Source organism: Dasypus novemcinctus, chromosome 18 (genome assembly GCF_030445035.2).
Source record: "Dasypus novemcinctus isolate mDasNov1 chromosome 18, mDasNov1.1.hap2, whole genome shotgun sequence".
NCBI classification, from domain to species: Eukaryota; Metazoa; Chordata; class Mammalia; order Cingulata; family Dasypodidae; genus Dasypus; species Dasypus novemcinctus.
Genome location: NC_080690.1, coordinates 8067479 through 8211657, shown reverse-complemented (window position 1 = coordinate 8211657; position 144179 = coordinate 8067479). Strand labels below are relative to the sequence as shown.

At 39.3% G+C, this 144179-nt stretch overlaps 3 protein-coding genes across 5 annotated transcripts in view; 2 read left to right on the top strand and 1 right to left on the bottom strand.

The window, feature by feature from the left end:
* Window positions 1-38690: 38690 nt before the first annotated feature.
* Window positions 38691-85447, bottom strand: CMC2 (C-X9-C motif containing 2). Of its 3 annotated transcripts, XM_071209049.1 has the most exons (5): window positions 85084-85201; window positions 84518-84671; window positions 75946-76057; window positions 43038-43109; window positions 38691-39047 (listed from the first exon to the last, which is right to left on the bottom strand). In XM_071209049.1, exons 3-5 carry the CDS (start codon window positions 76024-76026, stop codon window positions 38964-38966), a joined length of 237 nt encoding a protein of 78 aa, XP_071065150.1. In that variant the 5' UTR covers window positions 76027-76057; window positions 84518-84671; window positions 85084-85201; the 3' UTR covers window positions 38691-38963. The 3 variants fall into 3 exon arrangements, with proteins under 3 accessions (XP_071065150.1, XP_004449556.1, XP_004449554.1); XM_004449499.5 differs by lacking the exons at window positions 84518-84671; window positions 85084-85201 and adding an exon at window positions 85358-85447; XM_004449497.3 differs by lacking the exon at window positions 84518-84671.
* Window positions 85448-85465: 18 nt separating this feature from the next.
* On the top strand, window positions 85466-125714 carry CENPN (centromere protein N). Its single transcript, XM_004449494.4, has 11 exons — window positions 85466-85566; window positions 89696-89876; window positions 108943-108988; window positions 114060-114119; window positions 114272-114348; window positions 118717-118893; window positions 120471-120572; window positions 122257-122320; window positions 123166-123278; window positions 124587-124713; window positions 124967-125714. The coding sequence occupies exons 2-11, from the start codon at window positions 89706-89708 to the stop codon at window positions 125047-125049; spliced, it is 1020 nt and encodes a 339-aa protein (XP_004449551.1). The 5' UTR covers window positions 85466-85566; window positions 89696-89705; the 3' UTR covers window positions 125050-125714.
* Window positions 125715-138569: 12855 nt separating this feature from the next.
* ATMIN (ATM interactor) overlaps window positions 138570-144179 on the top strand; it is a 29028-nt gene continuing 23418 nt past the window's right edge. The window contains exon 1 of the mRNA XM_071209524.1: window positions 138570-138896. Coding sequence (XP_071065625.1) covers window positions 138570-138896 — 327 coding nt within the window. The remainder of the gene's footprint in view (window positions 138897-144179) is intronic.

The window sequence follows — 144179 nt, the reverse complement described above, 5'->3', positions numbered from 1 at the left end:
ACGTACCACCTGTTTGCTGGGAAAGTCTTGCTCTTAGCTGCATCAACACATACACAGAATCTCTAGGACCCAGCAAAGGATGTCTTTACTCTTGCCCTTCGGTTGCTTATCTGTTTTATCAATGAGCCCTTCCTCTTCTTTTCTTCCCCCATGGTACTTTGGGTCAGTCAACCCCCGCCCCCCCCCCCCAAAGGGTATTCCTCAAGCTCTGAGTCAAGTTAAGCTGTCAATCACTCGGGTCCATCTGGTTTACCTTTGGATGGAGCTGAGAGGAAGAGAAGGGGTGGGTGAGCAGAGCGGAGGGAGATATTTTAGGTTCAACACATGAAAGGAGAGATGTAGGAAAACAGCCTTCCTGGTCCAGCCTTGAGCTGGGGGCAGGGAGGGGTGGGCTCTAAAAACCCCTACTTTCTTCTGCTAAGATTGAGGATTGCTGGGGACTCCATTTGAATTTATTTGCGTTTGTTCAGTCTTACCTGCAGTGATTCTCAACCAGGGGCAATAGCGACCCCTGGAGGCATAAGGAAATGCTAGTGACATTTTTGGTCACTGTCTGGGAATTTGGTCTAAGGGCCAGGGATGCTAAAGAGCTTGCAGAGAGCAGGACAGGCCCACACAAGGAGGAACTGCCTGTAGTGCCCTCAGTGAAAGTGGGCTCCGTCATGGTCACCAGTGTTTCTCTCGGCCAGCCCCAGGGTCAGGCATCGGGGAAACACTCACTTGTGTGAATGAGTACGTGAGTGAACATGGGACTCTATGGCACCAGCTCACAGAATTCAAAGTACAGCTACAAGCACACGGAAAGCCAGGGTGTTTACTCATCAGTCAAAAATGGAGTAGGAATCTGAAGGAAAAAAATACCCTTCCTGTCAGGAAGTAAGAAAACATTCTTTCAATGTAGGAAAAGATTTTGTCCTCCATCCCTGGGAAGTATTAAATCCTGTTTCCTCTTCCATTTAGAAAAATGAGGGGTGTTAAAGATATACCATTAGTAAAAAATGTCTAAGTGCTCAGAGGCTGCACAGCTGCCCAAACTGTGCACATCATCACCATTCCCTAACAACACCTACCACGGCTGAGTACCGAAGGGCAAAATTTGCCAGAGTAGTCTTGTGGGCTTTTGAAAGTGAAGGGAATTCCTGAATCCATCTTATTCAGAGAGGAAAGGGCAAGGGCTTAAGAGCTGAGCTCTTGATCAAATGACAGTGAGTTCAAGTCTCACTTCTGACGTCTGGCAGCAGTAAGACAGAGTGAGTTGCTAAACGTCTTCAAGCCCCAGTTTCCTCCTCCTGTAAAATGGGAATAGTGATACCCTATAGAGCAGGTATTCTTAACCAGATTTCGGGGGGTCTGTAAGCTTGAATTGAAAAAAATCAACTTATTATCTTTATGTTCTCTGACCTCCGATGTTGAGTGTCATAAAACTGTCTGCCACTACATTCTGAGGAGTCCGTGGTTTTCACCTAACTGGCAAAGGGGTCCGTAGAACAAAAAAAGGTTAAGAGCCCCTGCTGTAGACTAACATGAGGACTAAATGAGAGAATGCAAGTACAGCACAAAGCACAGTGCCTGGCACTTAGTAAATACATTATTATTATTAATTCGTTGACAAGAAACCCAGACAAATGGCTCATAATAAAGCCACTGACTGCACAAGGGAACACACTAAACACTCTGCCATTTAACCTAAGGACGTGAGCAGATCTAAAGAACATCATGTTCTTAAGAGACACAAATGGAGTAATTGCATCCTGCCTCTAAGTCATTTTGTTCCCTGGTTGAACAAGACAATGTTGTGACTCACGCTTTAAATTATAATTGTGTTTCTATATCCCCCTGGTGATAAATATTTCATGTTTCTGCCTATATTGAAAAAAAAATGAAAGTCTTCCAACCAACTTATTCCTCATTCAAATTTTACAAAAACAGTTTTCTCTCCCCACCTGTTCTCCCTGCCCCCCCCACCCCACCCCAGGCCATTGCTGGCATTTTGCTTTCAAGGAGTAGATTTGTGTTTCAGTCCAATAACTTTGAACAGTGATGATAATGAAAACACTTGGCATCTGTTTTCTGTTGAAATTTGAAAGCTTCAGAGAAATATTTACAAAACCTACTTCCCAACCATTGCTCTCAGATTCGATTAAGTAACAGCAAAACATGACGTTCCAAATTAGAGTTACAAGCTGTTCTTGGGCTGTGTCAGGGCCAATCCTTTATATTTTCAAATTTATGAATATGCTACTAGAGCAACACCGCTTACCCAGCTCATCAGACAAACACTTTCTCCTCTCACTCGGATGTAACCCAGTTTGGGTTTACCTAACTAAAACCCAGTCACAGTCCTCTTCCACGTGTTTTTGAAACCAGGGGCGATGTGAGGAATATTTCAAATATTAGAAGATGTGAGCCGGGAGCTCATTCATGAGTTAGGAGAGCTTTAAGTAAAGATGGTCTGACCCAAAGCACTCGAGGTAATTCACGGTAGGGGCAGGGAAGGGGAATATTTACTCTTAAACTTGATATCCTATAACAAATACTATGACATAAAGTTAATACAGCTTAGGTTATATGATACGGAGATAAACTGGGGAAGAAAACGAAGAGATTTGCTTTATGCATATACACAAACATATTCATAAAAAAACAAGGAAGAAATATTCAGAACCATTACAGTCCTCATTTTTGTAACTGGTCATATGGTCATAGCTTCCATTACCCATTCCATATTCTCTCTTTTTTTTTTATTTCTCTCCCCTTCCCCCCCCAGTTGTCTGCTCTCTGTGTCCATTCACTGTGTGTTCTTCTGTGACTGCCTCTATCCTTATCAGCAGCACCAGGAATCTGTGTTTCTTTTTGTTGCATCATCTAGCTGCGTCAGCTCTCCGTGTGTGCGGCGCCATTCTTGGGCAGGCTGTACTTTCTTTTGCACTGGGCAGCTCTCCTTACGGGTGTACTCCTTGTGCGTGGGGCTCCCCTACACTGGGGACACCCCTGTGTGGCAGGGCACTCCTTGCACGCATCAATACTGTGCATGGGCCAGTTCCACACGGGTCAAGGAGGCCCGGGGTTTGAACTACGGACCTCCCATGTGGTAGGCGGACACTCTATCCATTGAACCAAATTCGTTTCCCTCCATATTCTATTTACCCCCAGCAAGCACCTCAGCTGGCCATGGTTCTTTGCCTGGTGGGGTGACCTGAACATTCATTTCTGAAGTTTCTTGGCCATAGTAGTCCTACCTGGATTGAGTTGTTGCAATTTTACGTTGACTTTAATCACAGGGCATGGTGGTACTAAGACATGCCCTAAAGAATCCTGTATTCCAGGCAAACTCTTTGTTACTTCCTTGTGTACTATTGTGTAGCAGCAGTCCTATTTCCCTTTGATAATCAGGATCAATCACCCCAGTCAGTACAGTAATTCCCTTCTTTGTCTGTTGATTCTGAGGCATGAGGAGTCCAAAGTATATTGTCTTGTGGAAGAGAGAGATGAACAAGGTCTCTGTGGACTAAATGATAACATAGGGCTGGAGAGTTGAAATACCCAGAGGTAGGGCAGTGAAGGGGTATTGCTGCCTTGCCAGCTGAAAGTAAGTTGTTTCTGGTGTCTTTACTAACAGGAATTGAAAAAAAGCATTTGCCTGATCAATAACTGCATACCAGGTACCAGGGGATGCACTGGTTTGCTCAAGCAATGATAACACATCTGGAACAGCAGATGCAATTGGAGTCACCACCTAGTTAAGTTTACGGTAATCCACTGTCATTCTACAAGATCCATCTGTTTACTGCACAAGTCAAATAAGAGAAATGAATGGAAATGTGGTGGGAATCACCACCCCTGCAAATTTTAAGTCCTTGATGGTGGCACTAATCTCTGCAATCCCTCCAGGAATGTGGTATTGCTTTTAATTGACTATTTTACTAGGTAGAAGCCATTCTAGTGGCTTCTACTTGGACTTTCTTACCAAGGTAGCCGTCACTCCACAAGTCGGGAACCAATGTGAGGATTCTGCCAGTTGCTGAGTATGTTTATTTTAATTATATATTCTAGAACTGGGAAAATAGCCACAGAATGGTTCAGGGACCCACTGGTCCCACTGTGAGATGACCTAAGCTTAAACTTCATTGATCACCTGACCTCCATAAGCCCCTACTCTGACTGGTGGACTACAGTGACATTTTTAAAGTAGTTTTATTGAGATATATTACATACCATGTAATCTATCCAAGGTTTATGATCAATGGCTTTTAGTATAACCACAGAGTTGTGCATTCATCACAGTGACATTCTGGGTCTCCTGAATTAATGTCATTTCTGAGCTGGTGTCCAACAATCCCCCAAATGTCTCATCTATTCCTTTTCCCCAGGGCACAGTTACCCTGGTAAAATAAAAGGGCGTAGGTCCTGTTGGGGAAGGCTGGAAAGATTAACAGTATACATTTTTGGCAGGGTAACATTCAAGGGGCCTTCCCTTCATTTCAGGGGTTCTGGGTCTGTAAACTGTCTCCAGTCTGGGAATTCATTGAGGGGCATGACTCTCTGTTTTTGTGATTCAAGTTAGACTTTTGTTCACTTGTCCTAGAACTCTTCTGCTGTTATAGATCAAGTAAGAATTTGGTAGACAGCCCCACCTATTTTACTTCTAGGTAACCCATGATCTACTAGCCAACACCACAGGGCTCTGCAAGTCAGACTATTTTGATTGCTGCTTTTAGACTGCTGTCCATTATGGTCGCCACACTTACCTTGTCTTTGGCATTTTAGTGTTGTCACTTGGCTTCTGCCAAACTGAGATCTGATCATCCCCATTGTGTTTAAGGATCCAAAATCAGTTGCCCTAGCCACATTTCAAGAGCAGTACTCACGTATGGCTAGTGGCTACTGTTCTGCAAAGAGCAGATTTGTAAATGCCTCCATCACTGTAGAAAATTCTACTGGACAGTCCTGCACCAGGCACCAAACTTCCACATCTGTTGTTGTGTTTTTTTTTTTTTCATGCTATATTGCTAACACTGAGTGCACTAACCAGCACACTTTGGGTTTATCTACTAAGGACTTGCTGTGTGAAGGTACAGTGACACCAGGGACCGTGGTCAGTCCTTCACAGCTTCTCTTTGCTGAGTAAGACTTTCTTGCTCTGAGGGGGGCTGCAATATGGACTAAGGACCACAGCCTGGGAAGCTTCCTTTTTTGGGACCACAAGCAGCACAAAGAGGCAGAGACAAAGGGGTCAGTACCCTTCTTTTGACCCTCTAGACTCAGCTCATGCCCCAGAAGAATCTACAGAGCTCCCAGAGCTACCCAGGAGTCAGGGTACCCTTCAGAGGCTGCTCCTCACTTATTCTAAAGCATCAGGGGTGCCAAGAGAAGTCTTACATCCTCTGTCCAGAAAATAGTGATTAATATTTCTATAAACAAAAAGCAATGACATAAGCTCATTTGATCCATACAACGGGGAAGCAGGTATCCCCATTTTATAGCTGAGAAAACCAAGGTTTAAAAAAGTGAAGGGAGGAAGATGTGGCTCAATCAGTTGGGTACCCGCCTACCAAATGGGAGATCTGGGTTTCGGGTCCCAGTGTCTCCTAAAGACAAGCAGATGCCGCACCTGTCTCAATGAGCTAGATGCTGCACTGCCCCGTCAAGCAGATGCCTAAACGAGCAGATGGCACAAGCCAGCAGACACCATAGCCTTCAGGGAGCGGATGTGGCTCAGGCTCTTGGGCATCACCTCCCATGTGGGAGGTCCTGGGTTCAGTTGCCGGGAGCCTCCTGGAGAAGGCAAGCAAACAATGAGCAGCCAGACAAGAGAACCATCGGGGCGGGGCAGGGGGGGATAAATTTTTTAAAAATAAAGTAAGATAAATCTTACCAAAAAATGTATATATGTATTTGTCTGATTCCAAACTAACCATGGCAGAATACTGCCTCTCAATAAGGTCTGAAATAGATATATAGACATTTTGGATTTATAGGAATTTGTCAGTGAAAATAAGACTGTGGGGAAGAAAAGAAACAAAAAAACCTTCAAAATAATTATGAGGCTTCTATGTGGCCATATATATTTCATATCCCTATTCTACTCCTAGCATTTCCATTGGCAACATTTGTCTTTATTTGGAAGGGTCCTTTTCCTTTAGCAGCAAAACCCAGAAGCCCTCCGAGTAAAAAGGACAAAAATAAATCATGCATTTAAGAAAAAGAAGAACCAGCAAATTCTGAGTCCTTTGCTCAGAAAAGTACATATTTCTGACAAATTATATATTTCTAAATAAAACTGCTTCTTAACTTTAAGAGTCTAGGATTTTTATTTTATTTTATTAAAGAAATTTTCAAGCATTCATTAAAGAACAAAGTCTAGGAAACGCTCATGAATCTATCCCTCAGTCTGAACAGTTACCAACTCCTGACCAATCTTGGTTCATCTAATCCCTCTTACACCCACTTTGCTGGCATTTTTAAGCAAATGCCACACATCTATCATTTCCCTTGTAAATACTTCAATAATGCACCTTTAATATCTTTAAACATCACTGACTCACTTTTACATCAGGGGTTGCAAAATAGTGATTTTCGAATTCTATCATTCTTTCTGTGTTTATCAGCTGAAATTCTTCAATAAATAACTTTCTCTATTATTCAGCAATAAAGAATGAAGTACTGATACATGCTGTAACATGGATGAACCTTGAAAATATTATACTAAGTGAAAGAATGGTCACGAAAGACCAACTATTATGATTCCACATATATTCTGCCTATCCAGAATAGGCGCTTCTATAGAGATGGATCATGGATTAGTGGTTAGCTAGGCCTGGGGAGGTGGAGGGGAACGGGGAATGACTGCTAAAACAGGATTTTTTTGGGGGAGGGAGGGAGTGATGAAAATATTCTAAATTCAGGTTGTGGTGGTGGTTGCATAACGATGTGAATAAGCTAAAAACCACTGAATTGAACTAAGTGGGTGAATCTTATAGTATGTGAATTTTACCTCAATAAAGATGTAAAAAAGAACTTTATTTCATCAACCATTTGGTTATTTAGAATGCAGTTTATACAAGAAAGTCAGGAGAAATATTTGATTCTTCCCTTTTTTATCAGTTTTCAGAGTTATGGACTGATGCTCTAGCAACCTTCAGTGATGACAATGAGACCTGCTTTTAAAATTTTTTATGAATTCAGAGATATTTATATATTTTATATGTTTAAATCTATGGAATTCATTATTGTTTTTGACGCTTTCTTGTCCCATCTTTGGAAGTGGGCATCCCTTCAAGTTGACCTACCGGCATGACCCTGGCCATCTTTGATGCCTTCCCTACTTTCTGGCATAAAATAGCCCTGACTCAACATGACATTTCCTACCCAAGACCTGGAAAAGAGTTCTGGTTTCTTTAAGTGGGAAAGGATATTTAGAAAGTATAAATTAAGAGCTACAGATGCTCACTGCTACTGGATTGTCATTGCTTCAAAAACTTTTCAGAGGACAGAACCAGGAAATACCCATTTTTTAGAAGGAGGAAAATAAACTGTGAATTCAAACTAATATTTCAAATTGAAATTTAAGATTATGTGGTTTTACTTCTATTTTATTCATGTATTTTGTTTTGCTCTTATGTTAAAATCTTAATTTCTACTGATAGTAATAACAATTATTTTATAGTGCATATATATATATAGCAACTTCAATAACAATATTGTTTGTATTCATAAGAGTCATATTTCTTTGCAATTATTTTTGTCCTCATGATATATCCTTCTAGGGATGTAGAGTCAAAATACTGTGTTTGAACAACACTTGAAATTATAATCCTTTTCTCTCATGGTTATACAACTAACTTGATCTACAGTTACAGTTATTTGTTGTTTTAGTTTGCTTTCAATTTTTAGGAATTTCTCTTTTTTTCTTTCTGTTTTAATTTTTAAACTGTAAAATATTGACATGATCCCAAAATCAAAACTATAAAATCAGGAATATTCAATAATTTCCACTTTTCTCTCTCTCCTCCTTAATCTGTTCTCTCCACAGAGAGCATTTTTATCACTTTATTTTTCCATTGCTCCTTTACTGAAAACATTTAAGAGAGAAACATTTTTATATCTTCTCATCTAAATTGTATAAACAATAGCATACTATAAACAGTATTGCTATAGCTATAACTATAATTATATATGTATATCTCTATATAATTTTCCTCACTCATTTTTACAGCTACATGGTATCCCTTTGTGTAAATTTGCTGTTGTTTACCAAACTAGTTCCTCATTGTTAGTACATGGAGCCTTTTTATTTAAACTGCAAATAACCAACAATTTACCTCCAAGCAGTCAACAGAAAAAGAAGAAAAAGCGCATTCAGGCCAACGACTAATTAAACATAATTTATTAATTCAGGCACTGTTGTAAGAGCTCCAGATATAGCAATGAACAAGAAAGGTAAGATCCTGCCCATAGTGAGCCTTCAGTCTAGCAATAATCTCAATTCCATGACTCATGGGACATTGTGTTAAATCACCTACTGTCTGAACTAAACTATAATTCTGGCAGGTACATACTTGTATTTTTTATCATAAGTTTTCTCCTTTATTATAAATTTGTTTTCTTTGCCTTGAAAACATACACATTAGAGATCAACAATCAAGGGATATTTAGAAATGTGGATGCTCCATACGCAGAGCAAACAATCCAGTGAAAACCAGCCAGGTCTAAAACTCTGTATATGGAATTATAGAATGCTTTGTTTTCTCTGTCCTCTTCTCTCCAGGTCTGAGTAGAAAGCAAATACCCTGATAATTTTATAATGGCTTTGCTCTAAAGTTAGGTAAGAATTTGCTGGCATATTTAATACGACACTGTCATATTAACACTTCCTCAATATAATACATCACCAATAAGGACTGTTCTCAAAAACTTCAGTACAAAAGCCTTTTCAGGGCAGTGCTCAAAATTTAACCAGAGAAAAAGGGCTAAGATAGAAATTGTTGACAAGAGTGGAGGTAGGTCTTTAACTTCAAAGAGGTAGTCATTGTATGGAAGCCAGCTACATCAGAAATAGTAGTCTGCGTGTTTCTCAAATTTTTATGTGCACAAAAATCACTTGGGCATTTTGTTAAAATGCAGATCTCAGTCAGTAGGTCTTGGTGGAGCCTGAGACACTGGACTGCATTTCTAACAAGATTCCAGGGGGTGCTGAAGCTACTGGTCCATGGACCACAGTTTATGTAGCAAGGGTCCAAACACAGCTAAAGGTATCTGAGAAGAGGATGCTCTCTTACAACTCTTTTTCATAAATTCCCTATCTCCCTACAGTTTCCCGTGCCTCTCAGCCTTCCCGCCCCCTCCAGGAGTGAGGAGTGAATTCTCTAATTGTTTAAAATAAAATCGTAACTAGTGGACAGATTCTCTCCAGGTTAAAATTTTATGCATGAGACATCTGGTTTTGGTAATATGGCTAATTAAATCATCTGAAAAGCCTCCTACTACAAAGCTACCTAAAACTTTGACATAACATATATCAAATACATGTTTTAAAAAGTAGAGTTGAGCTTACGAGAAAGTAAAGAAAATCCCTGGGGGTTGAAAAATAAAGAGAATGTAAACCAGGGAGGTAAGCGCATCAGCAGATGCTACGCAGTGAGGCTCAGTGCCAGTAACCTAGGAAGCTGAGGTCTTCATTCACACATTGGTAAAAAAGGGAAGACTTTGAGTCTGTCTGAGAGTTGTATAGTAAATAAGAATACCACACGAAACTAGGACCACCAGTGGGTATCCCCTTATAGCAGGCTGAAGAGTGGGCCAAAAAAGATAGGTCCAAGCCCTAAGCCCCGGAACCCGTAAATGTGACCTTAGTAGAAAAGGGTCTTTCCGATTGTAATGAAGGATTTCAAAATGAGATCACACTAGATTTAGGGTGGGTTTTAAATCCAATAACAGACTTCCAGGAAGATGGCGGACTAGAAAGACACAGGACTGTCTTCTCTGGAAAAATAGCTAAAGGACAGGCTAAAAAGCCTAGAAACAGATCTTCTAGGGTTTAGGACACCGCCTGGACACCACCCAGAGGAGAGAGGGGCAAAGGAAGGAAACTGCGACTACAGAACTGTGATTTTAAACAAGCCACTGCTGCTGCTGACACTCTCCCCCACACTAAAGACACTTGAGCATTCTCAGGCCTCTGCAACTACGGCTACAGACAAAGGCAGTTCCAGGGGCTGCCACCCCAGGAAAGAGGACAGAGAGGGACACAGCCTAAGGCTGATTCAGCTTCTGACTCACAAATTTGGTCTATGGAGTTCCACCAGCCCTTCCAGGCCAGGTGGACCACACTGTGGTTTGCCCTGGGAGCTGGCACAAGACTGGAGAAATCCAATCTTTGCTATATCCCTCTCTTCAAGCTGGAACTGACTGTTGAGGACACACCTCCCCAGGAAAGGGGATGAGATATATCACCCTCCCAATCTCCTTCTCTGCTAACCAGGACTGATTGTTGAGGACTCAGAGAGGAGTGGAAATATTTCCTACCCAGGAAAAGGGAGGGGGCTGCCAGTAAAGGCTGGAGAACTGTCTCAGAGAAAGTTTGAATTCCAAGGCTCTTAGCCTTCAGGCAGGAAGGTCTAGCACACTGATCCTGTCTGTGGTACAACAAACACACTCTGACCAGGCCTTGAACTGAGTGTTGCCAAAGAGCACCATCTGCCGGCAGACTAAGAAAGTGCATGTGAGAAAATTAAAAATAAGTAGGAGAGGCTTTTTCCAGCCTCTATAGACTCCCTCCCCAAGGCACTAGGAAGTGAGTCTACAACCAATTACTGGGCCTAGTGCCCAGTTTTTAGCAACTAGCAAGGACAATCCTAACAATCCAGGTTGAGCCAAGAATCAAAGGGAAATGGTAACATACAGCCTCCTGCCACTAAAGCCCTACAAAAGAGAAAGAAATTGAATATCTGAGTAAACTACATCCTAATCAGATGTGTAAACATCAGCAAAAACTTATGAGCCATACTAAGAAAATAGAAGACATGGCCCAAGAAAAGGAATATATCAAGGCCCCAGAAGAGATGCAGGATTTGAAAGAACTAATCAAGCATGATACACACAAATTTCCAAAATCAAATTAATGGATGAAAGATAATATGGTCAAAGAGATAAATAACATCAAGAAGACATTGATGGGAGTGGATGTGGCTCAGTAGTTCGAGTGCCTGCTTCCCATGTACGAGGTCCCAGGTTTAATCCCTGGTACAACCTAAAAAAGTAAAAAATAAAATAAAATTTCTTAAAAAAAAAAAAAAGAAGACATTGAGCAAGTGCAAAGAAGAATCTGAAGTCCTGAACAGAAAAGTAACAGAGCTCATGGGAATAAAAGACACAGTAGGTGAGATCAAAAGACATTAGAGGCATACAACAGCAGACTTGAAATGATAGAAGAAATAATAATTGATACCAAAGACAGAATAATTGAAATTGAAGGAGGAAGAAAAGAATGGAAAAAATTGAGCAGGGGCTCAGAGAGTTGAATGACAACATGAAACACAACAAAATAGGTGTCATGGGAGTTCCAGAATGAGAAGAGAAGGGAAAAGGGGCAGAAAGAGTACTTGAGGAAATAATAGCAAAAAATTTCCTAACTCTCATGAAAGAAATGAATGTACATAATTAAGAAGCTAACCATACCCCAATCAGAGTAAATCCAAATAGACTTACCAAGACATAAACTACTCAGAATGTCAAATGTCAAAGATAAAGAGAAAATCCTTACAGCAGCAAGGGAGAAACAAACCATCACATACAAGGGATGCCCACTAAGCCTTAGTGCAGATTTCTCTTCAGAAACCATGGAGGCAAGAAGACAATGGCATGATACAATTAGGATATTGAAAGAGAAAAACTGCTAACCAAGAATTCTTTTTTTGTTCTTTCTTTTTTCTTTTGGAGAATTCTTTATCCAGCAAAATTGTCCTTCATATATGAAGGGGAGTATAAAAGGTTCACAAACAGATACTAAGAGTGTTTGCAAAAAGAATCCACCTTTTCAAGAAACATATTAAAGGAAGACTTTAAACCTGAAATAAAAGGATAGGCTACAGAGGCTTGGAGGAGAGAATAGAAGAAAGAACAACAGAAAGGATAACCAAAAATGTAAAAGAGACAGACAAAAATGCGACATGACATATGAAAACCAAAGAATAAAATGTAAATAGTGCATTTACAGTAATGTCAGTGAATGTGAATGGATTAAACTCCCCAATCAAAAGATACAGGTTGACAAAATGGATAAAAAAAACATAAGCCATTCGTATACTGCTTACAAGAAACTTACCTTAGACCCAGGGAAAGAAACTGGCTGAAAGTAAAAGGTTGGAAAAAGATAGTCCACACAATTAGGAAAAAAAAAAAAAAAAAAAGAACAGGAGTAGCTATACTTATATCAAACAAAACAGATCTTAAATGCAAAAAAAGTTATAAGGGATACAGAAGGCCATTATATATTAATAAAAGAGACATTCCACCAGGAATATATAACAGTCATAAATAACTATGCACCTAACTAGGGTGCTCCAAAATACATGAGACAAACTCTGGCTAAATTGAAGGGAGAAATAGACATCTCTACAATAATTGCAGGAGACTTCAACACCCCACTCACATCATTAGAAAGAACAACTAGACAGAAGATCAACAAGGAAACAGAGAACTTGAACAATATGATAAATGAGTTAGACTTAACAGGCATATACAGAACACTGGATCTAAATTAAGCGGGTTATACATTCTTCTCAAGTGCCCATGGATCTTTCTCCAGGATAGACCACATGTTAGGGCACAATGCAGCTCTAATGAATATAAAAAGATTAAAATTATACAAAGCACATTCTCAGATCATAATGGAATGAAATTGGAAAATAAACAGGAAAACAGTAAATTTGCAAATGTATGCAGGCTGAACAAGAAATTCCTAAATAATCACTGGGTCTAAGAGGAAACTGCAAGCAAAATCAGTAAATATATTGAGGAAAATGAAAATGAGAACACAACTTAGCAAAAGTTATGGGATACAGCAAAGGCAGTCTTGAGAGGGAAATTTATAGCCGTAAATGCCTATATTAACAAAAAGAGCTAAACTCAAAGATTTAAATGAACAACCAGAGAAACTACAAAAAGAACAGCAGAATAATCCCAAAGCAAGCAGGAGGAAAGAAATAATAAAGATTAGAGCAGAAATAAATGAAATGGAGAACAAAAAAATATATAGAAAATCAACAAACCAAAAGATGGTTCTTTGAGAAGATCAATAAAATTGACAAATCCCTAGCTGGACTAACAAAAAAAGAGAGAAATGAAACAGGGGAAGTTACAACTAACCACACAGAAATATAAAGAATCATAAGAGGCTATTATAGAAACTGTATGCTAACAAACTAGACAACCTAGATGAAATGGATAAATTCCTAGAAATGTACAAACAACCTACACTGACACTAAAAGAAATACAAGAACTTTACAAATCAATCATATTTAAAGATATTTAATTCATCACCTAAAATCTCCTAACAAAGATAAGTCCAGGACAAGATGGCTTCACAGGTGAATTCTACCAAGCATTTTGCAAAGAATTAACACCAATCCTGTTCAAACTTTTCGAAAAAATTGAAGAGGAGGGAAAATTATCCAACACATTTTATGAAGCCAACATCAACCTCATAGCAAAGCCAGGTAAAGATATTATAAGAAAAAAAATTACAGACCAACCTCTCTAATGAACATAGATGCAAAAATTCTAAAAATACTTGCAAATTGAATCCAACAGCATATCAGAAGACTTATACATCATGACCAAGTGGGATTTATTCCTGGTATGCAAGCCTGGTTCAACATAAGAAAATCAACCAATGTAATATACCACATTAACAAACTGAAGGGAAAAAAACAACACATGATCATCTCAATCAATGCAGAAAAGGCATTCGACAAAATCTAGCATTCTTTTTTATAAAAACACTTTGAAAGATAGGAATAGAAAGAATTACTCAATCTAATAAAAGCTATATATGAAAAACTCACAGCCAACATTGTAATCAGTGGGGAAAGGTTGATAACTTTCCCTCTAAGATCAGGAACAAGACAAGGATGCCCACTGTCATCATGAAATATATGGAATATATTGTACGAGAAGTTCTAGCAAGGGCAATTAGACAAGAAAAAGATTAAAGGCATCCAAATAAGAAAAGAGGAAGTAAAACTCTCACTGTTTGCAGTTGGCATGATCCTGTACTTAGAAAACTCTGAAATATCCACAACAAGTCTACTTGAGCTAATAAATGAGTTCAGCAAAGCAGCAGGATATAAGATCAAAATACAAAAATCAGTAATGTTTTTGTACACTAGTACTGAACAATCCGAGGAGGAAATTAGGAGGAAAATTCAATTTACAATAGCAACAAAAATACTCAAATACCTAGGAATTAATTTAACCAAAAGAGTACAGGACCTATAAGCAGAAAACTACAAAAGAATGCTAAAAGACATTTAAAAAGACCTAAACAAATGAAAAGACATTCTGTGTTCCTGGATTGGAAGAAAAAATGTCATGAAGATGTCACTTGCTCAAACTGATATGTAGATTCAATGCAATACCAATCAAAATCCCAACAGCTTGCTTTACAGAATTAGAAAAGGCAATTACCAAATTCATTTGGAAGGGAAAGTGCACCTGAAAAGCCAAAAGCTTTCTAAAAAAGGAGAGCGACATGGGAGGACTTTCATTGCCTGACCTTGAAATATATTACAAAGCAACAGTGGTCAAAACAGCATGGTACTGGCATAAAGACAGACACATCAATCAATGGAATAGAATTGAGAATCCAGAAATAAACATTCACCTATACAGTCAACTGAGTTTTGACAAACCCACCAAGTTAACATTAATGGGACAAAACAGTCTCTTCTACAATGGTGCTGGGAGAACTGGGTATCTATAACCAAAATAATGAAAGAGGACCCCTATCTCACTCTCTATAAAATAATCAACTTAAAATGGATCAAAAACCAGGACCATATAAACTACTAGAAGAAAATGTAAGGAAACATCTTCAAGAGCCTATAGTAAATGGTGGTTTCTTGGACCTTACACCCAAAGCAAGTGCAACAAAAGAAAAAATAGATAAATGGGACCTCCTCAAAATTAAACACTTTTGCACCTCACAGGACTTTGTAGAAATGGTGAAAAGGAAACCAACTCGAGAAAAAAATTTTGGAAATCACATAGCCAATAAGCGTTTAATATCCAGGATATATAAAGAGATGGTACAACTCAAAAATAAAAAGATAAATGAACCAATTAAAAAGTGGGACAAATGGACATTTGTCAAAAAAAGAAATACAAATGGCCAAAAAACACATGAAAAAATGCTCAATATCACTAAATGATTAGGGACATGCAAATCAAAACCACAATGAGATATCATTTCACACCTATCAGAATGGCCACTATTAAAAAGACAGAGAACTGCAAGTGTTAGAGAGAATGTGGAGAGATAGGAACACTTAATCACTCACTGTTGGTGGGAATGCAAAATGGTACAGTCACTGTGGAGGACTGTTTAGAGTTCCTAAAGAAGTTGAATATAGACTTGCCCCGTGACCCTGCAATACCACTACTGAGTATATTCCCAGAAGAACTGAAAGAAGTGACATGAACAGACATTTGCACACCAATGTTCATAGTGGCATTATTCACGATTGCCAAAAGTTGGAAACAACCCAGGTGTCCATCAATCGATGGATAAACAAACTGTGGCATATTCACACAATGGAATATTATGCAGCTGTAAGAAGAAAAATGAAGTTGTAAAGCATATGACAGCATGGATGAACCTGGAGGACATAATGTTGAATGAAGCAAGCCAGACACAAAAGGACAAATACTGCATTACTATGAACCAAATATATTGTGTATCATATTGTATGATTCAAAAAATTAAAAAATGTATATGTATCCAGTACACATAATTGAGGAATGGATGTTTTTATTCAACTGTGTTTTTCCTTTTTTTGATTGTTTCTATTTTCAGTTATTAAATGTACACAATAAAGGTAAATATATATATATATATAAAAATTTGTTAAATCCAATGACAAATGTCCTTATAAAAGAAAGGCAGAGAAAGATTTGATGCACAGAGACACAGGGAAGATGGTCACACGAAGATGGAGGTAGAGCTATGGTGCCACAAGCCAAGGAACACCTGGGGCCACCAAAAACTGCAAGAGGCAAGGAAGGATTCTCCCTGAGGGCCCTTAGAGGGTGTGACCCTGCCAATACCTGGATTTCAGACTTCTGGCTTCCAGAAGTGTGAGAGAATAAATTTCTGTTCTTTTAAGTCACTAACTTTGTAGTGCTTTGTTATGGCAGCCCTACAAAACTATTACACCCCTCTAAGAAAAGTAACTAGAAAACATCCAATCAGCAGCACATAGAGACAATAGTAAAGTCTGTCTGACTCCTCTTAGGCTCTGGGCAGAAAGTTTCCCCTGCAATTCTTAACCGTGAGCCTTCCTTCACCTAAACTTGGGTAATTTTCATTACTCAAGTGGTCCAGGAACCCCATAACTTAAAAGTTGGCTCTGAATTTTTAACATCTCTGGGATGCCTAGCAGGAGCCAAACACAAGACCTCTCAGGAGAACTATACTTTCAATATAGACTGCACAAAATCCAATCAAATAAGAAAGTGGGAGCCACTGAGTATACACTTTGGATAGAATGTACAAGGAATGGGATTGTATAACACAGTGAACCATGTGGTGGAAAAATAAAATGTGCAAGGCATGGGACTGTGTAATACAGTGAACCATGTGTTGGAAGATAGATTGTGGTTAACAGTACAAATATGAAAGTGTTCTCTGATGAACTGTAACAAATGTACAATACTAATACATAATGTTAATAATATGGAGTGTATGGAAAAAATATACCAAGTGTATACTATGGACTACAGGTAGTAGTATTAGCCTGATCATGTTCTTTTATAATCTGTAACAAATATTCCACAACAATGAAAGGTATTGGTAGAAGGATGATGTAAGGGAATTCTGTATATTATGTATGATTGTTTTGCAAGCTCACAATTTCTCTAATAAAAAAATAAAAATTTTTTAAAAATCCAATCAAATGAACCCTGCTAAAAATATGCTCACAATAAAGAAATTAAAAACACATAAGGAGGGAAGTGGATTTGGCTCAACTGATAGAGCATCCGCCTACCTCCTGGGAGTTCCAGGGTTCAAACCTAAGGCCTCCTGACCCGTGTGGTGAGCTGACCCATGCACAGTGCTAATGCACACAAGGAGTATTGTGCCATGCAGGGGTGTCCTCCATGTAAGGGGTGCCCCATGTACAAGGAGTGCACCCCATAAGGAGAGCCACCCCACGTGAAAAAAGTGCAGCCTGCCCAGGAGTGGCACTGCACACATGGAGAGCTGATGCAGCAACAAAAAGAGACACAGATTCCCAGAGCGGCAGACAAGAATACAAGTGGACACAGAAGAACACACAATGAATGGACACAGAGAGCAGACAAATGGGGGGAGGGGGGTAGGAAGGGGAGAGAAATAAATAAAAAATAAATCTTTAAAAACCAAAAAAAAAAAAACATAAGGAAATAATCTATAAACAGACAAATGGAAGCATTAGGTATCTCATGGAAGCCTTAGGTAAGAACCTTAAATAATAGGATTATTAGATAAAAAGTATTTTTAAAACTATGTTTAAAAATAAGACCTAAAAGATAGAATTGAAGATATAAAAAATGTCTTTATGAAAACAAGGTAGACATATATGGTAGTTTGGAACTTTATATATACCAGAAAGTCATGTTCTTAAAGCTAATCCATTCTGGATAGAAGCTGTTTTAAGTAGGTTTTCATGAGGTTCCTTCAGTTAAGGCATGGCCCAGTGTAAGTCTTAATCTTCTTACTGGAGTCCTAGAGAGAAAGCCACAGAAGCAAGAAGCTGAAAGCAAGGAAACCCAGAAGAGAAGGGAGAGACCAGCAGATGCCACCAGTGCCTTGCCATGTGACAAAGGAGTCCAGGATCACCAGCAACCAGTCTTTGGGAAGAAGGCATCACCTGATAATGCCTAGATTTCGACATTTTCTCAGTCTAAAAACTGTATACTTGCTAAGTGTATAGTTTCAAAAGTTTTTAAAGCCAATACATTTTATGTTATCTGCTTTGAGCAGTTTAGCAAACTAAAACAGCATATTTGAAAATAAACCAAATAAAGCTTTTAGAAAGGAAAAATAGTCAATGTAGGAATTGGAAAAATTCAATGGTTATTGAAATTAAAATTTTGATAGGGTGATTAAATAGAGAAGACATAGCAGAAGAGATAATGAATTCAAAGAAAGATTTGAGAAAATCACCAAGAATACAGAACAGAGAGGTAAAGTGTGAGATCATTTGAAAAAGTTGGGAAGCGGACATGGCTCAACTGATAGAGCATCCAACTACCAAATGGAGGGTCCAGGGTTCGATACCCAGGACCTCCTGACCCGTGTGATAAGCTGGTCCATGCTCAGTGCTGCTGTGTACAAGGAGTGCCATACCACGCAGGGGTGTGTCCTGCAAGGAGAGCCACCCTTTGTGAAAAAAGTGCAGCCCACCCAGGAGTGGCACTGCACACACAGAGAGCTGATGCAGCAAGATGACATAACAAAAAAGAGATGCAGTTTCCCGGTGCCGCCTGACAATAAAAGCAGACACAGAAGAACACACAGCAAATGGAGACAGAGAGCAGACAACAGAGGGGAAAGAGAGAAATAAATAAAAATAAATCTTAATGAAAAAGAAAAAGAAAGAAAAAGTTTAAGAAAGATTTGAGAAAAACACCAAGAATATAGAACAGAAAAGTAAAGTGTGAGATAATTTGAAAAAGTCTAAGAGATACAGAAAAGAGAATAAGGCCAAATATATGTCTAAGCAGGGTTATAAAAGTAGGGAATAAAGAAAATGGAGGAAGGGAAACAATTGAGTAGATGATGGCAAAGAATATTTCAAAATTTCAGAAAGGCATAATCCATAGGTTCAGGGAGCAGAAGAAATCTCAAGCAAGACTTTTAAAACCCTCATTAAGACATATCTTAAAGAAACTACAGAGCACTAAAGACAGATCTTAAAAGTAACCAGAAAAAAGATAGATTATTTTCAAAGGAAAAATTAGACTGACCACAGAATTCTCAATAATAAGCCAGAAAACAAAAGGGAATCTTCTTTAAAGTGATGAAAGAAAATGATAATTAACCTAGAACTCTATAGCCAGCTTAAATAGCACAAAAGGACAAGAATAAAAATAAAACATTTTCAGAGAAACCATGAAAAATTTACAACTAATACAGCTTGACTAAAAAGACTTGTAAAGGTTTGTTTTTCCGAAACAAAGTAATTAGAATGAGAGGGATATAAAATGGAATACTGAGCAACCAATGACTAACCTAAACAAGTATTGAATAGGCAAAACAAATAATCCCTAATTTGAGAGATTTTAAAAAATGGAGAGAGCTCTCTAAAACAGAGAATAACAACAAGTTGTAAGAAGAGAAAAAAAGCTCATTCTATTCCAAAGGAGATTAGAGATGCTGATTTACTCCAGCCTTTGTTAAGTCAATTGTGCATATCAAAAGGATAATGGTGGGGAAGTAGTCAATATAGGAATTGGAAAAATTCAATGGTTATTGAAATTAGAATTTTGATAGGGTGATTAAACAGAGAAGACATAGCAGAAGAGATAATGCATTTGAAGAAAGGTTTGAGAAAACCACCAAAAACATAGAACAGAGATATTAGCCTAAGACCAGCAGTGAGCATGAAATACATACTCATAGTTTATATAATGAAGGTTAAAAGGGGTAGTGTAGTATGTAATGGCAGAAAGGTATTTATTTCAGGGTATTAAATAACTTACACATAACTTTCAGAAGGGTTGAAGAAACTTCAAAAACAATTCCCAAAGTCATACTGTAGAACAGGCTATCTGTTCCTGACACATTGAGGAAGCTATTTGGAAGAAAGAAAAGGAAAACCACAACCACTGCTATAGTTTCTGGCTTTCTAACTCCACCATCTCTGCTATGAGCTAAACCACCAAATGGATGCTTCCTATCCTGCTTCTCCCCTGCTCAAGTCAATTCCAAATTTAAATCTCACTGATTAATGTATCCTGAAACATATCTAGAAGCCTAGTTGTAAGGGAATCTGTGAAAAAAACTTTTTTTTATTTTCGAGCTTCAGCAGGTCAGGGAGGCATACTGGAAGGAAGTAGAATTGATGTTGAGCAACTCTGTCTGCAGTATCTGTCACAAAAAGGAACTTCCTTAATGAGATACAAAGTATCCTCCAAAAACCTACTACAAACATGTTACTTAATAGAAATGTTAGAAGGATTCTTACAGTCTTCTCAGTAACAAGAGGAATCTGATGCTTCTCTGAAACATTAGTGGGTGCTCTAACAAAGTATAATTTAAAAAAAAGGGGGGGGGGAGTATAAGCATTGAAGCATTGAAAAGGAAGAAGCAATATTTTTAATATTCACAGATGGCATAATTGCCTACATAGAAGAATCTAAGAGACTCTATAGACTATTAGAATTAATAACTTCAGCAAGCTTTCTGGATATAAAACCAACATACAAAAATCAACTTCATCCTTATATACCAATAACAAGAAATTGGAATATATAATTTTTAAACAGGAATAAATCTAGCAAAAGAGGTATAAGATTGTTAAGAGAAAAAATAGTGAAATTTTCTTTAAAAACATAAGACCTGAATAAATGTAGAGACATAGTATATTCATATACATAAAAACAATATCATTGAGATATATTAAATAATAGCGAATAATTGCTTGGGGATACAATTTAGCAATCTTTAGTGAGGTCGAACACCTCATAGCCCAACAATTAAAATCCTAGATATAGGAAGTGGACTTGGCCCAGTGGTTAGGGCGTCCGTCTACCACATGGGAGGTCCGCCGTTCAAACCCCGGGCCTCCTTGACCCGTGTGGAGCTGGCCCATGCGCAGTGCTGATGCGCGCAAGGAGTGCCATGCCACACTGGGGTGCCCCCGTGTAGGGGAGCCCCATGCGCAATGAGTGCACCCCGTAAGGAGAGCTGCCCAGCATGAAAGAAAGTGCAACCTGCCCAGGAATGGCGCTGCACACACGGAGAGCTGACGCAGCAAGACGATGCAACAAAAAGAGGCACAGATTCCCGTGCTGCTGACAACAACAGAAGCGGACAAAGAGGAACACGCAGCAAACAGACAAAGAGAACAGACAACTGGGGGGGGAGGGGGGGAAGGGATTAAAAAAAAAATCCTAGATATATATACAAGCAATACTCACAAATGTCTACAAGAAGACATATGTAATAATGTTCATTAAAGCAATTTAAAATAGCAAAAATTGAATAGCTAAATGGCCATCACCAGATGCATAAACAGTGGAATAGCCATACTAAGGAATACTACATAGTAATCAAAATGAATGAACAAGAGCTTCATGAATCCACATATTTCATGGAAAAGTAAGCTACATAAGGCTACATACATCATGTTGCCCTCTAAGCGAAATATTTAGACTTGCAAAATAATATTTTGTGTATGGATACCAGCATATATTGAAGTAAAGAATCTTGTATGGGAATGAAACTTATCAAAGTCAGCATAGTAGTTACCTCTCACAAAGGAAGGAGGGGAACAGGATTTGGGTGAGAGACAGATGCTTCACCCATATTTGTACTGTCTTATTTCTTACAAAGCTTGATAGTAGGTGTTGGTCAACCCACTGCAGTACAAGTATTGGGGTCACCAAGAGAAGCCCGATTCACACGGGCTCTGATGGAAAGATGTTTTTTACTCGCACAGAGAAGAGCCAGAGCAAAGCTAGTTTCAATCAGTGGCCAACACGGATGTCCTATGCACAGCACCCCTCTGCCGTGTCTGTGCTACCGGGACAGAACCCCACTCCCTCCCCCATCAGGGACAGATATAACACCAGGGCATGAGCTGGATGCCATAAAACATATCCACCAGATTTGGACCATCTCCAGTGAATGTTTACATAGGCTGTGGAATGTACCAGCAGTCCCCTCATCTACTAGGGATTGTGTTTTATACCACCAGGCAGACACACCTTGCTCTGAGCACAGGATCAATTTGTGGGTCCCTGGGAAAGCAGTAGGCCATGCGAGGACTACCCCCTACCACAGGTTTATGGATGGTCATAGGAGCCTGTATACTTTTCTGTAAATGTGAAATGTTTCTCTTTTTTTTTAAGATTTATTTTTTATTTATTTCTCTCCCCTTCCCCCTCTCCCCCTGCCCGTTGTCTGCTCTGTGTCCATTTTTTTTTAAAGATTTATTTATTTATTTCACTCCCCTTCTCCGCCCCCCCCCTCCCCCGCCAGTTGTCTGTTCTCTGTGTCTATTCTCTGCGTATTCTTCTTTGTCCGCTTCTGTTGTTGTCAGCGGCACGGGAATCTGTGTTTCTTTTTGTTGCATCATCTTGTTGTGTCAGCTCTCTGTGTGTGCAGCACCATTCCTGGGCAGGCTGCACTTTCTTTCACGCTTGGCAGCTCTCCTTTCGGGGCGCACTCCTTGCACGTGGGGCTCCCCTACGCGGGGGACACCCCTGTATAGCACAGCACTCCTTTGCACGCATCAGCACTGTGCATGGGTCAACTCCACACAGGTCAAGGGCGCTCTAACCACTGGGCCAAGTCCGCTTCCCACGCTCTGTGTCCATTTACTGTGTGTTCTTCTGTGTCCGCTTGCATTCTTGCCAGGCAGCACTGGGAATCTTTTTGTTGTGTCACCTTGCTGCATCAGCTCTCCGTGTGTGCGGCGCCACTCCTGGGTGGGCTGCACTTTTATTTTTTCACACAGGGCAGCTCTCCTTGCAGGGCATACTCCTTGCACGTAGCTCACTCCTACATGGGGGACACCCTTGCATGGCATGGCACTCCTTGCACACGGCAGGACTGCGTGTGGGCCAGCTCACCACACAGGTCAGGAGGCCCTGGGTATTGAACCCTGGACCTCCTATATGGTAGGTGGATGCTCTATCAGTTGAGCCACATCTGCTTCCCAAATGTTTCATTTTTTAAAACAATATTAGCACAAATAAAATTCATTCACCTTGATGTGGCACTCTCTTTTCTCAAGAAATTGAGCCTATCCTACTCAAGAGGCTCCGCTGACTGGCTCTCTCCCTCTCCCTCTCCTATATCCTCCTGTTTTCACCCTTCTGTCTCCCCATGTGACCAGATGCTGTTGGGATCAGACTTGAGCTCAGGAGAAAAACTATTCCAAAGTCCTCCAGCCTAGGCCACCTGCTCCAGTTCTAATCCCACTGAGCTGGTTTTAGGGGATGGTAACAATAAAGCCTCCCTTTGCTTTCCCTTGCCAAAACTCTCCGTTATGCACACATGTCCTTCAGTGGGAGACACAGGCGTGACTATGGATTCAGGCAGGATTTAGGTATCTATAGATCCCCGAATATAACTTCACTTAAAGGGTTCCAATTTCAATCTCAAGGTACAGAGGAAAAGCTGCTTACTTGGGACTTGGCACAGGTCAATGACTAGCTTACGTGTTTCAGCCTGAGCTCACTTTTTGAAAGCTCTCTCTGTACTTCAATCTAAAAACTTCATGGAGATTAACGTGATCTTAAACTCCTTTTATGAAAGGTCAGAAAAGACTCAACTTCCTATCCTCACTCTTACGTAAAATTGTGTAGTGCTTTTTGGAATAAAGTATTAATAAATTTGTTGTGATCAGAGTAGCAAGGTTCACAGCGTTTTCTCAGTAAAACATTGGCCTGAGCTCTTCAACTTCAAGAAATGGTCCTTTATGACTCAAAAGCACTGGAAGTCAACAGTAAGAGAAGTAAATCTATTACTTCACTCTGCATCCTGCACAAACTCTAATATCCTCCCACTGCCCTCAGAAGAAGAGACAAACACCCTAACAGGACATAAACGGTCCTTCGTGATAGGAACCCTCATCTCCCAAGCTTACCTCACCTACATGGACATGTGCTGCCAATTGCTGCTTTCCTAAAAATGCTATTTCGGGTCTATGGGGTTCTATAAACTTGGTGCTAGTGCTAGGTACATTCTTTACATCTTACACATTGGCAAGAATACAATATTGGGCCTTTCAACCTCTAGAACAAAACCTTTTAAGTTGACAGTTGGAGAACAGTGAAGTGTTTTGTTCTGCTAGATAAAATGCTTTGCTAATGCTTTGCTATATATATATAAATTTATAGAGAGATTGATATAATAACTCAATTAACTCAAGCATAAGCAAGCAATACACAGACATATTTATTTTATTAAACTTCTGTTAATAATTGGGAGACTATAAAATAAGCAAAGGATTGTCAATAAACAGGGGTTCAACTGCTGCATCATGATCCTTTAGGATATATATACTACAGATATAAACTACCAAACTGGGGGATATACCAACATACCTGGCCCACCTCCAGCCAGAGTCTTGATTGGATGCAATACAAATATAAATATAAATATAAATATAAATATAAATATATATATAGTGAATCTTTGTTAATTGAAAGAATACAAAATAAGTGAAGGATTGTGTTATAAACAAATCCAACTGCTATATCCCAATCCCTCACACTATGCATGAATACATTCACAAGCTCACCAAACCAGGGACACACCAACATACCTGACCCACCTCTGGCCAGAGTCCTGATTGGAGGCAATACATATATATGCATATCTAGTTTAATAAGTCTATCCTGATGACTAGAATGAGAAAGAAAATAACATAACCAGGGAAGCGGATTTGGCTCAACGGATAGAGCATCGGCCTACCACATGGGAGGTCCAAGGTTCAAACCCAGGGCCTCCTGACCCATGTGATGAGCTGGTCCACGCGCAGTGCTGATGTGCACCAGGAGTGCCATGCCATGCAGGGGTATCCCCTGCATAGGGGAGCCCCATGTGCAAGGAGTGCACCCCATAAGGAGAGCTGCCCAGTGCGAAAAAAGTGCAACCTGCCCAGGAGTGGCGCTGCACACACAGCAAGCTGATGCAACAAGATGACGCAACGAAAAGAAACACAGATTTCCGGTGCTGCGGATAAGGATAGAAGCGGTCACAGAAGAACACACAGAGAATGGAAACAAAGAGCGGACAACTGGGGAGAGGGGAGAGAAATAAATAAAAAATAAATCTTTAAAAAAAAACTAAAATAATGTGATTTCACCTTGGTAAATATATTCCTTTGAAAAGAAAACAAGACATATAAATGGACTACATTTAAACGTTTTGGACTTCAGACTAATAGGAGACACTTTGTGGCCATATGAATAACTTTTTTAGCTCTGGAACTTTTTGTAGGCTTTATTTTTTTAATGTGGACATCTTCTTTCATTTTTGAAAAAAGTGTATATTGTCTGTGTATTTGGAAAACAAGGGTGATACACGGCGATTTTAAGATTCATTCTCTGCTGAATTAAATACTTTAGAGATATGTGAAATATAATGAAATACAGTAAGAGGAAAAGAAATTTGGTGTTGTACAATTTGAACAAAGTTTGATAATGTTTATGGGGAAAAGTACAGCAATAATCTCTCCGTAATTTTTATTAATAGTAATGTTATTGTAGCCCATTATACTCACTTTTTTAAGAGTTCTAGTACAAAGAACATCCTACTTCAGTTAAGACCCACTAAATACAGTTGATTTTTAGTAGGGATCTTTTCCTGCAAACATATTGTTTAGAAAACTCTAAGTTGGCTATGCATATTTTTCAAAGCTGTTAGATGGATATCAAGCCATATTGGAAATTTGTCCTATTTATAGCAAAACATTTATTCCGTACAATTTGGTACCAAAATATTTTTTAGATAGATAAGTGTGTGTTTGCTTAGAAGTTAGAAACTTTAAACACTGGTCTTATGTTCCATTTGGATTCATTATTGCATTGTCTCCAGAAACAAATTTTGCCAAAAAGTTTTTTTGCCCCCTATTTCCCAATATAATTTGATTATAAAGTACAAAAAAGTATTTGCTTTTAAATACACAGTAAACTTTTCTTTGATACACAATAGTTAACTCATAAAGTTGTAAACTCAGACCATGAGGTCTTGAATTGGTTAATTTTATCTTTGTGGTGGATTTTTTTTTTTAGCTGAAACTTACTTCATGTGTAACTTGGTTAAGTAAAGTAGTAGGTAACTGAAATTTCAATAGAATCGAGGGAAATATAAAATTTTTAAACATATTAATTTGGGTTTCAAACTTATTGAACATAAAACACACTTAAAATGTAAGTTATTTTTAAATATCTGCAGTAAATATGATATCTGCAATAAAAATACTTTAAAAAGGAAAAAGCTGAAGATATATATTTAGAATGGCACAGAATTTTGAATTGTTAGCCCTGTTCTGATTTTCAACTTGTAGATGTTTTGTAGACATTTTCACTTACTTTGCAATTGAGACCAGAAATACTTGATGATCTGGTCCTGCAGAGGAAGTAGGAAACTTCAGATCAGAAATGCTTGCCTGTGAGTAAAACTGTTTACTTGAGATGAGCCCCAGAGGGGCCATGTTTTACTCAACCTTTTCTATAGGGTAACAGTAGATCTTATTTTGGTTTTGTTTTTTGTTTTTTTTAAAATTTATTTATTTTATTTATTTAATTCCCCTCCCCTCCCCCGGTTGTCTGTTTTCTGTGTCTTTTTGCTGCGTCTTGTTTCTTTGTCCACTTCTGTTGTCGTCAGCGGCACGGGAAGTGTGGGCGGCGCCATTCCTCGGCAGGCTGCTCCCTCCTTCGCGCTGGGTGGCTCTCCTTATGGGTGCACTCCTTGCGCGTGGGGCTCCCCTACTGCGGGGGACACCCCTGTGTAGCACGGCACTCCTTGCGCGCATCAGCACTGCGCATGGGCCAGCTCCACATGGGTCAAGGAGGCCCGGGGCTTGAACCGCGGACCTCCCATGTGGTAGACGGAAGCCCTAACCACTGGGCCAAAATCCGTTTCCCTTATTTTGTTTTTAAACACTGTTTCTCATATTGTTTTCAAATTTATATTTATTTATATTTATTGTGAGACACTGCATTTAACTTTAAAATGTGGGAAGATAAATAGGATTTAATATGAATGTGAGGTCAGTTCTCTAAGAGGGAAAATGTAGTTCAAAACAGCAAATGTGGGACCAGGTAAATATGTAGTTTTTATCTTTAAAAACATACTTGGGGAGAGGCGAGGCAAGATGGCGTCTGAGTGGGACCTTTTGATTAAATCACTTCAGTTGTGGGCCTTTGATTAGATTGTGGGATCTCAGGGTGGATATTAATCCTCTTACTGGAGTCCTTTATAAATAAGAGAAACATGCAGAGATACAGCGAAGCCCCCAGAAACCGAGAAAGAAGGCACCCCAGAGTCAGAAGCTTAAATCAAGGGAACATAGAAGCTGAGAGGAGGCCACTGAAGCCAGAAGCTACTATATGCCTGATTGTCCACAGCTGCAGCTTAGGGAGAAAGCATCTCGTGAAGATGCCTTGATTTGAACTCTTTTCACGGACTCAGAACCATTAAGCTTTTAACCTAATAAATCATCATTGTAAAGCCTGAGGAAGGAATGAAAGAAATTGCCTTGCCACTGTACATACAGGGCAAAACCTATTACAGTGATGAAAGGCAAAACGTCAAAAACAAAGTTTTATGATATTCTTCATTTTTTAATACTCCAATTTATTTTTTACTTTATTTTCGTTTTTCTAAATTAGTATGTATTCTATTTCTAATCTTTAAACTTATCATTACTATGTCATTTCCTACTAATTGAATTTGGCAATGTATTAGGTTTCATTTTTGAAGAAGTTTTGGATCACAGAGAGGTTCAACTATGGCAGAGGAGGAACACTGGTGTGAGATGCTATTGATGGGGGACACATGGTTGGGAGGGAGTTCTCCAAGGCATGTTATATAGGGTATATAAAAATGTTTGGCTATTCATTGGGTATTTTCATTGCAGTTACACTTACAAATGACAAATGAGGGAGTGCTGAGATCCTAGCCAGGGGAGCTCTGTCATGTTCCCCAATGGAACAGCAGCAATCCCCCAAATGCAAGGGCAAAAACTAGTAAAGAAGGATGCTCCAATGATGAGCCCTTGATACTGATGACTATGCTTATGAGCCTGTGTGCCTAAACTAGGCCTAGAGCTGCAGGGTGCCTAAGAGTTACCTCCTGAGAGCCTCCATGTTGCTCAAATGTAGTCACTCTCTAAGCCAAACTCAGCATGTAAATGCATTACCTTCCCTCCAGTGTGGGACACGACTCCCAGGGATAAGCCTCCCTGGCACCGAGGGATTACTACCAATCACTAGCTGGTGATGCAACTAGAGACCTTGAATATAAGGGGGAAATGCTAAAGACAAATGAGCTTATATGGCTAAGAGTCTTCAAAAAGGAGTTGGGAGGTCACCAGAGGGGTCGCGCTTACACACATCTCAGCAGGATCCCAAGGACAGCCAAAGTACATACAGCCCCAGGTGCTGCTACTCCTGAGGGCTATAGAGACACACAGGTTTTATGGTCATGGCAGATGGCTCTGGAGTTCAGAGCCTTGTCAGTAGGCCCTACTTTGGAATTTGTGTTCCTAAGTGTGATGGAGTTGGACTCAGATGTGACCTTTCTACACCTGCCTCTTCTGTCACTTTTACTGAACCTGTGGTTGGTGCTGGGGTTGGTGTATACTCAGGAGACCTGAATCTCTGGACTGGCTATGTGCCAACTGGGCCCTGAGCCTCAGCAGAGTTGCAACTCCTATTCTCTGGTCCATTGGACTTACCCAGGTCAGGTAACAGGGAGGTGAAGATGGTCAACCACCATACCAGGGAACCAAGAGTGCCTATAACTGCAAGCAGGAGAATTGTATCCATCAACCATGTGGGGCCTAAGCCCCCTCTTGATTCAGAGGTGGAGTGGACGTCACCAACCCAGGGTCCACAGGATGGACGAATAAAATATGGATTAGAGTGGACTTACTGGTATTCTACTATAGAACTATTGTGACTAGCAATGAAGAAATTGTAGCACTGATGTGAAGAAAGTGGCCGTGGTAGTCCTGAGGGCAGGAAGAGGGAAGAAGAAAAGTGATGTGGAGGCATTTTCAGGACTTAGAGTTCTCCTAAATGATATTGCAGGGACAGATGCTGGACGTTATATATCCTGCCACAACTCACCGAATGGACTGGCGGAGAGTGTAAACTACAATGTAAACTATAATCCATACAGTATAGCAGTGCTCCAAAATGTATCCACCAATCTCAATTAATGTGCCACAATGAAGGCTGTTGATGTGGGAGGAGTGGGGTGGAGTGGGGTGTGGAGTATATGGGAACCTCTTATATTTTTAATGTATATTTTTTGTGATGTATGTATCTTTAAAAACAGAAAAAAATTTTAATAAAAATTAATAAATTAATTAAGGCGATGTTTAGCTCAATAGAGTAATTCCCACTTGCATATACAAAGTTCCTAGTTTGATTCCCAGCTCTTCTTAGAGAAGTGATCCACCAGGTTATCAGGCATCCAGCTGATACTTTATGACAGGGAACATATACACATTTTTTCTTAGCTTTCCTTGGATCTCTTATTTAAAAGAACTTTTTCTTTTCCCCCTTACTTTACTCACTAAAACCCGGTTCAAAACCTGCAGAGGGCAGACTGCAAGGTGACTGTCTGATGAACACCGGCAGACTGAGAAACTCCTTAGGGGTCTAAGAAGGAAGGCTGTTTTTCCTTGTTTTTTCTTTTCTTTTTTTTAAATTAGTTGCTGCTGTCTTGTTTCTTGTTTGTTGTATTTCCCCTTTCTTTGTTTCCCCTTTTTCCTTTTTTATTTTCTTTCTTTTATTGATCTTTTCTACCAATGCTATTTCTTTTCTTTCCTTCATTTTTCTCTTCTGCTTTCTGTTGTTGTTTTTTTATTTACCTCTTTTTGACTGGTCTTCAATTTTTCTTTTTTTGTATCTAGTTTTTTGTTTTTGTTTACTTTTTCTCTTTTTTTCTATTCCTCTCTTCTCATCATTCCAGGCTCTTAGTTCATTCTATATATTTTTCTCTATTTTGTTTCTCATGTCATTGTTTCTATTCACTTTTTTATTCCTAGTCCTCTATACTTCTTAATCATGTTAATTATTCATTTTCCTAGGTCTTGTATAGTTCCTCTTCTACCTTTTACAATTATTATTACTATTATTCTTTCTCTTCTTATCTCTTTACTTTTCTCTGGTCCTAATTTTTCTTTCAAGGGAATATAGATAACAAGGAAATAGACTATGAGGAATGAAGTGCCAAAGTGAAATCTTAATAAAAATAACCACAAAATACGGGAAACGGACTTTGGCCCAGTGGTTAGGGTGTCCGTCTACCATATGGGAGGTCCGCGGTTCAAACCCCGGGCCTCCTTGACCCGTGTGGAGCTGGCCATGCGCAGTGCTGATGCGCGCAAGGAGTGCCGTGCCACGCAAGGGTGTCCCCCGCGTGGGGGAGCCCCACGCGCAAGGAGTGCGCCCGTGAGGAGAGCCGCCCAGCGTGAAAAGAAAGTGCAGCCGGCCCAGGAATGGCGCCGCCCACACTTCCTATGCCGCTGAGGACAACAGAAGCGGACAAAGAAACAAAAGAGACAAAGAAACAAGACGCAGCAAATAGACACCAAGAACAGACAACCAGGGGAGGGGGGGAAATTAAATAAATAAATAAATCTTTAAAAAAAAAAAAAAAAAAAAATAACCACAAAATAAAACCCTAGAGTAGAAAGAGAAGCTAATCAACTAAATAAACCCATCAAGATACACAGATGCCTAGACATTAACAAAAAATTGCAATCCATACTAAGAAACAGGAAGACATGGCCCAGTCCAATGAACAAACTAAAAACCAGGAGGAGATGCAGAACATGGAACAACTAATCAGAGATATCCAAAAAATATTATGAATCAACTTAATGAAGAGAAGGAAGAGATTAAGGATATTATGAAGACACTGTAAGAGCATATCAAAGAATTGTAAATGTACATAACAAGATAATAGATATGATAGTGATGAATGGCACAATACAAGAAATCAAAAATACACTGGAAGCATGCAACAGATTTTAACAGGCAGAGGAAGGAATGAGGGATGTGGAAGACAGTACTTTTGAACTCAGACAGATGGTATAATAGATAGATAAAAAGACAGGAAAAATCCAGCAGGGATTTAGGGCTTTGAATGACAACACGAAACACACAAACATACACATTATAGGCATCCCAGAGGGAGAAAGGAAGGGAAAAGGGACAGAAGGTATGTTGGAGGAAATAATGGCTGAAAATTTCCCAACCCTAGGGACACAGACATACATGTCCAGGAAGTGCAGCATACCCCAAAACGTATAAATCCTAACATGCCTACTGTTAGGATTTGACCATATAATGGACAAATTGTCCAATGTTCAAGATAAAGAGAGAATACCAAAAGCAGCAAGAGAAAAGAGATCCATCACATACAAGAGAAGCTCAATAAAATCAAGTGCAGATTTCTCATCTGAAACCACAGAGGTAAGAAGGCAGTGGTATCACACAGTTAAAATGCTAAAATAAAAAAACTTCCAGCAAGAATTCTCTATCCAGCAAATCTGGCATTCAAAAATGAGGAAGAGTTCAATATATTCACAGATAAACAGAAATTAAGAGAGTCTATCAATAAGAAACCTGCCCTTCAAGAAATACTAATGGAAGTTCTGCAGGTTGAAAGCAATAAACAAGAGAGAGTGAGATAGAGGAAAGTATAAGAACAACTAAAAAGATAAAAAGAGAAATAAAAACAAACATACCGTATACACAAACCTGAAGAAAACATGGCTCATGTAAGTAGTTCCTTATCAGTAATAGCACTGAATGTTAATGGATTAAACTCTCCAGTTTGGATAAGGAAATATGAACCATCTATAAGCTGTCTACAAGAAACCCATCTTAGACCCAGGGACACAAGGAGGCTGAAAGTGAATGGTTGGAAAATAATTTCACATGCAAATAATAACCAAAAAGGCTAGGAATAGCTATAACAACATCAGACAAAATAGACTTTAAATGCAAAACTATTTTAAGAGGCAAAGAAGGCCACTATAAATTAATAAAAGGGATAATCTATCAAGAAGAAAGAACAATCATAAACATTTATGCAACTCACCAGGGCACCTCAAAATACATGAGACAGTGGGGTGGGGAGTGGGGTATATGGGAACCTCTTATGTTTTTTAATGTAACATTGTGTGATCTATTTATCTTTTTAAAAAAAAGACAATAAAAACAAAAAACAAAACAAAACAAAAAAATACATGAGAGAAACACTGGAAAAACTAAGCGGAGATACAGATGTCTATACAATTATAGTGGGGGACTTAATACACCATTATCACCATTAGACAGAACATCTCGACAGAGAAACAATAAAGAAACATCCTTGAATAATACATTAGAGGATCTGACCTATTAGACATATACAGAACATTACACCCCAATGCGGCAGGATATACAATCTTCTCGAGTGCACATGGATCATTCTCCAGGATAGACCACATGCTAGGTCACAGAACAATACTCAATGAATTCAGAAAGATTGAAATTATACAAAGTAATTTCTCTAACCACAATGGAATGAAGCTGGAAATCAGCAAGGGCCGAGAACAAGATAAGGTACAAAGATCTGGAAGTTAAACAACACACTCTTAGACAAAAAGTGGGTGAAGGAGGAAATTACAAAAGAAACCAGTAACTACCTTGAAATGAATGAAAATGACAACACAATGTATCAGAACCGATGGGATGAAGCAAAAGCTGTACTGAGGGGGAAATCCATACATGCCTATATTAAAAGAGAAGAAAGAACTAAAATTAAAGACCTAACTGCACACCTGGAGGAATTAGAAAAAAGAACAACAAACTAACCCCAAAGCAAGTAGAAAGAAGGAAATAAAGATTAGAGCAGAGCTAAAAGAAATTGAAAATAAGAAAGCTCTAGAAAAAAATTAAAACCAAAAGCTGGTTCTTTGAGAAGATTAATAAAATTGGCAAACCCTTAGTTAGACTAACAAAGAAAAAAAGAGAGCAGATGCAAATACATAAATTAAGAAATGAAGAACGGGATATTACCACTGACCCCAAAGAAATAAAGAGTACCATAAGAGGATACTTTGAAAAATTGTACGTCAACAAGATAGAAAATTTAGAGGAAATGGACAAGTTCCTAGAAACACACAAGGAGTCTACATTGACAAAAGAAATTGATGAACTCAACAGACCAAGTAACAAGAGAGAATTAGTCATCAAAAACCTCCCAACTAAGAAAAGAGGACCAGATGGCTTCAGAAGTAAATTCTGCCAAACATTCTGGAAAGAACTAACACCAATCCTGCTTAAACTCTTCCAAAACATAGAAGTGGAGGGAACATTGCCTAACTCATTCTATGATGCCAACATCACCCTAATACTAAAGTCAAACAAAGATGCCATAAGAAAGGAAAACTATAGACCAATCTCTCTAATGAACCTAGATGCTAAAATCCTCAACAAAATACTTACTAATCATATTCAACACACATCAAACGAATTATACATCGTGACCAAGTGGGTTTCATCCCTGGTATGCAAGGATAGCTCAACATAAGAAAATCAATGTAATACACCACATAAACAGATGGAAAGAGAAAAATCACATGATCGTCTTTATAGATGCAGAAAAAGCATTTGACAAAACACAGAACCCTTTCCTGATAAAAACACTTCAAGAGATAGGAATAGAAGGAAACTTCCTAAACATGATAAAGGGTATATATGAAAAATCGACAGGTAACATCTTATTCAATGGTGAAGTCCTAAAAGCTTTCCCTCTAAAACCTGGAACAAGACAAGGACGCCCACTTTCACCACTCTTATTATCATTGTGTTTGAAGTACTTGCTTGAGCACTTAGACAAGAAAAAGACATTCAAATTGGAAAGAAGTAAAAAATTCTCTATTTGCAGATAACATGATATTATACATAGAAAGCCCTAAGAAATCTACAACAAAGCTTCTAGAGCTTAAAAATTAGTTCAATAAAGTGGCAGGTTACAAGATCAATGTACAAATGAGTAGCATTTCTGTACACCAATAATGAGCAAACTGAGGAGGAAATCAAGAAAAAAATCCCATTTACAATAGCAACTAAAGGAATCAATTACCTAGGAACAAATTTAACTAAAGATGTAAACAACTTGTACACAGAAAACTACAAAACACTCTTAAAGGAAATCAAAGAAGACTTAAATAAATGAAAGAATATTCCCTGTTCATGGATAGGAAGACTAAACATCATTAAAATGTCTATTGTACCCAAACTGATTTACAGATTTAATACAAACCCAATAGAAATTATGACAGCATTTTTTGCTGATCTGGAAAAGCGAACTATGACATATATTTGGAAGGGCAAGGGACCCTAAATAGCCAAAGACATATTGAAAAAGAAAAATGAAATTGGAGGAATCACACTACCTGATTTCAAAACAAATTACAAAGCTACAATGGTCAAAACTGCATGGTATTGCCACAAGACAGACATACTGACCAATGGAACCAAACTGAGAGCCTGATAGAGATTCACACAGTCAACTGTTATTCGACAAGGCCACCACGCCCGCTCAACTGGGAGAGAATGGCCTCTTCAACAAATGGTGCTTGGAGAACTAGATATCCATATACAAAAGAATGAGAAAGGAATACCACCTCACACCTTATACAAAAATTAACTCAAGATGGAACAAAGCTATAAATATAAGAGCCAAGACCATAAAGATCTTGGAAGATAATGCAGGGAAGCATCTACAGGATCTTGTATTAGAAAATGGTTTCATGAACTTTATAACCAAAGCATGAACAATGAAAGAAGATAAACGGGACCTCCACAAAATTAAAAACTTTCACATTTCAAAGGAGTTTGTCAAGAAAGTTAAAAGGCAGCCTACACAATTGGAGAAAATATTGGTAACCATATATCTGATAGGGGCCAAGTATTCAATATATATAAAGAAATCCTATACCTTAAATATAAAAACAACGCATTTTTAAAAATAGGCAAGTGATTTGAATAGATACTTCTCCAAAGAAGAAATACAAATGGCTAAAAAGCACATGAAAAGATGCTCAACATCACTGGCTATTAGGAAAATGCAAATCAAAACCACAATGAGAAATCATCTCACACCCATTAGATTGGCGGCTATTAAAAAAACAGATTACAAGTGTTAGAGAGGATAAGAAGGAATGGGAACCCTTATTCACTGCTGGTAGAAATGTAGAACAGTGCAGCCATTGTGGAGGACAATTTGGGGATTCCTCAGGAAGCTAATTAAATAACTGCCATATGATCCACCAATCCCACAGCTGGGTATATACCCTGAAGAACTGAAAGCAGGGACAACAAATAGATATACACACAGCAGTGTTCATAGTGGCATTATTCACTATTGCCAAAAGTTGGAAACAACCCAAATGTCCATCAATAGTTGAACAGATAAAGACATTGTGGTATATACATACAATGGAATAGTACTCAGCTATAAAAAGGAATGCCGTATTAACACATGGGATAACACAGATGAATCTTGAAGACTTTATGTTGAGTGAAGTAAGCCAGGCACTGAAGACAAATATAACATGAACTCATTGATAGGAATTAAACAAATTGGGCAGACTCACAGAGCTAGAGTCTGGAAGATAGGTTTACAGGAGACAGAAAGGGAAGTTATGAGTCAATGCCCATATGGGGAACATTTATGATAAGGTGGAAGGGTATAGTTGTGCAGGGAAGGTGGAGTGATGCTATTGGGCTGGGTGGTGCTGGTCTGTGAGGAAGGTAGGGGTGGAGGGTGGGTTGGACTGCCCATGGAAATGGGGGGAGGTTTGGAGGAGGGAGCAGGTGAACTATGAGGATTTGCAGGTATGTGGTTGTGAAGCTACAACGTTGGGAATGTTCTTCTATCAAATATGGCAAAGGAGGGTTACTGGTTTAAGGTGTTGGATGTGGGGGCCATGCAGGACAGAACACATCTGGGGCAGGTTTCTAGGGAGTGTGTAGTGTTCATCTTGTCATAGTGTGTTGTATCAGTGAGTGGAGACTCATAATGAGCGGGAAGGTGTTGGGCCAGTATGTCTAGCCTTCAATGTTGTTGCCAGTAACTATGAATCTTGTCCTTCAATGAGTTAATCTTGGTGGTTACTGTGGGTCCCAAGGGGAGGGGAAGGAAGGAATGGAATAGATGGCACATGGGGCATTTTTGGGGCAACAGAATTTTCTACATGATCTTGCAATGATGGATACAGACCATGTTAAACTTCATCAAAATCTATAAAAGTATACAGTCCAAAACGTAAACCATAATGTAAACCATTGAACATGGTTAGTAGCAAAGTTTCAATATTTGTACATCAATTGTAACAAATTTACCATCCACATGTACAATATTATTAATAGGAGAAAAGGGAAAAGGGGGAGGACGTTGGGTATTTGGGAATCAGCAGTATTCTGTATGTGACTTTTCGGTAACCTAAAGCTTCTTTAAAGGCAAAGAAGACACTGGGGGAATAACTGGAAGAAAATGTCACTGTACATACAAGTCAACAGATCTTACAGTGATGAAAGACACATGAAAAATTTTTTAAAACTTTGTATTTTTTAATTTGTATTATTTCAAACTTAAAATTTTTAAAAATTTTCATTATTTTTAAAACTGTCATTATTACATCATTTTCCTATTAATTGTATTTGGTTATTTTGTTGGCTTCAATTCTGAAGAAGTTTTGGATCACAGAAGGGTTACAATGGTGGCAGGGGAAGATCATTGGTGTGGGGTGTCAGTGATGGGGGATGCATGGGAGGAGGTTCGCCTGGGGCATACCTGTAAGCCATATGAATGTGTTCAAGTGTTCATGGGGCATTGTCACAGTGGGTGGGAGATTCACACAATAACCAAAAGAATATTGAATTCACATCCTGGGGAGCTCTGCCACATTCTAGTGGGACAGCAAGAATCCTCTGAGTACAGGGGCAGTGACTACTGATGGAGGATGGACCACGGACAGGCCCTTAATAGTGATGACTGTACTGATAAGCCTTTACTTTTAAAATTGAAACCTAGCCTAGTATTATAGGATGCCTAAGAGTTACCTCCTGAGCCTCCTTGTTGCTCAAATGTGGCCTTACTCTTAAGCCAAACTCAGCATATAAATGCATTACGTTTCCCCCAGCGTGGGACATAAATTCTGAGAACTAGCTTCCTTGGCACCAAGGGAATACTACCAAGCACCAACTAGCAATGCAACTGGAAAAAGACCTTGACCAAAAGGGGGAAAGGGTAAAGACAAATGAGTTTATATGGCTAAAAGACTTCAAAGTAAGTCAGGTCATTCCAGAGGTTACACTTAGGCACTTTTCAGCAGGAATTCATTGACTGCCAAAGTAAATATTGCCTCAAATAGCAGGGCTCCTAAGGGCTCTGGAGACATCTAAGCACTATAGGCAGGGCACCCTGCTAGTGGCCCCTACTTTGGAATTTATGCTCCCCAGTGTGACAGAGTTAGACTCGGTTAAGGTTTCCCTACACATGGTTCTTCTGCCCCTTCTATTTGAACCTATAGTTAGTATAGAGTTTATAGGTGTATGTCCAGGAGACTTAAATCTTTGGCCTGTCCATGTACCAATTGGGTCCTGAATCTCAACACATTTCCAACACCTACTCCCAAGGTTCATTGGACTCACTCAGGACAACTAACAAGGAGATGATGATGGACAATGATCATCTCAAGGAACACAGAGAGCTTGCAACTGCAAGCAACATAGTCCCATCCAGCTGCCCCATAGGATCTAAGCACCCTCTCAATTCGAGGCAGAGTGGGCATCACCATCCCAGAATTCTCAGGATTGAGGAATGAACAATGGATTAGAGTTGATTTACTGTTATTCTTCTATAGATTTACTGTGATTCTAGCAATGGAAGATCTTTTATCATTGATGTGGAGGCAGTGGCCACTGTAGGTTCTAAGGGGAGGGAGAGAGAAAAATAGGTGTAATTTGGGGACATTTTTGGGACTTGAGAATTGTCCTGAATGACAGATACAGGCCATTATATATCTTGTAATAACTTACAAAAATGTGTGGGAGAGAGCAGTGTAAAGCATAACCCATGCTTAGTGGCAATGCTCTAAAATGTGTTCATCAATTGTAACAAATGTACCACACTAATGAAGGATGTTGTTATGTGGGAAAATGTGGGAGGGCTAGGGAGCAGGGTATATGGGAATCCCTGTATAGTTTTTATAGAACATTTATGTAATCTAAGTATCTTTTTAAAAATATAATTTAAAAATAACAAAAAATAAAAACAATAAAGTTAGAACATTTTCCTATAGTTAACATGGATGTGATTTCTCTACAACTCCTTTGCCCTAGCACGTGCCTTCAATATTTAAGCTTCAGAATCATCACACTGTCATAAAGGGAAGCCTAACAGCACCATCTTGCCCTAATTCCAGGATAGTCTAAGAGAAATAAGGAAACATGATCAAAATACATTAATTTATTGAGGGAGATAAGTTACTCAGAGGTGAATTGGCTACAAACAAAGGTAAGGAACATGTTAGAAATCGAGTCTGTTAGTAGGAGGGAGAGATACTATTACTTTTACAGGCAAGTGTAGGATCCCATATTATTCCATGGTTCAAAAATGGGACACACTGTCTAGTCAAAAGATCACAGAGATCTACTAAGATTTTTCAGCTATCAACCAAGAACCTTTAGGTCTTCTCTCAGGCAAGGCATCCCGTAGAAATATAATTTATTTTTCAAATTCCTCTGGAGAATTAAGTCTCTGTCGCATCGCATTGCCATGCTCCCTGCTCTTGGTTCTCTTTGCCACGTACTGGAAAATAAAAGGGGGCAGGGGGGGGGAGGGAGGGAGAGACAGCAGATTATGTCACTATTTATATGGGTTAACTTAAATATTTACAAATATTTTCAAAATAAAAAATTTTTACTGCCAAAAATCTGGCTTTTTCTGTTATTTCAAATGAATCTGACATTAGAAACAGTGACCTTAAAGGATATGTGGCACACCTTCATTCAACACAGAACAGCGCATATGTCCTAAAACATGCCTAAACACTTTAGGAATGAATTTTTTCCCAAATTATGAATTAAATGAATATTCAGCATGAATGAGTTTTACTTCTGTTGTCCAGTTCACAATCTAACAAGTCATCTAACCTTTTTTGAACACTTCTAATTAGAGAGGCTCGCTACCTTGGGAGCAAACCTGTTTCATTGTTGGACAGTTCTACCTATTCCAAAGTTCATGTTGATTCCTGTAAATTCTCCTCTTGCCTTTTATTTCTTCCAAATCTTTGATTACACTTAACCCACTTACTACCTAGGCTTACTCTTAAGGCTGAACATCCCTGGTTTCTACGACTATTCCAAAGAACATGGCTTCTGCCTTTGAATAGCTTATGTATAAAATGCTTTTTATTTTATAAAGCACTTTGATATCTATGTCACATATAAAGGTTGTCACAACCAGAATTAAAGTGCTCTAGACAGTCTAACAGATGTGGACTACCATAAGCCTATGAGTTCATGTGACTTAGATACATTAAATTTCTACAAATATTACTAATATGAACAATCAGCTCTTAGCAACCATATTACCCTATTGGCATTTATGGTCAACAACAATTTTCTCATCATGAACTGTCATTAAACTTGATTCTTCTAAAATCCTATGTTTCTGTCATCAGATGGATTAAATGCAGTTTTCACCGTGGAAGTTTTCTGCCTAATATTCTAATCCAACCAGCAGGTTATAAATTAACAGAAAAACATGAGCCTAGCCCTTAGAAAAAATAGTCAGATTTTCTCAAAAAACAAAAACAAAAACAAAAGCCCAGAAGATTAACCTATGTTTAAAGCAGAAAAATTTGAATATATAAATATATGTATATCGAAATATATAAATAAATTTATATGCACATAATACACCAATACAGATATATTGTAAAGGTGAATGAAGGATCCCTGGGCAAAGGCGGCGGGGCGGATAAAATACAAGTGAAAAAAACAAACAAACTGAGTGTTCTGGAATATTTAAACATGAAAATCTTTTAAGAGCCAGAGATATGGTAAAAGAGGCCACCAAAATGAAAGATTAATGACAGAACCAAGGACCTGACCTAATTCCTATCCATCTTCCCATGCCTGAGACAGAATGGCTATGGAAATCCATGATTTTGTATTCACTCTTCTGAGCCAGAATATAAGGAGTTGGGCTAGATAATCATTAAAATGTTTTCAGGTCTACAGTTTGATTCTAGGATCCTATTATATATCATCTTCTGGAATGGTAATTTTCTAACTTTTTTCTCCCTCATAAAGGACCATTACAGACAAAAGCATTAGATCCCTTCAACCGAAATCATTCTTTTATGGGTCATATATTAAGTTTCCTTTTAAGATTGTTGGGAAAAAAAAAGTAAAGGGAGTCATTACTTTTTAAAAATTTTGGTTTTTTTGTTTTGTTTTGTTTTCTCAAACACCCACTCTTCCAGAAAATAAAGGGATAGTCCCTCTGGGAAAATATTAGGTAAATATTCTTAATTACAAATACTTGACTACCCCCATAATGATCAGGTTTGAAAGAGGAATGATGTTCTTAAGAGTAAATTTCAAAAGGTATATTGCTTTACAGCAGGCCAATAATGTTATGTGCAAATAAAAATATAGTCTATATTAAAATATATGCTGAGATAATTCCACACAGCAGTCGACACTGCCCCTGAATAAAAGGAGGGCAAAAAAAAAGGAGGGGTGAATATGAGGTTATTCACAAAATTCCACCAAACAATGTAGACAGAATGGGAGGTCAATTAACAAAAAAACGAAGCAAAACAAAACAAAACAAAAAACAATTAAGGGGGAAACGGACTTGGCCCAGTGGTTAGGGCATCCGTCTACCACATGGGAGGTCCGCGGTTCAAACCGCGGGCCTCCTTGACCCGTGTGGAGCTGGCCCATGCGCAGTGCTGATGCGGACAAGGAGTGCTGTGCCACGCAGGGGTGTCCCCCACATAGGGGAGCCCCACGCGCAAGGAGTGCACCCCGTAAGGAGAGCCGCCTAGCGTGAAAGAAAGTGCAGCCTGCCCAGGAATGGCGCGGCCCACACTTCCGTGCAGCTCAAGACAACAGAAGCGGACAAAGAAACAAGACACAGCAAATAGACACAGAGAACAGACAACCGGGGGAGAGGGGGAAATTAAATAAATACATAAATAAAATCTTAAAAAAAAAAAAAAACAATTAAGAAGAATAAAGAGGATGCAGCAAAAGGAATATCACAGCAACAAAGAAAGGCTCAGAAAGAACTGGCTAGACCCTTTTCCTAGCTAAAAGTATCAAGGAAAAAGTAAAAATATTCAAATGACACATGATGGAAATGGTAAAGGAGAGCATTAGAAGCAATAAATAGTAAACTTAAAAATATTAAAAGTAGAGAAAAAATAAATGAGCACAGGTTCATGGAATTAGAGGATAAAAGGACAGAAAAATATCTATAAATCAGGTAATGAAGCAACAAAAAACTGTATAGAGGACTTAGGAAATAAGTCAAGGAGAAAACATGAAATTTATATGACAACAAACTTAGACAAAGTAAGAAAAATATCCACAACATTCTACAAAATAGTCACTAACAAAGCTCAGAACTACCTGGAAAGAAAAATTCCAGAAGATCTAATCACAAAACCAATGACAAAATTACTGAACTGTAAGGAAAAAAAAAGATCTAAACCTAGGAAAAACCTATCATATACAAATGAAAGCATGTAGAAATAAATAAATAGCTGTAACAAATATAACAGTATGGGCTTTATTCTTCCAAAACCTTATTAAAACAGGAACACAATCCTAGGTTCAGTGTCCATATAAACTAGCCCTTACATATAAAGGAAAAAGTTTTTCAAAAATAATTTTAAAACACTTATGTGTGCACAAGGAATTATGGACCTTAATTTGAACTCCAGGGAGTTCTTCAAATAGTAAAGATAGGTATCATACTGAAAATGGATTTCAGAAAGCAAAAATAAAAAGCCCTAGAAAAAAAAAATAAAGAAAGATAGATGCTTGATAGCTTCAAATATTGTACCTATTAACTTTCATTGTGAGGCTAATAGAGGAAAAAGTAACCAACAGTTCAAAAACAGAAAATGAAGCTAGGAAGGCTGATATTCAGTAGTTACATATTTTAAAAGGTTCTTAATAAAACTCTATGTACAAAACAGAAATGGAATGAAATTTCTTTTCAAAGGTTTATAATACAATCTGCCTGGTTAATAGTACTTGAGGAAAAACAATGGATTAGGAACTTTAGCTATTTGCCCAACTCCAAGTCACAGCCTAAAACCGGGTTTAGGTGACAGCTTTTCCAAACAAGTTAAAATAGATCCCACCCTACCATAATTACAAAGAAATTTAAAATTTTAAAGTTGGAAAGAGCCTAAGTTTAACCTCCTCACTTTACATAAAGGCAAATCAAGGCCCAGGGAGTTTTAGTTACCTGATCATAGCTAATAGCTGGTTGACAAAAGTATTTCTACTGAAGAGATTCAATTTCCCAAACCTTAAAACTCATCTAGATAAGTTGCAGTGATTATAATAAGAAAGTTGTTTGCATTTGTTTGCATTTGTGGCTATGGTCAAAAAACACCAACTGTCCCCAAAGAGGCTTTCATCTCTGCACCTGGTTTTAGGGGAGGTCATACTAAATTTGGAAAAAAATTTAATGATGACAGCAGTATATAATATTATTTAAAATATTCTGTTCTATTGTTTGACCATTTCCATTCTTTGACAGCTTTCTTACCTCATTCTTTAAGCATTTTCTCATCTCCCGATCAAGATCATTGCAATGACCAAAAAATTTCAGAATGCTGTGCTAAAAGGAAGAAAAGGGGTAAAATATTTCATCCCATAATACTCTAAGGTCTCTAGTACATAGAATTTAAACACTTTACAGAAATTAGTTTAATGTGTTACTTTATTAATAAGCAAATAATAGATAAATCACGTACAAAACTTACAAATAAATAGGCTTAGCCTAGTCCTTCCTACAAAGAAAATAAATGAAAAATAAAAAGACAAAACCTCATGAAGACCAAAAGTAAGTAGTCATATCCCTCTACTATCTCTTTCTTTAAGGAGAATGTTAAAACCACAGCACAGGGGAGCGGATGTAGCTCAGCAGTTGAGCTCCTGCTTCCCATGTATGAGGTCCCAGGTTCGGTCCCCTGTACCTCCTAAAAACAAAACAAAACAAAAAATAGCACAACCAAACTGCAGTGTGGCCGCACTGTTGATATGAGCAAAGAGTAACTTCACTAGCAAACACTCCATCCCATAGAAGGGTTATTTAGTAAATGCTTGATGGCAAAGCCAACTTCTCATTTGCCTCCATTCAAAATACATCAGAAATACACAACACTATTATTAGGAGGCCTACAGAGGCCATTTAAATAAGTCACTAATTCATAATATAAGGATATCTATGAAGTTCAAAGTCTAATTTGTTTGAAAAACAAAAATTTCCTAGTGGTTTCAGGTCCTATGACTATTATGCCATGACAAAAAATATGAATGCTCCAAAACAGGTCAAGATTTAAGATAGCTAAAGACTCTTAACTTTAGTAGACTCATAATTTAAGGGGGACCAGATAACATGGTAGGTGATCCTGCTGTAATGACATGCCGTAAACACTAAACTTTAGTTGTAATAATGAACATATCTTTTCCTTTTCTTTGAAATTAAGGCTTTCATGGAAACCAGACAACACATAATTAGTAAGATATGCCTCATGCTGTTTCTTTTTTTCCTGCTTCATTGCCACTTTAAATATCCTTTCCTGGTTCTCATTGTATAAATGATTAAGTTTTTTTGGCCAGCATTTAAGATAAACTAAGATGTCTTCCTGATTACCAAATGGGCTCTTCAGAATAAATATTTAGCATGCATTTCTCCCAAACTACTTCCTTGACAACAAATAAAGAGGGACAATGCATTTCCCCATACCTTCTGGCCAAGTAGAAATAACAATTAGGCTTTTAAAATTTAAGGCAACAAATATTTCATGGTTTAGTTTACATTAATTCATATCATCCCTTACACATAACTCTTATTTCAAAGATCCAAGACAAAAATTAATGCATGTTTGCTTTCTCCTCAACATTAACTAAGCCCAATGCAGAAATATACTCTCGTGATATTACATGAAAAACACTAAGCCCCAAATGCCCTGGTAGAGTTGGTAAAACAAATACCCACAGATCTTGTATGCACATGGTTTAAGTCTCCAGTGCCTGCTGATATCTATTTCTTGAGAACCAAACTGACGGAGCAATTGAGTGAATAAAGTGACTCAAGCCACAGATATCTGAGTACCTTTCACTGGAGGCAATGTTCCAGGTACTAGGGATCCAGCTGTGAGAAAAGTAACCTGGACCCTGCTCTCATAGCACACAGTCAGAGAGAAAGAGACAAATAATGAAATGATCACCAACAAGCAGTGGTTCTCAAAGTGTAGTCCAATGTGGGAGTACTATATATTGTAAATATGAATTACTGTGATCTAAAACTTTTGTGAAGATAAGCTTAATAATTAGAAAAAAGAAAAGAAAAAGATAGGACGTAGGCACTGAGGAAAAGACAGAAGTAGTTGCCTTGCCAATTTGCATACAGGGCAACACTTATTGCAGTGATGGAAGGCAAAACGTCAAAAACAAAGCTTTTGCATTTTTAAATTTTTTGATACTCCAATTTATTCTTACCTTAATTTTTCTAAATTAATATGTATTCTATATCTAACCTTTAAACTCATCATTATATTCCATTTTACTATTAATGGAACCTGGCAATATATTGGGCTTCACTTTTGAAGAAGTTTTGGATTACAGAGAGGTAATCCAACAATGGCAGGGGAAGAATACTGGTATGGGATGTTATTGAAAGGAGACACATGGTTGGCAGGGAGTTCTCCAGGGCATATATCCAGGGTACATAAAAATGTTTGGATATTTTCATAGTGGTTACAATTAAAAACAACAACTGAGGGAGTGCTGAGTTCCTAGCAAGGGGAACTCTATCACAGTCCCTAAAGGAACAGCTACAATCCCCCAAGTGCAATGGCAAAGACCAAAAAAGAAGGAAGGTCCAACAATGAGCCCTTGATACTAATGACTATGCTTGTGAGCCTGTGCACCTGAAATAAGAACAAGGCCTAGAGCTGCAGGATGCCTAAGAGTTACCTTCTGAGAGCCTCCATGTTGCTCAAATGTGGCCAGTCTCAAAGCCAAACTCAGCATGTAAATGTGCTGCCTTCCCCCCAGAGTGGGACATGACTCCCGGGGATGAGCCTCCCTGGCACCGAGGGATTACTACGAAGTACCAGTTGATGATGTAACTAGAAAATGACCTTGAATAAAAGGGTCAACTCAGACCAGCAGAAAATCTCAGTCTACATATAATACCAGGAGTTAAACATACTTTTTCACCTGAATCAAAGGGGGAAATCGAAAGGACAAATGAGTTTATATGGCTATGAGTCTCCAAAAAGAGCCGGAAGGTTATCAGAGGGGTTGCCCTTATGCACACCTCAGCAGAGTCCCAGGGACAGATAAAGTAGATACAACCCCAGATATTGGTTCTTCTGAGGGCTACAGAGACCCACAGGTTCTACGGACATGGCAGATGGAGTTCAGTGCCATCTCAGTTGGCCCTACTTTGGAGTTTGTGTTTCTGTGTGATGAAGTTGGACTTAGATGTGATCTTTGTCCACAAGTCTCTCCTGTTACTTTTACCGGAACTGTAGTTGGTGCTGGGGTTTAATGTATACCCAGAGGACCTGAATCTCTGGACTGACCATATGATAGCCAGGCCCTGAGCCTCAAAAGACTTGCAATTCCTACATTCTAGTTTATTGGACTTACCCCACTCAGCTAACATAGAGGTGAAGAAGGTTAACCACCACACCAGCAAGCCAAGAGTGCCTACAACTGAAAGCAGGAGGATTGCATCCAGCATCCATGTGGAATCTAAGCCCCCTCTTGATATAGATGTGGAGTGGACATAACCACTCTAAGGTCTACAGGATGGAGGAATAGAGTATGGATTAGAGTGGACTTACTGATATTCTATTCATGAACTATTGTGATTAGTAATCAAAGAAAATGTTGGTGTGGAGAAAGTAGCCATGGTGGCTGCTGAGGGTAGGGAGTGGGAGGAAGAGATGTGATGTGGAGGCGTTTTCCGGACTTGGAGTTGTCCTGGGTGGTGCTGCAGGGACAGTTACCAGACATTGTATGTCCTCCCATGGCCCACTGGGTGGACTGTGGGAGAGTGTGGGCTATGATGTAGACCATTGACCATGAGGTGCAGCAATGCTTAGAGATGTATTCACCAAATGTAAAGAATGTCTCATGATGATGGAGGAGATTGTTGTTATGGGGGGAGGAGTGGGGGGAGGAGTGGGGGGAGGGGGATGGGGGTATATGGGGACCTCATATTTTTTGAATGTAACATTAAAAAATAAATAAAGACAAAAAATAAAATAAAAAAGTATAGTCCAGGGACACTCAAAGATTTCCAAGATTCTGAGGAGGTCCATCGAGTCAAAATTATTTTCCTAATAATAAAGACTTTGCCTTACTCATTTTCATTCTTTCACAAGATACAGTAGTTTTTTCCAGAAGCTACATGAAGTATGGCAAAAAAATGAATATAGATTCAGCTGTATTCTATTAAGTCAGACATTATAGAGAATTGCAAAAATGCAAAAGCAATGCCACTCTTCTTTCTTTTTGTTTTGTAAAAGGATATTTTTATAAAAAAATAACTAGGTCAACAAGTAATTTTAAAATAAATTAATGTAATTTTAAACTTCTGTTTTAATTTCTAATTCAGGAAATACTGCTAGAAATAACCCACAAAAACAAAAGCTCTTCGGGGTCTTCAATAATTTTTAAGAGTGTAAAGGAGAACTGAGACCAAAATAAGAACAACTGCCATGAAGTAGAAAATGTTTATGTTAGCACATGATGCTTCCGGAGGACAGAGTGACTATACTAAGAAAATCTAGGTCAGGAAAAGAGAAAAGGGAGAGAAAACAAAATTAAGCTAGTAAAACCTTAAGCATGAATAAAACCTGGTCTAATAAAACGGGAAGTAGAGATAGTGAGGGTATTTCTAAGTTAAACAAAGGAAAAATAAGTGTAAAGTCTTAGGAGGGAGAAAAAACAAGCTCCAGGAACTAAAACGGTTCAGTGTAACTGCAGAAAAGAATATGATGGGATGGGGGTAGGAACTGGGGAAACTAAAGGGGTAAGTAGGAACTAGTTTCATGAAGTTCTTGAAATACAAGTTAAGAAATTTAGATTTTATTTTACAGGCAAAGGGAGCCATTGAAAGGGAACAATAATTAAACTGATTTTGGAAAGATCACCCTAGATGTAGTATGGAAAGCAGATTAAAAGAGAGGATAAAAGAAAGAGTCATCAGGAGACCAGTTAGAAGTCAGTTACAGGGGTACCCAGTAATTACATTAGAATGGACAATGGTGGTGGCACTAACAACTGAAAATGATTCAAGAGATATTCAGTGGGGAGAATGAACTGTACTTGGTAAGTGTTCAGATGGGAGAGGTGACAGAGATGGAGGAATTAAAGATGACACTGGTTTCTGGCTCAGACAAGTAAATGTCATTCACTAACAAGGAGATGGTTTTAAAAAGAGGTAAGATGAATTTGTGTCTGGATATGTGTTTATCTGTGAAACAGTTAAGTTCAATATATAGATGAGATAAACAGATCTGGCTCTCAAGGAAGAAATATCAGCCAGAGATAGAGATTTGAAAGCTACTGAAACCAAGGAAGTAAACGAATTTTTCCAGGAAAACGGCATAAGGCCTAGGCTAGAGAAAAGGGAAGTTGGCCAAGGAGACTGGAGATGGCCAAAGAAATATAAGAAAAGGGATACAGGGAAGAGAAAAGTATAGTAGAAGCCTGTGAGAGTGTTTTGAGAAGAAATCAAATGCTGCCTAAGAGACAAAGTGAGGAAATTACTGAAAATGCCCACCAAATTTAAGCCATTAATGACCATGGCAGTTTCTGGACCCAAACGAGAGGGAATGGCAAAGTGAAAGAGAAGAGAAAGTAAATAATCTTTCAATCCTTTCAATAGTTAGCTCTGAAAGGGAAGCTAAACATAGTATGCCAGAGGGCTGGGATTTGGAAAGGAATTTTATATTTTCATTTTCTCCAAAGAAAGATACAGGCATTTTTAAAATGTTTAATAATTGTTAGATGAAAAAGGGCGGGGGAGGACATCTAAAGAAAGATAAAAACTATACTGGATAAACCCGAGTAATGAGTTTATTTCAGGGTGGTGGAATAAAAGGCAACTTTATTTTCTTTATACTTTCCTAAGTTTTTAAAACTATTTACAATGACATGTATTTCTTTTATAAATCAGAAAAACATACAAAAGGACTTCCAGGTAACTTTGAGAAAAATAGCTGTTCTAAATTCTGTATTTTAACTGTAGATTTGTCTTGCTGACAAATGTAGGTAAAACAGGCCAGAAGATCAGAAGCAGTCAGTAGATACTGACAGCCATAGCAGTGACATTTGGCTGCAGAGACAAAGGAAGAACTATAAAACACAGAAAGAATTATAAAAGCACAGCAAGTTAGGGCCATATGGAGATAAAACAGCCGTGCATACTTCACAAGGGCTAGAAAGTACTGCAGTATTCCAGCAGCAAAGGGCATTCAGAATGATGACTTAATCAACAAAAAATTCAAAATTATACATATTCAAAGCTAGAAGGCAGTTTAAGTAATTTAATCCATACATTTTATTGATTACACTGCTAAGATCCTGAGTAAATGTATCTAATATGCTTAGAGAATGCCAGAAAATAGGTGGAAAGGTTGAGCTTTATCAAAATATAATTTTACAAAAAAGTACACTGGTATTTTCCATTTATATGAAGTACATAATCAGGCAAAATTAAATTTTATTGTCAGGGGTTATAACAGTGGCTGGTTGCCCTTGGCAGGGGTGGTAATTGGTAGAAAGCACGAGGGTCCTGGTGATATGGCTGCTTGACCAGCAGGCAGGTTAAATGAGTATGTGAGCTTGTACACTGCTCTGTATGTGTATTCTATTTCAGTAAACTCTTTAAAAAGAAATAAAATCAAAAGCCATATCCTTTGTGCACATTTTAAATTAACTTTCTTATAGTTTTAACACTTAAAAAGCATAAGTGTTTACAAAGATCATTTAGATAAAATATTTTCTGCTAATAAAAGATAAATGACACGTTGAACTATTTTCTGATATGATACATTAGAAATACTTTTTAAAAACTTTTGGCAATTTCAGACTTACAGAAGAATTGCAAAAATAGCACAACGAATTCCCATATACTCTACACCCAGATTTTCCAAATGTTAACATTTTTACATTTGTTTTATCATTATCTTGTTCACATATATACATCCCTCACACACACACATCTATTAAGTTATACATTCTTTACCTCCTAGCAAATATATTTCCTAAAAGAACATGGACTTAACCACAATACAATTAGCAAAATCAAGAAATTAACATTAATATCATACTAGTATCTAATTTGCAGACCTTATTCAAATTTCACAAATTGGCCTAAAAATGTATGTCATGCAAAAAAGAAAAAAGGTGCTTTTTTTTTCTGGTCCAGGATCACATATTGCATTTAGTTGTCCAATGTGTTTAGTTTCCTTTGATTTAGAACAGTTCATCAATCTCTTTGTCTTTCATTACCTTGACATTTTAAAATACAGGCTAGTTATTTTGTGGACTGTTCCTCATTTGGATATGTCTGTTTTTCTCACAGTTAGATTCAGGTTATAAATTTCTGGCAGGAATACCACAAAAGTAATGTTGCATCCTTCTCAGTGTACACATTAAGAGGCACATAAAGGGAAACGCACTTGGCCCAGTGGTTAGGGCGTCCGTCTACCACAAGGGAGGTCAGCAATTCAAACCCCGGGCCTCCTCAACCCGTGTGAAGCTGGCCCACGTGCAGTGCTGATGAGCACAAGGAGTGCTGTGCCACGCAGGGGTGTCCCCCGCATAGGGGAGTCCCACACGCAAGGAGTGCGCCCCATAAGGAGAGCCGCCCAGCGCGAAACAAAGTTCAGCCTGCCTAGGAATGGCGCCACACACACGGAGAGCTGACACAACAAGATGACGCAACAAAAAGAAACACAGATTCCCGTGCCACTAACAACAATAGAACCGGGCAAAGAATACGCAGCAAATAGACACAGAGAACAGACAACCGGGGCGAAGGATAGGGAGGGAAGGAGAGAGAAATAAATAAATAAATAAATAAATCTTTTTTTTAAAAAAAAAAGAGGCACATAATAATCTGTCCCATTATTGATGATGTTAACCTTGATTACCTGGGTAAGAAGTGATCTGCCAAGCTATTCTGTAAAGTTAGTAGTTTTTCCTGTTATTATGGGGAGATACATTGAGATCATGTAACTATTCTGTTACTCCTCAAACTTTCACCCACTAATTTCAGGACATGTTGATAATTATTGACTGAATTACTCTGATGGTTGTCAGTCATTTTCTAATTCCATCATCCCTTTTATATAGATAAGTTGGCATTCTAATATAAGGAAAACTCTCCCTTTTCATCCATACGGATGGACTCCTGGATTCATATTCAATTGGTTTTATCATGTTTTCATTTCTTTGATGTTCTGTCCCATTTTGGCCACTAAGAGTCCCTGAAGAGCTGGTTCCTGTCCTTTTGAAAGTCCCCATTATTCTTTGATAGCTTTCTTACTTTTTGGTACAAAATGCTGCCAGTTCATCTTGTTCTTTCAAGTCCTAGCCCTAGAATCACCCATTTCCCCAAGGGTCCCTGTTTCCTTTTAGTGGAGAATGGTAGTTAAAAAACAAACTCTGGGGCTGTATATGCTCACTGCTACTGGAAAACACAACATATGCATATACCTGTATCTTTTCTATATCTTATATTAGAAACTGTAAATTCATACTGCCGCCTCAATTCCAATCCAACAACAAAGAATTCATTCTAGTTTTTCCCCTTTCCATATTAACAGTGAGAAATTTATCTCTTCTTATGAACTTATTCTACTTATTTGCTCAATCCTGGAATACAAAGAAGCCAGCTTCAGAACTGATAATTCACAACATTGCAGAAACCAAAGTTATTGACAGGACTTCTTTCTCTCTTTAGCCTGTGGTCAAGCTACTTGGGTTAGTTCATTTCCTCGACCCCACCTCCACCCCTTTAGAGTGATTATATGACTCATCTGAAATACAGGTAGTTAGGTTCACTTGGTTTTGTTTGTATTCCATTTTTAAGTTGTCTCTCCAACCTTGCTAACTCTTTTTGAGTATGTGAAAGGTTAACAAAGTTCCAAAAGCAAGGACTATACAAAAGATATAATCAAAGAAGTGTCACTCTTCCATTCTCTACCCTGCTCCCACCACCCCGTGAAGATATCCCATTTCTGGTTAATTTGTGTCTTTTTGCATAAATGAGCAGATACATGTAAATTTTAATTACTCCTACCCCACCGTTTTTATACAATTGGTAGGATATTGCGGACACGCTTTTGCACTTTGACATTTTCACTTAATACGTCTTGTAATTTTTTAAATAGCTGTACACAGGAGCCTACTGAAAGGGCTCCCAATGGCCAAAGCTGAAACAATTTGAGCAAGAAAACAAAGAAGCATTATTGGACTATAATACAAAGTATGCATATTGATATAAACAAATAAATGGGGAAGAGACAAATCTCCCATGCAGAATTCCAAATAATTTATGTAGATACTCTACCTTCAAGGAAGGAGAGCATAACTCCCCACTCCTTCAGAGTGGACTGTGTGTAGTGATTTCTTCCAAAGGGTTCATTAGGAAAAGAGAGGAAAAGGATAAACTTTACAATGGAGGAACCAGACAAACACTACCACAACCAGGTGATCGAGGTCACCATCAAGAAAGATAAATTATGCTGATATATGTACTATAGATATGCTGTGATGAAAATGGCTATTTATTTCTATAGCTATCCTCCCCCTAAAAATCACCCCATGGGAAGCGAATGTGGCTCAAGCAATTGAGCTCCCACATGGGAGGGCCATGGTTCGGTTCCCGGTGCCTCCTAAAGAAGACAGCGAGCCGGTGCAATGGGTAGGCACAGCAAGCTGACACAACAAGGTGATGCAGGGAAACGGACTTTGGCCCAGTGGTTAGGGCGTCCGTCTACCACATGGGAGGTCCGCGGTTCAAACCCCGGGCCTCCTTGACCCGTGTGGAGCTGGCCCATGCGCAGTGCTGATGCGCGCAAGGAGTGCCCTGCTAAACAGGGGTTGTCCCCCGTAGGGGAGCCCCACGCGCAAGGAGTGCACCCATAAGGAGAGCCACCCAGCGCGAAGGAGGGAGCAGCCTGCCGATGAATGGCGCCGCCCACACTTCCCGTGCCGCTGACGACAACAGAAGCGGACAGAGAAACAAGACGCAGCAAAAAGACACAGAAAACAGACAACCGGGGGAGGGGAGGGGAATTAAATAAATAAAAATAAATCTTTAAAAAAAAAAAAAAAAAAACAAGGTGATGCAACAAGAGACACAAGAAGAACACAATGAGAGACACAACAAAGCAGGGAGCAGAGATTCCCGGGGCCTCCTAGAGAGGACAAGCAATACAGAGAGCTGACACAACGGTCAGGCGCAATAAGCTAATGTATCAAGATGATGCAACAAGAGACACAAGAAGAAAAACATAATGAAAGACACAACAAAGCAGGGAAGGGAGGTGTCTCAAGTGATTAGGCACCTCCCTCCCACATTGGAAGTACCAGGTTCAGTTACCAGTGCCTCCTAAAGAAACAAAGAAGACAAACAGATGAAGTAATTGCAAACAATAAGGTAGGGAGAAATAAATACAAATCTTTAAAAAAGATAAAATACCCCAGTCTACCATGAGAAAAACATTAGACAAATTCCAATAAAGGGGCATTCTACAACATATCTGACCAATATTCCTCAAAACTGTCACAGTCATCAGAAACAAGTCTGAAGAATTTGTCATAGCTAAGAGTCTAAAGAGACATGACATCCAAATATAGTACAGTATACTGGATGGAGTCCTAAACAAAAAAAGGGCATTAGGTAAAAACCTAACATGAATAAATCTGATTAAAGTATGTTACTTTATTAACTGTAACTAATGCATATATGAGAACTCTCTGAACTATCTTCTCAATTTTTCTGTAAATCTAAAACTATTCTAAAACACAAAAATTTTTAAAAAGAGAGACAGTAGTTGTATAATACTCCATTCTCCATTTCAAACACTTTCCTATGCATGAACATTTAGGTTGTTCCAAATATTTTTCATTTGCAAACAATGGTACAGTGAATAACTTTGTGCTTATGAATTTCAATGTTGTTGGAGGTACACTTTTAGATAAACTCCTAGAAGTGGGACTGCTGGGTCAAAAGGTAAGCATATATGCAGATTTGTTAAGACTACCAAACTCCCCTCTATAAAGGCTGTGTCAATTTGCAGTCCAATCAGAAATGTAAGAGTATTCCTTCTCCCACATCATCTCCAACAGAATGTATTTTCATACCATTTCATTTTTGCCAATGGAGAGATAAGAGGTGGCAGATTGGTGTAGTTTTAATTTGCATTTTTCTGATTGAGGTTGAACACCTTTTCATGTACCTAAAGGACATCTTTTACCTTTTTTTGTGAAATTTCTATTCATATTTTCCTCATTTTTCTATAGGATTTTTGGCCTCTTTTCCCCTCAATTTTTAAAAGACTTGCATGCATTAGGGCTATTATTCCATTACCTCTGTTACCAATATTGTCTCTCAGTTTGTAATTGAGCTTTTGACTTTGCCATCTGGTTTTCATCTAGTCAAATTTATCAGTCTTTCATTTTACTGCCTTAGTAATTTTGAGTCCTAGTTAGATATATACGGGGTTATAAAGGAATTTATCCATGTTTTCTTAGTATTTGTATGATTTCATTTTTGACATTGAGATCTCTGAGTCATTAAAAGTTGATTCATATGTACAGTATAAGTATAAGGTATAGATCTAATTTTATGTTTTTCCAAATGGCTAAATAATTGTCCTAGAGCCAATAAATGAAAAACCCTCCTTTAAGAAAACTTTTGCTAAATATATATAGAATGTTTAATAAGGTTGATTGTAAACATGTGGAAATGGATAGACATGATAACACATCATCAGTTTAACTAAGCTGCTAATTTATAAACATGGCTGAAAGGGACAGTCTAGGGAGGTTAATATTAATTGAAAGACAGCTAGAGGATAATCCAGGGACTGTATAAAAAAGTGATTTCAGTGGTAGATGAGGATTGTGCTTAATAATACAAATACAAGAATGTTTCTCTATTACAAGGTTTTAAGAATATGGTGAAAAGTGGAAATACAACTAGTATAACTTATGTACTATAGATAACAACATTGTAATATTTTTGTAACAATGGCAAGGAAGCTACTATACGCTAAACATTAAAAAAAAAAGAATATGGGATTTAGTTTTACGAGATGTGAATATGAGCAAGCTTTTTTTTTTTTTCCATTTCCTTCATTACCAAGGAGACTATGGCCATGTCATTTAACCAATCTCCATTTATTTATTCATCTGTTGGAACAATGGAGAAATAACTGAGTTTGTTTTTAGGATTAAATAAGACAAATGTACCTGGACATGATTTTTTAAAGTAATGATTCCATAATTTCTAAGCTGCTTTTTGTCTGTTATTTTATTTTTAGAAGTTGAAATAAAGTTTTTCTAATTAAAAACTAGACAGAATACACACATCCGATTTGGGGAGGCTGAGGTAGCTGGAATTTGTGATGTATGAATACAAAGGGGAGAGATACGCAGTGACACAATTCCAGAAATCTATACAGGGGTTGCCTTGAGTCACTGAGTACTCATTTGCATTTATGTGGGATGAAACCTCACAAGGCCAGGGAAAGAACGATTATAGCAGCAATATGCTGAAGAATGCAGAGCTAACACAGGACAGGAAGTCAGGCGTAGGGATCTCATTGAACACTCACATTAATCAGTGGAGACCCAAAAGGATCATACTTTAGTGCTTGGAGTAAACTAATCCTAGCGTAAAGGCTACTCTAGACATGTCATAAAAATACTTAAAATCTTGCCTAAAAGAGGATCATTTCCATAAATAACTGAACTGTCTGCCCATACAAAAGAACTAAATCCATATCATCAACAATGCCCAGCAACAAACCAAAAACCACTAAACATTTTTTTGCAGAAACTTACATGATGACTCTAAAATTAACATGGAAATGAAAAGGACTTAAATAGTCCTTTGGAAAAGGATAAAGGTAGAGGAGCTACATGATTTCATTTCAAGACTACTACAACTAGCTAGACTAACAAAAAAAGAGAGAAGATGCAAATAAATACTCTCAGAAATGAAATGGGTGAAGTTATAACTGACCCCATAGAAATGAAAAGAATCATAAAAGGATATTATGAGAAACTGTATGCCAACAAACTAGACAATCTAGACAAAATGGACAAATTCCCAGATGCATAAACAACCTACACTGACACTACAAGAAATACAAGAACTTAACAAATCAATCATATTTAAGGAGATTGAATCCGTCATCAAAAATCTCCCAGCAAAGAAAAGTCCAGGACCAGATCGCTTCATAAGTGAATTCTACCAAGCATTTCAAAAAGAATTAACACCAATCCTGTTTAAACTCTTCCAAAAAATTTAAGAGGAGGGAATTTTACCCAACACATTTTATGAAGCCAACATCACCCTAAGCCATCTAGCCAGATAAAGATGCTACAAGAAATGAAAATTGGGAAGCAGATTTGGCTCAACTGATAGAGCGTCCACCTACCACATGGGAGGTCCAGGGTTCAAACCCAGGGTCTCTTGACCCGTGTGGTGAGCTGGCCCATGTGCAGTCCTGATGCACACAAGGAGTGCTGTGCCATGCAGGGGTGTCCCCCGTGTAGGCGAGCTCCACGTACAAGGAATGTGCCCCACAAGGAGCTGCCCAGCACAAAAAAGTGCAGCCCACTCAGGAGTGGCACCACACACACAGAGAGCTGATGCAGCAAGATGATGCAACAAAAGGAGACATAGATTCCTGGTGCTGCTGACAAGAATATAAGCAGACACAGAAGAACACATAGTGAATGGACACAGAGAGCAGACCACTGGAAGGGAGGGGAAAAGGGCAGAGAAATAAAATAAAAAATAAATCTTTAAAAAAAAAATAAAGAAAGAAAATCACAGACCAATTTCTCTAATGAACATAGGTGCAAAAATTCTCAACAAAATACTTGCAAATCAAATCCAAGAGCATATCAAAAGACTTATACATCATGGCCAAGTGGGATTTATTCCTGGTATGCAAGGCTGGTTCAACATAAGAAAACCAATCAATGTAATACACCACATTAACAAATTGAAGGAAAAAAAGCACATGATTATCTCAACTGATGCAGAAAAGGCATTCGACAAAATCAAGCATTCTTTTTGGATGAAAACTCTTCAAAAGATAGGAATAGAAGGAAAATTTCTCAATATGATAAAGGCATATAAAAAAAACCCACAGCCAAAATCATATTCAATGGGGAAAGGTTGAAAGCTTTCCCTCTAAGATCAGGAACAAGACAAGGATGTTCATGTCACCACTGTTATTCAATATTGAACTAGAAATTCTAGCTAGGGCAATTAGACAAGAAAAAAAATTAAAGGCATCCAATAGGAAAAGAGGAAGTAAAACTCTCACTGTGGATAACATGATCCCAAACTTAGAAAACCCTGAAGTATTCCCAAAAAAGCTACTTGAGCTAATAAATGAGTTCAGCAAAGTGGCAGGATACAAGATGAATATGCAAAAATCAGTAATGTTTTTGTACACTAGTACTGAACAATCTGAGGAGGATATCGGGAAAATTTCATTTTCAATAGCAACAAAAAGACTCAAATACCTAAGAATTAATTTAACCAAAGGAGTACAGGACCTATATGCAGAAAACTACAAAAAAAGGTTAAAAGACCTAAACAAATGGAAAGATATTCCGTGTTCCTGGATTAGAATAAATATTGTGAAGATGTCAATCTTATCCAAACTGATTTATAGGTTCAAAGCAATACCAATCAAAATCCCAACAGCTTACTTGACAAAATTAGAAAAAGCAATTGCAAATTCATTTGGAAGGGAAAGTGCACCCAAATAGCCAAAAGCATCCTAAAACAGAAGAGCAACATGGGAGGAATGTCACTGCCTGACCGTGAAACATACTACAAAGCTACATTGGTCAAAACATCATGGTACTGCCATAAAGATAGACACATAGATCAGTGTAATAGAATTGAGAATCCAGAAATAAACCCTCACCTATACAGTCAACTGGGTTTTGACAAACCTACCAAGTTAATGGTAACAGGACAAAACAGTCTCTTCAACAAATGGTGCTGGGACAATGGAATATCTATAACCAAAAGGATGAAAAAGGACCCTTATCTCACTTTCTACACAGGAATAAACTCAGACTGGATCAAAGACCTAAATATAAAAGCCAGAACTATAAAACTGCTAGAAGAAATATAGGGAAACATCTTCAAGACCTTGTAGTAAGTAGGTGGTGGTATCTTGGATCTCGCACCCAAAGCACAAACAAAAAAAAAAAAAAAAAAAAAGATAAATGGGACCTCCTCAAAATTATATACTTTTGCACCTCACAGGGCTGTGTCAAAAGAGTGAAAAGGCAGCCAACTCAATGGGAGAAAATATTTGAACATCACATAGCCAATAAGGGTTTAATATCCAGGATATATAAAGAGATGTTACAACTCAAAAATAAAAAGACAAACGACCTAATATAAAAATGGGCAAAAGACTTGAATAGACATTTGTCCAAAGAAATGCAAATGGAAAAAAAAAAACATGAAGAAATGCTCAACATCGCTAATGATAAGGGAAATGCAAATCAAAACTGCAAGATACCATTTCACACCTATCAGAACGGCCACTATTAAAAAGACAGAGAACTACAAATGTTGGAGGACGTGTGGAGAGATGGGAACACTTATGCACTGTTAGTGGGAATGCAGAATGGTACAGCCACTGTGGAAGACTGTTTGGCAATTCCTAAAAAAGTTGAATATAGACTTGCTGCATGACCCTGCAATACCATTACTGGGTATATACCCAGAAGGACTGAGAACAGTGATATGAACAGACATCTGCACACTGATGTTCATAGCGACATTTTATTCATGTTGCCAAAAGTTGGAAACAACCCCGGTGTCCATCACAGATGAATGGATTAACAAACTGTGGTGTATTCACACAATGGACTATTATGCAGCTGTAAGAAGAAATGAAGTTGTAAAGCATGTGACAACATGGATGAACCTGGAGGACATTATGTTGAGTGAAACAAGCCAGACACAAAAGGAAAAATACTGTATGATTGCATTACTAAGAACGAAGTATACTGTGTAAGATATTGTATAATTCCAAAAACAATTTATAGTCATCCAACACATTTGAGAAATGTATGTTTTTATTCAACTGTTTTATTTTTAGTTTTTAATTGTTTATATTTTCAATTATTAAATGCACAAAATAAAGTTAAAATAAAAAGACTTACTACAAGGCTACACTAATCAAGGCAGTGTGGTACTGGTGTTAAAGAAAGGCATATAGATCAAGGGAATGGTTAGAGAGCCAAGAAACAGACCCACTCACATGTCAATTGATATTTGACAAAGGGCCACAGTAATTCAGTGAAGAAAGGATAGTCTCCTTAACAAATAATGCTGGAACAACTGGATACCCACAGGGATAAAAAATGAACCTTAACTCAACCTCATGCCTTACACAAAAATTAATTTGAAATGAATCACAGATTAAATATAAAATTAAAACTATAAAACCTCAGAGAAAATCTTTGTGACCATGGAATATGCAAATATCCTTAAGACAAAAACAAAAACAAAACACAAACCATGAAAGGACAAATGATCAATTATACGTTATTAAACTGTTCTTTGTTACACAATCTTAAGAAAAACAAAGTGGATGCCAAAGACTGGGAGAAAATATCCACAATACATATATCAAAGGACGTGTATGCCTAAGGATATAAAGAACTCTTACAACTCAACTATAAGAAAACAACCCAATTTTTAAATATGGGCAAAAGATTTTATATGAATGGCCTATAAGCACATGAAAAGATGTTCAAAATTATTAGGAAAATACAATTTAAAAATACAATGAGATACTACTACACATCTTAGAATAACTAAAGCTGAAAAGACAATATCAAGCATAGGTAAGGATGGGTAGGGTGGAAGTGCAAAAAAGTAAAAAATGGAAAACAGTTACGTAATTTCTTAAAATTTAAACATACACTTACCACATGACCCAATCGTTTCATTCCTAGGCATTTACCCAAAAGAAATAAAAAGATGAAAAGATGTTCATACAAACATGCATGAATGTTCATAACAGTTTTATTCAATCAAAACTGCATATAGGGAAGCGGACTTGGCCCAGTGGATAGGGCGTCTGTCTACCACATGGGAGGTCTGTGGTGGAAACCCAGGTCCTCCTTGACCCGTGCGGAGCTGGCCCACGCACAGTGCTGATGCGCGCAAGGAGTGCTGCACCACACAGGGATGTGTGTGTCCCCCCACCCCGCCTAAGGAGAACCGCCCAGCACGAAAGAAATTTCAGCCTACCCAGGAATGGCGCCGCACACACGGAGAGCTGATGCAGCAAGATGACGTAACAAAAAGAGACACAGATTCCCATGCCACTGACAACAGCAGAAGCAGACGAAAAGAAGAACAGGCAGCAAATGGACACAGAGAACAGATAACCGAGGCAGGGGGGGACGGCGGGGAGGAAGGGGAGAGAAATAAAATTAATCTTTTAAAAAAAAACTGCATATAATCTAAACGGTGATCAGTAGGCAAAAAAGAAAAAACACCACACACAAAACTGTTATATGCATACAATGGAATATGACTCAAATTTTTAAAATTATACTGTGCAAGAGTTTACAATGTAGATTCCATTTATAATAAATTCCTCTTTGGTCTTGGTCGCAGAAACAAGATGAAGAATAGAATGTCATCGTTTGGAAAGCATCGCAATAAGACGCACACCTTGTGCCACTGCTGTGGCTTTAAGGCCTACCACCTTCAGAAGTCAACCTGTGGCAAATGTGGCTACCCAGCCAAGCTCAAGAATAACTGCAGTGCCAAGGCTAAAAGATGAAATACCAGTGAAACGGACTTGGCCCAGTGGTTAGGGCCTCTGTCTACCACATGGGAGGTCCGCTGTTCAAACCCCGGGCCTCCTTGACCCGTGTGGAGCTGGCCCATGCGCAGTGCTGATACACGCAAGGAGTACCATGCCACGCAAGGGTGTCCCCCGCGTAGGGGAGCCCCACGTGCAAGGAGTGCGCCCATGAGGAGAGCCACCCAGTGTGAAAAGAAAGTGTAGCCTGCCCAGGAATGGCGCCGCCCACACTTCCCGTGCCGCTGACGACAACAAAAGCGGACAAAGAAACAAGACGCAGCAAATAGACACTGAGAACAGACAACCGGGGGAGGGGGGGGAAATTAAATAAATTAATTAATTTTTTTAAAAAAGGATGAAATATAGAGTAGCATTGTGCCTGGGGGTTTCCTCCTGACAGCCTGCATGTTACTCAAATGTGGCCACTCTCACAGCTAAACTCAGCGTGTAGATGCAATGCATTCCCCCCAGCGTGGGACATGACACCCGGGGATGAGCCTCCCTGGCACCGAGGGATCACTACCACATACCAGCTGAAGAAGCAATTAGAAAATGACCTTGAATTAAAGATTCAATGCGGAACAGCAGAATATACCTGTCTACATATAATGACATGACTTCGGGAAGCTGTTTGACCTAATGTAAGGGGGAAATGGAAAGGAGAAATGAGATTATAAGGCTGTGAGTCTCTAAAAAAGAGTCTGGAGGTTGTCAGAAGGAATACCCCTATGTACAACTGAACAGAGTCTAAGAGACAGATAAGGTAGATACAACCCCAGGTATTGGCTCTTTTGAGGGATAAAGAGACCCACGGGTTCTATGGTCATGGCAGAAGGGGTTCACTGCCATGACAGATAGCCCTTCTTTGGAGCTGGTGTTTCTGCGTGATGGAATTGGACTCAGAGGGGATCTCTTTTCACAAGACTTGCATGCTACTTTATTGGAATTGTAGTCGGTGCTGGGTTTAAGATATATGTAGGGGATTTGAATCTCTGGACTGATAATATGACACCCAGGCCCAGAGCCTCAACAGACTTCAGCTCCTACACTTTGATTTATTGGACTTACTCCACTCAGCTAACATCGAGTTGAAGAAGGTCAACCACCACAACATGGAGCCTAGAGTGTCTACAACTGGAAGCGGGAGGAGTGCATCCAGTACCCATATGGAATCTAAGCCCTCACTTGACATAGATGTGCAATGGACACAACCAACCCAATGTCCACAGAGAAAATGTGGAATGGGTGTGGGAAGGGTAGCCATGGGGGCTGCTGGGTGTGGGGAACGGGAGGAAGAGATGAGATGTGGAGGCGTTTTCGGGACGTGGAGTTGTCCTGGATAGTGCTTCACGGACAATTACGGGACATTATAGATCCCCCCAGGGCCCACTGGATGGAACGTGAGAGAGTCTGGGCTATGATGTGGACCATTGACTATGGGGTGCAGTGATGCTCAGAGATGAACTTACCAGGTGCAATGGATGTGTCATGATGATGGGAGAGAGTGTTGCTGTGGGGGGAGTGGGGGGCGGGGGCGGTGGGGTTGAATGGGACCTCATATTTTTCATAATGTAATTAAAAAATAAATAAATAAATAAAAGATTAAAAAAAAAAAAAAAAAAAGGATGAAATACCACTAGTATAGGTCGAATGAGGCACCTAAAAATTGTATACTGCAGATTTAGGCATGGATTCCATGAAGGAACTACACCTAAACCTAAGAGGGCAGCCTTTGCAGCATCCAGTTCATCTTAAGGATTTCACTGATTAGTTGTGCAATAAATGTTCTGGTTAAAAAAAAAAAAATCTACAACAGACAAAACTAATCTATAATGACAAAAAGTAGTTCAGTGGTTAAACAGAGTCAGGGTGGGAGTTAGGGATGACTACAAAGAAGCACAAAAGAACTTCTGCATGTAAGGGAAATGTTTTATATTTTGACTGTGATGGTGGCTATGTGAGTGTTTACATTCATCAAAACTCACCAAACTGTAAACTTAAAATAGGTCCATTTTATTGTATATAAATTATACTTCAATAAAGTTAAAAAAAATTTTTTTTAATTTATTTATTTATTTCCCCCCCTTCCCCTCCTCCTGCCCTGCTAGTTTTGCTGTCTGTGTTATCTTCTTTTCTATTTGATCTCCTCTAGGATTCACCGGGATTTGTCCCTGGAGACCTATGATGGGGAGACAGGTTCCCTGTCAACTGTGCCACCTCAGTTCCTGGCTTCTGCTGCTCTTCACCTTGACTCTCCCCTTGTCTCTCTTTTGATGCATCATCATCTTGCTGCATGACTCACTGGCACAGGGCACTGGCTCACCATGTGGGCCCTCACGCAGGCACTTGTGCGGGCACTGGCTCACCACATAGGCACTTGTGCGGGCACTGACTTGCTGCACAGGCACACTTTCTTTTCTTCTTTTTCACCAGGGGGCCCCAGGGATCGAACCCAGGTCCTCCCATATGGTAGGCGGAAGCTCTACCACTTGAACCACATCTGCTTTCCTAAAGTTAAATTTTTTAAAAGTTCATCTGTAGTTCCAGTGAGTTGCCACTTCTACTGTAAGAAACCCTTTTCATAAAGGGTGAAAATGTTTGATTCCAATTTTAAAATAGTCATGGACCAAAAGGCAATATGCAAATATAAACATGTAACAAAGATTACTTAAAAGGACTGAAAATCTGCTTAATAAATAAATAATTGTGCAAAAATAACCAGAAATAGCAGCTATGTGCACTAGAAGAAACAGAGATAGATCGACAGGTGAAGACTTTTCTTGTTTGCCTAGTTTTTGTTTATTATTATTATAGACACAACAAAAATGCTCTAATGATTGAAGTGATAAATGCACAACTATGTGATTATACCAAACACCACTGATGGTGCACTTTGGATGAACTGTATGCTTTACTAATATGTATCAATAAAATTGATTTGTTTAAAAAAAAAAAAAAAGGAAGGATTGAAAAACTCTGGCCCTAGTCTTAATTTTAATGACCTTAGAAATAAATATGGGGAAGCGGATATGGCTCAATGAACAGAGTTTCCACCTACCATACAGGAGGTCCAGGGTTCAATACCTAGGGCCTTCTGGCCCATGTGGCATGCTGGCCCACATGGAGTGCTGCTGCACACAATGAGTGTTGTCCTGCACAGGGGTGCCCCCCACGCAAGGAGTGGCGCCCGCACAAGAGTGCAGCCCTGCACAGGAGGGCAGACTGCCCAGGAATGAGCTGCCCACATAGAGAGCTGACACAGCAAGATGACACAAGAAAAAAGAGATATAAAGAGACAATATGTGATGCAGTAAACTAGGGAGCTGAGGAGGAGCAAGAGAATGATCACCTCTCTCGCTCTCCAGAAAGTCCCAGGATGGTTCCCAGAGCTGCCTAACGAGAATACAACAGGCATAGAAGAACGCACTGTGAATGGACATATAGAGCAGACAATGGTAGAGGTGGGATAAGTATAAAATAAAATAAAGAAATAAATATGAAAAGCCAATACTCCTATTCATCTCTAGCAATATGAAACACATCTAGAAGGAGGTAGGGTAAGATGGCGTCTGAGTGAGTGCACCTCATAATGTCTCCTGCAAAGAAGCAGCTAAGTAGGGTTGGAGTCCTGCTGGACTGGGCTGTTTCAGGTGCCTGCAGGGCAGGAGGTGTCTGGACGTCGATTTAGTGGGACGGTGACAAAGAAGATTCTTGCAAGAGGTAGAATTTTGGGCCTCTTTCACAGAGGTTGGGGTTGTGGGTGGGACCCTTCCCCCTGGGGCTGGCAGCCCTGTGGCGGCGATTCCTGAAGGTTTTGCTGTGCTGGGGAGTTCCCAAGCCCTGAGCGTGCTGTTTCGGGGGCTTGCGGAGCAGGAGGTGTCTGGAAGTCGATTTGGTGAGACAATGATGGAGGAGATTCTTGCGAGAGGTGGGATTTTGGGTTTCTGACATGGAGGTCAGAGGTTCTGGGTGGAGCCCCTCCCCATAGGGTTGGTGGCCGGGCTGTGGCGATCCCTAGGATCTTTGTTGTGTGGGGTATTCCCAAACCCTGAGCGGGCTGTTTCAGGTGCTTACAGGGCAGGAAGTGTCTGGATGTCAATTTGGTGAGACAGTGACAAAGGGGATTCTTGCAAGTGGAACTTTCGGTTTCTGACATGGAGGTCAGAGGTTGTAAGCAGAGCCCCTCCCCCTAGGGCTGGCGGCCCATCCACGGCAGTCCCTGAAATCTTTGTTGTGCAGCGGCGTGCCCAAGCCCTGAGCAGGCTGTTTCAGGGGCTTGCGGGGCGGGAGGTGTCTGGATGTCAATTTGGTGAGACAGTGACAGAGGAGATTCTTGTGAGAAGTGGAATTTTGGGGTTCTGGAACGGAGGTCAGAGGTTGCGGGTAGGACCCCTCCCCCTGGGGCTGGCGCCTGGCTATGGGGATCCCTGAAGGTTTTGTTGTACTGGGGTGCTCCCAGGCCCCCTGTTAACCGGATGCGTGGTTCCCAGGTCTGTGTCCCCTAAACCCTGGTGGCCCATGCTCCAGAGACTCACACACCTTGAGCCTGCAATATCACGGACTTCCCATCCCTGAATCCACTGCGCCCTGAGGTCCATCTGAGGTCCTTGATTACCCTAGCCCTCAGCGTTTGTGTGTTTTTTGTTTTGCCTTGGTTGCTAATATTGCACTGTCTTCTGGTCTTTTCTCCCATTTTATCCCCCAAGGTCCTTTCTCATTTATTTAGTTTTTTTTCTCTTTTTCTTTTTCTTGCTTGATTCCCCCCTTTTCTTTGCCCACACCCTTATTCTCTTCTCTCTTTTTTTTCCTTTTCTCTCTTCTTATTTTATTTACAAAATAGGTGCTGCAGGGAGCGTTTCACACTTGCTGTATTTCCTCATCCTCCATTTCCTCTTCTCTGTGTATATTGATTTTGACAACCTACACTATCCCCTTTCCCCCACATCTTTCTATCCTCCATCATCTCCTGTTTCTCTTACATTCCACCTCCCTTTCTTTGGCCCCCAAATTGTCTGATGTTTTATTTCTAATACCTTTGTTCTGTTTTCTGTCTTTATCCACTCTTGATATTATTGTCTTTCTTTTCTCTTTCCCTCTCTCATGAAAACACTGGCTTTTTAATTCATACTATATTCCTTCCCATATTCAGTTCACTCTATAATTATAGGTACTCTACTTACTGCTATAACTCTACACAACTTACATGAGTCTAATATCCATTCTCCCAGATCTCACATTGTTGCTCTGTTAACATTTATTACCAATACTACTTTATACATTTTCTTTTCTTACTCATTTTGCTTTCCCTGGCCCTAATATTTTCCTTCAAAGTGAACGTAGCCAGCAACAAGAAATTAGAGTAAGAAGAACAAAGTGACAAAGTGAAGACATAACATGTACGCAAGAACAACAACTAATTAATCCCCAAGACTAGACAAAGAAGCTAAGGAACTGAGTAAACCCATCAAGATGAAAGGATGACCAGACAGCAACAAAAAACTACAAACCAAACCAATAATCAGGAAAACATTGCTGAAACCAATGAACAAACTAAAAACGAGGAAGGGGAGCAGAACATCGGACAAGTAATTAAAGATCTCAAAACATATATTAGAGACCAACTTAATGAAGTAAATGAAGAGATTAACAATATGAAGAAAACACTTGGAGAGGAAGTTGCAGACATACACAAAAAGATAACAGATATGATGGGGATGACCACCACGGCTCAAGAAATCAAAAATACACTCTCAGCAAATAGCAGCAGATTAGAAAAGGCAGAGGAGAAAACTAGCGCCGTGGAAGACAGTACATCTGAAATCAAACAGATAGTAGAACTGATTTATAAAAAGACAGAAAAAATCCAACTAGGACTTAGGGACCTGAATGACAATGCAAAACGCACTCACATACATATTACAGGCATCCCAGAAGGAGAAGAGAAGGGAAAGGGAACAGAAGGCGTGTTGGAGGAATTAATGGCTGAAAACTTCCGAAATCTACTGAGAGAGATGGATGTACATGTCCAGGAAGCACAATGCACCCCAAACACCATAAATCCCAACAGGACCACCCCAAGACATATACTTGTCAAATTTTCCAATGCTCAAGACAGAAAATTCTAAAAGCAGCAAGAGAAAAGAAAACCATCACATACAAGGGAGGCTCCATAAGATTAAGTGCTGATTTTTCATCTGAAACCATGGAGGCAAGAAGGCAGTGGTATGATATAGTCAAGGTACTAAAAGAAAAAAAATTTCCAACCAATACTCTACCCAGCTAACCTAGCATTCAAAAATGATGGCGAGCTCAAAATATTAACAGATAAACAGAAATTAAAAGAGTATGCCAACAAGAACCCTGCCCTTTAAGAAATATTAAAGGGAGTTCTGCAGGAAGAAAGAAAAAAATAGGAGAGGTAGAGTTGGAGGAGAGTGTAAGAGCAACAAAAAAGACAAAAAGAGAAGGAAAAAAACAAACAAAATATAACAAACACAAGTCTAAACAAAATATGGCTAACATAAATAATTCCTTGAAAGTAATAACACTGAATGACAATGGATTAAACTCACCTGTCAAAAGATTCAGACTGGGAGACTGGATAAGGAAATATGACCATCTATATGCTGTCTACAAGAAACACACCTTACACCCAGGGATTCATGGAGGTTGAAAGTGAATGGCTGGAAAACAATCTTACAAGCAAACAATAACCAAAAAAAGGCAGGATTAGCTATATTAATATCAGACAAAATAAACTTTAAATGCAAAACAATTTTGAGAGACAAAGAAGGATGCTACATATTAGTGAAAGGGATAATCTTTCAAGAAGAACAAACAACATAAATTTATGCTCCTAACAAGGGCGCCTCCAAATACGTGAGGCAAACGCTGGAAAAACTAAGTGAAAGAATAGATGCATCTACAATTATAGTGGAGACTTTAATACACCACTATCAACTTTGGACAGAACATCTCAAAAGAGAATCAATAAAGAAACAAAAACTTTGAACAGTATATTAGAGGAGATCTAATAGACATATACAGATCGTTACACCCGAATACAGCAGGATATACATTTTTCTCAAGTGCATATGGATGATTCTCCAAGATAGACCATATGCTAGGCTACAAAGAAAGGCTCAATGAATTCAGAAAGATTGAAATCATACAAAATAATATCTCTGACCACAGTGGAGTGAAGCTGGAAATCTGCAAGGGCCAGAGGGCCATATTTTACACCAAGATATGGAAATTAAACAGCACACTTTTAGAAAAACAGTGGGTCAAAGAGGAAATCTCAAAAGAAATTAATAAGTACCTTGAAACTAATGAAAATGATAACACAACATACCAAAACTTATGGGATGCAGCAAAAGCAGTACCGAGAGGGAAATTTATAGCCATAAATTCATACATCAAAAAAGAAGAGCAAAAATTGAAGAACTAACTGCACATTTGGAGGAATTAGTAAAAAAACAACTAAGTAACCCCACAGGAAGAAGAAAGAAAGAAATAACAAAGATAAGAGCAGAACTAAATGAAATAGAAAGTAAGAAAGCACTTGAAGACATAAACAAAACCAAGAGCTGGTTCTTTGAGAAGATCAGTAAAACCGACAAACCCTTAGTGAGACTAACAAACAAAAAAAGAGAGAAGATGCAAATACACAAAATAAGAAATGAGATATCACCACTCACCCACAGAAATAAAGACTATCATAAGAGGATACGTTGAAAAAGTATATTCCAACAAAAATGACAATTCAGAGGAAATGGACAAATTCCTAGAAACACATAAGCAGCCTATATTGATGAAAGAAGAAATTGATGATCTCAACAAACCAATCACAAGTAAAGAGATAGAATCAGTCATTAAAAACCTCCCAACTAAGAAGAGCCCAGGGCCAGATGGCTTCACAGATGAATTCTACAAAACACTCTGGAAAGAACTAACACCAAGCCTGCTGAAACTCCAAAAATTTGAAACAGAAGGAACATTACCTAACGCATTCTATGATGCCAACATTGCCCAAGTACCAAAGCCAAACAAAGACACCACAAGAAAGGAAAATTACAGACCAATTTCTCTAATGAACCTAGATGCAAAAATCCTCAACAAAATACTTGCTAAGGGTATTCAATAACACATTAAATGAATTATATACCATGACCAAGTGGGATTCATCCCAGGTATGCAAGGATGGTTCAACATAAGAAAATCAATCAATAATACACCACATAAACAGATTGAAGGAAAAAAATCACATGATTATATCTATAGATGCAGAAAAAGCATTTGACAAAATACAGCACCCTTTCTTATTAAAAACACTGCAAAAGATCGGAATACAAGGAAATTTTCTGAACATGATAAAGAGTATATATGAAAAACCCACAGCCAACATCGTTTACAATGGTGAAATCCTAAAATCTTTCCCTCTAAGATCAGGAACAAGACAGGGATGCCCATTATCACCTCTTCTATTTAACATTGTCTTAGAAGTACTTGCTCAAGCACTGAGGCAAGAACTAGATATAAAATTGGAAAAGAAGGAGTCAAAATTTCATTATTTGCAGATGACATGATCCTATACATAGAAAACCCTGAGAGGTCTACAACAAAGCTTCTAGAACTCATAAATGAGTTTAGTAAAGTCGCAGATTATAAGATCAATGTGCAAAATTCAGTAGCATTTCTGTACACCAATAATGTGCAAGCTCAGGAAGAAATCAAGAAACAAATACCATCTACAATAGTAAATAATAAAATCAAATACCTAGGAATAAATTTAACTAAAGATGTAAAAAACGTATACACAGAGACCTACACAACACTGTTCAGGGGAATCAAAGAAGACCTAAATAAATGGAAGAATATTTCCTGTTCATGGATAGGAAGACTAAATATTATTAAGATGTCTATCCTACCAAAACTGATCTACACATTCAATGCAATCCCAATAAAAATCAACACAGCATTCTTTAAGGAACTATAAAAACCAGCTATGAAATTTATTTGGAAAGGGAAGAGGCCCCGAATAGCCAAAGACATATTGAAAAAGAAAAACGCAATTGGAGGAATCACACTACCTGACTTCAAAACATACTACAAAGCTACAGTAGTGAAAACAGCATGGTATTGGCACAAGGAGAGACACACAGACCAATGGAACCAAACTGAGAGTTCTGATATAGATCCTCATATACATAGTCATATAATAGTCAATAAAGGCACCAAACCCTCTCAACTGGGAGAGAATGGCATATTCAACAAATGGTGCCTGGAGAACTGGATATCCATATGTAAAAGAATGAAAGGGGATTACCATCTCACACCTTATACAAAAATCAACTCAAGGTGGACCAAAGACCTAAATATAAGAGCCAAGACCATAAAGACTTTGGAAAGCAGTGTAGGGAAGCATATACAAGACCTTGTAATAGGAAATGGCTTCATGAACTTCACACCAAAAGCACGAGCAGCAAAAGAACAAATAGATAAATGGGACTTGCTCAAAATTAAAGCCTTCTGCACCTCAAAGGAATTTGTCAAGAAAGTGAAAAGAGAGCCTCCACAATGGGAGAAAATATTTGGTAAACATATATCTGATAGGAGACTTATAACCTGCATATATAAAGAACTCCTATATCTTGAAAATAGAAAAACAAACAACCCATTTAAAAAATGGGAGAAAGATTTAAACAGACACTTCTCCAAAGAAGAAATACAAATGGCTAAAAAGCACATGAAAAAATGCTCCAAATCTCTAGCTATCAGGGAAATGCAAATCAAAACTACAATGAGATACCATCTTACTCCCATAAAATTGGCAGCTATGAAAAAAACACAAGAATACAAATGCTGGAGAGGATGTGGAGGAATGGGAACAATCATCCACTGCTGGTGGGAATGCAGAAGGATACAGCCATTCTGGAGGACAGTTTGGCAGTTTCTCAAAAACCTTGCCATAGATTTGCCATATGACCCAGCAATTCTACTGCTGGGTATACACTCAGTAGAACTGAAAACAAGGACACAAACCAATATATGCATACCAATGTTCATAGCAGCATTGTTCACTATTGCCAAAAGTTAGAATCAACCCAAATGCCCATCAACAGATGAATGGATAAATAAAATGTGGTATATACATACAATGGAATACTATTCGGCTTTAAGAACAAATACACTACAAACACACGTGATAACATGGATTAATCTTGAGAACTTTATGTTGAGTGAAGCAACCAAGGCATTGAAGGAAAATACTACATGACCTCAATGATATGAAATAAGTAAACCAAGCTGCCTCAGAGAGCTAGAGACTGGATGATAGGCTTAAAGGAAATTGGGGGGTAGAAGAAGGATATAAGCTGACACCTACATGGGTGAAATCTATGATAAGCTAGAGGTATTTGTACAAGGAAGGGATAAAATGGGGGCATAGGGTTACCTGTGGGTGGGGCTTTGCGGGCTTGAGAGGCGCAAGGGATGGGAGGATGGGTAATACAGCCCAAGAAATTGGGGGAGGGTGCGGCAACATACGAACATAGGAGATTGTCAGGTATTTGGTTGAGAATATAATGCTGAGAAAACTTTCAAAAATATAATAAGGAAGGTTACCTGTTTAAGATGCTTAAAGAGGATAATCTGACACAGAACAGGCTCCTAGGGAATATGTGAATGCTCATTTTGCCATAGTGGGTTATATCACTGGAGACCCATATAATGAGAGTGAAGGTATACCCACATCCTGGGGAGGACTGATGCCCTCAAATAGACAGAATTGTATCTCTCAAGAGAAAGGGTGGCTCCCAGTGCATTAGGGCAGTTGAGCATGTCAAGCCCTTAACACTGTTGCAAGTATCTCTGAACATGGCCCTTCAAGCAATGAAGATTGACTGTCACTGTGGGCCCTAAGGGGAGGGGGAAAGAGGTATTGAATAGATGGAACCAATGTAACTGTGTGGGCAATAGAAGTGTTCCACAAGAGTACGCAAGGATGGATATAAGACATGTAAAATTGCACCAGAAATATATAGGGGCTGATAAGCTAAAATGTAAATCATAATGTAAAATATAAGATAACTAAAAATTTAGAAAATTGTATAGTCTAAAATATAAACCACAATGTAAACACAAATGTTACCTTGTTTGAAAACTATTGTCTCAATATCTGTACATCAGTTTCAGTAAATACAGTATGAATATGTAAAAAGATTATTGCTGTGGAATGGAAAAGGTTTTATGGTGGATATGTGGTAGTACTATATATTGTATATATGAATTACTGTGATCCAAAACTCTTGTGAGGATAAGCTTAATAATTAGAAAAAGAAACAGACATAGACACTGAGGAAAAGACAGAAGTAGTTGCCTTGCCAATTTGCATACAGGGCAACATTTATTGTAGTGTGGAAGGCAAAACGTCAAAAACAAAGGTTTTGCATTTTTAAATTTTTCGATACCCCAAATTATTTTTACCTTAATTTTTATAAATTAATATTTTTTCTATATCTAACCTTTAAACTCATACTATATTCCATTTTACTATTAAAGGAACCTAGCAATATATTTGGCTTCACTTTTGAAGAAGTTTTGGATCACAGAGAGGTTCAACAATGGCAGGGGAGGAATACTGGTGGGGGATGTTATTGACAGGGGACACATGGTTGGCAGGGAGTTCTCCAGGGCATATATCCAGGGTACATAAAAATGTTTGGATATTTTCATAGTGGTTACAATTAAAAACAACAACTGAGGGAGTGCTGAGTTCCTAGCAAGGGGAACTCTATCACAGTCCCTAAAGGAACAGCAACAATCCCCCAAGTGCAATGGCAAAGACCAAAAAAGAATGAAGGTCCAACAATGAGCCCTTGACACTAATGACCATGCTTGTGAGCCTGTGCACCTGAAATAAAAACAAGGTCTAGAGCTGCAGGGTGCAGGGTGCCTAAGAGTTACCTCCTGAGAGCCTCCATGTTGCTCAAATGTGGCCAGTCTCAAAGCCAAACTCAGTATGTAAATGCGTTGCCTTCCCCCCAGCGTGGGACATGACTCCCGGGGATGAGCCTCCCTGGTGCCGAGGGATTACTACCAAGTACCAGCTGATGGTGTAACTAGAAAATGACCTTGAATAAATGGGTCAACTCGGACCAGCAGAATATCTCAATCTACGTATAATACCAGGAGTTAAACATGCTTTTTGACCTGAATCAAAGGGGGAAATCGAAAGGACAAATGAGTTTATACGGCTATGAGTCTCCAAAAAGAGCCAGGAGGTTATCAGAGGGGTTGCCATTATGCACACCTCAGCAGAGTCCCAGAGACAGATAAAGTAGATACAACCCCGGGTACTGGTTCTTCTGAGGGCTACAGAGACCCACAGGTTCTATGGTCATGGCAGATGGAGTTCAGTACCATGTCAGTTGGCCCTACTTCGAAGTTTGTGTTTCTGTGTGATGGAGCTGGACTCAGATGTGATCTTTGTTCACAAGCCTCTCATTACTTTTACCGGAACTGTAGTTGGTGTTGGGGTTCAATATATACCCAGGGGATCTGACTCTCTGGACTGACCATGTCATAGCCAGGCCCTGGGCCTCAAAAGACTTCAGTTCCTGCACTCTGGTTTATTGGACTTACCCCACTCAGCTAACATGGGGGTGAAGAAGGTCAACCACCACACATAGGGAGCCAAGAGTGCCTACAACTGAAAGCAGGAGGATTGGATCCAACATCCATGTGGAATCTAAGGTCCTTCTTGATATAGATGTGGAGTGGACACAACCATTACAAGGTCCACAGGATGGAGGAATAGAGTATGGATTAGAGAGGACTTACTGATATTCTATTCATGAACTATTGTGATTAGTAATCGAAGAAAATGTGGCATTGGTGTGGAGAAAGTGGCCATGGTAGCTGTTGGGGTTAGGGAATGGGAGGAAGAGATGAGATGTGGGGGCGTTTTCGGGACTTGGAGTTGTCCTGGGTGGTGCTGCAGGGACAGTTACTGGACACTGTATGTCCTCCCATGGCCTACTGGGTGGAATGTGGGAGAGTGTTGGCTATGATGTGGATCATTGACCATGCAGTGGTGCTCAGAGATGTATTCACCAAATGCAATGAATGTCTCATGATGATGGAGAAGATTGTTGTTATGGGGGAAGGAGTGGGGTGAGGGGGATGGGGGGTATATGGGGACCTCATATTTTTTTAATGTAATATTAAAAAAATAAAGACGACAAAAAAAAAAGAAAGAAAGAAAAGAAACACATCTAAAGGGTTGTAATGGCAAAAAGCCTGAAATACCAAACTGTAATGTTATTGCAGAACATCTCTTCTTCCCTGTGCCTTTTTCTGCCAGGAGATCTTCTCTTATTTTTGCCTCTGCCTATATCTGACCATATACAAAACTGAACTATTAAGTCAACAAAAATAATAGTTCTTGTTCTTAAAAAAAGTAAACATTTTCTATCTTTCCTTAAAAATCTGAAGTTGCTTTACTTATATGGCCCGACTCATTTTCAGTTGCATAAATGGGTGGAGTATGAGAATAGCTCCCAATTTTTTTATCTAAATGTATGGGGACCCACAGGTTCTATGGTCATGGCAGATGGAGTTCACAGCCATGTCGGTTGGCCCTTCTTTGGAGCTGGTGTTTCTGCGTGATGGAACTGGACTCAGATGTGATCTCTTTTCACAAGTCTTTCATGCTACTTTACTGGAATTGTATTTGGTGCTGGGGTTTAAGATATATCTAGGGGATTTGAATCTCTGGACTGACAATATGATAGCAGGCCCTGAGCCTCAACAGACTTCAGCTCCTATACTCTGATTTATTGGACTTACCCCACTCAGCTAACATGGAGTTAAAGAATGTCAACCACCACACCATGGAGCCTAGAGTGCTTACAACTGAAAGCAGGAAAATTGCATCCAGTATCCATGTGGAATCTAAGCCCCATCTTGACATAGATGTGGAATGGACACAACCAAGCCAAGGTCCACAGGAAGGAGGAATACAGTAAGGATTAGAGTGGACTTAATGATATTCTATTCATGAACTATTGTGGTTAATAATTGAGAAAATGTGGCATTGGTGTGGAAAAAGTGGCCATGGTGGCTGCTGGGGACAGGGAATGGGAGGAAGAGATGAGATGAGGAGGCATTTTCGGGACTTGGAGTTGTCCTGAGTGGTGCTGCAGGGACAACTGCCGGACATTCTATGTCCTCCCATGGCCGACTGGATGGAACGTGGGAGAGTGTGGGCTATGGTGTGGACCGTAGGCCATGGGGTGCAGCAATGCCCAGAGATGTACTCACCAGATGCAATGGATGTGTCATGATGATGGGGGGAGAGTGTTACTGTAGGGGGAGTGGTGGGGTGGGGGTGGTGGGAGTGAACGGGGACCTCATATTTTTTTAATGTAATATTTTTTTGAAAAATGAATAAATTGAGTCGAATTTGAAAAATAAATAAATGTATGGGGAATATAATTTGCATAAGGTATATTATCATCAAAAACATTCCTTGATCTAGTAAAAATTTCTGACTTCACTGGTCAGAGATACTACTTGGTACTCACTTTTAATCTTTAAACTTTACTCATATAAATGATGTTTACTATTATTATTATAAGTTTATGTATATCATGAGAAAAATAACTAAGGCATCATAGGAAGTTAAAGAAAAACACAAATACATCTTGAAACAATTGTGTCATACATCAAACACATGATAAAAAGCTAGATACTCTACATCTATAATACTATCAGCCTGATTTAATGCATTCCAAGCATGGACTTCTTTTCTGTTTGATTTTAACCGTGGATTTTTTTTTCTATTCCACTAATTTAAGTAAACCTGTCAAGTTAGGCCAAACATAAATTAGACCTAATTAACATTTAGTTAACTAGATCTAAAGAATGTGTTTCATATCCTTTAAACATAGAATGGAAGCCATCAAGAAGAAGAAAATCTTAGAATAATTCCATTATGCTCAGAAGAGTCAGAGCTGAACACTGTTCTAACTCCCTATAATTAGAAAGAGGAAAGCATTTTATGGAACATAGATTCCAACCATTACATACCATTTTAAGGAGTTTCCTAAAAAACAGTCATGCTTGACTTTTCTAATTATAAAAGGAGGTAGTTTCTGAAAAATCACCAGTATCAACTGCTAATCTTTAATAGGCTCTCAAATCCATATTGACTAAGACATTATCAACCCCTCCATTAATGGAAATAACATTCTATATCAGTGTGTTGTACCTTAGTTTCATTTCTGCTTTATGGTCATTTTTCTGAATTCTTACATTTTTGTGACATTCCTTTAGTAAGTTAATCAAGATGTTGCATTCTTCAGTGTGCAAATGTGGAGATAAGTCAGGATGCATTTTAGAAGGTGATGAATCACAGCAGGGCAACCTGTGGATATAATAAGAGTGTCTTGAATATGCATGAATACATCTGTTAATGTGACCTAAAATATTTTAAGAACTTGCAGTGACCCTTTATCAGACAAGAATGTTGACTGCTATCAGCTGTGTGACCTCAGGCAAATTATTAAACTTGAGCTTAATCTTCCTCATCCAATGATTTAACATATTCAGCAAGTTATCAGGTGTGTTTAAAGAACCTGCATGTTCAGAAATAGAAGGAATCCTCAAGAGACCTAACACTGGAAGTAAGTACTCAAACAGAAAAGACTTACCTATATTAGAAAGCCTGACTCAAATATATCCCCTACATTCCTGAAATTCATTACAACTCACTTTGTTCAGATGAAATTCTACCAACTAAAATAATTGGCTTATTGGTCCTAAATTAAACAATGAAGTAAAACAAGATGAGTAAAAATTTTTTTTCTGAAAGTTCAAATTTAACAGATAATTCCATAAAGCATAATTATTACACTGAAAATCAAAACAAAATCTCAGAAATTAAGTTTAATTGGTTCATTCACAAAGTAGAAAATTAGCAGCCAAAGTCAAATGAAAAACATTATTTTGAGGTGTTTGCTATAGTTATGTAGCACTAGTACCCTATTATTTTTTCTTTACCTATTTATTTAATTAACAAAAGATTATCCAAAGAAAGAACCAACTAATTGCTGTTCTCTTTTAAAAGTTCCAAGAAAGAAAATATAGGAGAAAATCATGATCACAGGTTAGGCAAAAAGTTCTTAGATACAACATCAAAAGCACAATCCATAAAAGAAAAAATTGACAAAAATTTGATAAAAATTCATCAAAATTAAAAATTTTTGCACTTCAAAAAACACCACTACCCAGGTGTCCATCAATCGATGAATGGATAAACTGTGATATATTCATACAAAGGCACATTATACAGCTTTAAGAAGAAATGAAGTCATAAAGCATATGACAACATTGATGAACCTGGAGGACATTATGTTGAGTGGAGCAAGCCAGACACAAGAGGATAAACACTGTATGACTGCGTTACTATGAACTAAATATAGCATGTTTCATATTGTACAATCCCATTTATATAAAATATAAATATAAATCAATTTATAAAGATGAAATTTGATTAGTGGTTATGTAGGGCAAGAGAAAGCATGCATGCTAAGGTGCATGGAGTTTTTCTTTGTGGAGTAATGAAATAGTTCTAAAATTTTGTGTGATGATGAATGCACAGCACTGTGATTATACGAAAAGCCACTGATTACACACTTCAGATAGATAGTATGGTATTTGAATATATCTCAATAAAACTGCCTACTAAATAAATAATTATGCAAGAATAGTCAGAAATATCAGTTATGTACAGCAGGGGAAACAGAGATTGAGAAGAATTTTTTTATTTGTCTGTTTGTTATATATTATTATTATGGAAATAATGAAAATGCTCTAATAATGATGCAAGTGATGAAAGCACAACTATGTGATTATACCAAATACCATTGATTGTATACTTTGGATAACTGTATGCCTTAATAATATGTATCAATAAAATTGATTTAATAAAAAAAAAACCACAGAATTATACTTAAAAATGGTTCAAAAGGGGAAATTTGTGTTTTATATACATGTCACCACAATAAAATTTTTTTTAAATGCTCAAAAAAAAAAAACCATTAAATTGTTTAATGGATATGGAGTTTCAGCTTAGGTGAGGAAAAATTTCTGGAAATAGTGATAATGGTTGAACAACACTGTAAATATAATTAATGCCACTGAATTGTACATTTAAAAATGGTTATAATGGCAAATTCTGTTATATATATTTTACCACAATAAATTTTAAAAATTAAGTAAATGAAAAGACAAGCCACAGACTATAAGAAAATATCTGCAAATTATATATAATAAAGGACTTGTAACCAAAATATAAAAGAATATCTATAATGCAATAGGACAAATAATTCAATCTTTTAAAGCAGGCAAAAAAGGGGGCAAAGGATTTGAATCAATAGCTCAGCAAAGAAAAGGTAAGAATGGTTAATCAATCACATGAAAAAGTGCTCAACACCATTAGTCATGGGGGAAATGCAAATTAAAGCCACACACCCCCCAGAAGAGCAACAACCAAAAAATTGGACAATACCAAGTGTTGGTTAGGATGAGGAGAAACCAGACCTCACACATTGCTATTGGGAATGAAAAACACTACCGGCTATAGCCAGATTTTACCTAGGCTCATGTCTAAGCTACAATAAATGAATTTCGAGAACACACCAGGTTAGTTAGGCCAGTAAATTATTAAGGTAGGGAGGGAAGAGAAATGGGAGAAAATAACAGATCATGGGTCCCAGGGAGAGAGGAAAGGGCTGAAAAGTAATAAAGAGGACTGATTTATAGACTACAATTTCCCATTATAGATTATAAATGCCCAGGTTTTACTTGCATGGCCATCATGTCAGGGGAGAAAACATTAAGAGTATGGCACAGAAGGCAGGAACAGAGCAGGAACAGGCACACGCACCGGGAAAGGACGAAGGTAAGAAAGAGCAAAAGGCCTTTACACTTGCTTTTTAAACCATTAATTATTCCACCCCTTTGCAAAAGCATGGGAGAAGTCCCAGCTGTTTGCTCTTTTGATTGATTACCCCACCCATCAATCCCCTGAGAGGGCCCAATGATAATCTCCCTGGAGAATATCAGGGGCTTCTCCTGGCTTCTGGAGGAAATCTGTTTCAAATGGGATTTCTTGTAAGGGTTTTCTAGCAGTCATCTTAGGGATACTGATGTCCATGTGTTAATGGCGGCAATTTTTCTGCCAGGTTCCAGATCTATCTACTGATTCCTTATCTAGTCTGTTTCACTGGCTCTTTTAAAGAAATTAAACATAAGCTTACCATAGGATCTAGCAATTGCATCCCTAGCAATCTATCCAAGAGACGAAAATATATGTCCGTACAAAGATATATATGTGAATGTTCACAGAAGCATTATTCCTAATAGCCCAAAACAGGAAACAAACCAAATGTCCAACAAATGGGTAAATGGGTGGGCAAAATGTGGTGTATCCATACAATGGAATACTACTTAGCAATTTAAATGGAATGAACTACTGAAACATGTTCCAAGATATTTGAACTTAAAAAGCATTATACTAAAACAAAGAGGCCAGATGAAGAAAAGACTACATACAATATGATTCAATTTATATGAATGTCTAGAAAAAAAGACCAATTTATAAAAACGAAAAGCATATTGCTAATGCTTCCATAACTTGCTAAGCTGTTTTTGTCGGTTAATTTTACTTTTTGAAGTTGAAATAAAGTTTACTTTTAAAATTAAAAAAAAAAAAAAGATTGCCTAAGCCTGAGGGTTAGAGTGGGAAGTAATTTGTAAAGAAGCACAAAGAACCCTTTTTGACGATGAAAATGTTTTATAACTGGACTGTGGTGATGATTGTGTAACTACATAAATCTACTATAATCACTGAATTCACTTACAATGGGTGATATAGTATGTTATATATATAATATAGTATGTTAATTATACCTCAAAAAAGTGGTTTTAAAAAAAAGTTCCAAAAAATTAAAACTATATACCTCCCACTCCCAAAAAATAAAATCCTAAAAATGAATCTAAAAAAAATTATTCTAGAAGTTATAGTATACTTTGCAGATTTCAACTTATAAAAACACTAGACCACTGTTCTATTTAGTAACTTCTAAACATGTACATGAACGCATATGTACACAAATACGTACAACTGCAGAAGGTCACATATCAGGCTATTGTGCCTAGCTAAGGATTTGAATATTTGAAATAGAAATTGGAAATGCAGTGACATTCAAGTTTTGCTTGCCTGCCACCAGTTACAAAATCTTCTGACCTTGTACATGGGAAGCAGGCGCTCAACCACTGAGCTACATCAGCTCCTCAATGAGAGTTGGTTTTTTCATTGTTTTTAGGCGGTACCAGAGATCAAACCCATGACCTCGTACATGGGAAGCAGGCACTTGAGCTACATCCACTTGCCTACAAAGTCTTTTTAATTATAATGTGTTTGCCTCAGAAAAACAAGTTTTCATACAGTTCAGAAATTTAAATCACCTAATACTGTACTAATATTATGCACCTATATGTATTTATAGTATAAGTTATTTGGTTTCTGCCTTGCTGATTTTTTTCTTAAGAAAAACGTATACCGTTTTAGTCACCTAAAAAATGTCAACAACATTTAATTTTGTAAATGTATTTGACAAAATATTTTTGCACATATCTATGAACTAGCCCTTAAGTTTGTCTTTACAGTTCAGAAAAGAAACAAGTTTATGAGGCACTGAAATGCTCTCTTTAATTAATTGACAAAGTAAATACTTGAAGAGACACCTACTTTGCATGTGTACTTGCATAAGTAAAAAAGACATTTATTTTTCTATTCCATAACAAAAGCTTACTTCAAATATATAGACCCAGCAGGGTTTCAACCCCACATGACTGTGTCAAAGAATAAGATGGTTTAATTCAATTTCCTTTTCCTATTCTTCTTGGTATAAGAAGCATTAAACTAAAGTTCTAAACACTAACCTTATCCCTTATCTAATAAATTCCTTACTTTATCTATCATTTCCCTCTTACCTCCCATAAATCTTTTTAGGTACAGTCTTTTTCTCCCCTTTTCCTCTATACACTCTTTGACCTGTTCTCACTTCTTCTACCCACCTTGTGTGGTCATCTGGCTTAGCCTAACTGTTGGTAAACACACAGCTATACAACTATACTCTTGGATGTAACAGACAAAGCATGGCTATAAAACAATGGCACTGTTCTCTTAGAACACATTTAAATGAGTGCTGACACCTCCCAGTAGACATCTTTAAAAAGCCTATTCTAATGATACTATCAGAACTCAAAGTATTTTTTATGAAATGGAGAAAAGCTAAATATATACCCCAAATATATTACATATTCTTAAAACAGCTCTATGAAGTAGATACACTTTTAAATTAAACTGAACCATTAGAAATTGCCTTTCTCTAGATGCATTACCTATATTTTGCATAGTGAAATTGTGCCCCAGTCACACAGTAAGTGGCAGAGCTCCTACCCAACAATACCTCACCATGACAGACTTTTCCCATGTTCAAAATAGGGAAGACCAGCCATCAAAACAGTTTCTGAATGAAATAAATTCAGAGAGAAAAAACAACTTCCCAAAGAGCCCTGGTTTGCTGTAAGTTCAACAGGTGCTAATTCTAGGGCCTCAGTTCCAGATAAATCAATGTAATATTATGCGGTATTACTAGAAATAGAGCATCTGTCTAGATCAAGATAAAGAACAGTTCCACTGTTCTCATCACTGATCAGCCACATCCAGAATATGAACCATTTGAATATTCCTGGGGGGAGTGCTCAGGATAGAGATGGTTCTGACACCAGGTTTTAACAAGGAACCATCACTGAAGCTGGGAGTATTTACCACTTTAGAGAAGCCTACAAAAGAAAAGCTACAAAAAGAAACAGTCCAGTTAAAGATTTAAAGGGAGAAGATATGGGTTTGAAGGCAAAAATATGGACTCAACTATTTACATTTTGGTCACTTAATCTGAGACTAAAGTCTCCTATTCCATAAAATGGAATTAATATCTTAAGAGTTGTCATGGGGTTTAAAATAACATACATGGGAGTATCTCAAAGAATAAATAGTGTGACACATGTAAAGTATCATTTGTATATCTGAAATGCACTCAGCACATAAAAGAGGCTGAACTGAAATTACTCTGATATTTCCAAGGACAGGACTTAAAACCAAAGGGTAGAAGTTAGAGGCAGATGCCATCTATCTATGGAGCTGTCCAACAATGAAACAGGCTGCTGTGTGAAGCTCTGAATTATCAGTCACAGTATACCCAAAAAGAGTTTGGTTTAAGGATCTTAGAGGATATTCTTGTATTGCATTGTCAAATTTCTTCCCAAATCTAAGTTCGCAATGACTTTAAACCATTCCAAAAATTCACTCTCAAAGGATAAACATTTGCCACCACTAACAATATCACTGAAAACAATTTCAAACAGGTAGTGTGCCAAAGCAATTACAAACATAAAAGTGAAGCAGGAGAAGCAGATGTAGCTCAAGGGTTTAGCGCCTGTTTCCCAAGTACAAGATCCCGGGTTTGATTCCCAGTACCTCCTAAAAACAAATAAAAAGAAACAAATGAAAAACCAACTCTCATAGGGGAGTAGATGTAGCTCAGTGGTTGAGCACCTGCTTCCCACATACGAGGTTCTGGGTTCAATCCTCAGTACATCTTAAAAAAAAACTGGGGAAGTGGATGCGGCTCAGGTGATTGAGCTCCCACCTACCACATGGAAGGTCCACGGTTCAGTTCCTGGTACCTCCTAAAGAAGACAGGAAGCTGGTGAGATGAGCAGGTGTAGCAAACTGACACAATAAAGATGATGCAACAAGAGACACAAGAAGAAAAGCATGATGAGAGACACAACAAAGCAGGGAGCAGAGGTTCCTGGTGCCTCCTAAAGAAGACAAGCAAGATAGTGTGCTGTCGGGACAGGCAGGCATGGTAAGTTGACACAAAAAGATGGCACAACAAGAAACAAAGGAGGAAAAGCATAACGAGAGACAAAGCAAAGCAGGGAATGGAGGTGGCTCAAGAGATAGGTGCCTCCCTCCCACATCAGAGGTCTTAGGTTCAGTTCCTGGTGCCTCCTAAATAAAGAAGACAAACAGACGCAGAAAGTACAAACAAAGAGGGGGAGGGGAATAAATAAATAAATGAATGTTTAAAAAAAAAGTGAAGGGACCACCCATTTGCAATTAAAGCATTGTGCCTGGATGTTTGCTGTAAGAGAGGGAAAGAGAGAGAAAGAGGGAAATCCCATTTAAACTACTATTATTTAAACACAATACTTCAGTCCTTTACACTGGCATTTTGAAAACATTAGAAGGGTCAAAATTACAACACCTACGCCCCTTTAATAGCCCCCACTCACTTTCTCGAGGATGCACTTTTACTATAATAATTCCAAAACAATCCACTGAAACTCTCAAAAATTTTCAGCTGAGCCAATTAATTTGCTCTTTTGATATCTAACATGCCCCTGCAAAGCAATTTTCAGTTTTACTAGGGTAGGCGGGGAGGGTAGAAGTAGTATGGTACTCACATTGAAGATACAAAAATTGGTCGTATTTTATTTACTGTTTCACTTTATTATACCAAGATTGAGGGAAAATTTTCTTATTCTAGGATAGACAGCAAATTTCAACCAGCAGGTGGCACAATTTTAGAAAAGAAACCAAGAGTCCAAAATATATTATCTCTAGTAAAGAAAATGGGTAAGCATTTTAATAACACACTTGAGTAGATGTATAATCAGAGGAGGGAAACCCTGTATTTTAAGGCCACTTGGTTTTTCTCTAGAAAGATTTTCCTGTTGTGTGGCTGCATCAGAGAACTTTCTGCAATTTCTAATGTTATTTTTTAAAAAGCAAAAAACAAGGTCAGTAAAAGTATCTTGTTCAAAATCTAAAGAATCTCTTCTCCAGGGAAAACTGTAAACTATTATTTAAACTTTCTAAAACATATTTTTAAAAAGGTTACATTTCAAAAGCACTGAAGTTAGTTAAATCAGTATTTGTCCAACATTTTTAAACTTTGTTATTTCAGAAGAGGTAGCAGACACAGCAAGGGTCTACCTACTCTGCCCATTTTCACTTTTCACACAGCCACAAAGTGACCAATTCTAAACAGATGCTTTTCAATACGTGATTAGTGCTACCAGAACACAAACCATGCCACAGGTCTGCCTGGGAGAAGGGCATCAGGGACTCTAACCTCTCAGGGAGTGGAACCACAGTTGCATATTTCCCTAAAGAAATATTTATCAGCACTTACTAGATGCTGAGCACTCTGCCAAGTCACATGAATTTCAGAGAAAAAATGTGTCCACCTCTCAAAGAATTAGTAAGAGAGTATTTTTGTAAATGCACAGTAAATTCTCAATAAATGTTTGCTGAATGTTGAATTTATGATTAAAAGAAATTGAGAACTGGTACAGATCTGCACACAGTAAAAAATAAGACACGAGATACGGCTCATTTTATATACACTAAGTACAAAAGCCTGAATTTACAGGAAAGATCTAAAGGATGTCACAACAGAATCCTTCTGCCAGTGCAATCTTCATTTATCCACTTAAAGTCAAAGTTTCCAAAATTTCTATTTGCTTAAGACTCTTCACAGAACACCTACTGTGAAAATACAAGCACGGTAATCTTTAAACCCCCAAAACGGCTACTTTTCTTGCAAAGTGTACAGGATGTCAAGTCGCAAAACGGATTAAGTGACATCCGTCACTACACTGAGAACAACTCTTAACAGGCGCAGCAAATCCTAAATTCCTAAATGACAATAATTAGCAACAATAAGATGTACTGCGCGCTCACCGTGTCAAACCCAGTGTTGAGGACCTCACTTCTCACACCTTACGACGTGGGTTACACCCATTTCACAGACGAGGAAGCAGAGGCAGGCTCGGGGTCGGGTGTGCAGAGGCGGGGTGCGCCCAAGGTCACACAGCTCGAGCCGCGAGGCAGACACCTACAGTGAGTGAAAGGTGTGCCTCCCAAGCCTGCTCTAGACCAGCTGAGAGCAGAGGTGTTTGAACGCACCCCCAGCCACCCTTGCAGACTCCCTAGGATCGTCCCCAAAAGCCAGGCGCAGTGGCTCGGCTGCCAGGCTAGGGGAGCAACACCCCTTCCCCGCAGGCCCCAGAGGCAGGTCTTCCCAGTCCGATCCCAGGAGGGCGGGTAGAAAGTCCGGACAGAAAGTGGCACGGCGGTACGCGCCAGCAGGGTACGTGAGGAAGGACAAGTGGGGAGCCCCGCGACCTCCCCGGACGCCCACAGCCAGGGCGAGGCCGAGGGAGAGGCCGCTTCTCAGAACCGCCGGGATTCCTGAGACTCCCCTTTCTCGCGGCCACACTGGGAGGGCTGAAGCACTAGACACTTACGGAGACTCGGAACCCCACTCTAGCGGTGGGGAAACCCAGAGTCCCGCCGGCTCTGCGTGGGGCGAAGGCTCCCGCGACCTCCACAGCCAGCCCGGACGGCCCCACCCCCGCCACGCGCGGCCTGGGGCGCATGCGCCACCCAACCCCGGGCCGGCCCATTTTCGAGCGTTGTGGGGGTCGGGGGAGCGAGTCCACTGAGGCAGGGCAATACCAAAACAACAAACCGAACCAGTAAACCAGAATCGGCGACTTAGATTCAAACCACCTAAACAACCTGCTCTCCTAAGAGGAGTCACGCTGGCGCTCGGCCTCTTCCGCTCCCTTCGCTCCCCTCCACGCGGTCCCCGGCGCCGAGGGTACAGTCTGAGGTCTGAGCACCGGTGGGCGGGGCTCTGGGGGCGGCGGGAACTGCCATTGGTGGCTTTGAAGGCGCCTGGAGCGGGAAAGGCTGCTGAGGCGTGGGACGGCTGGAGATGAGGGCCGGTAAGAGAGCCCCTGGCGGCTGAGAACGGGCCGAGAAGGGTGGTGGGAGCCTCGGGAGGCCAAGTCCCAGGCCTCGGCTTTTTCTCGGCTACGGCGAGTGCGGGCCGGGCGCTTGGTCTCCGGCTGGGGACTCGAGGAAGCGGAGATGGGAGAGGGCTGCCCACTCTTCCGAGCTGCTTAGCTCGCTTATTTGCCCTGAATTGGGAGTTTCGATTTGATTTTTAGTTTGCCTTGGCTGCTGTCCTTTTCTGTGCGTGCTGCCTCTCGCATTACCCTCCTGTGGCAGCTCTTCAGCGGTGTTTTGTCGACAGGAACGTTATTTAAAACAAGTCTTTCATCACGCATTCATTCTAGAAATACATACTGAGCCTCTGTTATGTGCCAGACACTTTCCTAAGCGCTAAGTAAAAACGATATATATATATATATATGATATATGATATATAAAGACGTGTATAAATATAAAGATAATACTCGGGAGTCAGATTAAGTCTTTTTAAGGGTTTTCCAACTTTCTTTAGGGTTGAGTGGGCTCTTTCTCCCAGAATTCTTTAGAATGGCGTTCTGCAAACTTTACCGAGAATTGAGAATCCTCAGACGTTTTGCTCTTTAAAAACGCAAAATCTCAAGGCCTACTTGCGCCTCCTCTCCCAATTTTAGTTGCTGGAGTCCAGGAATCTTCGTTTTAAGCAACTCCCCCGCTCACCCCACCCCTCGCCGTGTTCTTGGTGGGAAAAATGTTGGTTTGATACCTCACTGACGGTTAAGAACTAATCCTTCCGGGTTGTTTATCTCCTCATGCGTATCGCTTAGGGAAAGTTTCTAGTCATTCATTCCATAAGTATTTATCAAGTCCATATTAAACGGTGCTTGGGCTGACTAGATTTACTGACTAGACATGTTGGTCTAGATTTTAGGGCTATAGCTATGAATAAGACAAACATAACTCCCATCCTTTTGGATCTCAGTAAAATATTGTAGAGACAATAAAATAATAAGATAATTGCAGATCTTAGCGAAAATAGGCAGTGGAAGGTGGGGAAATAACTTTAGATTGGGTGGTCAGAAAAAAACCTCTCTGAGAAGGCATCTAAGCTGAGACCTTAATTACAAAAAGAAGCCATCCATATGAGTATGTTTAGGAAGAACCTTCTAGGCAGGAATAACAACAGGTACAGTGGAGGGATCATTTTGCATTAGAGAAACTAAAAGTTCACAGGAGCTGGAGCTCAGAAAGCCCAGGAGAGAACAGTAGATGATGGGGAGGGAGGCAAGGACCAGGCAAGGCACAACCTTGTAGACCATGTAAGGAATTTCGTCTTGACCATGAGACAAGGAAACAAACCAGACTCAATTTTCATGATCCTGCTTCTGTTCCCATGTTCTTATTTCAGTTATTTTTCTCTTTCTAACGATAACTAATCATTCCTCTTTATCTTTTTTTTACCTCTCATTTTCAGTATCTTTTAAAAATACAGCCAACTACCCATATCTTCTCTGAAGAAGGCAGTTTTATCATAAATTATATGCAGTATTCAAAAAATTCTTAAGGTAGAAGTAAGTCACAGCCAGGATACTATAGAGGAATACACCAGTATGTCATTGGAAATCCTATAATATTTGTGGGAGTGGGTGGAATTGACAGACTGGCTTCTGACAGATTTACATCAATATCTGTGTACTCCTGCCTGGAAGACAGGCTGTTAAGGGAAGCTAAAGTTTGTAGATTCCAGCTTAAACTTTGTTTAAAAATCACACTTGCTTGCTTTTTATGTTATATATTTTAAGAGAGAGAGATGCTCATCAGTGTCCCCAAATAGGTAGCACACTTTGAGATCAGCTGTCACACTTAGCGCAACACAACTTCTGCCCTGAGGAAAGTAATAAAAGGACTCAGAGTCCCCCTTCCCTACTCATCATCTTTAATACTGCCACTATTTATACTAATGAAGATTATTGCCCTTGCCTATTATGGAGGGAGCCAAAACAGATTTGGGGCTCAAGATCTTTTGGACAGTTGACTCACCTTCAGGCATGGGGCAGGAAAAATGCAGGTAATGGCTTTATGTTATTAGTGACTCTTTAAAGAATCAAGAGATTATAATCCTCACTTATCCCCAGCTCTTGCTATATCCTCTGGACCCATAAATCCAGCTGTTTATTCAATATCTCCCTTTGGGATCTAATGGTTATCTTAAATTTTCAGGTTGCAAATAAAATTCTTAAGCTTTCCTTTGCCCCACCCACAGTCTTCTCCCAGGTCACAGCAACTCCATACTTTGAGTTGCTTAGAGAAAACCTTGGTATCATATTTGATTATTCTTTTTCACTCACACTCCATGTTGAATGTATCAGGAAATCCTGTGGGCTGTCTCTCAAATATATGTCCTGATGGTGATGATGGTAGCACAACACTGAATGTAATAAATACCACTGAATTGTATATTCAAAAGTGGTTAAAATGGGCAATTTTATATTGTATACATGTTACCACAAAACAAACCAAAAATCACCATAGACCCACACATTGCAAAGAGTAAACTCTAATGTAAACTATGGACCTTAATTAATAATATAATTCTAATAATGCTAGTTTATCAATTGTAAAGAAATGTACCACACTAATGCAAAATGTTAATATTGGAGAACACTGGGGAGGGGATGGGGGTGTGTGGTAAGGGAACTCTGTACTTTGTGTGTAATTTCTCTGTAAACCTACAACTTTACTAAAATATAAAGTTTTGAAAAAATTATATCCAGAATCTGACCACTTCCAACTCCTCCACCTTGATGCACCATCATTCTTACGGGCATTATCACAGCAGCCTCCTATTCAGTTCCATGTTTTTGTCCTAGCCTCCCTAGACTACATTCTCAGCACAGAAGCCAGACTGATCCTGGTAGAAAACTAAATGAGAACAAAGCCTGCCTCTGCTCAGCACCTTCCAGCAGGCCCATTTCTGTGAGCGTACGAGCTGTAAATCTTACAGTGGCCCAAAAGGTTCTCCAGGATCTCTGATCTCATCTCCTCCACTATATCCCCTCACTTGTTTCCACGCAGCCTCATTGGAGGCCTTCTCATTGTTTCTTGAAGGCCCCAGGCAGGCTCTGGCTTCAGGGTTTTGCCCTTGCTGTTTTTTCTGCCTGGAAAGCTCTTCTACCAGAAACCACATGGCTCACTCCCTCTCTCCAAGGATTACAACTGTCCACTTCTCTAGGAGGCCTACTCTGCTCACCCTCCACTCAAGCCTCACTTCCAACCTGCCTAACACCACTCCATTTTTTCTACTGCACTTTTGCACTTTTCTCTCCCCAGCTCCCCCACTGAAATGTATGTATATTGGCAGGGACTTTTTATTTATTTCTTTCCCCTTCCCCCCCCCCGCCCCAGTTGTCTGTTCTCTGTGTCTGTTTGCTGCTTGTTCTTCTTTGACTGCTTTCTGTTCTTGTCAGTGGCACGGGAATGTGTGTTTCCTTTTGTTGCATTATCTTGTTGTGTCAGCTCTCTGTGTGTGCCGTGCCATTCCTGGGCAGGCTGCACTTTCTTTCGCGCTGGTCAGCTCTCCTTACGGGGCGCACTCCTTGCGCGTTTGGCTCCCTTACACGGGGGACACCCCTCCATGGCAGGGCACTCCTTGCGCCCATCAGCACTGCGCATGGGCCAGCTCCACACGAGTCAAGGAGGCCTGGGGTTTGAACTGCGGACCTCCCATGTGGTAGATGGACGCCCTAACCACTGGGCCAAGTCCGCTTCCCAGCAGGGACTTTTGTCTGTTTTGTTCCTTGATTTATCAATCCCTGGTGCCTAGAAAAGTGTCTGGCATGCATAGGTGCTCAGTAACTTGTTACAGGAATCAGTGAATGAATGAATGAATGGTATATCCTTGCCATCAAAGGATCCAAATACTCTAACCAAGAAAGGAGCAATAGCACTAATTTTGAAAAACTATTACGTATTTAAATATATAGCTTAAAGAGAAAATAAAGTCCTTATGTTAAATCTGTCTGCTATGTGATGGTAAAAGATAAACATTTGGATGTTCAAAATCCCAGCTAAAAATATGGTGGTGAAAATTCACATTTAAGTTTAACTTATGTATTTGTTTTATACTCTGTGATGTTGTTAAAGAGCCAAAGAGATGGATGAGACTATTGCTGAGTTTATTAGGAGGATCATCTTGAAAATCCCCATGACGGAAATGACAACAATCTTAAAAGCATGGGATTTTTTGTCTGAAAATCAACTGCAGACCATAAACTTCCATCAAAGAAAGGAGTCTCTTATTCAGGATTTGCTTCTGCTTTGTGAGGTAACAGTATTCAAAATAATTAAACTTGAACAACCTGCTATCTCTCAGTTCTTTTTCTTTCTTCCTTTCCTTAATCCAAAAAGGATTGCAGGAGCTACTAAACTATTTATGAAGCGACAAAGCCTATGTACTGCTATAGTGTAGTGGAGAGGTAATGAATTTTTATATGGCTTTAACTTACAAAGAATGCCTATAAATCAATAAGGGGAAAAAAGTAAATACCTTGAATGGAAAAAAAAAACACAACAAACAATGCAAGTATAAAAATGTGCAGTATGTTTTTCTTAAGATATTTTTAATTGAGTGTATCATTCATATATGCACATGCATAAACAATAAGTGTATAGTAAAGATTATGGACTTATAAAATAAACATACATCACACAGGGGTCTCATACATCAACCTTTCACCAACACTTTGCATTGTTTTGAAACATTTGTTACAAACTTTGCAAGAGCATCGTCAAAATATACTAACTAAAGTCCTTATCTTAAATTTGGTGTATTTTTCCCCCAACCCACCCTATTTGTTAAAAATATTTTTTTATTACAGAGTTTGTGAACTTGCAAAACAATCATACATGTGTGTAGAATTCCCATACAATACCCCTTCACCAACACACAACATACCGTGGTAGAACATTTGTTACAGATTATGAGATAATATTAGACTATTACCACCAATTATGGTCTGTAGTCTATAACTGGCACATAAAGCTCCATTATCAACACAATATGTCTTTGGCATCAATGCCAGAATATTATAGTATTGCTGTTAACCACAGTCTATAGGTCACACCAATTGTAGTTTTCCCAAGCTTCTCCACATTCCCACCACCCTGCGATGGTGATGTACATCTGCTCTACCTCACAGAAGGACACTTGCATTTGAACCCTCAATCATAATTCTCATCCACCTCTGAGTTCATTGTGTTATTCAGTTCCTAGATTATTCTTTAGCTTTCTTTCAATTGACATTTACTTTTCAGCCACAATCCCATTTATAAAAACAGTTGCTACTCATTATAATGTGTTACCCTCAACTCTATCCATTTCCACACCCTTAAGTCAAGTTAGTTAAAACTTCTGCATACATTAAGCATCAGTAGGTCTTTTCAACCCTCCTCTTATCTCCTACTAACCTATACTCTAGGTTTTAACTCCAAGTGTTTATTCTTCATATTTAATTCATGTTAATGAGACCATGCAATATTTGTCTTTTTGTGTCTGGCTTACTTCACTTAATGTAATGTCCTCAGGATTCATCCATGTTGTCATATGTGTCCCAATTTCATTTCTTCTTACATAGTATTCCATCGTATGTATATACCACATTTTGTTTATCCATTCATTGGTTGACAGACACTTGGGTTGTTCCCATCTTTTGGCAATTGTGAATAATGCCGTTATGAACATCGTGTGCAGATGTTTGTTCATGTCCTAGTTTTTAGTTCTTCTGGAGATATCCTAGTAGAGGAATTGCTGGATCATATGGTAGTTCTATATTTAGCTTCCTGAGGAAATGCCAAACTCTTCCACAGAAGCTGCATCATTTTACAATCCCACCAACAGTGAAGGAGTGTTCCCATTTCTCCACATCCTCTCCAGCACTTATTGTTGTTTGTTCTTTTAATAATGGCCATTCTGTGTGGTGTTAGTTGATATCTCATTGTTGTTTTGATTTGCATTTCCCTAATAGCTAGTGATATGGAAAATTTTTCATGTGCTTTTTGGCCATTTGTATTTCCTCTTTGGAGAAATGTCTTTAAATCTTTTGCCCATTTTTAAATTGGATTGCTTGCTCTTTTATTGAGTTGTATGATCTCATTATATAGAATGGAAATCAAACCCTTATCAGATATATGGTTTCCAAATATTTTCTCCCATTGAGCGGGCTACATTTTCACCTTTTTGATGAAGTCCTTTGATTCATGGAAGTGTTTAAGTTTGAGGAGGTCCCATTTATCCATGTTTTCTTTCATTGCTCGTGCTTTTGGTGTAAGGTTTAAGAATCTACCACCTAACACCAGTTCTTTTTTTTTATATGCTTTTTCTTTTTTATCATTTCTCTCCCTTCCCCAACCCCTCCTTCCCCCCAGTTGCTCTCTCTGTCCATTTGCTGTGTGTTCCTCTGTGTCTACTTGGATTCTTGTCAGTGGCACCCAGAATCTATGTCTTGTTTTGTTGTGTCATCTTGCTGTGTCAGCTCTCCACGTGTGCCATGCCATCTCTGGGCGCTGCATTTTTTGCACTAGGTACCTCTCCTTGCAGGGTGCACTCCTTGCACGTGGGGCTCCCCTATGGGGGGACACTCTTGTGTGGCATGGCACTCCTTGCACATATCAGCATTGCACGTGGGCCAGCTCATCACACAGGTCAGGATGCCCTGGGTTTGAACCATGGACCTCCCATGTACCACCAGTTCTTGAAGATGTTTCCCTACATTTTCTTCTAGGAGCTTTATGGTACTTGCTTTTCTATTTAGGTCTTTGATCCATTTTGAGTTCATTTCTGTATCAGGTGAGAGATAGGGGTCTTCTTTCTTTCTTTTGGCTATGTATATCCAGTTCTCCCATGACCATTTGTTAAATACACTATTCTATCCTAGCTGGGTGGATTTAACAGGCTTCTCAAAAATCACTTGGCCGAAGATGTGAGGGTCTGTTTCTGAACCATCAGTTTGGTTCCATTGGTCTATGTGTCTATCTTTATGCCAATACCATGTTGTTTTTATCACTATAGCTAGGTTATATGATTTAAAGTCTGGAAATGAGAGTCCTCCAACTTCACTTTTCCTTTTTAAGATATTTCTGGCTATTTGGTGCCTCTTACCCTTCCAGATAATTTGATAATTGTGTTTCCCATTTGTTTAAAAAATGCTGGTGGAATTTTTGTTGGGATTGCTTTGAATCTGTATATCAATTTGAGTAGAATTGACATCTTAATGATACTTAGTCTTCCAATCCATGAGCATGGAATGTTCTTCCAATTATTTAGGTCTTTTTTTATTTCTTTTAGCAATGCATTATAGTTTTCTGAATACAAGTGCTTTACATCTTTGGTTAAGTTTATTCCTAAATATTTGATTCTTTTAGTTGCTATTGTAAATGGAATTTTTTCCTGACTTCCTTCTTAGATTGCTCATTACTAGTGAATAGAAAAACCACTGATTTTTGCATATTGATCTTGTAGCCTGATACTCTACTGAAATCATCTCTTAGCTCTAGCAGCTTTGATGTAGAATTTTTGGGACTTTATAGATATAGGATCATATCATCTGTAAATAGTGAAAGTTTTACTTTCTTTCCAAATTTGGATGCCTTTTATTTCTTTTTCTTGCCTGACTGCTCTAGCTAGAACCTCTAGCACTATATTGAACAGCAGTGGTGACAGTGGACATCCTTGTCTTGTCCCAGATCTCAATAGAAAAGTTTCAGTCTTTTACCATTGAGTACAATGTTAGCTGTGGGTTTTTCATATATGGCCTTTATCATTTTGAGGAAGTTTCCTTCAATTCCTATCTTTCATAGTATTTTTATCAAGAAAGGATACTGTATTTTGTCAAATGCCTTTTCTACATCAATCAATCAGATCATGTGATTTTTCTTCAGTTTACTAATGTGTGTATTATGCTGATTGATTTTCTTGTATTGAACCACCCTTGCATGCTTGGTATAAAACCCACTTGATCGTGAGGAATAATTTTTTTTTTTAAGATTTATTTTTTATTTATTTCTTCCCACCACCCCAGTCCCTCTGTTGTCTGTTCTCTGTGCCCATTCACTGTGTGTCCTGTGTCTCCTTGTATTCTCATTAGGCAGCTCTGGCAACTGATCCTAGGACCTTCCAGAGTGGGAGACAGGCAATTACTCTCGCACCACCTCAGCTCCCCTGTTCTACTACATCTTCTTGTTTTCTCTCCTCTGTGTCTCTTGTTGCATCATCTTGCTGTACCAGGTCTCCTCATCAGCTGGCACTCCTGCATGGGGCAGCTTTCCCATACGGGGCAACATTCCCACGCAGGGCAGCAGTCCTGCATGGGACCACATTCCTGAGTGGGCCAGTGCTCCGCATGGGCTAGCTTACCACATGGGCCAGCTTGCCCTCACCAGGAGGCCCTGGAGATGGAACCCTGTGTCTCCTATATGGTAGATGGGAGCCCAATTGGTTGAGCCATATCCGTTTACTGAATAATTATTTTAATGTGTTGTTGGATTTGATTAGCAAGCATTTTATTGAGGATTTTGCATCTGTATTCATTGGAAAAATGGGTCTGTAATTTTCTTTTTTCATAATATCTTTATCTAGCTTCGGTATTAGGGTGATATTGGCTCCATAGAATGAGTTTGGTAGTGTTCCTTCTTGTTCAATTCTTTGGAAGAGCTTGAGTAAGATTGGTATTAAAAATTCTTTGAATGCTTTGTAGAACTCACTTGTGAAACCATCTGGCCCTGGGCTTTTCAATTTGGGGAGCTATTTGATGACTATTTCAGTCTCTTTACTTGTGATTGGTTTGCTGAGGTCTTCTACTTCTTCTAGGGTCTGTAGGCTGTTTGTATGTTCCTAGGAATTTTTCCATTTTGTCTATATTGTCTAGTTTTTTTACATAAAGTTGTTCATAGTATCCTCTTATGATCTCTTTTATTTTTGTGGTGTCATTTTTTTATTTCATTTATTTGCATATTCTCTCTTTTTATCTTAGTCAGTCTATCCATGAGCACTTAAAAAGAATGTATAGCCTGCTGTTTTGGGGTGCAGTGTTCTGTATATGTCTATTAGATTTAGTCCATTTCTCATATTATTCAATTCAAACTCTCTGTTTCTTTTTTTTTTTTTTTAGAGATTTATTTATTTATTTAATTTCCCCCCTCCCCTGGTTGTCTGTTCTTGGTGTCTATTTGCTGCGTCTTGTTTCTTTGTCCGCTCCTGTTGTCAGCGGCACGGGAAGTGTGGGCGGCGCCATTACTGGGCAGGCTGCTCTTTCTTTTCATGCTGGGCGGCTTTCCTCACGGGTGCACTCCTTGCGCGTGGGGCTGCCCCACGCGGGGGACACCCTTGCGTGGCACGGCACTCCTTGCGCGCATCAGTGCTGCGCATGGCCAGCTCCACATGGGTCAAGGAGGCCCAGGGTTTGAACCGCGGACCTCCCATATGGTAGACGGATGCCCTAACCACTGGGCCAAAGTCCGTTTCCCTCTGTTTCTTTATTGATCCTCTGCCCACATGTTCTATCCAATGCTAAGAGGGGTGTATTGAAGTCTCCAACTACTGTTGTAGAGATATCTATTTCTTCCTTCAGTTTTGCCAGTGTTGCCTCATGTATCTTGGGGCATTCTGGTTAGGTGCATGCACATTTATGATTGTTATTTCTTCCTGGTAAGCCATCCCTTTTATTAATATGCAATATCTTGCCTTGTCACTAACAACAGTTTTGCTTTTAAAGTCTATATCATTTGATGTAAGTATAGCTACCCCAGCTTTTTTTTTGGTTACTGCCTGCATGGAATATCTTTTTCTAACCTTTCACTCTCATTCTGTTGGTATTCTTGGGTCTAAGGTGCTTCTCTTGCAGACAGTATATATTTTCCTATCCATTCCACCAGTCTGTGTCTTTTGATTGGGGAGTTTAATCCATTAACATTTAATGTTATTACTATAAAGGCAGTCTTATTTCATCCATTTTGATCTTTGCATTTTATGTCATTTTATTTTTGACACTTATAGTTACTGTTACTGATACAGTAATCATTTTTAGACTCTCTTCCAAATTTCTCTCTCCTGTCCTTTTCAGGCTGTAACACTCCCTTTAGTACTTCTGCAAAGCTGGTCTTTTTGTTATAAACTCTTTCAGTTTCTGTTTATCTGTGAATATTCTTAACACCCTCATTTTTGAAAGATAGTCTGGCTCAATATAAAATTCTTGACTGGCAGTTTTTCTCTTGCAGTATCTTAAATATATCATACCACTGCCTTTTTGCCTCCATGGTTTCTGATGAGAAATCGGCACTTAATCTTATTGGGTATCCCTTATATATTATGCCTTGCTTTTCTCTTGCTGCTCTCAGAATTCACTCTATCTTTGGCATTTGACATTCTGATTAGTATGTGTCTCAGAGTTGGTCTATTCAGATATATTCAGATGGGAGTATGTTGTGCTTCTTGGACACTGATATCTATGTCCTTCAATAGGGCTGGGAAATTTTCCACCATTATTTCTTCACATATTCCTTCTTCACCTTTTCCCTTCTCCTTCTGGGATATGCATGACATGTATGTTTGCATGTCTCTTATGGTCATTTAGTTCCCTGAGACCTATTTCAATTTTTTCCATTCTTTTCTTCATCTGTTCTTTTGTATGTTCGTTTTCGGGGACCATGTCTTCAAGCTCACCAATCCTTTCTTCTGCTTCCTCAAATCTGCAATTATATGCCTCCAGTGTATTTTTTATTTCATTTATTGCACCTTTCATTCCCATAAGGTCTGCTATTTTTCTATGTATGCTTTCAAATTCTTCTTTGTGCTCCCCCAGTGTCTTCATAATATACTTAATCTCTTTAGCCATCTCATTGAATTTATTAAGGATATTTGTTTAAATACCTATGATTAGTTGTTTCAACTCCTTTATGTCAATTGCAGCCTTATCTTTTTCCTTTAAGTGGGCCTGTTTCTTGGTATGGATTGTAATTTTTTGTTGGTATTTTCGTACCTAGCTCGGTAGATGAATTTATTCTGGGTAATTTCTCAATTTAGTTTAGGATTTCCTTGTCTTTTCTCCCTTGCTCTTTGTATAGTAGGAATTGAGGATGTAATTGGTTCTGTAACCTATGGAGGCTGAAGCTGCCCACACTGCCCCAGGAATTGATAAAGCTTCTCCCACCTTTCTCCTCTGTCAGGGGTAGGGACAGAGCTGCAGCCATGTGTAATAATCCAAGTTGGGCAGGACAAGACTGTAGTTTCCTGGAAAGATTGATGAAGCTTCACACTCCTTCCTCCCCTACCTTGGGCAGGGATGGAACTATAGTTGTGGGCAGCAATTCATTCTGTGTGGGTCCAAAATGACCACAGTTGCCCAGATAAACTGATGTAGCACCTGACACCCTCCCTGCCAGGGGTGGGATTGGACCCTTTAGAGTTCCCAGTAGTCTAATCCCTGTGGGTCGAAAGTACCCGCTGTTGCCCGGAGAGCCTGAGGGAGTACTGTCCCTTCTTCCCTGTAGCAGGTGGGAACAGAACCACCATCCAACAGTTCGGTCCCTGTAGGCTGAAAGTACCCGCTGTTGCCGGCAGAGCCTGAGGAAGCACCAGCCCCCTCCTATCATATTGGGTGGTGGGGGTGGTTCTATGTGTGCCCAACAGTTAAGTCCCTTTAGGCCAAGAATATCTGCAGTGACCTGGAGAGGCTGAGGAAACACTAGCCCTTTCATATTCTATTACGGCATGGGGATGGCTCCACAGGCACCTAACAATTCAGTCCCTGTAGACTGAAAGTACCTGCCATTGTCCAGAGAGGCTGTGGAGACCAGAGGCTGTGGAGACCAGATCCCTCCTATCCTATTGGGGGTGGGGGTAGATCCATAGACATCCAACAGTTCAGTCTATGCAGGCTGAAAGTGTCTGCCATTGCCCAGAATGGCTGTGAAACACCAGCCCCCTCCTTTCCTATTGGGGGGTGAGGGTGGATCTATAAGTACACACCAGTGCAGGTTGTGTGGGCCAAAAGCACCTGCAGTTACCTAGAGAAGCTGGGCAAACACCAGCCCCCTCCTATCCTATGGGGGGACAGAGGTGGAGATGGACTCAAAGGCATACAACAAACCAGTTTGTGTGGGCTAAAAACACCTGCCATTACCTAGAGAGGCCAAGGATGCCCAGCACCTCTCCTATCTTACTGGGGTGCAGGGATGCAGCCTCAGGTAATCAACTATTCAGCCTGTGTGGGTGGAGAGCACTTGCAGTTGCCTAGAGAGCCTGGTGCAGATCCCGCCAGCTTCCTCTCTGCTGGAGGTGGGGCTGGAGCCTAGGCTAGCGCTGCAGGCCGACCTTGGGGGAAAGAAGCCAGTCCCTAACTTCCCTGGATTTTCAGTCAGCTCTGCTTCCCGTCATGCCAGGGGCAAAGTAAAAATGGCAGCTACCGGACTCTTTCCAGCTTGGACAGGCTCAAACCCTAGCTGTTTCTAGGATTATACATTATCCAGCCAAGCCCACTAATCAGTAGCTGAGATCAGTGGACAACTGTCTCTTCCTCCACTGTTTATGGGATATAGAGCTTCTAACTCCAACCATGAAATAGCTCCTGAGTTGGCCTGCACTACTAGAGCAGGATGCGTACGGGCCTCTACGATGTGCCTTGCAGCTTCCCAGAGAAGTGGTGCGGATCCCCCTCAGCTTCCTCCCTGCTGGGGTTTAGGCTACAGCTACAATATGATCTGGGTGGAAAGAAGCCAGTTCCTACCAGCACTGTGATTTTCAGTTGGCCTCCCTTCCCCTCTTGCTGGGGGCAGAGTCAAAAGGGTGGTTACTGACCTCCTTCCGACCTGGACAGGCTCCAAGGTTAGCTATTCTTACGAGTATACTTTAGCCTGTTGAATTTACTAATCAGTAGCTGAAGTCTGTGCCACACCATGTCTTCCTCCCCCCCATCTTTTGGGAAATAGAGCTTCCAACTCCAGCCATGGAAAAGCTCCCCAGGTGCCTTGCGCCCCAGGCACTGACCTCCACTGCTTGGAAAGCTCTACTCACGAATCTACTCTGTAGACGGGCAGTCTCCTCCTTCCATACTTTCAAGGATGTTGCAGGATGCTCTTCTGGTCTCCTGGAGCCCCCAAATGTGTTTTAGATAGCTCTGGGTGATTACTAACTGCCCTGTAGTATGACCTTACTCTAGGAATGCTGTACTCTGCTGCCATCTTGGCTTCCCGCCTCCTGCAGTACGTTTTTTACCTATCAGATTGTCACATTTGTTTGTATTGGCAGTTATTAGTAGACACTCTCTTTCACATGTTTTTATTTATTTACTTATTTGTTTTTGTTATAACATAATTTCAGATTGAAGAGAAGTTGCAAGTATAGTACAAAGAATTCTGGTATACCCTTCCCTCATTCACATTTAAATATATATACTTTTTCACCCAGCAGTTCCACTTCTAGAAATTTATACTGAAGAAATACTAGAAAACAAAGAGACATATATAAATAATATGACTTATAAGTATGTATATAGCATTTACATATGTGGTTGTTAACATTAGTGTTGTTTAAAAAGCAAAAAATTGGAAATACCCATAAGAAGGAGATTAGATAATACATCCACATAGCAATATTGTTTAGACATTAAAAAGAATAAACTAGATCTTTGTATACAATATAGAAACTATATATTATGCATACAAATAAGTATATATGCCTGAAGCAGTTCACAGCTGGGCCAAGTTTGCCCCGCAGGGAACATTTGGCAATATCTGGAGATGTTTTGGTTGTTAAAACTGGGGGAGGATAATCCAGGCACAAAAAGGCAAACATTATATGACCTCATATGAAATACCTAGAAGAAGCAAATTTTCTAGGGACACAGAGTAGATTATAGGTTACCAGAAGAATGGAGGGGGAGGAGAAAAGGGAATTATTACTTAATAGGTTACAGAGTTTCTCTTTCAGGTAATGAAAAAATTGGGTTAGGGGAGCAGATGTAGCTCAAGTGGTTGAGCACCTGCTTCCCAAGTATGAGGTCTCCTTTCCATCCCATCCCCCTTACCTCCTAAAAAAAAATTTAGGGTAATGGGAATATGGGTGATGGCAGTACAATATTGTGAATGTAATTAATACACTTGAATTATACATTAGAAAGTGGTTAAAATGGGAAATTTTGAGTTGTATATACATTAGCAATAAAAAGTATTTTTTAAAAAGACTTTTTCTTGTTGTGTGGCTGTATACTAATACTCCTCCGCCCCCAATAAATAAATAAACTGGGGAAGGGATGCTGTAGGCATCCAGTGAGTAGTAGATACTGCTAAACATCCTGCAACCCCTACCACAAAGAAGTATCCAGCCCCAAACATCAGTAAAGCTGAGGCTAAGAACCCCTGGCATAGAGGGAGTCTGGAAAGAGACATATGGACAGCTAACTGGGTTTCACTTAGGAAGCCTGACAGTAGGGAAGAGAAGAATTATCACTTTATCTATACATACTCCCACATCTTAATTTTAAATTCACTATTCTTCGTTAAGTATAAAGTTGTTATAGAAAAATAAGTATACAGATAAATGTATTTTCGCAAACTGAGCACACCTGTGAAACCAACACCAAATGTAGAAAGAAGACATGACCCTTATACCATTGCCATCACTCCCTGGGCCTAGCCCTCCCATCCCTGGGGACATTAACTCCTCTGACTTCTACAGCAACAGCAGAGAATAGGTTTTTTAAATTTATTGAAATAATATCACTCATACATAAATAAGTGTATAATAGTTGTGGACTTACAAAACAAATCTATATAAAATCAAACAAACATATATAACATCTCATCCTACCACCAATAACTTGCATTGTTTTAAAATCGTTTTAACTAATAATTAAAGTGCATTGTCAAAATATTACTACTAAACAAAGTATTTTCCCCTAACCAATCTTATTATTCTCTTTATATCATTTATATATGAACATACGTAAATAATTAAGTGTATAGTAAAAGTTTGTGAACTTAAAAAGCAAACATGCATAACATCATACAGGGCTCCCATACATTAACCCACCACCAACACCTTGTCATGAGACATTTGTTACAAATTATGAAAGAATAGTGTCAAAGTCTTACTACTAATCATAATCCTTATCTTATATTTGGTGTGTTTTTCCCCCAATTCACCCTATTATTTTTTAAATATATTTTTTTATGACAGAAGTTGTAAACTTATCATGCACATGTGCAGAATTCCCAAACAACACCCTTCCATCAATATACCACAATGTGGTGTGTCATTTGCTACAGATAAAATAATATCATCTGATTGTTATCACATCCATAGTGTACATCTGGCTCATATTTTCCATACTGCCTCAGTATCAACACAGTACATCTTTTGCATAGATGCAAGAGTATTATATTATTACTCCTAACCACAGTCCATGGGTCACTCCAGCTATATTTTTCCCATGCTTCTCCACATTCCCAACACCCTGCAGCAGTGATATACATTTGTTCTCTTGCATCTGTGCCATCAACCACAATTCTCATCCACCTCTTGGTTTACTGTGCTATCTACTTCCTAGATTATTCCCTAGCATTCTGCCAATTGGTATTTATATAACTAGACTATCATTTTCAGTCATATCCCCATTTATAAACTAGCTGTTACTCACTGTGTGTTACCATCCATTCTATACATTTCCAGACCTCTCCAGTAAAGCTAATTAAAACTTCTACATACATTAAACATCAGTAGTTCAGTCCCTCTCTTATCTCCTTTAAGAATCCACCATCTACCACAGGTCTTGAAGATATTTTCATACAATTTCTTCTAGAAGTTTTATGGTTCTTGCTTTTATTTTTAGTTTTTTGATCATTTTGAGTTAATTTTTGGATAATGTGTGAGATAGGGGTCCTCCTTCCTTCTTTCAGCTATGGATGTCCAATTCTTTCAGCACCTTTCATTGAATGGATTGTCATGCCCGAGCTGTGTGAGTTTGACAGGCTAGTCAAAATTTAATTGACCATACCTGTGCGGGTCTGTTTCTGAACCATAAATTTGGTTCCATTAGTCTATTGTGTTTGTCTTTAGGCTAGTAACATGCTGTTTTTACCACTATAGGTAAGTATTATGATTTAAAGTCTGGAGATGAGGGTTCACTTTTCCTTTTTATGATGCTGGCTATTCAGGACTCCTTACCCTTCCAAATAAATTTAATGATCATGTTTTCAATTTTTTTCTTTAATGCTGGTGGAATTTTTATCGGGATTGCATTAGATCTGTATATCAGTTTGAGTAGAACTGACATCTTGATGATATTTAGTCTTCCAATCCATGAGCATGGAATGTTCTTTCAGTTATTTAGGGCATTTTTGATTTGTTTTAACATTGAGTTGCAGTTTTCTGAATCCAAGTGCTTTACGTCATTGGTTAAGTTTATTCCTGACTATTTGAGTTTTATCTGTCATATTTTATTTTCACCACTTTTTTGACACTTTGTTACTTTTATTGATATAATCTTCATTTCTAGATTCTCTTCCAGGTCCTTCTCTCCTGTATTTTCTTTTCAGGCTCTAGCACACCCTGTAGTAGTTACTGAAAATCTGGTGTCTTGCTTAGAAATTCTCTCAGTTTCTGTTTATCTATGAATATTCTAATTTCACCCTCATTTTTGAAAGACAGTCTTGTTGGATATAAGATTCTTGGCTGGAAGTTTTTCTCTTGTAGTTATCTTAAATATATCAGACCACTGTCTTCTTGCCTCCATGGTTTTTGGTGAAAAATCAGCACCTAATATTGGATATCCCTTATATGTTATGCATTGCTTTTCTCTTGCTGTTCTCAGAATTCTCTCTTTGTCTTTGGCCTTTGACATTCTGATGAGTATGTGTCTTGGTGTTGATCTATTTGGATTTTTTTGGATGGGAGCACATTGTGCTTCTTGTACAAGGATATCTATGTCTTTCAATAGGGTTGGGAAATTTTCTACCATTATTTCTTCAAATATTCCTTCTGCCCCTTTTTCCTTCTCTTCTTCTGGGACACCCATGACACATGTTTGCACGCCTTTTGCTATCATTTAGTTCAATTTTTTCCATTCTTTTATTCATCTGTTCTTTTGTATGTTCACTTTCAGGGGCCATTTCTTTAAGCTCACCAATCCTTTCTTCTGCCTCCTCAAATCTGCTATTTTATGATTCCAATGTTTTTTAAATTTCATTTATTGCACCTTTCATTCCCATAAGATCTGCTATTTTTCTATGTATGCTTACAAATGCTTCTTTGTGCTCATCCAATGTCTTCTCAATATTCTTAATCTCTTTAGCCATCTCATTGAATTTATTAAGGAGATTTGTTTGAACATCTATAATTAGTTGTCTCAACTCCTTTATGTCATTCAGAGGCTTATCTTGTTCCTTTAACTGGGCCATATCTTCCTGTTTCTTGGTGTGGATTGTAATTTTTTGTTGGTGTCTTCGCAGCTGGTTTACTAGAGTATTTATTCTGGGTGCAGTTTTTCTCTTTAGTTTAGGGCTTTCTATCCTTTCTCCCTTGCTGATTGTGCAGTAGGAGCCAAGCATGTAAGCTGTGGAGGCTCAAACTGCCCTCATTGCACCAGGGACCAATGAAGCTTCTTCCAACTTTCTCCTTTGCCAGGGGTAGGGGCAGAGTCACAGCTGTGTGGAATAATCCAAGTGCAGGACTAGACTGTAGCTGCCCAGAGAGACTGATGAAGCTTCACATCCCTTTCTTCTCTGCCTGGGGCAGGGATGGAGCTGCAGGTGTGGGCAGGAATCTATGCAGTATGGGTCCAAGATGACCGCAGTTGCCCTGGTAGACTTCTGATTTTCAGTCTATTCCAGCCAAATGTACCTGCAGTTACCTGTTTAGGCTGGTACAAGGCTCCTCAGCCTCCTCCCTGCCAGAGGCAGGACGGAAACCGAGGCAGGACCGAAACCTAAGCAGGCTGTAGGCTAATCTGTGTGAAAGAAATTGGTTCCTTCAGACACTGAGAGTTTCAGTCATCCCAGCTTCCCCTCAGGCTGGGGGCAGAGTTAGAATGGCATCTACTGACCTCTTTCTGACTTGGGCTGGTTCTCACCCCAGCTTTTCCCAGGGTTATATCTTAGCCAGCCGAGTCTACCAATCAGTAGCCGAAATCGGCAGCCAGCCATCACTTCCTCCTGTTTCTGGGAAATGGAGATTCCAATTCCAGCCACAGAATAGCTCCTGGGGTGGCTCAGTGCCACCAGAGTAGGACAATCACCGGCCTCCATGGCTTGGCTGGTAATTTCCAGGAGAGGCTGGCGCAGGTTCCCGCAGCTTCCTTCCTGCTGGAGATGGCACTGGGGCCTAGGCTAGAGCTGCAATGTGATCTGGACCCCAATACACTTTACTTCAACAATTTCAAAAGTAAAAGTCACCTCTGACCTGTGTTTTAGTTAGTAAGTGACATTTTGCTTAAATTAGTACTATTTAGGACTTTTATTTTAAAAACAAATGAATAAAATGAACATAGCTAAAAAAAAAAGAAAAGAAAAGAAAAGAAGCCAGTCCCCACCAGCACTAGGATCCTCAGTCCACCCCGCTTCCCCTCGTGCCAGGCACAGAGTTCAGACAGCGGCTCCCGGCCTCCTTCTGACTTGGACAGGCTCAAACTTTAGCTGTTCTCAGGGTTATACTGTAGCCCGCTGAATTTACTCATCATTAGCTGAAATTGGTGCCCAATCGTCTCTTCCTCCCCCATTTTGGGGAGTGGAGCTTTCAATTCCAGCCGCGGAATAGCTCCTGAAGCGGCTTGTGCCTCCAATGTAGGATGGGCACCAGCCTTCGGGATGTGGAGCACTCTACTCATGAGTCTTCTCTGCAGATGGGCAATCTTCTCCTTCCACTCCTTCAAGAACATTGCAGGATGCTCTTCTGGTCTCCTGGAGCCCCCAGACAGGTGCTTCAGCAAGCTCCAGAGAGCTCTGGGTGTTTGCTAACTGCCCTGTAGCAGGAGCTGACTCTAAGAGCTCCTTACTCAACCACCATCTTGCTCGTTCTTCAGCAGAGTAGTTTTGCCTGCTTTTGTATTTTACATAAGTCATGTCCTATTCTGCATACTCTTATGTCTGACTTCAGTCATTCATTCAACCTTACCTTTGTTAGAGTAAACCACATTGTTGCATGTCATTGAAGGTTTTTCATTCTCACTGCTAAATTTCACTCTGTGAACATCTAACATCTAACATCTAATGTCTAACGCTGGTGGCCATTTTGGTAGCTTCAAGTGTTCAGCTATTACAAATAGTGTTACTTTGGATTTTATACTAGATATCTTTTGGTAACCATTTGTACTCATATCTGTTGGTGTATACCTAAGAGTGGAATTGCTAGTTTCTAACTGTGTATACGTTCAGCTTTGGTGGATAACAGCTAAGGGTCTTGCTAATTTACACTCACTAGTAGTGTGGAATGAAATAGAGCTAGGTCAAAGGGCATGAATATATTCAGTTTTAGTAAATAGCATCAAAAAGTTTCCACAGGTAGTTGTACCACTTTGCACCCCCTACTTGCAGTGCATAAAAGTTCAGCTCCATATCCTTGTCATAGTTGGTATTTTCCATCTTTTTCATTTCAGACCTGTTAGGTATTTAGGGTTGTCTCACTGTAGTTTTAATTCGAATTTCCCTGATGGCAATGAAGTGAAGAGCCTTTTCATCTGTTTATTGTTCATTTGGATATTCTCTTCTCTGAAATCTGTTTAATCTTTTGCCCATTTTTCTTATCAGGTTGTCTTTTTCTTATTAAATTGAAGGAGTTCTTCATGTATCCTGAATAAGTCAGATAACTTATAGTGAATATCTTCTCCCAATCTGTGTTTGCCTTTTCACTCTCTTACTGGTATTTTTTTCACAAACAGAGCATATGAATTTTTTATATTATAGTTATAACTCAACATTTTCCTGTAAAATATGGCAAATTCATAGGCATTTTCCTCAACACTCTGTCAAAAACCCAATAAAATAGCAAGAAATTTTCAAAACACAGAAATTTTCAAAGACCAGAGAGACCACAGTATATAAGAGATGTCAGCAAAATTTAGGAACCTGAAAAGCAGATGAACAAATGGTAACTGAATGAGTAAAGCAGAGAAAGTGGACACCTAACTGCTTTGAATTCTACACACTTCCAGAAATGTGAAGAGAAGGGAATACTTGCCAACTCATTCTGTAAGGCCAGCAGTCCCCAGACACCAAAACCAAAGAAAGAGAGAAAGATAACACAAAAAAAGAAAACTACAGATCAGTATCTCTTATGAGATTGATGCAGAAATTTGCCCAAAATTAAGCACAATGAGACAAGCGGGCTTGGCCCAGTGGTTAGGGTGTCCATCTACCACATGGGAGGTCCGCGGTTCAAACCCCCGGCCTCCTTGACCCGTGTGGAGCTGGCCCATGTGCACTGCTGATGCACGAAAGGAGTGCCCTGCCATGCCCCACGCACAAGGAGTGCACCCAGTAAGGAGAGCCACCCAGTGCGAAAGAAAGTGCAGCCTGCCCAGGAATGGTGCCACACACACACAGAGCTGACACAACAAGATGATGCAACAAAAAGAAACACAGATTCCTGTGCCACTGACAACAACAGAAATGGACAAAGAAGAACATGCAGCAAACAGACACAGAACAGACAACTGGGGGGGGGGAGAGAAATTTAAAAAAAAAAAAAGATCTTTAAAAAAAAAATTAAGGAAATTGAATCCAACAATATGTAAAAAAGAATAGCATATCATAACCAAGTGGAATTCATCCTAGGAATGCAGGAGTCGTTTCACAATTGAATAGCATTCAATATAATTCACCAAATTAGAAATGTTTAAAAGTATATTTGATTATCACTATAAACAAACAGTAAAAGAATTTGACAAACCGAACATAACATCCATTCCTTTTGAAAAGATACAAAATAAGGAATAGAAGGAAATAGCCTCAAACTGATCAATGGCATCTACAAAAAGCCTACAACTAACATCTTACCTAATGGTGAAAGACTGAATGCTTTTCCTCTAAGATCAGGAACAAGTTAAGATTATCTGTGCTCACTGCTTCTATTCAACATTGTACTAGAAGTTCTTGCCAGTGCAGTCAGGCAAGACAAAGAAATAAAATCCATTTAAATTGGAAAGGAAGAAGTAAAACTCTCTATTCATAGATGATATGATCATCTGCATAGAAAATCATTTAACAAGGTTACAGAATATAAGACCAATATATAAACTCAATTATATTTCTGTACACAAGAAACAAATAGTCATAAATTGAAATTTTTTAAAAAATTTACATCAAAAAAGTAGGAAATACTTAGGGATAAATGTGACAAAAGATGTGTAAGACCTGTGCACTGAACCTATGAAACTCTGCTAAGAGAAATGAAAGAAAAATAAATGGAAAGATATATTATGTTCATGGGTCAGAAGATTCAAAATTGTTAAGCTGTCAGTTTCCCCCAGGTTGATCAGTGGATTCAGTGCAATCCTAGTCTAAATAACAGCAGGATTTTTTCCAGAAATTAAAAGCTGATTCTGAAATGCTTATGTACATGCAGAGGGCCCAGAATAGGTAAAATCCATTGAAAAGATCAGAGCTGGAGAATTAACTGAAGTCTCCAATTATCCTAAGGTCGGGAAGAAATTATAAAACTAGAGTAATCAAGACAGTGTGGCATTGGCATAAAAATAGACAAAGCAATAAAATAGAATCTAGAAATAGATGCATACATATGATGTATGAGAACAAAAAGACAGGCTACAGACTGGTAGACTATTTCTAAATCATATATCTGATAAAAGGATTTTTAGCTAGAATAATAGCTCTTGTGCTCAATAATAAGAAAACAACCCAGGAAAGTGTATGTGGCTCAAGTGATTGGGCTCCCATCTACCATATGGTGGGGGCCTGGGTTTGGTTCCCAGGGTCTCCTGGTGAAGGTGGTGCTGGCCCATGCTGTGGAGAGCTGGCCCACACTGCAAACTGATGCAAGAAGATGACACAACAAAAAAGAGACACAGAGGAAAGACAATGAAAGATACAACAAACCAGGGAACTGAGATGGCTCAAGCGATTGGGTGCCTCTTTCCCACGTCAGAGGTCCCAGGATCCGGTCCCGGTGCCTCCTAAAAAGAAGACAAGAAGGTATGCAGACACAGAAGAACATACAGCAAATGGACACAACAGACAGCAAGTGCAGGTGTAGCAGGGGGTGGGGGGGGCGGGGGGGGCATAAATTAAAAAAAGAAAACCCAATTTAAAAAAAAAATAGGCAAAAGATTTGAACACACAGTTCATCAAATAAGCACATGAACAAAAGATGCTCATATCATTAGTCATTAGGGTAATATGAGTTAAAACTACAATAAGATAGCCCAACACACTTATTAGAATGACTAAAATGTAAAAGGCTGGCCATACCTAGGTAGAGAGGATGTGGAGGAACTAGAACTCTCATATATGCACTGCTGGTGACAACAAAAAATGGTACAGCCACTTTGGAAATCAGTTTGGCAGTTTCTTAAAAAGTTAAATGTATACCTACCATATGATTGAGCCATTCAACTCCTAGGTATATAACCAAGAGGGATGAAAACATATTCACACAAAGACATGGTTGGGAATGTCCATAGCCACATTATTCATAATAGCCAAAATCTAGAAACTACCCAAATGCCCATCACCTGATAAATGGATAAGTAAACTGTGATGTAGCTGTGCAATAGAATGCTACTCATCAATAAAAAGCAGTGAACTACTGATAGATGCAAAAACATGGATGAATATCAAAATAATTATGCTGAGTAAAAGAAGCCAAGCAAAAAAAGAGATTATTCTTATACTAGCATTCATATCAAACTCTAGAAAGTGCAGATCTATAGTAACAGAGCAGATCAGTGGTTTCCTTAGGAACGGGGGTGGGAGGAAGAGGTATTTAAGTAAAGAATTAGAAAGGGACACAAGGAAATTTGGGGGGTTGAAAGGTATTTTCACTGTCTTGATTGTAGTGATGGTTCAATGGGTATATTCATATTCATATATTGAAACTTCCCATATTGTACACTTTAAATATGTGCAGTTGATTGCATGTCACTTTTACCTCAAAATAAATGTTTTTTTAAAAAGCCAAACAAGAAGTTAAGGTGATAAATGTGGAATAAATTGGGAGAAGACTTGTGGGTACCTAGATTGAGACATGAACCAAAAGGTATATTTGTTTCTCACCAGGAGAACTGTCAGTAAACTCTTGAGAGGATGTTTGCAGTCTGTTCTGACCAGTCCTAGTGATATGTGCAAATAGCAGAGAATCACCATATTTTGAGATAATTTATCCTTTCTTTCAGGAGAAGCATGCAACTCTCAATGATGCGGCCCTTTTAGACATGATTTGTAAGTTTTGGTGATTTGTGTTTACACCTAACCAATCTGTTTCAAAAGAAAATCAATTTTGTATGGAATATGTAAGGGCTCAAATTCTAGAGTCAAGGAGACTTGGCTTCAAATCCCAGCTCTGTCACTTCCCAGCCGTGAGTTCCTTGTCAAAGAACATCACCTTTCTGGGCCTCAGGCTTTCCTAAATGAAATGGAGGTCATAACAGTACCTACGTCACAGAATTGTTGTGAGGATTAGCTGAAATGATGCTTGCTTGAAAAGCTCTTATACAGCAAGTGGCACATAATAAGCACATCATAAATATTTGTTGGGCTTTGTATTATTAATAATTACAATTACAGAATTTGAAAATATATTTCTGAGAATTTGTTCTTCTTAAAATGTAGCTTATCACTTTTCCTCCCTTCCATTTCTTTGCTTTTTCCTTTGTGTCCTAGTTCTCCTCTATATTTTTTCTAGATGTCTATTTTTGTGAGGAGACAACCTAGTATAAGGACTAGGAACACAGGCCCTAGGCCAGATTTCTTGGGTTCAAATCATGGTTCTATCATTGCCTCCCTGTGAGTCCTTGGGGAAGGTGGTAATGTCTGTATGCCTTGGTATTATCATTTGACAAATCTGGATAACGATAATACCTCATAAGATTATAGAGAGAATTAAATAAGGGTACAGAAACAGTAAGAGTACAGGAGTACTCAGAACAGGGCCTGGTATTTACTAAACAATATTAATTAATTGTTCTCATATTAACTGCTTTGTATGACCTGGAAGTATAACAGAAATCATCTTTAAAAAAGATAAACACACATGCACAAAAATAAAATAAATAAAGGAAAAGGAAAAAAAGAAATCATCTTTATTAATACTTTGCTCCAACTATTACATAGCTAAGTTTATTTAGAGCATATGCCTCTTACTTAGTCTAATTTTCAGTGATTAGATCATATTTAGATCTTGAAAGCTGGATCCACACAATTACCATTTCTCATGCATTCATTCAAATGGTCACTAAGCACCTACTATGTGCCAAACGAGGCACTGGGGAGCAAAACAGGTCATTCATACTCCCTTAGTGGTCCCAGTCTGATCAAAGGGACAGGTAAATTAATCTTTCCAATGCATTCTTAAACATTGTAAAAAAAGCTGCAAAGAAGAAAGCTAGAGAGGGGTCTATGAAAATATAGTGAGACCTGCTTTACCCTGGGTTTTGGAAAAGACTTCTTGAGGAAATGACACAAGCTGACATCTGAAGGATGAGTTGGTGTTAACTTGCCAAAGAGGAGAAGGGCAGTTGAGGAGCATGAGGAGCAAAGGGTATAGCAGTGTAAAGTCTTTGGGTGGGACAGAGTATAACCAGGAGCTGAGAGAAGGCTGGGTGATGGAAACTTGGTGATAGAGGAAGAGGGTCAAGCTAAACAAGGTACAAGGGTAGGGGGCATGGGCATGGGGAGGTCATAATACAGAGACTTTTAAAGGATTCTAAGACTAATGCATAGCCTCTAAAGGATTACGGGCAGGAAAGAAGCATACTGAGGTTTCTGGTTTTTGAAAGATCATAGTTGCAGCGCTTGATTGAAGTGATGAATGCACAACTCTGTGATTATACCAAATGACATTGGTTGTACACTTTGGGTGGATTTGTATCCTCTATGAATATGTATCAATAAAATTGATTTGTTAAGAAATAAAATAGTAATAAAAAGTAAAATGTTTAAAAGATTTTTTAAAAATTGATGTAAAAAGAAAAGAAACAGATAATTATAAGCCAGGAGGTTTGAACTAACTTACTTCCAATGTCCCTTTCTACTCAAGAGTTATCTTGAGTGATAACTCCTGAAGGACATCTTCTACATCATGTATTCATTCATTTATCAAATATATACCAAGTGCTTGTTTTATGCTAAGATTTATGTTTTATCGTAGTGTCTAGATACTGAGAATCCAGCAGCGAGCAAGACAAAGTCCTTAATTTCCGTGAGATTCCACTTGGGGAGACAAGCAAGAAACAAACGAATATACAAATAACAATGTCAGGTAGTGATAAGTGCTAGGAAGAAAACTAAAGCAGGGTGAAGGGGCTATTTTGGGTAGAGTTATTAGGATAGGCCACTCTGAGTAGGTGACATTTTAGTAGAGACCAGAATGAGGTGAGGAAATAGGGTATGCAACCAGCTAAGAGAGGAGTGTTCCAGGCAAAGGGAGCGGCCCGTGCAAACACCTGAAGTAGAGATGAGCATGGAACGTTCAGGGAAGAGCCAGAAGGCCACCGTGGCCCGAGTGGAGTAAGCAAAGGGAAAAGAGGTCAGGGAGAGTGACAGAGACAGAGGCAGACTGCTCACACTTCCCTACAAGAAGGACTTGTTGCCATCAGCTGTTGGCATCTTCAAGGTCCACCTCAGCTTTCAAGTGTCAGGGTCTTCTTGGGCAGCCCCAGCCAGTGACTGAGCAAGGCACTGGTCACCTTGCTGGGGCCGCTTTTCTCAGGTGGGCCCCAGAGAGTGGCTGCACAAGACCTGTATACAGAATTAGGCATTTGGCCCAAACTGGGGCCCCTCAAAGGGGCAGGCTTTGCCCCAGAGCTCCCTGTTGGGCTGGCGGAGACTCATGTCTACATTGTAGGCTGATGGCTCCTCGGCTTAATTCTGCCTCTGCCTATTTTCCCTTCAAAGGGTCACTCCCCAGTATACCTTTTGCATTCCTGACTCAGCAGCTACTTCCTGAACAACCCAACCTATGGCTGTATTAGGCAGGGGCTAAATCATGATGGGCCTGGACAGCCATGGCAAGGAATTTGGTTTGTGTTCTGCATGGGATGGAAAGCCACTGGAGAATTTTGAGTGGGGGAGTGATATGATCTCTCTGATTCATATTCCAAATTCATTACTTTGCTTGCTGTGTGATAAAGAGACCTTAGAAAGGGTAAGAATGTGAGCCACAAGACCACTTTGGCATGCCACGGTATTTGGCAAGAGAGCATGGTGGCTTGGCCTCGGATGTGGCAGCATAGTTAGATTCTGGATATATTTTGTGGATAGATCCCAAATGATTTTTTGATAGATTGGATGTAGGATGTGAGGGCGGTAGGAGACCTTTGGCCTAAACAGCTGAGTGAATTGCAATGCTGTTTACTGAGTACACTGGGGTGAAGGCTAGCTAGGGTGAGAAAGGGGCATTAATAATCAAGATGTGTTTCAGGGGAAACGGACTTGGCCCAGTGGTTAGGGCGTCCGTCTACCACATGGGAGGTCCGCGGTTCAAACCCCGGGCCTCCTTGACCTGTGTGGAGCTGGCCCATGTGCAGTGCTGATGTGCGCAAGGAGTGCCGTGCCATGCAAGGGTGTCCCCTGCGTAAGGCAGCCCCACGCGCAAGGAGTGCACCTGTGAGGAAAGCAGCCCAGCAGGAAAGAAAGTGCAGCCTGCCCAGGAATGGCACCGCCCACACTTCCCGTGCCTCTGACAAGCGGACAAAGTAACAAGACGCAGCAAATAGACACCAAGAACAGACAACCGGGGGAGGGGGGGAATTAAATAAATAAATCTTTAAAAAAAAAAAAAAAGATGTGTTTCAGGCATGCAGTGGAGCTGCCTCTTAGACACTGTCATGGCCAGCAGACAGTTGGACATACAAGTCTGGGGTTCTGGGGTGCAGGCAGGGTTGGAGGAATACATTAGGTGCTCAATGGTGGATGAATGGATTTAAAGCCCTGGGACCCGCTGAGACCTAGGGAATGAGAATAAATGGAGCGAGAGGGCTGAGAACTGAGTCCTGGGCACTCCTACACTTAGAACTTGTAAAGAATCAGGAGAGAAGAATAGAAGTGGCGAATAATACAGGAGGAAAACCAGAAAAAATGCATTGGATCTCAGGGTCAAAGGAAGTGGTTCAAGGCAGAGGGAGAGGTCAGCAAGGGCCCAACCTCTGGAGGTCCTGTTGCCCGCCAGCCTCTTGGCAGACTTTCAAACATGGGAGACTGGGGCCTTCTGTCTGGGGCCCTCTTCCTCCAGGTATCACCCTTGCCTCCTTAAGCTCTTTGCTCAAATATCCCTTTTCATAGCATCTAGTGCCACCTGACCATACCCTCACACTCCCAGTTCCCCTAAACTTGCTTTGCTTTTTCATTTTTCCATAGCACCTATCACCTTCCATACTATCAAAATCTCAAATGTATATTGTTTGTTTGCTATCTTCTACTCCCTGCTAAAAGATACACTTCTAGAACATAAATAACCTGCTAGAAAATATTGCTTCTTTTATTTACTGATGTTTCCCAGGTGTCTAGGACAGTGCTGGCATATATGTAGTAGTATCTAGTATAAGTATTTGTTCAGTTAAAGAATGAATGAATAAGCTCTGTGAAATGCTCCATGCTGCTACTGTGCACTCAAGAAGGATAAGGATGAAGAATTGGAAATTTAGAAACCTTGGATGACCTTGACAAAGTCAATTCTAATGAAGTGGTATAAACAAACTACTTGGAGTGGGTTGACAAGAGACTGGGAGGGAAGGAACTAGCAACAGTGAATGTGTAGCTCTCCAGGAGCAGATTGGCAGCTGGAGAAGACACAGTTCATTCCTAACAGTGACAGCTGCACCTTCAAGGAAAAGCTCAGTTACGTTCCCTATAAGAACTAGGTGTCTGCTTATTTCAGCATGTTTATTGGATGCCTGCCATGTTCAAGGCAGTATGCAAGATGCTGAGGAATTGTCCGGGATCTGGGAAGGTACAGCTACATGGAGCACAGTCCCTTCATGCTAGATAATTGTGGCATTCCTTTAGAGCAGACCTGTATGGAAACAGATTAAATGGTCTGACTAAAACAAAAATAAATGCTAAAACTGTACTATATTGTCAAGGTGGGTTGTTTTAAGCAATTCTTTATGATTTATTTCTCTGAAATAAATTTAATCCATGTAAAATTTAGATTTTGAATAAAAATTTTCGTAACCTGATTTGTGAATTGCCAATATTTCCTCCATTATTAGTTTCACATTATTGAAATTATTCCATATTACTTCAAAGTTCTATGATATAACAGTAAAAAATAAACTCTTTCTCCCCCTCTCAGATATTCAGGCTCATCGGCACCAGAAAATGTGGGGTGTTTTTCAGATGAGTAAAGGATCAGGTAATATTTTCCATTTTAGACTGAATATTTGCATTGATGTGATTTGATCATTATTGCTCTTTGAGGTTATTTTGCAAATGTATTTCAGAGTTCTTTGTAAATATATGTATTAAAGATGTTGTATCTCTTGATTTTTCTTTTCACTTTGATAGGTGAAGACATTGACCTTTTTGATATGGAACAATTTAAAAGTTCATTTACGAAAGTTCTTCGGAGAGCATTAAAAAATGTAAGTACCACATTAATGAAAGAAGTTGTTGATGGAGAATGTGGGGTGTGGGGATTGTGGTATGTGGGAACCTCGTATATTTTTTAATGTAACATTTTGTGTGATCTATGTATCGTTTTTTTAAAAAGATAACAGAAAAAGGAAAAAGTTAAGAATAAAATTCATCTGAATTTCCATTAAATTCAATTTTATGGTACCTGTACACCTAAAATTTATTACTACCTTCTTTTTTAATTTGTAAGAAATTTAATTAGTAATATTCCATGCTGTCCAACTCCATCTGAGAAACAGACTCTATGTATTTTGAATGCTTTCCTCTTTCCTCACCCCTCAGTTCAGGACTAGATGCTTCTATCTCAAGAACAGTGTTGTCTAGCACAACTCTCAGTGTCTATCGGCACTGTCCAGTAGGCTAACATGTGGCTACTGGGCACTTGAAATGTGGCTAGTGTGACTGAGGAACTGAATTTTTAATCTTATTCAACTTTTTTTTTTTAAAGAAAAGCTTTGGGTTTACAAATCATGCATAAAATATAGGATTCTCATATACCACCCCTCTTATTGGCATCTGGCATTAGTGATACATTGGTTACAGTTGATGAAAGCACATTTTTATAATTGTACTATTAACTACAGTCCAATTATTTAACTGTTCTTATTTAAAATTAAGTAGCCGTCCAAGGGTATCAGCCACCGTATTGACCAGGCAGCTCCAGCGCATCCTCAGAATCTTCTGCCTCTGCTCCTTTCCCTTAGCACCACCTTATCATCTCAAAGAGGTTGAGGTCCTAGTTTTCTAACAGCCTCCCCAACATCATCCTCTCTTCCCTTTAGTCTGTCTTTGTCCTTTTTGCATATAAACACATGCTAAAAACATCTTTGTCCCATCCACCATGCTATGGCCATGCTCTTCAGAATAACTCTTCCTTCTTTGTTCACACACAAACTCCTTGACCTGTCTTTCCATCTCTTTACCTCAACCTTTTCCTATAACTTCGGTCATATCTTCTCTTTATTCTTTCATCTCCTTTCTTATACTGACTCTTCTATGTGTGCTTTTGAATCCATATCCTGCATGCTCATAGGATCTGCTCTGTCTCTATTCTCTTACATTTTCTAAATCTCTTCCTCCACTGCTACTGCAGTAAACATGTTCAGGTCTTAAAAAAAGCCCATTCATTCCCCACACTCTTCCTCAAGCCCCATTCTTCATACTATAGGACTCTCAAGGAGAAATACTTATTTCTTGCTCCTGATGTTTCCCTCTTCTGGAAGAGTCCCATTGGCATAACATCTGGCCCCTCTTTACCACCTTCCCTTCACCTTTTTCAGGTGGGAGTATTGACTTAACCTAATTGAGAGAGACTGCCTGCAGGAAGGACCTCTTCTGGTCTGTTCCTTCAGCACAGGCTCTGCCCCTGCAAAGTAAGCCACCCAGGGCAGTTCTAAAGTAACTGGGTGGGTCACTCTGTCCAAATCTGGTTTCTGTTAGGAGGGACATTTGACTGGAGCTACAAGCCATGATCACCAGTTCCTTGGTAATATAAGTTATATGTTGGCCTCCATTTGCCAGCTCTTTTGCCTTATTTCTCAGTTGGTTCAGAAGGACAGGGAAGAAGGGTGTTAATGATTAGCCCCCTTCAAAGACCTCCCCCAAAACCCTTTGAAAGGGCTAAACATTCTCGCCAGCTTTATGGTTAAACCCCTTGCATTCTAGCTGCTGCCCTTGCTACCATACTGAAACTGAGTTTTGAAAGGCAGTGGTTCTCATTGTGATCCCAGGACCAGGAATGTCAGCATCATTTGAGAACTTGTTAGAAATGCAAATTCCCAGGTTCCTTCCCAGACCTGATGAATCAGATACCGTGGGGGTAGACCTGGCAGTCTGGCTTCACAAGCCCTCTAGGTGACTGTGACACACCATTAACTTTTGAGAACCACTGCTCAAGGGACCAGTGATCACATACAGACCATTTTTCAGAATAGTGTTTTTAAATGACTTAAAATACATAGAATTACAAGGGAAACCAATTATATTGAAATACAGTTATTAAAATATTATCATCTAAATGGTGATATAGTAATGCATGTGATTCTTTATTAACAAAATAATTATATAACAAGATCTTGCCGTGAGTCTAAAATCCACTAGTTTCAAAGTAGTGATAGGCATAATGATATTTTGAAACATGTGCTACAATTGTAATATGAAAAAATATTTGGGATTTCTATTGATGATAGTCTCACAGTCCAACAAAATTCAATATGTTTTGTTTCCTGAGAGAAGCTAAATTTCAGTTAGGAATTATTAATAAAGAAGTAATTTTTTCCCCATCCATGTCCATAATCACCCTGAATTTTAACCATGGACCTCAATTTAAGAACTCCTGTCCTTGAGCCAAAGGGTAGAGAAGCTGATGTGAGAGGATACAGGGAGCCTCACTGGGAAGTGAGGAATTGAGCATGTGGTTCAGGGGATCCAGTCCAGGGTCTTTGAGAGAAAGAGAGAGTGTTTGTGTTTCTGTGTTTTTAGGAGAGAGAGAGAAAAGAGAAGAAAATGATTAACTGTATATCTTACCAGGAAAAACTAACAAAGGTCTTGGAAAACTTACAATGTAAGATGAGACAAACTAAAAAATATGTTTCCATTGTAAAAAGGTAACAGTTTTCTCCTTTTTATGCCAGTATACCGTGTAGTATAATAATATAGTCTCTGTTAAATATATGAATGTAATTAAACATGTGGTGATTCTGTTTGTCTTAAGCTTAATTTTATTCTCATGTTCATTTTTTTTCTAATCTGTTCAGTGGTTTATGGGTCATGACTGTTTACTGAGAGTTTGTGGGCTGTCAGAGGCTCTGGCCAGCAGGATCTCCTCAAGTTAGCCAGACCACTTAGGACTTTCAGCTGGATTAGTCACCTCATTAAGATTCAGAGATATTAATCTGCACTAAGCTTGGTGGAAAATGCCCTACCCTGGGCCACTGCAGGGTGGCATCTATTGAGGTAGTTTCTTAGGAAAACTATAAAGGCCTGTATTTGGGCCCTATCTTGTCAAATACTGGTGTAACTCCTTTAGAATGTGAAATGGAGCACTTGAAAGGCTTAGGATTCAACTGTATTTTGTGGACAAACTTTTCCCTTGCTCCATTGATTTTAACCTCTTTTTGGATCACAGACACCTTATGAAAATTCTGATAAGCAATACAGTATCTCTCCAGAAAAAAGTGTACACTTAAACATGTACACCCAACTTTGCTTCCAATTCAAGGCCACAGACCTCTTTGAGCCACTGCCTAAATCCTAATATAAGTACCCTTATTCTAGGCTAACAAGATTACCTGAATATGTTGAGTGCTATCATTTTTTCCTAGTGAAAATGTGCCCTCCATATGCTGCATTCATTCTCGATTTTACAGGCATTTTTGGAGCCACAGAGGCCACTGAGCACTTGTCAGAGGCCAAGTGCTGTGCTGCAAGCTCAGGGGAAAGCCAGGCAACTCCATGCCCCACACTGGGAAGGGCTCTGAGTCTGGCACACCACGGTAATTTGGGAAAGCAGCCAGATAAGGTGTGGCAGGGTCAAAGCAACTGCCTTCTTTGCTAATGCAAGCAGCCACTCTAACAACCTGCTTTTCATGGAGTAAGTCTCCAGAGGAAGGAAATAAGAGATACAGGCAATTACAGCAGACCTGTCTCAAGTGCCTCCTTTCCACAAGGCAGAGCTCAAGGGGGAAGCAGAACCAGAGATGAGGTGATGTTAAATTTCAGACCAATTAGCCATTAAATTTAAAAGTTTAGAAGGCCATTTATTGTATTCATGAAAGGGAAAACAAACAGAATTTCCTATTTTTCCATATAATATTCCATTAGAGTAATTTTCAGTATCTGAGCTAAATGCATGAAAACTTTAGGAATTAGTATATTTTTAAGCCCATTACTACATAGAAATCTTACTATTAAGCTTTATCGTACATGCTAGGTCTGTCTTAGATGCTAAAAAGACTTCATTATAAAATATGTATCTCCTTCATAAGGCTTTCTTACTTCATAATGTCTTATGTCTGGAGGAACACAGTTTTTCAGGATAAGCCCGAAGATAAATTTTAAAAACTTGATGCCATCCTGATTGTAGCTTTAAAAGAAACAAACAACAAAAAACTGTTGCAAGACATAAATATATCTTTACAGAACAACTGCAAAATATTTTCCAAAAGGTTCCCAAAGCACTGTAATGCAAAATAGGAGAAAAGACTGCTTGATCACAACCTGTGTGCAAGATTACAGACATCTTTCACCCCTAAAAACCACCTGTCTTTGGTGCCATAATGAGATTTTAATTAGGAAACTTAATTTTTTTTTATAAGGTGATGGTCAACTTCAGAGATGCTGAGGAGAACGCAGTATGGATACGAATTGCTTGGGGAACCCATTATACAAAACCAAACCAGTACAAACCTTCTTACGTCGTGTATTACCCCCAGACTCCATACGCCTTCACTTCTTTCTCCGTCAAAAAGAGCTATATACCCCTGCTGGGCCAGGTATGGAACAAAGGATTATAAATGCTAATAAGATTGTTTTATTATCCTCATTTCAAAAGTCTATGTAGAATTAAACTGCTCAAGAATCACTGGATATAAAATACCATATATCATTCTTGATCTCCTAAAATAAGGAGTGGGAAGTTTTTTTCTGCAAGTGGGAACATGGCATATAAGACATTGACTTGGAGCTGTTCTTTTATGTCTTTTAATCTAGATCTAATGCATGCTTAATATAAAAATAACCCATCAGAAGTCTCTAAAGATAAAAAGTTCATCTTTAAAAACTCCCCAATCTCATTCCCCCCAAATAACTACAGTTAACAATTTTGCTTTCAGAAGATATTCTTTTACAAAAACTGGGTGGTACATTTTTTTCCATCATTTGCTTTTTTAACCTAATATAACCTTTATGTGGTTACAAATGAATACACCTTACTACTTCTATGTGAAGGTATATTTGCCTATTGATGAATGCTGTTTTCCTTTATAACCATTTCCCCTACATTCTGTACATAAGAAAACTGCTTTAACTTAAGACATAGCCTATGTTCAGAGCCTGTGTCTCGTACCTTTGGCTTCACGGGCTTTCTGACCTCTTTCTGCAAAACAAACCATCCCTACATTGGCCTGGCAGCTGCTGCTGCTTCCACCACCTATCAACATTCCAAGCCACAGCTACACCCCAAGTTGGTTCCCCAGCTGCCCTTCAGCTGGCTGTAGGGAAGCAGCTCTGCCCAACTTTGCACACATCTGGTAGACCAGGTGGAGCACCAAGCATGCTGAACAAGCTAGAGGTTCCCAGCATTCCTGCTCTCTTGGCACTTAAGCTCCTTGCTTGTTTGCTGAAATGGCAGGAAGAGTTCCCCTGCAGATCACTTCTATTCCCCTTCAACACTTAACTCTATTTCTTTACATTTGGGGCCTCTTTCTCCAAGATCTGTCGTGGTCCTCCATCCACTTACCACCAAGTAAACCCTACCACAGCCAGTTTAAACTTTACCCCAGGGGCCAATATTCATTTCCATCCTCTATGTTAAAGCAAACTAACTCATCTCTACTCTCTAGTTCCATGCAAATAGTTTATTCTAGCAATTGTTTCAGTCTTCTAACTTGTTTCTCCAGATGATGGAAGGCTTTTACAAATTGCATTTAATATACATTTTTCCCTTCAACATTTGTCCTAAAGCATACATATTTGCATTTTTGTGTGGCAGTATCATAGTATTAGATAATCAGTATTTTAAAACTATTAAAACTATTATCGGTATTCTAAAACTATTATAAGTATTCATTGTTTACTGCAAAGTCTCAGGTTGATTTACTATAATTCCTAACCTTAAACAGGGTTACTTTTCTAAAACTTAAAATCTTTTTTTTACATTTATGACATTCTTAATGCCAGTAGCCATGGTTTTTGTTATTTGAACAGAGTAACAGATCATGAGATTAAATTTTTCTGGATTTCTTTTCAACTCTGGAGTAGAAACTTGCACTGATTGCAGGTCCTATATTTTACTTTCACAAATACTGTAAACCCTAGGACAGAAATGCTAAGTGTCGATTTTCATTTCAAGGCATTGACAATTGCTAGCAAACACCATCAGATTGTGAAAATGGACCTCAGAAGCCGATATCTGGACTCTCTTAAGACTATTGTTTTTAAACAGTATAATCAGGTGAGCCAATCAGTCACACTGTTTAAAGTTAAGTCTTCCTTTTCTGTTTTATACATGAGTCTGGAGCCTCTGAGCAGGTGGGAACACCCACCTCCAACAAGAGATCACGCTAGATATTGAAGTATAGAAAGTTTTCATTTGGTTAACATAAAAGAAAACAAAATAATTGCTTACCATATCTTTTCATAATTTTATTGTGTTTTATACTCTTCACTAGCCATTGGAATATATGTCATAGATGCCAGTTTCCCAATCAGCTATTCCAATTAGAATTTATTTTCTCTTTAGAGCAATGTGGTACTGCCTTCTGAAGCTAATTATTTCATTCTAGTATACAAGATAGAAATAGAATTAATTTTTTTAAAAAGATTTATTTATTTATTTATTTATTTCTCTCCCCTTCCCCCCCCAACCCCAGTTGTCTGTTCTCTGTGTCTATTTGCTGCATGTTCTTTGTCCGCTTCTGTTGTCAGCGGCGCAGGGATCTGTGTTTCTTTTTGTTGCGTCATCTTGTTGTGTCAGCTCTCCGTGTGTGCAGCACCATTCCTGGGCAGGCTGCACTTTCTTTCGCGCTGGGCAGCCCTCCTCACGGGGCGCACTCCTTACGCGTGGGGCTCCACTATGCGGGGACACCCCTGCGTGGCATGGCACTCCTTGCGCGCATCAGCACTGCTCATGGACCAGCTCCACATGGGTCAAGGAGGCCCGGGGTTTGAACCGCGGACCTCCCATGTGGCAGACGGATGCCGTAACCACTGGGCCAAGTCTGCTTCCCTGGAATTTTTGTCCCATCAGTCAAATAGGTGATACAAGGGTTGAAATTAAAGGAGAAAGTTTTTACATATTACACTCCACAGTTTATTTATTTGCTAAAGTTATTTAAATGCAATTTCCCACTTAAAGTGAACAGATATGTCTTTATTCACAGGCTCAAGGTATTTTTCCTCCTGCATGGCAAATGTGTGTTCATGTGTTCATGCTCCTGTAGGTGGATTATTAATGCTCTGTGTATGTCTTTTTGAGTCCTTGAATAAACATACTTATGTGTTTTCATCTATTGTATGGTGGCTATCTGCAAGCCACCCTTTGAGGAAGAAAAAGGTCTCACACTAAGAAGTTAGATACTGATTTTCTCCCATAACTAGCCCCTCTCTTTTCAACCACCACTCTCCCACCAAATTTTTATAAACTGTACTGCTATAATGTGACAATTGCATTCCTTGAAAAATTCACATTGTCAGACACTTACAGAAACAATGGGTTCAGTGAGTGGGGGAAGGAATGAGAGATTCAGACTTGTAGTAGGAAAGTTACTTTATTCCTAAAGGAATTTCAGTGAGTTTTTTAGGGCTGTAAAGACATAGCTATGAGCCATGTATCACATTGCAAATCCAGTCTTTGGTTCCTCTTACTTTTATTCTTGCCACCTATATGTCTTACAGATCCATTTTTATGATAACCAGGTACAGAGCAAGCGGCTCAAACCAAACAGCCCTGCGCTCACCCCAGCAGTCACACTGTCAGAGAACGTTCACCTCCGTCAGGATGTGACCCCAAATCTCTTTTTGTTGGAAAAAATAAAGATAATAAGATTTGGCATTCTTTCATGTACTAAACCTAATTAATATCTATACTTTGAAATATCTGAACATTAGGAAAACATTCACTTATTTCTGTCTTCTAGGCCTTTGAAACTCACAACTCTTCTACACCTCTCCAGGAAAGAAGCCTTGGGCTGGAAATAAATAGTATGTGTGTTTTAAGACAAAACTGAAATATGGTGCCACTTCATTCCTTTTTAGATTTCTCTCACTCGGTAAAACATATGTGTACTTGGATCCTGGTTCAAAACTTTTTGACTGCTTTCAGAAAATTTGAGGGTTTTGTTGAAGGAGACATCTAATAATAACAAAAACGAAAATTAGCTAATAGTTGTTGAGCTTTGCTTTTGTGCCAAGCACCCTACTAAAATGATTATAGATGTATTATTCCCTTAATCTTCACAATATCCCCAGGAATATGCTCTATTCATCAGGAAACTGGGTTTCAGAGAGGCTAAGTAACTTGCCACACAAAGTCACACAGTTAGAATTGGCAACACAGGAAGAGAAACCTGAGTGTGCCTGATCAAGGGCCCAAGGTTTGTAGACTGGAAAATGCTTTTTGAACAATCAGAGTGGTAACTGTATCACTACTCACAGGTGACGTGTGTTTTTTCCTAGAACACCCAAGCAAATAGAGTATAAACCTGCTAGTGTGAAGGAGAAAGTTCATAAAATTGTGGGGTACAATTGAAACTTATGAAAATGAAAGCTTTTCTATCGCTAGCATCAATTTGGCAAGAAAATGAAATGGTGTGGTCATTATGGACTAAACCTTTTTTTGACTTTCCAGTGGCATGGGTTTGCTCTTGATGTCATGTTAAGTGAAAAAAGCAGAATACAAAAGCATGTGTTTGTTAATCAAGAGATGAAACAGTAAACATTACTTTTAAATTATACAAGCAAGTTGAGGGGTTAGGAATGAAAGGAGGATACTTTAAGGATGAGATATATTTCTAACGTCTGTATCATCTGAATTCTTCCATCTGTAGTGGATTCAAGGATCATTCACGAAAACAAAATAGAAAAGGAGAGAGTCCAAAGAGTGACACAAGAAACTTTTGGAGACTATCCTCAGCCAAGACTAGAATTTGCACAATATAAGGTAGGACGTTGCTGTAAACATTAGCTACAAGTTACCAAGTTCTAAAAGAACAAAATCCTTACTGGAAAATAATTCTAAGAAACTCTTCCTTTTTCATTTATCACTTTAATTTTATATACTAAATTTATGAATTAAATAAACCTCTTGATTGTTCTTATAAGATCTGCTGTTAGCAGAGGAGATATTTTGAAATTTTGAATTTGCCTTTTCAGTTATGTGTAACAAGCTGTGATCTGTATTTTTGAGGGAAAATAAATTGTTCAACTCTTATCCATAAGTTATACTTTTCTAACCCATCTGCACCTAGAACAGTACTTGGCACATAGTAGGTGCTCATAGGTACTTGCTAAATAAAAGAGTGAATGAATAATTCATTACATAGCCCAATTATCATCATATAGAGAAAAGTCTGCTACCCAGACAGTACTGCAAACCTTGCTCCTTTCAGAAGTGTGCCAGGTGAGAGGCTGCAGGTGTTTAATGCAAGTCCATGATCACCATTAGAATCACTCAAGGTTTCTATTATGATCATCCTAATCCAGTTTCAGAGCCCAAACTCAGAGCCTTTTCCTTGCCTCAAACTCTCCAATGAGATTTTTTTCTGCTCAGCCTCCCTGCAGCCACACTCCAAGTCTGCCATTGATCTGCTCTCTTAGGCCCAAAGCCTGTTTGATTTGTTTTCACAGAGAGAAAATGACTGACAACTTTCAAGTTGGGTTCCCCTAAGGGCAGGTTTTAGCCCAGTTCCTTGAAACAGTCAGTTCATAATGTAGGGCAGTGCTTCCCCAGGTGTGGACCGGCAGTATCAGCGTCACCTGAGAAGCCATAGCATGTGCATATTCTCGGCCCCATCCTAGTACTTCTGAATCAGGAACTGGGGGAACAACCAGCCATCTGACTTTAATATGCCCTTCAGCTGCTTCTCCATACTAAAGTTGGAGAATCACTGGTCTAGGATATTTTAAGGTTTGATTTGCAAAACTTCCCTTTACACACATCTCAGAATGACTCCAAACACACAGCATTTTTACATTGAAATGACAAATTACAAAAGATAGTGTTAATTTTCTATTAGCAATGCAAATTGTAAGAGGCATCTGAGGGCCGAACTGACATTTAGCATCTCCTGTGTGTCAGATACAGGGCATGCTTGGCATTTACACATGATGTCATTTAACTACCGATTACACAGAGCAAGTTAAATGGTACTTATATTTCTTGGTAACAAGAATTTGTGAAATGTAGTCTGATTTTATTATATTCCAATTGACATGTTTAATAGCCATTTATAAATATATTTGTTGACAGCTTGAAACGAAGTTCAAAAGTGACATAAATGGGGGCATCTTGGCTGAGAGGAAAGAACCCCTTAGGTGCCTAATAAAGTTCTCTAGTCCACATCTTTTGGAAGCATTGAAATCCTTGGCCCCAGCTGGTGAGTAGTCAGCTTATTTTACAAGCTAGAAAAATTAGCAGCCTGTCTACATTTGATAACTCTCCTTGCTGACTGATTACCTGTGAGCTTTCTCATGGCGCCACTCTGATGTCCCATCATGCACTGCTTTACACATTCTGTTTCTGTGCTTAATGGCAGGATCCATGATTACTCTAATTTTGGCCATTATAAAATTGGTTCACATCTTTGCCCCTCTGATTATTTCAATTTTCTTTCTTTTTTTTTATTTCAGGTATTGCAGATGCACCACTTTCTCCATTACTCACTTGCATACCCAATAAGGCAATGAATTATTTTAAAATTAGAGATAAATAAGATTTATACAGTTTTGTAAGCATAGCAGTTCCCTGACTATACTGCACATACATTTAAATTAACAGGTAGCTCGGTTGCTTCTGTCTATAAACTTGCATTTTAGAAATTAATCCTTGGTATTGAAAATTTAGAAATGCTAATATAATCGTTGGGATTAGTTCTCTCCTCCTCCACTGTGCGCCCCCTCCCTACCCCAATATCCTGTATATATTGCAGATGTGGGCCTTTGAGATGGATAGGTATATAAATGGCTCCAGACTTGACCATGAGATGCTGGAATGCTCTGAAATCATGTATTTGTCACAGTGATTGAGACTGTAGGACATCAACCCTATTTCCTTTACCCCATCCTCTCTCCTCAATCCTGGGGTGGTCTGGTTCAAATTGCTGATTTTCAGGGATTTTCTCTGAAAACCTTGGATCACAGAAAGAGGCTTCAAGAAACCATACCCAACTCAAAACTTTCTGGGAGAATTATAAAAATTGTCCATGCAGAGGACAAAATTGGGTCCATTAAATTATTGTAGGAGGTCACACATGAGATGATTCAGTTACATAAAATAATGTTTTCATTGTAAATATACTTTTCATTATCTGTTTTATCACATATGTGGCATTCAAACTGACCAGTATTATACTGATTTGTGAATAAAGATATTTAAAAACTAGTACATTGGTTACTTTTTGTGATAATTCTTCAGTGATCATCACTAAATAACGTGTCCCTTTTATGATAATAAATTTCTTAAAAATCTATTCTCTATCTTGTTCCAGAAAGTGCTTGAGGTTATAAATACACATGGTACAATTTTGATAAAAATTAAAAGGTTAGGGAAGTGGGCATGGCCCAGTGATTAGGCATCCGTCTACCACATGGGAGGTCTGCAGTTCAAACCCCGGGCCTCCTTGACCCGTGTGGAGCTGGCCCATGCACAGTGCTGATGCGTGCAAGGAGTGCTGTGCCACGCAGGGGTGTCCCCCGTGTAGGGGAGCCCCATGCACAAGGAGTGCGCCGTGTAAGGAGAGTTGCCCAGCGCGAAAGAAAGTGCAGCCTGCCCAGGAATGGCACCGCACACAGGGAGAGCTGATTCAACAAAAAGAAACACAGATCCCTGTGCCACTGATAACAACAGAAGTGTACAAAGAAGACGACACAGCAAATAGACACAGAGCAGACAACCAGATAACCGGGGCGGGGGGCGGGGGAGAGGAGAAAAATAAATAAATAAAATCTTTTTTAAAAAAAATTAAAAGGTTAGGAAATCTGGGCAAATGGGAGGACAAAAAAATAAAAATAGGAAAACAAAATGAAGCCAAGGGATAAGATTTTTTTTTAAAGATTATTTTTCCCCGACCCCACCCTGTTGTTTTTTTGCTGTCTGTGTCCAGTCCCTGTGTGATCTTTTGTATCTATTTCTCTTTTTTTGTCTTCTCTTCTCATCTTTCTCCTCAGATTCAGGGAGTCAATCCTAGGGACTTCTGATGTGGAGAGAGGTTCCCTATCAATTGTACCACCTCAGTTTTTCTGGTCTCTGCTGTGCTTCTCTTTGACTCTCCCCTTCGTCTCTCTTTTGTTGCATCATAATCTTGCTGTGTGACTCACTTGCATGGGCATGGGGACTGGATCACCATGTGGCACTGGCTCACCACATGGGTACTCATGGGCACTCGATTCACACTGTGGGCACTGGTTCACCATGCAGGCATGCTTTCTCTTCTTTTTCACCAGGAGGTCCCAGAGATTGAACCTAGGTCCTCCCATATGGTAGGCAGAGGCCTTATCACTTGAGCCACATCTGCTTCCAGGGATAAGATTATTATGTAAGAACATATCAGTGCCTCTCCCATCACCAAAAGAAATTTGAAAATTAGGCTTAGAGTTTCCCAGTGGCCAAAGAAGAAAAGAAAAGAACAATTATAAAATTCATAGAGGCAAAATGGTGGCTGAATAATAGCAGTTAGTAATCTAAACAGCTATCTAAAGCACCTGTTTGAGGGGCCCAGGAGACCAGAAGAGCATCCTGCCACATCCTTGAAAGGACAGAGGGAGAAAACTGCCCATCTGCAGTGAAGATTCATCAATATAGCACTCCACGCCATGGATGCCAGTGCCAATCCTTCACTGGGACTATTCTGTGGCTGGATTTGGAAGCTCCATTTCCCAAAAATGGGAGTGGAAGAAGCAGTTGGCATCGACTTCAGTTACTGATTAGTAAATTCCACTGGCTAAAGTATAATCCTAAGAACAGCTAATGTTTGAACCTATCCAGGTCAGAAAGATGCCAGTAGCCATTTAAATTCTGCCCCTGGCATGAGGGGAAACAGGGCTGATCGAAAATCACAGTGATGGTAGGGTCCAGCTTCTTTCCTGCCAGATCGAATTGCAGCTCTAGCCTAAGCTCCAGTGCTACTTCCAGCAGGGAGGAAGCTAGTGGGACCTGCATCAGCCTCTCCAGGCAACTCCTGGCACTTTCGGCTGGTGCAGACTAAATAATTGGACACCTGGGGCTCCATCCCCACATGCCAATAGGATAGGAGAGGAGCTGTGTTTCCTTGGCCTCTCTGGGCAACTGCAGGCACATTTGACCCACATGAACTGGCTTGTTGAATGTACTCAATTCCATTTCCACCCCTCCACCCCCATAGGATAGAGGGGCTGGTGTTTCTTCATCCTCTCTGGGCAACAGCAGGCACTTTTGGCCTACCTGGACAGAACTGCTGGGCACCTATGGATCCATCCCCATTTCCTACAAGGATAGGAGGGGACTGGTATTTCCTCAGCCTCTGGGCAATGCCAGGCACTTTGAGTCTACACAAACTGAACTGTTGAGTGCCTGTGGTTACATCCCCACCCCATAAAGGGCAGAAGGGACAGTACCCCCTCAATCTCACAGGGCAACTGCAGGCACATTCAGCCTCCAAGGATTAGATTGTTAGGCACTCCAGCGGGTTGGTCCATCCCCACCTCTGGCAGTGGAAGAGGGGGACTGGTGCTACATCAGTACCTGGGCAACTGCATTCATTTTGGACCCACATGGCATAGAGTGCTGTGCACACCTGCCGCTCCATCCCCACCCATCTCTCTGGGCAACTACAGACAGTCTTGGCCTGCACAACTTGGAATATTACATATGCAGCTCTCCCTAACCCTGGGAGAAGAGAAAGTTGGGAAAAGCTTCATTGGTTCCTGGGGCCACATGGACAGCTTCACCCTCTACAGATTATAGTACCATCTACATCCTTGGCTCCTACTACACAACCAGCGATGGACAAGAATGCCCTAAAATTAAGAAAGAAACTGTACCTAGAGTAAGTACACCTAGTAAGCCAGATAAAAGACACCAACAAAAACTTACAATCCATACCAAGAAACAGGAAGATACAGCCCAATTATGGAACAAGATAAGCTTCCAGATGACATAAAGTTATTGAGACAACTAATTATAAATGTTCAAACAAATCTCCTTAATAAATTCAATGAGATGGCCAAAGAGATTAAGAATATTAAGGCAACACTGGATGCATAAAAAAGAATCTGACAGCATACATAGAAAAATACCAGATCTTATGGAAAAGAAAGGCACAATAAATTAAAAATACACTGGAGGCATATAACAGATTTGAGGAGGCAGAAGAAATGATAAGTAAGCTTGAAGACATGACATCTGAAAGCAAACGTACAAAAGAACAGATGAAGACAAGAATGGAAAAAATTGAACAGTATCTCAGGGAACTAAAGGATAGCAAGAGACATGCAAACATACATTTCATGGGTGTCCCAGCAGGAAAAGAGAAAGGAAAGGGGGCAGAAAGAATATTTAGAGAAATAATGGTAGAAAATACCCCAAACCTACTGAAGGACATAGATATCCATGTCCAAGAAGCACACCATACTTCCATCTGAATAAATCTGAATAGGCCAACTCCAAGATACACATTAATATAATAAGAATGTCAAATGCCAAAGACAAAGAGAAAATTCTGAGAGCAGCAAGAGAAAAGAGACACATAATATACAAGGCATACCCAATAAGATTAAGTGCTGGTTTCTCATGAGAAACTCTGGGAGACAAGAATGCAGTAGTATGATATATTTAAGATACTGAGAGAAAAACTGCCAGCTAAAAATCTTAAACTTGGCAAGACTGTCTTTCAGATATGATGGCAAGTTTAGAATATCCACAGATAAACAGAGAGTTTGTAACCAAGAGACTGGCTTTACAGGAAATAGTAAAGGGAGTGCTACATTCTGAAAAGACAGGAGAGAGAGACTTGGAAGAGGGTCTAGAAATGAAAATTATAACAGTAAAAGTAACTAAAAGTGTAAAAAAGAGTGGTAAAAATAAAATATGACAGATTAAACCCAAAGGCCAGAATGTGTGAAATAACTGCCTTTAAAGTAATAACACTGATTGTTAATGGATTAAACTCCCACACACAGACTGGCAGAATGGATAAGAAAATATGAACCATCTATATGCTATCAACAAGAAAGTCACCTAAGACCCAATGGTACTAATAGGTTGAAAGTGAAAGTCTGGAAAAAGATATTCCATGCATGCAGTAACCAACAAAAGCTGGAGTTGCTATACTTACATCAGAAGAAATAGACTTTAAAAGGAAAATAGTTATTAAAGACAAGGAAGGACATTATATATTAAGAAAAGGGGCAATTCACCAGGAAGAAATAACAATAATAAATGTATATGCAACTAAACAGGATGCCCTAAATTACATAAGGCAAACACTGACAAAATTGAAGGGAGAAATAGATATCTCTACAATAATATTTGGAGGTCTCAGTATACCACTCTCAGCATTGGACAGAACATCTGGGTATAGGATTAATAAAGAAACAGCTTGAAAAAAAAAAAATAGAGAAAATCAACAAAACCAAAAGCTTGTTCTTTGAGAAGATCAATAAAATTGATAAACCCCTAGCTAGACTACCAAAGAAAAAAAAGAGATAAGATGCAAATGAATAAAATCAGAAATGAAAGAGGTGAAGTTATGACTGACCCCACAGAAATAAAAAGGATCATAAGAGAATATTATGAGAAACTGTATACCAACAACTAGACAACCTAGATGAAATAGACAAATTCCTAAAAATGCACAAACAGCCTACACTGATGCTAAAAGAAATACCAGAATTAAAAAAAAAAAAAAATCACATTTAAATGATAGAATCAGTCATCAAAAATCTCCCAACAAAAAATAGTCCAAAACAGATAGCTTCACAGGTAAATTCTACCAAGATTTTCGGAAGAATGAACACCAATCCTGTTTAAACTTTTCCAAACAATTGAAGAGGAGGGAAAATTATCCAACACATCTTATGACACCAACATCACCCTAATACTAAAGTCAGATAAAGATACTACAAGAAAATAAAATTACAGACAAATTTCTCTAATGAACAGAGATGCAAAAATTCTCAACAAAATACTTGTAAATCAAATCCAACAGCATATCAAAATTTATACATTATGACCAAGTAGGATTTATCCCTTGTGTGCAAGGCTGGATTAACATAAGAAAATGAATCAACATAATACACCACATTAACAAATTGAAGGAAAAAAACATGTGATCATCTCAATCAATGAAGAAAAGGCATTTGACAAAATCCAGAATCCTTTTTTGATGAAAAAAAAAAAAAACTTCAAAAGATAGGAATAGAAAGAAAATTCCTCAATGTGATAAAAGGCATATATGAAAAGCCCACAGCCAACATTGTACTCAATTGGGAAAGGTTGAAAGCTTTCCCTCTAAGACTGGGAACAAGACAAGGATGCCCACTGTCACTAATGTTATTCAACATTGTGCTAGAACTTCTAGCTAGAGCAATTAGACAAGGAAGAAAGCAATTAGACAAGTCTTCCAAATAGGAAAAGAAGAAGTAAACTCTACTTGCAGATGACATGATACTATATTTAGAAAACTCTGACATGACTACTACAAAGCCAAGTAGCTAATAAATGAGTTCAGCCAAATGGCAGGATACAAGATAAATAAGCAAAAATCAGTAATATCTCTCTACACTGGTATTGAACAATCTGAGGAGGAAATCGGGGGGGGGGGGGGGTGTGAATCCATTTACAACAGGAACAAAAAGACTCAAATACCTAGGAATCAATTTAACAAAAGAAGTACAAGACCTATGTACAAGAAGACTATAAAATAATGCTAAAAGAAATCAAGAAAAACCTAAACAAATGGAAAGACATTCCACATTTATGGATTGGAAGACTAAATATTGTGGAGATGTCATTCCTACCCAACTGATTTATAGATTCAATGCAATACTAATCAAAATTCCAACAGCCTACTTTACAGAATTAGAAAAGGCAATTACCAAATTCATTTGGAAGGGAAAGAGCACCTGAACAGCCAAAAGCATTCTAAAAAAGAAGAGTGAAATGGGAGGAATTTCACTGCCTGACCTTGAAACATATTACAAAGCTACAGTGGTCAAAACAGCATGGCACTGGCATAAAGATAGACACATTGATCAGTGGAATAGAATTGAGAATCCAGAAGTAAACCCTCACCTATATGGTCAACTGGTTTTTGACAAACCTACCAAGTCCATGTTAATGGGACAAAACAGTCTCTTCAATAAATGGTGCTGGGAGAACTGGATATCAATAACTAAAAGAATGAAAGAGGACCCCTATCTCACTCCCTACACAAGAATCAACTCAAAATGGATCAAAGACTTAAATATAAAAGCTAGGACCATAAAACTACTAGAAGAAAATGTAGGGAAATATCTTAAAGACCTTGTAGTAGGTGGAGGTTTCTTGTACTTTACACCCAAAGCACATGCAACAACAACAAAACATAATAGATAAATGGGACCTCCTCAGAATCAAATAATTTTGCACCTCACAGGACTTTGTCAAGAGTGAAAAGGCAGTTGACTCAATGAGAGAAAATACTTGGAAATCACATGTACAATAAGGGTTTAATATCCAGGATATATAAAGGAATGTTACAACTCAACAATAAAAAAACAAATGACCCAATTAAAAATTGGGCAAAAGACTTGAGTAGACATTTGTCCAAAGAAGAAATACAAATGGCAAAAAAATACACGAAGAGGAGCAGATGTGGCTCAACCAGTTGAGCACCCACCTCCCACGCGGGAAGTCCCAGGTTTGGTTCCAGTACCTCCTGTAAAAACAAAAACAAGCAAAACAAGAAACCAAGTCAGGGGAGTCAATGTGGCTCAGTAGCTGAGTGCCACCACCTCACATACAAGATCTTGGGTTCATTCCCTGGTCCCTGGTACCTCAAAAAATAAAAAAAATTAAAAAAACACATGAAAATGTTCATCACTAGTGATTAGGGAAATGCAAATTGAAACTACAATGAGATATCATTTCACACCTATTAGAATGGTGACTATTAAAAAGACAGAGAACTACAAGTGTTGGAGAGGATGTGAAGAGATAGGAACACTTATTCAGTGTTGGTGATCCAGCCATACCACTACTGTATATATACCAAGAACGGAGAGCAGTGACATGAACAGACATCTTCACACTGATGTTCATAGCAGCATTATTCACTATTGTCAAGTGTCAGAAACAACCCAGGTGAATGGATTAAAAAACTGTGGTGCATTCGCATGATGGAATATTATGCAGCTATAAGAAGAAATGAAGTCATAAAACATGACAACATGGATGAACCTGGAGGACATTATGTAGAGTGAATCAAGCCAGACACAAAAGAAAAAATACTATATGGTCGCACTAATATGAAGTAAATACATTGTGTAAACTACTGACGTTAGTAACTTGAATATGGGTCACCAGGAAATAGAATGAGGTTAGAGAATGGAAAACTGAGGGTTAACTTGTGCAGACTTGGTAAAAAGGATGTGTTAAACCTTGGAAATGAATAGAAAATTTGATAGCCAACATAATGTCTGTAACTAGCAGTACTATTATGTGTACGTTAAAGGAGTTTAAAAGGAAAGTCTACAGTCATGTATATTACTAAAAGGAAAGCTAAAAAATGTAACATGGAACTATACAGCATAACAAAACAACATGTGAAATATGAATATGGGTAAAATTGCATAAATAAGATTGTTTTTCTTTGAAATTTAACCAATGTATGTTAATACTATAAGATGTTAATATCAGACAAAAAATTATGCTAAGTGAAAGAAACCTGACACAAAGTGCTACATATTGTAGGATTCCATTTCTATATATGTAAATATAAATTAATTTATAAAGATGAAATTAGATTAGTGGTTATATAGGGCTGGGGAAAGTCTGCTAAGGGGTGTGGAGTTTTTCTTTTTGGAGTAATGAAATTGTTCTAAAATTTTTTGTGGTGATGAATGCATAATATTGTGATTATACTAAAGGTCATTGATTATACACTTTGGATAGATTGTATGATATATGACTATATCTCAAAACTGCTTAATAAATAAATAACTATGCATGAATAGCCAGAAATAGGAGCTATGTACAGCAGAGGAAGCATAAAGAGATCGAGAGGTGATAAATTTTCTTGTTTTCTTCTTGTTTATTATTATTATTATTGAAATAATGAAAATGTTGTAAGAATGATTGAGGTGATGAATATACAACCATGTGATTATACCAAATACCACTGATTTACACTTTGGATGAATTGTATGCTTTATTAATATGTATTGATAAAATTTATTTGTTTAAAAATAACTTATTACCTAGATTGGTAAAAATAGCATGGTACTGGCATAAAGATAAACACATATAACAATAGAACCAAATTGATGGTTCAGAAACAGACCCTCACAACTATGGTCAAGTGATTCTTGAAAAGCTAGTCAAACCCACACAGCTGGGGCAGAGCAGTTTATTTAACAAATGGTGCTGGGAGAACTGTATATCCATATCCAAAGGAAAGAAAGAGGAATCCTATCTTACCTTTTATACAAAAATTAACTCAAGATGGATCAAAGAATTAAATATCAAAGCTAGAACTATAAAGCTCCTAGAAGAAAATGTAGGAAAACATCTTCAAGACTTAGTGGTAGGTGGTGGATTCTTAAACCTTACACAGAAAGCATAAGCAATGATAGAAAACATGGATAAATGGGACCTCCTAAAAATTAAAAACGTTTGTGATTCAAAGGACTTCATCAAGAAGGTGAAAAGGCAACCCACTCAATGGCAGAAAATATTTGGAAACCACATATCCAATAAGGGTATGATTTCCACTCTATATAAAGAGATCATGCAACTCAACAATAAAAGAGCAAGCAACCCAAATTTAAAATGGGCAAAAGACTGAAATAGATATATCTCCAAGAAGGAAATACAAATAGCCAAAAAGCACATGAGAAAAAAAAAGTTCAATATCACTAACTATAAGGGAATTGCAAATCAATATGACAATGAGATATCTCACACAGCATAGAATGGCCATTAATTTAAAAACAGAAAACAGTAAGTGCTGGAGAGAATGTGAAACAATAGGAACACTCCTTCACTGTTGGTGGGAATGTAAAATGGCACAACCTCTGTAGGAAGACAGTTTGGCAGTTCCTCAGAAAGCTAAATATAGAACTGCCATATGATCCAGCAATTCCTCTACTAGGAATATATTCAGAAGAAATGAAAACTGACACAAACAGACATTTGCACATCAATTTTTATAGAGGCATTATTCACAATTGCCAAAGATGGAAACAACCCAAGTGTCCATCAACCAATGAATGAATAAACAAAATGTAGTATATACATACTATGGTGCTGTAAGAAGAAATGAAATTGAGACACACGTGATAACATGGATGAACTTTGAAGACATTATTTTAAGTGAAATAAGTCAGCCAGAAGGACAGATATTACATGGTCTCACTAATATGAATTAAATGCAAAGAATAACCACATAGAGTTAAAACCTAGAGGGAAGCAGATGTGGCTCAAGTGATAAGGCCTCTGCCTACCATACGGAAGGACCCGGGTTTGATCTCTGGGACCTCCTGGTGAAAAAGAGGAAGAGAAAGCATGCCTTGCAGTGAGCCAGTGCCCACTTGGTAAGCCAGTGCCCACGTGGTGAGCCAATTGGCCGCGCGGTGAGTCACACAGCATGATGATGATGCAACAAAAGAGGGACAAAGGAGAGAGTCAAAGTGAGGTGCAGCAAAGACTGGGAGCTGGGGTGACGCAATTGACAGGGGGCTTCCGTCCACATAGAGGTCCCCAGGATTGAATCCCTCTGAATCCTAGAGGAGAAAGATGAGAAATGAAGACAAAAAAGAGAAATAGATACAGAAGATCACACAGCAAATGGACATAGACAGCAGAAACAGCAGGGCGGGGCAGAGGAAAGGAAAAAAATAAATAAATCTTTTTTAAAAATTTTAAAAAAACTAGAGCTAAGTTTATTAGGAGATAAGAGAAGGACTGAGAAGGTATACTGATACTTAATGTATGTGGAAGTTTTAATTAACTTGACTGTAAACGTGTAGAAATGGATAGAGTTGTTGGTAACATCTTACAGTGAATAAAAGCTGGTTTATAAATGGGATTGTGGCTGAAAAGGGCAGTCTAGAGAGGTAAATGTAAATTGAAAGAAAGCTAGAGAATAATCTAGGGACTGAACAACACAGTGAACCCAGAGGTGAATGAGGATTGTGGTTAATAGCACAAATTCAAGAATATACTGTAAACTAGAACAGATGTATGTCACTATTGCAGGGGGGTAGGAATGTGGAGAAGCATGGGAAAAATACAACTGATGTAACCTATGGACTATTGTTAACAGTAATACTGTAATATTTTTGCATCAATGCCAAAGATGCACTATGTTAATAATAGGGGGTATGGAAAAAATATGCCAAATGTATGCTATAGACCATGGTTAGTGGTAATAGTCTCATTATATCATCTCATAATCTGTAGCAAATTTCCACAACAGTGTGCTGTGTTGGTGAAGGGGTGTTGTATGGGAATTCTACACGTGTATGATTGGTTTGTAAGTTCATAATTTCTGTAATAATATTTTTTAAAAATCCATAGAACCTGTACAATATAAACAAGCACATAACGTAGGCTAGTCAGTGAAACATGCCAACAGTGTACATTGCATTAGAATCTTCCTACCCCTTCTCCAGCTAGTATGTCTGGGTTCCACAATCCAGTCTTTATTCTAACCCAGTCTTATTTACACATGCTTTGGGGATAAAGAGAACCAGTTAGAGAAGTGGCAGAATCCTGCACCCACCAAGGAAAATAACTACAGTTGTAAAGGCCTATTCTGTATTTTACTATCTACAATCAGATGGAAAAAAAACTAAATAATACTTTTTAATGTAATGGCATTGCCTGTAGATTATGTTATTTAATGTGGAAACTATTAATGTTTTTAACTTTAAGCAGCAAATGTAATAGATACTTCTGTTATATCAGAATGAGGCACTGAGTCTTCAGGGGCCTAGCAGTGTTAATTCCATTGAAGAATATAATCAACCGTTTGCTTTGGGCATCTTTCTCAATGTGTGCACACACAGTAGGTATTTCTGCTAGTGCTGCATCTGCACAGAGGCCCTGCAGTTCCCAGGATAGTTTCTTACAGGCTCACAGCCCTCCCTGTGGAACTAAAGGTCTGAATGAAAGACATTAGTCATATCCAGTTTACAATGCAGTTACTTGAAGCTGCACTCTGAGGCTCTCCCAGACAAACTCCTACTCAAGGAGATCAGAGTACTGGGTGAGGACTTCTTGAACTCATATTATGTACTTGATAAGTTTTGTAAATGCAGGACCAAAGATCTCTAGATTAAAAGGTAAATTTACTGCACATTAGGTAGCGTCTACAAAAATGAATCAATAGCTAATGTTTATTGAGTACTTACTAAGCAGCAGGCACTGTATAAGTTTTATGGGCATTGCTTCTCATTTATCTTTATAACAATCCTATTACGCAAGCAGCATGATTTGTCTCATTTTACTGAAGTGAAAACCAAAGATTGGGTCAGTAAATGGCTGAGGTTGGGATTAACCCAAGCCCATGGATGCTAACTTCCACATAGATGTATTGTTAGGCCCCTCAAAAATGCCCATGTGTTAATCCTGGAAATCTGTGTACATTGATCACAGGGGAAAGGTTGAAGAGGGATGGAAGAGAGTTAGAGCGAGATGTGACTAATAAAGAAGTCAGAGTAATGAAATACGAGAGACTTGACTCAACTAACTTTGAAGGTGAAGAAAGGGGCCACTGGCCAAGGAATGCAGACGGCTTCTAGAAGGCAGAAAAGACAAATAAACGTGTTCTCCCCTGGCACCTCCTGAAGGGAACTCAGCTCTGTCAGCACCTTGGTTCTAACTCAGTGAGATCCAAGTAGAAGTGTAAGATAATAAGTGTGTGTTGTTTTAAGTTCCCAAGTTTGTAATTTGTTATAGAACAATAAAAAATTAATACAGTTGCTAATATATAAAAGTTAGTAGTTTTCATGTAAAAATGTTGAAAACTGGGGAGCGGATGTGGCTCAACTGGTTGAGCACCTGCTTCCCACATGGGAGGTCCTGGGTTCAGTCCCCAGTGCCTCCTAAAAACAAAAACACAACAAGCAAATAAACAAAGAAACCAACTCAAGGGAGCTGATGTGGCTCAGTGGTTGAATGCCAGCTTCCCACATACAAGGCCCTGGGTTAAATCCCCAACCCTGATACCTCCAAAAAAAAGTAGAAAACTAAATCTAGCAATACCAAAAATGTGTAGCAGCTGCCACCCTCGAGCAAAGGATGTATTTTCACCTTCCCTGTAGACTTCCAACTTTGTCTACACCGGGCCTCAGGGCCCATTTATAACCTACCTAGTCCCTCTAAGTATTTTGTTTTTGGAACCCTGCACGGAGCTACACTGCCTCCCAAATGCTAACAATCTCAGCAATGAGACAATACATCAAGCCTCCCTAAAAAGACAGCCCTGTCGTTTATAACAACCCCTTCATTTGTATAGTGTGGCCCAGAGCAATTTACTCAATTTCTCTACGCCTAAGTTTCCTTCTTTACAAAATTTGGGTGTGTGTGGCGTAGGGTACAAGTCCCTAGGACTGTTCTGAAGACAAAATGAAGTACTAAATGAAATGTGCACATACGGGAAGCCTTCAGTCCTTTGATCACTGTAATTAGAATACAATCTGTGTTGAGTTCTTGGGTTTTTTCTAATCTTTGGGAAGTAGGGTTTTAACTGAACGCATAGCTTTTTCTTCTATCCAACTACTATCCAAAGCCAAGTTTCCTGGAAGGCGAAGGGTGGATCAACGGGATCAATACCTGTTACCTATCCTCTTGAACCTCGGCGCAGGACGCCCGCCTGATCTAGTCGCCCGCCTCACAGAGACGCGCCCTCCACCACCGGCAGGGGGCGCCGCGTGCCGGGGCCGGGACGGTACTGGGCCGGCCGGATGCTAATGAGCCGGCGGCCCCGCCCCCTGCCGGAAGTGGCTGCGGTGGAGGCGGGGCGTGCGGGCTCCGCGGGGCTGCCGTGCGGGAGCCATGGCGGCCTATGAGGCGGCGGCGGCGGGGCCCGCGGCTGTGGGCTCGGGCGCCCCGGCCGTCCCGGCAGCCGCGAGGGGAGCCGCCGCCGCCTCGGGCCCTTGGGGTCCCCCGGGACGGCTGAGAGGCAGCCGGCCGCGGCACGCAGCGGCCAGGCCGCCACCCGCAGCGGCGACGCCGGCCGCCCGGGAGCTGATCCAGCCGTCGGTGAGCGAGCTGTCCCGGGCCGTGCGCACCAACATCCTGTGCACCGTGCGCGGCTGCGGCAAGATCCTGCCCAACAGCCCCGCGCTCAACATGCACCTGGTCAAGAGCCACCGCCTGCAGGTGAGCCCTGGCCCGCCGCGCCTGCGCCCGCCGGGGGTCGCGGCCCGGCCGGGGAAAGCCCGCCTGGCCTCTAAGCGTCTGTCGCCCGAGGCCGGCGAGGCAAGAGGCGCAGGCGCCGGGGTTCCGGCCCACAATTTGTGAATCGCGGTAGTTTGGCCTCTTCCAGGTTAGAATTTGACACCTAAAACCGGCTAAACAAATAAGGGCATCCGGACCAGGGGGAATTAAGAGCTAGTGTACACTAGTACACGACAAGAGGAAAACTCTGTGCCGTGCCACTCGAATGTCAGGCTCAGACAAGCCATTACTGACCTGTTGTTTCGTGCCGGGCACCGGCCCAGGCATTTTACACATCTTACCACATCAGTGCTCGCAGCAACTTTGTGAGGCGCCGATTAGCCCCATTGTTGATGAGAGACTGGTTGCACAGCCTAGGCAGGGCTGGGGTTTGAACCTGAGGCTCCGGTTCCAAAGCCGCTTTCCACCGCCACCCACCCCCAGTGCCGCCCTCGGGCCTTTGGGTCCTGCCTGATTGGTATAATTTGTCATCAGCTACAAGTTCCACAGTATTAGTAAGATCAGCTTTGCTCAGGATTAAGACCTAAGGGAAATTTCTCTGGTGGCTTCCCTTTAAGGGTGACACAGTATAATGGGACAGTAATCTGAACAACCCCTCCACATTATGTAAAATGGGGCAACGATTTTCAACCTTTGGTTCACATCTGTGGAAAGCTTATTAAAAGGTAGGTGTCCAGCCCCACCCGAGACCTATTAAATCATAATTTCTCAGTCATTACAATAGGAATTTTCCTCCCATCACTTCTTGGTCTTTCTGTGCCAGCAGTGACATAATATGAATGCACAAGTCACTGAAAGCCATTTTGTGAATATGTAGCTTTTGATGGTCTGAGTTGATTCAAGAGTACCCAGAGTAGTACTAGTTCTGTCAGTCCTTCAGGTTAAATTCTTCTTAGAAACTTCTTAGAACCAGGCTTCTGATAAGAATTTAACAGAGTTTGAGGTTATATTCTCTAGTAGGGTATATATAAGTATGTTGCAAATGAAGGGCAATCTGCTTTGATCATCTCTGTTGAACAGAGATGCAACAGCATTCTCTTTGAAAGGGAACCTGGAGGTTTACCCAAGAAGCTCTGCAGGTGGTGCCTAGGTTTTCTGCAGAATAGTTTGGGTTACCTCCCTCACAAAGACTCCCAAGTGCAGTAACTCTAGGAATGGTATTCGGTGTACTGCCTCCTCTCTCACAGTAAAGTTTTTCTAAATTGTTCTTTTTCTTAACCATATCCTAATTTGTGTGGGTGAGCTGTATATATGTAAGAATTCTAAGCCTAATCCCTTGGTTCTCTTAGCTCGTATAGGACTCCCATCACTGAAAGATAGCTATGGCAAACATTACATCTCTGAGCACAGTAAAACTGCCAGTCTGCCCTCACTGGCGTTGGGATATACATCACTCTGTCAAGCATATCTCAGCAGTTTATGTCGTTCTTTTCTCTGGAATTGCTGTTTGGCTTTCTCTCTCTCAAGACTTAGTCAAGCTTCTGTTAGCATAAAGATACCACTTCTCAGGACTAGATTAATAATATATGATAGGTATTTCTAATATGCTTTTATTTATTTTTTACTTTATATTATGGAATAAATTCAAACTTACTGGACAGTTGCAAAAGTAATACAAAGTTTGTAAAGAGAACTCCAGTTTTAACATTTGCCATCTTTGCCATATCACTCTATTTATCTCTTTTCTGAATACTTGCCAGCATAATCCTTGAATACATAATACTTCCATGTATATTTCCTATGAACAGAGATATTCACTTATATAATCATCTTAACTGCAGTTATCAAGTTCAAGAACTTTAACTTTGATATAAAGCTTATATTCTATATTCCATTTCTTCCTTACACCTCAGTAATGCCCTTTTGAGCCTTTTCCTGTCCATACTTAGATCCCATCCAGTGTCATGTATTGTATTGAATTATAATAATCTCTTTAATTTCTCTTTTTAAAAAAAAAAATTGTGGAAACATATAGACAACATAAATCTTCCCATCCCAGCCCCTCCCAGTCATACCATTCAAAGGGATTAATCACATGCACAATGTCGCAGTACCCTTACCACCATCCATTACTAGAACTTTCCCTTCACCCCAAAGAGAAACTCTATACTTACTTGTCATTAACTCCCCATAGCCACTTCTCCCTACCCCTAGTAACCTCTAGGCTACTTTTTGTCTCTTAAGAGTTTGCATATCTCCCATATTTTCTTTGTGGTTACTATGGGGCTTACATTTAACATCCTAAATCTCTAACAATCTCATTTACTTTGATACCAACTTAACAACTTCAATAGCATACGTAAACTTGTTCCTTACCCATCTGTAGCAGTTTGATATGGTTATGAATTCCAAAAATAGATATTGGAATATATGTGTAATCTTGTCTGTACCTGGGCGTTATTGCAGTATGATTAAGGCTTTGATTAGGCTGGTCATTAGGGCATTGAGTCCCCACCCCTTGGTGGGTGGGGACTCACAGATAAAAGGCATGGCAAAGGACGGAGTTGAGGGTTTTTGATGTTGGAGTTTTGATGTTGGGGTTTGATGCTGAAGCCTTAAGCTGGAGCCCTGGGAAGTAAGCTCACAGAGGAAAGAGAAGCCAGCCCGAGGAAGAAAGGAACCTTGAACCCAGAGAGAAGCAAGACCCTGGAAGGGAGGAACCCAGGAAGCCTGAACCCTTGCAGCCGTTGGCAGCCATCTTGCTCCAATAATTGAAAATAGACTTTGGTGAGGGAAGTAACTTATGCTTTATGGCCTAGCATCTGTAAGCTCCTACCCCAAATAAATATCCTTTATAAAAGCCAACAGATTTCTGGTATTTTGCATCAGCACCCCTTTGGCTGACTAATACACCCTCCAACCCTCCACCTTTATGTAGTTCTTGTCACAAATTACATATTCATACATTAGAGTCCAAAACCATTGATTTATCATTACATTTTATGTATTTGCCTTTTAGATACTGCAGGAAGTAAAAAATAGTTACAAATCAGAAATACAGTAGTCTTGGTATTAATGTTTACCCGCATCATTATCTTTATCAGAGACCTTTATTTCTTCATGTGGCTTCCATCAGTTGTCTACTGTCCTTTCCTTTCAATCTGCAAAACTCTCTTTAGCATTTTTGTAGGACTGATTTAGTGGTAATGAAGTCCCTCAGCTTTGTTTATCTCATTTTTGAGAGACATTTTTGCCAGATGAAGAATTCTTGGTTGGCAGTTTTTTTTGCTTTCAGTATTTTAAGTATGTCTTCCCATTGCCTTCTTACCTCTGTAGGTTCTGATAAGAAACTGGCACTTAATCTTATGGATGCTCCCTTGTATATGACATGTTGCTTCTCTCTTCTTTTTCTCTTTGGCATTCAACAGTTTGATTATAACGTGGTGCAGTGTGGGTCTGTTGGAGTTTATCCTGTTTGGAGTTCGTTGAGCATCTTTCGTTAAATTGGGGATGTCGTCAGCCATTATATCTTTGAATATTCCCACTGCCCCTTTCTCTCTCTCCTTCATCTGGCACTCCACAATGCATATGTTGTTATGCTTCATGGTATCCCACAGTTTCCACAAGCTGTGTTCACTCTTATTCATTCTTTCCTCTTTCTGCTGCTCAGCCAGGATGATTTCAATTGCCTTAACTTCACTGAGGTTCACTGGTTCTTCTGCCAACTCCAATCTGTTGTCGAGCCCCTCTAGGGAATTTTGAATTTCTCTTACTGTGGTCTTGAACTCTGTTCCTTTTCATAATTTCCATCACTTTATTGATATTCTCTTTGTGTTCATCTAACAGTTTTCTGCTTTTAGTTCTTTGCCCATAAGTTTCTTTACCTTTTTAACTATATTTAGGACAACTTTTTAAAAGTCTTTGTCTGGAATGTCCCAGGTCTAAACCTCCTCATTGATGTTTTCTCACTCTGCCACATTTATCAGGCTGGGGCACTAATTGTGTTTTTAAAATATGTAAAGTTCAGAAATTCAGAAGATACCAATACATAAAATATACTAGACCTACAAAGGAGGAGTACATTTGAAGCAAATACAGATTTTGACAGTCAAACCTTTACTTAAATTTTAGCATTTCAGAGTGTCAGCATGCTCCCCTGCTTAGAACTTGTATGAAATCGTTCTTCCAGGTCTAGTCAGATTCATTATTCAGATTTCTCTTCACTGAAAACAGCACAGTGAATCCAAGATTCCTTTCTAAACTAAGAATGTTGAACAATTAAAAGATGGACTCCACAGGAAGTAGATGTGGCTCAACCAATTGGGCTCCTGTCTAACATATAGGAGGTCCAGGGTTCTATGCCCAGGGCCTCCTGGTGAGAGCAGGTGGGCCCACGCCATGAGCTGGCCCACGCAGAGTGCCTGCCCATGCTGGAATGCCACCCCATGCAGGAGTGCCCCCCTGCGTAGGAATGCCACACAGCGTGGGAAAGCCACCTTGAACAGGAGTGCCGACTAATGCTGAGAGCTGGTGCAGCAAGATGATGCAACAAGAGACACAGAGGAGAGAAAATAAGAAGATGTAGCAAAACAGGGAGCTGAGGTGGCAGCAGGTAGCTGAGGTGGCTCAAGAGAGTAATTGCCTTTCTCCCACCCCGAAAGGTCCCAGGTTTGGTTCCCAGAGCCACCTAACGAGAATACAAGCAGACACAGAAGAACAAACAGCAAATGGACACAGAGAGCAGACAAAGGGGGGAAGGGGAAGGGGAAGGGGGGAAGATGAGATAAATAAAATAAATCTTTTAAAAAATAATAAAAAATAAAAAAAATAAAAGATGGACTCCTCTAAGTTTCCTTCCTAGGTTACTCGCCAACCCTTTTTAGCAGGAATTGAGGAAACTTACCCAGACCCACAATTGTTTCTTTGTGTCATACAGAATCCCTTCCTTGTATTGTTCTGCCTCTCTGACCACAGGGCTCAGCAGCCCCTGAGCATCTGCTGCCTTGGTGGAAGGGAGGTCTGTTTCCTCTAATGGAGGTGACCTGTATAACAAAATAGCCATATCTGTATAGCAGTGCCCCAGTGTGGCAAATGTGTACCTCAGTCTGGTCATGAGAAGACTCTTCACTTCAAACTTTTTTTCTTGACCCTTGATATTCTCAAAATGTAGGAAGGAGGGAAGAAGGAAAAGAGAAAGGCATTTTGATGAGGGCTGATTGGGAAACTCCCCTTAGTGTTGAGAGCAATCTGTGTTTGGACAAGATC

Coding starts and splice junctions, on each gene's coding strand:
- CMC2 (XM_004449499.5), bottom strand. CDS start 76,026: ATGCATCCTGACTTATCTCCACATTTGCACACTGAAGAATGCAACATC. Junction 43,110..75,945: donor TAAAGGAATGTCACAAAAAT/GTAAGAATTCAG, acceptor TCTTCCTTTTAG/CACAGCATTCTGAAATTTTT. Junction 39,048..43,037: donor GAAAATGCTTAAAGAATGAG/GTAAGAAAGCTG, acceptor TTTATTTTCCAG/TACGTGGCAAAGAGAACCAA.
- CENPN (XM_004449494.4), top strand. CDS start 89,706: ATGGATGAGACTATTGCTGAGTTTATTAGGAGGATCATCTTGAAAATC. Junction 118,894..120,470: donor ATATACCCCTGCTGGGCCAG/GTATGGAACAAA, acceptor TTTCATTTCAAG/GCATTGACAATTGCTAGCAA. Junction 123,279..124,586: donor TAGAATTTGCACAATATAAG/GTAGGACGTTGC, acceptor ATTTGTTGACAG/CTTGAAACGAAGTTCAAAAG.